Below are 138792 nucleotides of genomic sequence, written 5' to 3' on the forward strand. Positions count from 1 at the left end.
AGAGGCAACTACCTCTTTCTAATTACTTTGACCAAAATCCTGGAAGTTACCCTTCACCTCTGTCTTATCACAGTTCACTACCCGCATTAGTAAATCCTGAGGTTTCTGTTTGTCATCTTTCACCTGAAATATTATAATAGCCTTCTAACTGGTGTTCTTGTTTCTCTTTTCCATACAGTGACCAGGGTGATCTTTCTAAAACATGAGTCAGATCCTGTCCTTTTTCTGCTTAAACTACCTTTTCATTAAGAATTAAAGCCAAAGTCTTTAACTGTGACCTCTGAGGCCCTGGCTTCCAAGTTCTAGTCCTTGCCTGTCTCACTGTGGCAGCCACACTGGCTTCCTGCTGCTCCTTAACTGTGCCAGACATGTTTTTTTCTCAGGGCCTTTGCACCTACCATTGATCCTGCCTACAAGGCACTATCTTCAGGCATCCATATGGTTCCATCGCTCACCTCCTTTAAATCTTGGTTCAAATGTTATGCATCCACTCTATTTAACAGGACATTCACTCCACTCCATCCTGTCTTTTCTCCATCCTCTCTTTTGCTTTATTGACCTCCTCAGCAAATCCTTCTCACAAACTGTATATCCTCCTTCCTTATCTTGCTGATTGTCTGTGTCCTAGAATATAAACTCCATGAGAGTAGGGACTTATGTCTGTTTTGTCTGCTGCTCTGTCCCCAGTGCTCAGCAATAAATATTTCTCATAAGAATAAATAAGTATGTATTCTGTCAAGGGCTCCAAATTCAGGCCTGCTTGCTGCAGAGCCTGTACTATTGAGCCCCAGAGCTCTGTGAATCTGAACACATTTCTAGGATGGGTGCAGAACCCCTGTAGGCCACAGTCAGCTGGAAAGAGCCACTCAGAGGGGAGGAACTGACCACGGTGAGCCCAAGGGAGGGGAAGTAGGTTCCCTCTGGGATCTGCCAAAGTATGTAATCTCCAGAGAAACTTAGAGGTCCCACCACGCACGGACCCAGATCTACAATTGCTGTGACCTTGGGTAAGTCACAATCCATCCCTCCCAATTCAGTGTACACAGATGTGAGATCCTCTGAAACTGTGGACAAGCCCCCGTGTCCTTGTCTTCTTAAGTAAAATGTTGACTCAAGAGTTCATGATTGGGAATGTGAAGATGCAGAAGCAAAGATTAGCTGTTGGAATAAAGAGTTGGTAACAGTTTAGACTCTAATTCTGCCATATAAAACAATCACCGAACATCCAACAGTGAGATCCTTGGATCCTGGGCCTGGGGCTGGACTTCTGTCCCTTCCCTGTCCCCTGCAGACAGTGAGGGGCTCCAGGGGCCTGGGACAGTGAGGCAAGTAAAGGAAACAGGATGTTGTCTCCGGTAACAATGGGAAACCCCAGAGGGGGTTGGGAAGGGAGGTGGGGGAAGGGCCGCAGCTGTGTCCAGGGCCTGGATCTGGTTTCAGTTCATTCTCTACCCCTCATCCCCTCTTGATATTAACTCACTTCATCTCCTTCCCACTTTCACCTGGGATTAATTCCACCAAGTGGCCTTCCCCAAGGCAGAAAAGGATTTCCTCAGCCTTTCCTGGAAAGATAACCATCCCTTTTGGCAACGGAGCTGCCGGGGAGCAGTTCCTTCTAGTTCCTGATTTAGCTTTGTGTAATGGATCCTGATTGCATGGCTCTGACCTCTGCCCCCAATCCTCTGCTGGCAGGGGAGGAAATTGGCTAAAACTCCTCTTCCTCAAAGTCAATTTAAAAAAAAGATGTATTTGGGTGCCAACTTGTGAAGTTAAGGCCTGTAGGCTGAGTCATAAATGACCTCTGAGGTTCTTTCAGTGGTTTTCCCTGGTACCCTGGCTTCCCAGAAATGTTCTGGGGACTCCCTCCCCCCGTACATAGACATCATTTTTTTATATAGTTTTCTTTATTTATGTATTTATTTATTGTCTATGCTGGGTTTTAGTTGCTGCATGGGCTTTTCTCTGTTATGGTGAGCGGGGGCTGCTTCCTAGTCGCAGTGTGAGGTCTTCTCATTTCAGTAGCTTCTGTTGTTGCTGAGCACAGTCTTCAGGGTGCACGGGCTTCAGCAGTTGGGGTTCCCAGGCTCTAGAGCACAGGCTCCATAGTTGTGGTGCACAGGCTTAGTTGCTTCAAGGCATGTGGGATCTTCCTGGACCAGGGATCAAACTCACATCGCCTGCATTGGCAGGTGGATTCTCTACCGCTGAGCCCCCTGGGAAGCCCACATAGACATCATTTAATTGGGCCGTTCATGTCAACAGCAAGCATGTACGCAGTGCTGAGGACACAGGACACACACATCAAGAGTCAACAGCATGACCGACAAGGACATGGGCAAACCAGTTCAGTGGTGAGAGCTGGGAATAGAGCTGACGGGTTCTCGCAAGACCTGGGAGCACTGGGCCTTCTGCTCCTCCCACCCCTGTCTGCTGTCTTCATCTAGGGCTTCAAAGCCCTGTACCACCCTGCCAGTCATTCTGCTAGGACCCAGACAGACCCGTGAAGAGTGTTTCCAATGGTCACTCCAATCTGGATTCACCGTCCGGCTCTGGGGCCCTCAGTGCTGCTCTGGATGACCAGGCATGCTGGACAAGGCCAGCTGGGGGTGTGAGTGACTTCTTGGAGTTGTGCTACGTGGCGGTCCTCCCTACAGTGCTAATCATCATATACTCTGCCTCAGGCAGGATCAAGAGTTGGGAGATGTCCAGAGCTTGGCTTTTAGAAGGTGTTCAATAAATAACATTTTCCTGCCTGATTGGGAGTTGGGGATTTGCAGATGCAAACTGTTACATATAAGATGGATAAACAACAGGGTCCTACTGTAAAGCACAGAGCTATCAATATCCTGTGATAAACCATAATGGAAAAGAATATGAAAAAGAATATATGTAGGTAGAACTGAATCATTTTGCTATACAGCAGAAATCAACACACACTGTAAATCAACTACACTGCACTTGAAAAAAAGAATGTCCTTTCTTCCATCATTTTGGGTTGTCTCTCCCAAAACATCCTGTGTCTAAGGCCAGCCAGACAGGTTGCTCCTTAAAGGCCTAGTACGAGGCACCCTGATACTCATGAACAGCCAGTGAGACTGGGTGCTGGGGCTCATTTATCACTTGAAGAAGCCATGGAGGCCTGGATTCTGGTTCTGCCGTGTTCCAAGGTCATCATCCCTAGGGGCAGTCAGCACTGGGCTGTAGCCAGTGGGCCATTGAGAGCGATGTCAACCCCCAAACAAGGATGCTGAAAAGAGGACAGAGAGGCCTCACCGAGGGCAGGGAGTGCTGAGGGGGGCAGGTGCCGAGAAGCAGGTGCGGAGGCCAGCCAGGTATAGGACATGTCCCTGGGGAGGGGCAGAGTCCCAGCCTTATCACTTATCGCAGTACCTCTCTGCCTGCGACAGTAGTCACTAATCTGCCTAATTGGGGCCACTGTGAGGATTTGAGACCTGAACGTGGTGACAGCTAAGAGAACACTGTCAGTCCTCCAAGGTTAGAGAGGGATGATCCATTTCCAAGACCACCTTTCCTCTGCCCACCAGTTCCAGTCAACGACAGTCCCATGAACAGGCAATCAGCCCATAAGACACACACGAGAGACAGGCTCATAGGACATTCAGAAGGGACTTTCCCTGGAAGTTGAGACTCTTTGCTCCCAATGTAGGGAGCACAGTTTTGATCCCTGATCAGGGAGCTAGATTCTGCTTGCGGGGTGAGAAGGGGTGGGGTAGGGTGGGTGGAAGACATGAAGAAAAGGGTTGCCCAAAAGACTAGCTAGAGCTGACAGGTGGGGCCCTTCCCTACCACAAGAACAGTTGCTCTGGACTCGGGGAGGGAGGCTCAGAGAGGGGCCTGTATAGAATGCAACTCATTGTCCCCACGGAAACAACTGCGCCTCTCCCCAGACTCAGCTGACAGGCCCTGAGGTGGGAGGTGGGAGCCCCGTCCACTTGGCAAGGTCTCACAGAAACAGTCAGCTGTTGGAGTTTGACAGCTGCTGCCTGGACCTGGGGGGGAGGGCGTGGACCAAGCGGGTGAGGAAGGATGCACCTGGTATGGTTGATGTGGGGGTGGGGGAGGGGGGAAAGCCAGCCACAAACCCCACAGGCCCCAGAAACAAATCTAACAAAGGCTGAACAGACCCTCATGGGGAAAACAAGCACATTTAAGAATATACGTATTTATTTACTTATTTGACTGTGCTGAGTCTCAGTTGCAGCAGACAGGATCTTTGATCTTCACTGCAGGATGTGGGATCTTGTTTCCGGACCAGGGATCGAACACAGGTCCCCTGCATTGGGAGCTTGGAGCCTTAACCACTGGACTACCAGGGAAGTCTTCAAACACAAATTTTTACATAAGGACCGAAATAGAAACCCTTGTACATGGATGGATATGACAAGGCGATGTTCAAGAAGGTATTGTGTTAGAAAGATGTTGCTTCTTCCAAAAATGAATCTGGAATTCAACAGGATTCCAGTTAACCCAGGATTGTTGGTTTTTTTTGGTTTTGTTTTTTTCCTTTCTGGAATTGTGTAAGCTGATCATAAAATTTGTATGGAAGTAAAGAGGCTAAGAAGAGCCAAGTCAATCTGAAGAAGAAAAAGAAGAAGGGATACCAATCTGGCCTGACAGATACTACTGTGGCCAATCTGGTAGTATGGGAGTTAAAACTGTGGCAGAGGGGACTTCCCTGGTGGTCCAGTGGCTAAGCATCCACACTCCCAATGCAGGGGGCCTGGGTTGGATCCATGGTTAGAGAACTAGATCCCACACGCTGCAACTAAAATAAAAAGTGCTTCATGTCACAACTAAGACTCTACCTAGTTGTATTTGTAGGCACAGCCAAATAAATTAATTAATTAAGTAAAAAAAACTGTGGCAAGATGAGAGTACACACAGTGGCTAAGGAACAGAATAGAGAGCTTAGAAGCAGTCTTAAGGATATATGGGGCAGAGGGGAAATTTCTGGTCAGAGGAGAAGGGATAAACAGGGTCAGAAATAGAACTGGACACAGTTGGCCATTGATGAGGGAAATATAATATTTGATCCTCTCCCACAGCAACTACAAAAATAAATTCCAGTGGCATTAGAGACCTGAATGTGGAAAGTAAAATGATGAAATATAGGAGCTGATCTTCAGGAATTTGGGATGATAGAGAATTGTTTTATGGATTTTTAAAAACCTTTTTGTTAGGGCAATTTTCAAAATTACATAAAAGTAGAGATAACAGTATAATGATTCCCCATGTATCAATCATCCAGCTTCAATAATAATTCGAAAACATTTAACAAAAGATACTATAGGAACTCCCCTGGTGGCCCAGTGGCTAAGAATCCACTTTGCAATTCAGGGGATGCAAGTTTGATCCCTAGTTGGGAAATTATATCCCTCATGCCACGACTAATGAGCCCTCACGCCACAACTACTGAGCCCTCACGCCAAGACTACTGAGCCCTCACGCCAAGACTACTGAGCCCTCACGCCACAGCTACTGAGCCCTCACGCCAAGACTACTGAGCCCTCACGCCAAGCTACTGAGCCCTCACGCCACGACTACTGAGCCCTCACGCCACGGCTACTGAGCCCTCACGCCAAGACTACTGAGCCCTCACGCCAAGACTACTGAGTCCTCACGCCATGACTACTGAGTCCTCACGCCACAACTAGAGAGTTCATGCACCACAATGAAAGGTTCCTTGTGCCACAACTAAGACCCAACACAGCCAAATAAATTTAAAAAACAAACAAACAAAAACAAAAGACACTACAAAGTGAAAGTCTCTCACAGACTGGGAGAAGAAATTTGCAATCCACATAACTGAAAAAGATTTAGTATCAATAGTAAATAAAGTACTTTTGTAATCAGGAAGAAAAGGACACACAAAAAGCATTACAGAAAAGTGAACGGAGGACATTTGCAGGTCATTTCTTGAAAAGGAAAGATGATTGGTTCATAAAGGTGAGATGCTATTTATCCACTCTGGTTCATGGAGACGTGCAAAGTATTTGAGAAGAAGAAATTCACGGAATACTGGACACAATCATTTTACAGGGCAATTTGGCAATATCTGGCAAAGCTGAAAACACACATTTCTTTGGAACTCAGCAATTCTACTTCTAGGTGTGACTCTAGAAGAATTCTCACAGATGTGCACAGGGAGATATATATGAGAAAGTCCATTCATTGTTTTTATAATAACAACAACTGGAAACTTCACTGTCCACCAACAAGATAACAGAAATATAAATGCAATCAAAATGGAATACTATACAGCAGATAAAATGAATGCAATCTCATATATTAACAGGGATAAGTTTCAAAAGAATGATGTTGAATAAGATAAAACCAAATGGCAAAAGAATATAAGCCAAATCATACCAAGTAATTAAAAATGTAGAACACATAAGCAACAGTATATATTTTTTATAGATACCTAACCCACATATGCCCATATAGTAAAAGTTGAAACATAGATGGGAGGGACTTCCTTGGTTGGCCAGTGGTTAAGACTCAGAGCTTTCAATGCAGCGGGTACTGGTTCCATCCCTAGTCAGAACTAAGATCTCACATGCCATGTGGTGTATACAGAAAGTCCAAAATAAATAAATAAATAAATAAATAAATAAAAGTAACCTAAGAAACATAGATGGGAAAAAGGCTCTAAGTAGCTGTGTCTATAATGTATCGTGTTGTTGTTGTTGTCTAGTTGCTCAGTCATGTCCAACTCTTTTTCCACACTGTGGACTTTAGCCTGCCAGGCTCCTCTGCCCATGAGATTTTCTAGGCAAGGGTTCAAGAGTGGGTTGTGCCATTTACTTCTCTAGGGGATCCTCCTGACCCATGGATCAAACCTGTATCTCCTGCATTGGCAGGCGGAGCCACCTGGGAAGCCCCTGTAATGTGCTATCCCTTATTTAAAAAGAAAAAAATGAATGAAAAGGGCTTCCCTGGTGGCTTGGTGGTAAGCAATCCATCTGGCAATGCAGGACACCTGAATTGGAAAGATCCCACATGCCGTGGAGCAACTGAGCCCATGGGCCACAGCCTCTGAGCCTGCGCTCTAGAGGTTGGTAGTCCACATGAAGCAACTGCATGAAGTTAGCGCCCTCGAGCCGTGTTCCTCAGCAAGAGATGCCACCGCAAGAAGCTCCTGCACCACAACGAGAGAGCAGCCTCCACACACCACAGCTAGAGAAAAGCCAGGCAGCAGCAAAGGCCCAACGGAGCCAAAACTCCAATAAATAAATAATTTTTTTAATGAATAAAACTACAGGAAATATGGCAAAATGTTCAGTTCAGTTCAGTTCAGTCGCTCAGTCGTGTCCAACTCTTTGCAACCCCATGAATCGCAGCACGCCAGGCCTCCCTGTCCATCACCAACTCTCGGAGTTTACTCAAACTCGTGTCTATAGAGTTGGTGATGCCATCCAGCCATCTCATCCTCTGTCGTCCCCTTCTCCTCCTGCCCCCAATCCCTCCCAGCATCAGGGTCTTTTCCAATGAGTCAGCTCTTCGCATCAGGTGGCCAAAGTACTGGAGTTTCAGCTTCAGCATCAGTCCTTCCAATGAACACCCAGGACTGATCTCCTTTAGGATGGACTGGTTGGATCTCCTTGCAGTCCAAGGGACTCTCAAGAGTCTTCTCCAACATCATAGTTCAAAAGCATCAATTCTTCAGCGCTCAGCTTTCTTCACAATCCAACTCTCACATCCATACATGACCACTGGAAAAACCATAGCCTTGACCAGACAGACCTTTGTTGGCAAAGTAATGTCTCTGCTTTTTAATATGCTGTCTAGGTTGGTCATAACTTTCCTTCCAAGGAGTAAGTGCCTTTTAATTTCATGGCTGCAATCACCATCTGCAGTGATTTTGGATCCCCCAAAAATAAAGTCTGACACTGTTTCCACTGTCTCCCCATCTATTTCCCATGTGGTGATGGGACCAGATGCCATGATCTTAGTTTTCTGAATGTTAAGCTTTAAGCCAACTTTTTCACTCTCCTCTTTCACTTTCATCAGGAGGCTTTTTAGTTCCTCTTCACTTTCTGCCATAAGGGTGGTGTCATCTGCATATCTGAGGTTATTGATATTTCTCCCAGCAATCTTGATTCCAGCTTGTGCTTCTTCCAGCCCAGCGTTTCTCATGATGTACTCTGCATATAAGTTAAATAAGCAGGTGACAATATACAACCTTGACGTACTCCTTTTCCTATTTGGAACCAGTATGTTATTTCATGTCCAGTTCTAACTGTTGCTTCCTGTCCTGCATACAGGTTTCTCAAGAGGCAGGTCAGGTGGTCTGGTATTCCCATCTCCTTCAGAATTTTCCACAGTTTATTGTGATCCACACAGTCGAAGGCTTTGGTATAGTCTTTATTGACTATGTTAACAAAATGTTAACACTGTCTAATCTTGATGCTGAATACATGGACATATTCTGTTACATTAATCGCTGTCCTCTCCATCTTTACTAAATTCCGCATATCGATCATTTAATAATGAACGTGGGTCCCCTTCACGTCTGCCCTTTTTCTCTGGATCTCTCTAACACTCTTCCATCTTTTGCCCTCTCTTTTACTCCTGGCATCCAACAAGTTTCTGGCCTCCCAGAAGTAAAGGCAGTGTGACCTAGCAGTTAGGGGACATGGTGCCAGGAGGAAGACCTCTTGCTTCTAGCGGTCCCATGGGGAAGGGGACTCCGCCTTTCTGTCACAGTCTCTCCCTGGGTGTCCAGCACTGACCTCTTTCTGCCCCTTCTCCTTTCTCTGGTCCCCATAGTGCTTTGTTCCAGGGACAAGGCTGGCATCAGGGGGTGGGAACAGAACAGACAAGGGAGGGAGACCAGGGAAACTTCTTAGATGGAGGTGATGTAGCCATGCCACCCTCCATGGTCTGAGCTACAGACACCGAAGGACCCACAGAAACTCTCCAATCTCTCTTCTCCTGCACCCAGGCTAAGCTCTTTTCTCCTTCCCCCATCTCTCTCTTGGTGAGGAAATTCTGAAAATGAGGGAAGGGATGGGAAACCTCATCCTCAGAATGCCTGAGGACCTACAAGTGTGGATTTGGGGACAGATGTCTTTAAGGACTTACCACTGAAGGTAAGTCCATGTCAAGTATGACAGAAAGGATGTCTTTAAATGTCTCTGTTTAATTCAGCTGATGAATATTTATTCTATTTGAACCTGATAACACAAATGTCGAAGAAGAAAAACTATGGGTGTGGTTCTTTTGTTTATTTATTTATGGCTGAGCTGGGTCTTTGTTGCTGTGCGTGGGCCTTCTCTAGCTGTGGCGAGTGGGGGCTCTCTAGTTGCGGAGTGCGGGCTCATCATTGCGGTGGCTTCTCTTGTTGCAGAGCACAGACTCTAGGGCGCGTGGACTTCAGCAGTTGCAGTTCGTGGGCTCAGTAGTTGTGGGGCACGGACCTAGTGGCTGCTTAGTGGTCTCACAGCATGTGGGATCTTCCTGGGCCAGGGATGGAACCAGTGTCCCCTGAACTGGTAGACAATGGGCTCTTAACCACTGGACCACCAGGGAAATTCAACATTTTTATTATTTTTAAGAGCTACATTTTGAACATGTCTCTATCCTTGAGAGGTAAGTGGTTATCTACACAAAAATCTACCTACAGATTTACCATTGGCGTTAGAATCGGACCAGGAGAACATGGCTGTATGACTGGGTCACAAAACCCAATTAATTAATTAATTGAAGAAAGCAGCTCTCAGACCAAATAATGCTAAATGTATTATTTAATAGATGGGCAATACAGGGTGATAGTTAAGCAAGTGGAGTTATACAAAATGAAAGTCGCTCAGTTGTGTCTGACTCTTTGTGACCCCATGGACTGTTGCCTGCCAGGCTCCTCTGTCCATGGGATTCTCCAGGCAAGAATACTGGAGTCGGTGGCTGTTCCCTTCTCCAGAGGATCTTCCCAACACGGGGTCTGAGCCCAGGTCTCCTATGGATTCTTTACCATCTGAGCCACCAGGGAAGCCCAAGAATACTGGGGTGGGTAGCCTATGCTTTCTCCAGGGGATCTTCCCAACCCAGGAATCAAACTGGGGTCTCCTGCATTACAGGCAGATTCTTTACCAGCTGAGTTGCTAGGGACGCCCGAGGAGCTATATGACCTGGGTTCAAATCCTAGCTTCTCTACTGCCAGTGTGGAATCAAGGCAAATCAGTCAAGAACTGCTTTGTGCCTTGGTATACTTTTCTATGAAAAGGACCTAATTTGTTGGGATGAAAGGCATTAATATCAGTAGTTGGGTGTTAGAACAATGCCTGGTATAGAAAACGTGCTTGATGAACAGTAGCACTTTTTTTTATAATGTACCCACTCCTGGTATTCCTTCATCACATTCCCATTTACAAGGTACATCATTCACTTGGTCCTCATAATTTTCCAGAGTGTTCTCTTCTGTAGACAGACGAGTAAAGTGAGGTTCGAAGAGGACCTCGGGGACAGTGGGAAGGAAGGCAGTCAGACCAGGTGGAGGGGCTTGCATATCAGACCTAAGAGGATACCAAGTCCAGCCAGGCCAAGTTAGCCCTCCAGGAATCATGCTGGATGGAGAGCTTTGAGGGTTCAATGTGGGAGCAGGCAAGTTAGCTGGAGAGTCTTTCCTTTCCTCCTTGTCAACAAACTTATTTAATATTCATACGTGCAGACACTCGAAATACAGCAATGGAAAAAACAGTCCTGCCCCCAGTGTATGATCAGTAGGGAGACAGAGTAAACAGGATTTACAACACAGAGAGATAAATGTTCTGCCAGGGGAAGTGCCTGACACCTTGGGAGAATGGGGCAGCCTGCCAGCAAGGGGCCTGGGTGTGTGCAGCCAGCACAGCTTCTCAAAGGGGGACCCCTGGAGCACAGAGCCAGGGAAGTTGGGGGGACTGTGGGGGAGCGGGGCTCGGGGGGGAAGGGAAGCCAGGGCTGCACTGGGGCAGAGGAGGGGCAGAATGTGACAAGGGTCCTGGGGAGATCTGCTGCAGGAAGGGGACAGTATCCAGGTGAGGAAGAGCATGAGGAAAGCCCAGAGACCAGAGTAGCATTAATTGGGGAAATATTTGACGCGCAAGACAAGACATGGCCGGAAACCATGCTTAGTGAGTCTTGGATGTTACTCCTGGCTGGTTTTACCAGCATTGTTTGGGAGGATGAGTTGATAAACTTAGATTTCCACCTGGGTGGTTCTGAAGAACAAGGGAGACCAGGAGTTTGACGTCTCTGGCCAGCGGGTGTGCAGCAGTTAAACTTGGAGCGGGTGGGAGTGGGGCAGGAAAAACAAGTCCAGGAGAGAGTGAGGCTGTTTGAGGGTGGGCAGGAAGGAGACGTTCCCCCATGTCAGCACCTCAAGATCACCTCCTTGTGAGACAGAATAGGGACAGAGAAACCCAAGAGGTGGGAAAGTGCAGTTATCCACTCCCAAAGGGATTGGATAAATTTAAAAAATTTACTTTGTAAACAGAAAAACCTACACACAATTAAAAATGTGCATAGGCACTGGTAAACTGAAAACAGTTATCCTGGGAGGAGGAATATAAAGTGAGTTTTGCTTTCCATCCGTGTACTTTTCTGTGTTTTCTATGTGCTAATGAGAATGTGTAACCGCTAAAGTCGATAAAGGACAGAATAAAGGTTATTTGCTCACAAGAGGCATCTTCACTATAGAGTCAGATGTCACCAAGAGATCAAAGGCCACCAGGAAGGATTCCATTTGTGGTCCAGTGGATAAGAGTTCACCTGCCAATGGCAGAGACATGCGTTCAGTCCCTGGTCCGAGAAGACCCCACATGCCTCTGAGCAGCTTAGCCAGTGTACCACAACTACTGAAGCCCAAACATCCTACAGCCTGTGCTCTGCCATGAGGGGAGCCACCTCAGGGTGCAGATCAGGCCCCACAGTGAAGGGTAGCCCCTGCTCCCCGCAACTAGAGAAAGTCTGTGCTGCAACAAAGACACATAGAAGCCAAAAACAAATAAATAAATACACAAAAAAAAAAAAAAAAAAAAAGGCTACCAGGAAGAGTGAGGAACTAGAGGGTCTTCTGGATGTGTCTGTGAGAGGGGCCCCATGGCCTGGAGAGGTAATTTCTGAGGGAGTGAAGGGGTGGAGTCTATGGGGCAAGCTTAAAAAACAGAGTGAAGAGACACATGACAAAGGAAAATATTTGCAGCCCCTGTGCAGACAAAGGTCAAATCTTCCTAAAATGTAAATCGCTCCTAGAGTTTTATAGGGAAAAACATGAAAGCCCAGTATAAAAATGAGCAAAGACTAGAAAGTGCTCACAGAAAATGAACTGCAAGGAAAACATGAATATTTGCTCAGCTTCAATTTGCAAAAAGAGAAATGCAAATTACAAGGTCATAAACCGATTTTCTTCTATCACATTATAAATATGCAAAAGTTTGACCACATACTGCCTTGAATGAGGAAATGTGTGCTCAGTGGTTCAGTCATGCCTGACTCTTTGCGACACTATGGACTGTAGCCTGCCAGGCTCCTCTGTCTATGGAATTGTCCAGGCAAGAATACTGGTGGGGAAATAGACACTCTCATATTGCTGGTAGGAACTAATTGGTACTACCTTTATGGAGGAGAATTTAATATGTATCTGAGTTACTGATCTATATATTCTTGAGCTCAGTACCCCCCTTTTAGAAATTTATCCTATAGAAATATTTCCACTATATAAAATGACATATGGACAGTGTTAACTATAGCATTGTTTATAGTAGTGAAAGGTTGCAAACAACTTAATAAATAACTGATAAATAAATGATGAGACTTTGCTGCAGTGGAATACTATGCAGCTATAGTAAATCAAAAGGAGAGACTTCCCTGGTAGTCCAGTGGTTAAGACTCTGCACTCCCAATGCAGGGAGCCCAGGTTTGATCCCTGGTCTTGGAACTAGATCCTGCATGTCACGACTAAGACCCAGCATAGTCAACAACAGCAAAAAAATCATAAGGAAGCTCTCTGTATACGAATAGAAAAATATCTCGAAGATATGTATCTCCTCCCCACACCCTTCTCCCCACGAGCAACTGTTTTTTCTCTGTGTCTATAACTCTGTTTTTGTTAGGTTTGTTCATTTGTTTTATTTTTTTAGATTCCGCATGTAAGTGAACTCATGTAGTGTTTGTCTTTCTCTGTCTGACTTATTGCTTTTGGCATAGTACTAAGTCCATTCATGTTGTCACAAAGGCCAGATTTCATTCTTTTTTGTGGCTGAGTAATTCTCCATTGTATGTATATAGTCTCTTGACTGTGACAATTTCTTCTACTTGCCTTGTTTTTGATGATGTTGACAGTTTGGAGGAGTATAGGTCAGGAGTTTTGCATCACGTGTCGCAACTGGGATTTGTCTGATAGTTTTCTTATGATTAGACCGGAGCCTAATCTTTAAAATAAATATTTATTATTTATTTATTTACTATTCATTTTTGGTTGCAATGAGTCTTCATCCTTGCAAGCAGATTGTCTCTAGTTGTGGCAAGCAGGGGATACTCTCCGTTGCAGTGCACAGGCTTCTCACTGCAGTGGCTTCTTGTGTTGTGGAACATGGGCTCTAGAGCACAGGCCCTGTAGTTGTGGCCCACGAGCTTAGCTGCATCCTTGGCATATAGAATCCTCCCAGACCAGGGACTGAATCTGTGTCGCCTACCTTGGCGGGTAGATTCTTAACCACTGAGCCACCAGGGAAGTCCTGGGGTTTGCGGTTTGGGGGAAGGAAACCATAGACATAAAATGTCATTCTCATCACATCATATCAAAGGGATATTCCAACCACGTGGCTTTTCTCTCTTGATGTTAACCTTGATCATCTGCCTGAAGTCGAAGGTCCTATTTGTCAGATATTTTTTTGGCCATGCTGCACCCCTTGTGCGTTCCTAGTTCCTAGTTCGGCAGTGAAAGCACAGAGTCCTAACCACTGAAGCACCAGGGAAGTTCCAGGTTTCTCTACCTTGAAGGGACTCTTTTCTCTCAGTTTCCACCCTGTCCCTCTTTGGAAGGAAGTCACTATGAGTTGCCTACACTTAAGATGTGGGGGAATTACACTTGACCTTTGACATATTCCCATCATTGTGTATTTTGTTTTTGCTAATTTTTTTTTTAAAACATTTCCGCACTTTCTGGCACTCAGGATGCTCGGGGCTCCTCCTGTATATTTCTTGTCACACCCTCCACCCTATTCCTAGATTTAGACATTCCTTTCTCACTTTTCTTGTGATGAGAACTTTTAAGATCTATAGTCTTAGCCATTTTCAAATACACAACACAGTATTATTATTATTTTTTACAACACAGTATTATTAACCATAGTCACTGTGCCATATGTTACATCCGCATGACTCTTTGTCCTTTTTTTATTTCTTTGGCCAACCCATGCAGCTTTCGGGATCTTAGTGCCTTGAGCAAGGATTGAACCCTGGCCCATGGCAATGGAAGACTGAAATTCTAACCGCTAGACCACCAGGGAATTCCTTCCAGCATGTGTTTGTCACTGAAGTTTCTTCCTTTTGACCACTTTCACATATTCCACTCAGTCCTCATCCCCACCTCTGGCAACCACCAATCTGTCCTCTGTATCTATGAATTTTTTTGTTTTTTTTTCTTTTATGTCAGACAGGTAATGTGCCGATGTCGTAACAAGGTTTGGAGGGAGGCACATGTCACGCAGCAGTGTGAACACCCAATCATCATGCTCATGAACTACAAAAGGATCTATGAGTTGTTTTTAAGTAATTTAAAACATTTTTTTAGATTCACACATGAGATCATCCTGTGTTTGTCTTTCTCTGAGTTATTTCATTTAGCACGGTGCCTGCAAGGTCCATTCCTCTTGTTGCAAATGGCAGGATTCCTGGTCTATTTTGACCCCACTTTCTCAGAGAACAGAGGAAGAAACTCCAGAGCTATTCTGGGGGACCTATGTTCCCCGACATGACCTCGTCTTTGCAATACAGATAGAGGCCAAAGAGGGGGTCTGAAGGGAACGGGGATAGCAGCTGTGGAAAGGGGTAGTGAGTCACCCCGAGGTAAACTCTACCACATGACCTCAGTCACAGGCATCCAGCGCGTGCTGAGCAGGGTGCTGGCAGCATGGTCTCAAGCCCTTCCCCAGCAAAACACTGCCGTGAGCAGAGGAAGCTCCCCATGCTGAGGACCAGAGAAGAGCAGAAAGTGTGATTATAGACCATCTCTGGTGATGGCAGAGATGGCATGGGAATGGCCTCCCAGGCATTGGTGGAGAGGGGAGTCAGGGGGTAGGGAGGCAAGTGAATTTGAACGGATTGAGTCAGAAGGAGTGGTCAGGGTGTGCATGCAGAGGGCAGATTTGACCACCAAGAGGAGGGAGCAGCCAGGCCTGGCCATAGCTGGGGCGCGGGTGGGAGGGGGGACGACTTCTGTTTTAGAGTTTGGGTTTGGAGGAATGTGATGAAGGTATGTTTGCAAGCATGTTGAATGCATGCGTAAATTAGATATATTTATTCAGTGTATACTGGTTCATCTCACTTCTCTAGTACAGTGCAGTCATGTGGTCAAACTCTGAGGGTGCCTCTCACATCTTAATTGGGGTGAATGGTGCCCCCTTGGGTTGTTCAGAGTACAGACTATATATGGGGTTCTGCTCAGCATGGTGACAACGGAGGCAGAGAGGGTAGGGGGTCCCTGGAGGAAAAGAACCAGATACTGTTTTTGAACATAAGATAAGTCATTTTGAGCCTAAACTTATTTTGTGACCTTGGCCCGGCCACAATGCTTGCCCTTGAGTAGGTCTCAGTAATGATGGTCTTAGGGGAATGGAAAAACAAATGACTCATGAGGCAAGATTAGTAAGAATGGCTAATCAGTTATAAATTATGATTTCCAGTTCTGTTTCACTGGTAAAGATTAGCCCGAAGTGCTCAACCATCAGCTCTACAGAAACGTATGGGATGACAAGGTTGACCTTTTCTGACCCCTGGTGACTTCAACTGAAGACTGTCCTCTGTTAACCTTTGCCATAATTCCAGGCAGAATTCTCCTCCTCTCAAGCCCCTTCATGCATATGCATATACCCTCAGTTTAAAACTTCCAATAAAAAATGTAAAAATTACTTTTTAAACTTAAACACAAAAACAAAACAAAGAAAAAACTTGTCCAATTTTGCTGTTTGGGGCGACACAGCTTTGGGAAAGATCTCTGGTGTTCTCCTTATTTGCTGCAAGTAATAAATCCTTCTGCTCTTTGAGTTGGTTGTGTCTTTTGGCTGAGCATCCACTAAGAGGGGAACCCAGTTTTCAGGTGACAATGAGAGCTTTACCATCTGTGGGAAGCACAGTGCTTCACTCTCTTAATCTTAGTCATCCATACAGCACCCCTCTGAGACAGGCACTATCACCCCCATTTTTTGGGGGGATTATGCCCCATGGCTTGCAGGATCTTGGTCCCCAGAGCAGGGAGTGAACCCCAGCCAAGGCAGTGAAAGCCTGGGATCCGAACCTCTAGGCCATCGGGGAACTCCCTGTCACCCCCAATTGACAGATGAGAAAAAGGAGACTGCTAGAGAAATAAAATAACTTGCCAAGGCCACCCAGCTAGAAGATGGTGACCTCTCCCGCTGGGGCAAGGGATGAGGAAGGGGTGGGGTCAGCATCTCACTGGGCTCCCTAGAACCAACTGGGGCTGCCTGGTCCTCTCAAAAACTCAAGTTTTCCAGCCTCTCTCCAAACGATCCCTGCTCCCACCTAGGGACCTTAGCTCCTTAGCTGCTCCGAAAAGAAAAGGTGGTGGTGGAAGACAGGGTGGAGGAATCAGTCTTTAAGACCCTTGTTGACAGACTGTGACCTCTTTCTCAGACAAGACTGCAGAGGCGAGAGGATGGGAGAGGAGGGTGGCAGGGCTGGAAAAGATGGCTCGGAGGCGATGGGGGAGGCAATGGAGATGGGTGGTTGTCACAAAGGAGACAGGGGGCAGGGCTGGTGCTGGGAATTGGTCACCAGATCCAGGAAGACTGGAATCCCACCCCTACCCCTAAGCCTAAGAGGAATGGGTGGGTTTAGTGCAAACAGAAGGAAGCCTCTGGGCTCTTAGTGCAGGAGGAAACGAAGCCAGCTACCCTTGGAAGCTGAAAGTACACAGAGCCGGGACGGATTCCAATTCATTGGAGGTTTGGATTCGTTAGACCCTATTCTAAAGGAATTTAGAGGCTGTCTCTATGCAAGAGGCTGCAAAGCTCCCAAGCAGAGTTACCCGGGGTGGGGCGGCTGGGGTGGGGGGCGCGGGGGAGAGCCATGGGGAGATCTGGAAGGTCGAGAGAAGTGCAGCTGGGGGCACGGCTGGTGGTGTCAGCCTTCCCGCTGCAGCAGGCTGGGGTCTAGGGGCGGGAAGCTGGAGGCGTCTGAGGCAGGGACTCCAAGGTCAAGGACTGGTGGACTAAGGATCCCGCCATCCTTCCGGTGAGGACAATAGCCACGCAGCAGTTTTTAAACAATAGGGGTGATTTGAATTTGAATACCTTTTAAGGCAGGAATGAAACTAATCTGTGGCCACAGTCCCCCACCCATCCCCAGCCACACATCCAGGAGGCTCCGTGCATTTCTTTGACTGGCTAACTCCTGTAGGGTTTTTGAACTCTGAGACAGCAGCAGTGCCATCTTTGGCGATTCCAGTCTGAGGCAGGAGATGGGAGGGGATGCTCGGTGTCTGGCGGCTCAGCTCTCCCCTAGGATGCTGCTCCGGGTACCACGCTGTGATAGGGCATTCCTTGCCTTTAGCATCCCCGACACTGCCCATAAATGCCAACAGCGCCCTCTAGTTTCTGTGACGATATCGCATTTCCAAACGCCTCCTGGACAGGGGAGTGGTACCACCTCAACGGAGAGCTACTGGGTTCCCCATTTTTGGTGCTGAAGAAACGACTTACACCCCCGCCAGCCTCTTCCTGACGTAGAGACACAGAACCCAGTGGCATGTGTTGTTCATTATAATAATGCCCCCCACACCCAGTGAGGGGGAGGAGGGAGGGGCCGTGAAACAGGGGAGCCTGAACAGGGTGGAGAGCGTGGACCACCTCCCCAGCCGGGGACACTGGGGAAAGTGTCACTTAACCTGTAGTGAAATATGCTTGGAGAGGGAGGAAACTGTGGAGTAAATCCAGCCACCGGAAGTCTGGTTGGCGTAAAAGAAAAACACTTTGAATGGGGAGGATGGGCCCGGAGGCCCGCTGATGGAGTAAGCCTGGCATCCGGGGTCCATTCCATCAGCAGAGACGCAGAGCTGAGTGCCACAGGGAGTACACCGACCCCAGGCCAGAAGCCCTGGGGGCTGGTGGTGGTGCTGATGGTGCTGGTGGTGGAAGGAAGTCGGGCTCCTGCAGTCACTCTAACCCCACATAGTTATTTCCAGCCACTGTGGGGTGAGAAGAACGTCAGAAGATGGGCGAGGTGGGGGTGGGGCACGATGTCCGTGGAGAGGGAAGGGTCAGCGCAGCCATGGGTGGAGGTGCCTGAGATCCCTTGCATGTACCTGGTTCAGGTCCAGGGAAATCTGGCCGGTGTTCTTAGGGTCCATGGTTAGAAAGTACGCTGTTTCCGGGAGGAGGCAGAGGGAGGAGGGTTGGGAGGTGAGTCAGTGGTCACCCATTCTCAACTAGGGCAGAGGTCAGAAAGGGTATCCCCCTTTCCAGCTACATCCCCAGTCCAGTAGGGAGTTAATGATGAGGACTCCTTCCTAAAGCCTTGCTCTGAACCACGGCCAGTTCTGAGTGCTCTCCAAATACTATCTCATTTAACCTCTACAGTCGTCCTATGCAGGCAGCACTGTTATCTACGCTTAAAGGCACAGAGAGATACAGTGACTTGGTCAAGACAACAGAGCCCACAAGTGGTGGGGCCGGGATGTGAACCCAGATTGTCTGCGCCCTGTGGAGGGGAGTGTTCTAGAGCAGTAATTCTCATGCGGGTATGCGGGAGAAGGCCGGTGGGCCAGTGGCCCGGGCTGGGGTGTGGGCAGGTGCCCGCCTGACTCACTGAACATGGCCTTCAGCCTCAGGAAACAGCTGATGAAGCTGTCAAAGTCCATGATCAAGTCGTCATTCGCATACCTAGCCACCAGCACCTGTATCACCTTGTTGTTCAGTTTGATGCCTGGGAGAGAGAGGGGTGCGGAAGGAGAGAGTCCAGCCCTTTGGCTGCTGCCTCCCGCGCCCCAGCCCCCAGCCCCTGTCCTGCCCCTAACCCACCTGCTTTCTCAATTGCCAAGCGCATCTCATAGGAGTTCAAGGTGCCTGACTGGTCCTGGTCACACTCTCGGAAGATGTCCTGGAGTGACAGGCAGTTGCGGTAGGGCTGTGTGCAGGGTCCAATGCTTCGCAAGGGGTGAAATGCTTTACAACCCCTACGCAAGCCCCCAGGGACCCCCTGCTGCGTCCCCCGCTGGCCCACACCTGAGCGCTCATATTCCTACTGCCTGGTGACCGCAGAGCTGGTTCCTGGCACCCTGCCCAGGGCTCTCTGCCTGTATTCTTTATGTTAGTTGATACCTAGACTCTGCTGGTTATTGAACATCTTTTTTTTTTTTAGCCACATTGCAAGGTAGGGATCTTAGTTTCCTGACCAGGGATCCAATCCACACCCCCCTCCCTGGAAGAAGTCCCAACCACTGAGACTGTCAGGAAAGTCCCGGGAACTTTTTGACTATTTCATATGGCAACATGTCAACAACTCCATCCCAGGGTGTGTGTGTACACGTGTGCGTCTAGTCAGGGGCTCCTGTTAGTTTCATCTTTGTTAGACTTTCTAGTCCTCATTCCTCACAAGGACCTCTCTCAACCCCATAAACTGCCCCCTCAATGCCCTTTACCGTCCATTTCTTGATTTTTCTCCATAGAACCTGAAACTCCCGAAGCCCCAGTTTGCCAGAGCCATCTTTCTGAGAGGAGAGGCAGTCAAGGATATCAGAGGAGGGGGTGGGGAGGACATCCCAGGGGCTAGGAAGCAGAGCGGCTCATGGAAGTGGGGACCAAGACCGAAGGGTCCTGTAGGTAACTGTGGTAACAGCCAGAAGAACTGGCATCTTTCGTCACCCCAGAGCCTAATCCCCACCCAGGAGGGCATGACTGGCCAGAGAGGTGGCCACCTTGGGGCCAGGCTCAGGGGTAGGGTGCTGGGGCGGGATAGCACTGGGCAGGCTGGCCCACTGATGGGAAGATACATCCAAGAGGTTGATCATGCAGCGGCACACGTCCAGGCTGAAGCCATTGGTTTTTAAGTTTTTGACTGTGAGGGAGGTAGGGGGCAGAAAGAAGGGGAGGGGTGAGCTGAGTGTGGCTGGGATGCGGGGAGGGACAGGGGTTGATTAAGGGAATGATTGTAGGGGGTGGAAGACTCACATCTGGAGACCACCTTGTTGAGCAGCTTCTGTAGCTCATACTTGCCTATCTCCTTGCCCTAGGAAGGGGGACCATAAACTCTCGCTCTGGCCCCTTCAGCCCCCAGTCGCCTCCTTTCAGCACCCCAGACCTCTGCCTCTCACCTCTCCACCTGCCACTATGTGAAACAAACGTATGAAGTCCGGGTCTATGTCATTCTCAGAGATCCTCTCCTGGAGGGAAAGGGGTGGGAGAGGGACACGGTCCAGAGTGCTCCTTCACACCCCAACCCACACATTCTGCCTCGAATCCCCCAACCCCGTGGCCTCCCCTCACCTCTTGGAGAAGCTCAGCGTAGTTGGCTTCATCCAGTTCCCTGGGCAGAAGTGGATGAAGGCGTGGAATTAGCAGGGGTTCAGGGAAACAGGGACTCCAGTGGGAAGGGTGGGGAGTTCATGTGTGTCTGAAGCAATAGGAAATGGGTGCCATGGGATTGGGGTTCCAATTCTGACTCTGCTACTACCTTGGACTTCCCTGCCTCGTGCCTCAGTTTCCTTGACTGTAAATTAGGGACAGAGTGTCTGGGGGTGGGTACTACCAGATGACTGATCCCTGAGCATGACACCCTACAGCTCGGGGTGGAAGGCAGGTGGCCTTGGAGCAGTGAGGTGGGGCCCCTCACCAGGTCTCGCTGTGCTTCTCAGTGAAGACCCGAAGCAGGAAGTCGGCGTCCTTGTGCGGCTCAAAGGTGGAGGGGATGATGATGTACTCCCCTGGGGGCAGCTGGAACTGGCTGCTCACCTCCCTTGAGTTGGTGAAGATCTCCGAGAAACCCAGGTCCTGGTACTTGACGAAGAAGTCCTTTTTCAAGTGGACATCCTGGAGGTTCTGAAACTGTACATGCCCTGCAAGTGGGTCCAGGGTCTTCGGGGGGAGGGCAGGGAGAGGGGGACCCCCACAGTGAGGCCCAGCTGGGCAAGGTTAGGGGGACACTGTCCAGCTGGCAGGTAACCCCAGTGTGGTCGTTTCCTTCCCTGACTCCCACCCAGGGCCCAAGGTGGCTGGAACCCTGACCCAGCGGCCCCCAGAGCCCTTCACCGAATTCCACCCCTGGCCCATCTACACGCAGCCAGGTATGGGGTGGGTGTCTGCCAGGCATCAGGCCCCTCATCTTCAGTACCTCCTTTGGGATCTGGGAAGGGAAGAGAAAGGAGGGTCAGATCCCCAGGATGGGTAAGGGGCTCAGGTCCGTGGAAGCCAGGCTGTATGTGTGTGTGTTGCGGGGGCTGCTAATAAGGGCCCTGGGACACCAGTGTGGGGAGGCGTGTGGGATCTAAGAGCTGTTAAGTCCCAGCTTTAATAACCTTTCCTTTTGCTTTGGACAGCAAAGTATGGTTTACGCCAAGTTTTGCCAAGGGGATATTTTATCACTTCGGGTTAAGGATGGGAAAGGAAATCCCCCAGAGGTGGTAAACTAACTCGCCCAGCCCCACACTTCTGAGCAGTGGGAGAACTGGGAAAAAACACGGGAAGAGCATTTTCCATGGAGTGCTCATTTCCCCCAGGAAGTTCATAGAAACCCAGGAATGAGCACAGAGAAGTCTATAAAAAGGTGACTTAAGCCAAGATAAATATGTTGCTCTCCTGCAGAAATATAGGTTCCTGCAGAATTAATATACTAATGGCCCAGGGGAGCTCTGGGTGGGTATAGAGAAGGTAGCCTTTCTGGGAGGGGTCACATCTAACCTTAGAAATGGCTTCGGGTATATCTGTCAACCTGGGGGACACACAGCCTAGGAGTAGGGCGGGGCTCAAATCTGCTTTTGTTCATGATTGAGCATACAGTAGGTGCTCATGGATACTGTTGACTATGTAAGTGAAAGGACAAATGGGCGTTTCTAGGATTTTGCAAGGCACAGTTTGGGAAACACTTGTCAGGGGTTTTTCCTGGCCAGACTCCATGCTCTTGGTGGGGTGGCTATGTGGAGGTTTGGGGGCTGTGGTGAAATCTCTGAGTGTGTCGAAACCGGTATGAGCTTGGACTTGACCTTGCCTTTGGCTCCCAGTCTCCTTCTTTTTTATTAAAGGCGTTACCATTTGAAAAGCCCTTGGAACAATGCCTGGCACAGAGGAAGTGCTCCCTAAGTGTTTTTTTTTTTTTTTTTTTTACTTCTTGGTTACACCACGTGGCATGTGGGATCTTTGTTCCCAACCAGGAATAGAACCGGTGCCCCCTGTGCTGGACCACTAGGGAAGTCCCTACTTAAGAGGTTTCGATTTAAAAAATTTGGAATGAAAACTGTCAGCCCTGCCTTAAAAGCTCAACACACTACTCAAGAAAAAGCCAGGGCAGGGGGTTGGGGGGAGGGATAAACTAGGAAACTGGGATTGATATACACACACTACTGTAAATACAATAGGTAACTAATTAGAACCTGGCTTCCCCAGTGCTCAGCGGTAAAGAAACTGCCCCTAGTGCAGGAGACAAGGCAGGGGTAATGGGGTGGATTCCTGCATCAGGGAAGATTCCCTGGAGAGGGAAATGGCAACCCACACCAGTGATCTTGCCTGGGAAATCCCATGGATGGTCCACGGGGTCACAGAAGAGCCAGACACGACTTAGCAACTAAACACCACCACCAATAAGGATCTACTGTCCATCACAGGGAACTCTACTCAATACTATGTAATGACCTATGTGGGAAAAGAGTAGGTGTGTGTCTATATACAACTGATCTACCTTTTTGTACACCTGAAACTAACACAACATTGTAAATCAAATATTCCAATTTTTTGAAGGGGGGGAGCGAAGAAGAAGGAGAGCTAGGGGTGCGGAGGTGGTTGAAGGGAGGGTGTCCTAGTCCTAGGGCTGTGGGGTGGGCAGTGATCCGGGGGGGGTGAGGCCACTGCGGGAGCAAGAGTGACCAGGGGCCAGCTGGGCGCCCACCGAGTAGATGACAAAGCCGATGGTCTCCAGCTGGGCTCCGTGGGGCCTCGTCCTTCTCCAGTTCTTCTGCATCAGGGCCACCAGGCAGGTGCAAACGGCTTTGTCATCCTCTATGTCGTCATCCTCCTCGGGGAGACAGATCTTAAACTGGGGGTTGGTCCAGAATGTGTCTGTGGAAAAAGCAGGTGAGGATGGCCCTGCCCTTCCCGGGGTGGATGAGCCTGGAAGCTCCTCAACACACCCGCCTCCGCAACAGGGCCCAGTGGCATCTGATGGACCTTGCCCCGGGCCCCTGGGCCCTTGCGCCCAGCTGTGCAGTGAGTCAGTGGCCCATCACCCACTCCCTGCCCCGAGTCCCGTCCCCCCCCCCCCATCCAGCCCACCCAGGTAGCTCCGGCAGCCCCCTGCGGTGCTGCCCCTCCTCCAGCTGCCCTCGTAAAAGGTGGTGTGCCAGCAGCTCTTGTAGTCCCCGGACAGCGTGTCGGGTATCACATTGCAGATTTCCAGGAGAGTGAAGTTGCCAAGGAAATCTTGGTAGGACATCCTGTGGTGGGGGATTGCAAAGAGCCATCAATGGCACGCCCACACCCACAACCCCCCCCCCCCCCCCCCCCCGCCAGAACCTCCCCATCCAAGGCTCAGGTGCAATGGGCGGCAGGAGGATGAAGTGGGCGGGCGTGGGACTGACCAGAACTCCCCGTCCTCTTTCCGGTGCAGCAGCTGCCTCTGGACATCTGGGGCCACCTCCTCCCACTCCTTGGCGCTAGAGCAGAGACAGGTGGGGGAGCAGAGCTCGTTCCCCCCCAGGGCTCCCCTCACCCCTGAGCTACTTGAGAGTCCTGGTTAGATGGAGACTCTCTCGGTGGCATGGCCTTGTTCCGTGCGGGTGGGGCCCGCGGTGTGCTCTGCCCCTCCCCGCAAAGTGCTGGCGGGCCACCTACTTGTCACTCCAGGCTCCATTCCACTCAATCCGGCCCCAGGGATTCCGGACTCGGATCAGCGTTTCTGTCCTGCCTTGGTAGGAGACCTGGGTGGGTTGTGGGCAGAGGTCAGGGGTGTAGGGTCAGAGAAGTTCTCCTTCTCGCGCCCCTCCGGGTGGGGTTGCAGAGGTCAGACTCACGTCCTGGAGGCCCGTCACTGAGTAAGCATGTCCTTTCACCAGCATACCCTGTGTCAAGGACTCCAGCTCTCTTTCGCTGGTGACCTGCAGAACACAGAGGGCTCGAGAGGAACTCAGGAGCTGGTCAGGGGGACAGGGGTGCCTGAATACAGGTGACAACTCTCTGAGCTCCCTGTTTTAAAACTTATTTTTATTAGGGAAGAGTTGCTTTACAATGAATGTCGTGTTCGTTTCAGAACACGCCCATTCACACGCCCATTCACGGCGAAGTGAATCAGCTAGACGTGTACATATTATCCCCTCTTTTTAAGACTTTCTTCTTATTTAGATCTGGGTTCACTTTTTTTTTAATTAAACTTTGCCTTTTCTTTTTTTTAAACTTTGCCTTTTCAAATGCTTGCAGACTCACAAGCAATTTTAAGAAACGATACAGAGATATCCTGTGTGCCCCATGTCCCACATCCTACAGCGGTAACATCTTCTAAAACTGTAACACAGGGGCTTCCCTGGTGGTCCAGTGGTTAAAAACCCACCTTCCACTGCCCGGGACCAGGGTTCAATCCCTGGTTGTGGAACTGAGATCCCACGTACTGTCTGGCAACTAGGCCCACACCCCGCAACGAAGACCCAGCACTGTCCAAATAAAAAAAAGTACTTAGTTTTTAAAAACTGCTTTAAAAAAAAAAAGCTATAGCATGATATTAAGGTTTTTTGTTCTGTTTTATTTTTTTAGCTATGCCATACAGCATACAGGATCTTAGTTCCCCAGCAGGGATTGAACCTGTGTCCCCTGCAGTGGAAACGTGGAAGTCCCTATAGCACAAAATAAAAACCAGAATGAATATGTTGACACAATCTGTTGCTCTAATACAGATGTCTCTACTTTTACTAGTATTCACTTGTGTATGTTTTATGCATTGTTATCATATGTATAGTGTTCTGTATCTATCACCATGGTCACAATACAGAACATTTCCATCACTGCTAACATCCCACATGTTGCCCTGTTATAGTCAACAATCACCTTTTATGAAGGTCTTCCCTAAACTCTGACAACTCCTAACCTGTTCTCCATTTTTCAAGAATTTTGTCATTTCAAGGCCTTCCCTAAGTGGCTCAGTGGTAAAGAATCCAACTGCCAATGCAGGAAACACGGGTTCCATCCCTGATCTGGGAAGACCCCAAATGCCTCGGGGCAACTAAGCCCGCCACCACAACTATGAAGCCTGTGCTCTAGAACTGCAGCTACTGAAGCCTGGGAGCCCTAGAGCTCATGCTCTGCAACAAAGAAAAGCTGCAGTGAGGAGCTTGTGCACCGTGACCAGAGAGTAGCCCCTGCTTGCTCCAACTAGAGAGTAACTTGCACAGCAATGAAGACCCAGCACAGCCAAAAATAAATAAATTAAAAAAAATTAATTTTGTCATTTCAACACTGTTATATAAGCAATCGTACAGTATGGAACCTTTGGTGATTGGCTTTTTTCATTCAGCAGAATTCCCTTGAGACTCCTCCAGGTTGTTGTGTGTGTCAATAGTTCATGTCTTTTTATTGCTGAGTAGCATCCCCTGAAATGTGTTCACTGCAGTCTGTTCAACTGTTCACCCGTTGAAAGGCATCTAAGTTGTTTCCAGGTTCTGGTTATTACAAATAGACCTGCTTTGAACATTTGGGCACAGGCTTTTGTGTGGACCTAAGTTTTCATTTCTCTGGGATAAATGCCCAAGAATGCAACTGCTGGGTCTTACAGTGACACCCTTGTGCTCAGTCACTCATTCATGTCTGACTCTTTGTGACACTTTGGACCGTAGCCTGCCAGGTTCCTCTGTCCGTGGGGTTTCCCAGGCAAGGATACTGGAATGGGTTGTCATTTCATCCTCCAGGGGTCTTCTCCACCCAGGGATTGAAACAGTCATTTGTGTCTCTGGCCTTGCAGGCAGATTCTTTACCATGGAGCCATCGGGGAAGCCTCACAGTGGCACTCTGGGTTTATTTATTTATTTGAACAACTATGTGTTGGGAATCTATTGTATTCCAAGTACCACCTTAAGTCCCAGGACCGGCAGTCAAAGAGACAAATAAGGCAGAAGACCTGGGTTTGATCCCCCACTCCAGTGTCCACTCCAGTGTTTGTGCCTGGGAAATCCCATGGACAGAGGAGCCTGGAGGGCTACAGTGCATGGGGTCGCAAAGAGTTAGACACACCTTCGTGGAATATGGAAACTGGAGAAGTTTGGTCATGAATATACACATTAAGAAGTATGACAGTTTCTGACTGTGATAAATGTTGGGGAAAAAAATCAAAACAAAGTAGAGAGGAAATCAGGGGTAGGAGCAGCTAACTGACATTGAGAGGCAGGGAAGACTAGCCTGAGGGAGGGGCACTGGTGCCGAAATGTGAATGAGAAGGGGCTATTTATGCGGGTATCTGGAGAAAGAACATTCTAGGTGAAAGCAACAACAGGTGCAAATGCCCTGAAGCGAGACCAAGCATGGTTTACCTCGATGGAGCAGCCCATGAGGGAAGATCGCTCTACGGCCTTCCTAAGCATCCTCTGCAGGTTCCTAGGGGGATTCTGGAGTTGGAAGCTCTGTGTCACGCCCCCCGTGAAGTCCTCAAAGCCTTCCACTGTGTTGCCCCCCGACAGCGCTTCATAGGACCCGTTCAGCCTGCGGGCACAGAGAAGGCACTGTCTGGGCTCTGTCTGGGAGGCAGCTGGTTGTGAGCTTGGACCTCAGAGGGGGCAGGGAGGGAAGTGAGGGATGCCCCGCGGTCCCCCTGCTTCTTCCCCTGATTCCAGGTGCTTCCGTCCCTGCCAACGGTCGGGGCAGGCTTGGAGGCCAGGCCAGTAGCTTGGCTAGGCACTCACTTGGCATATGCCTTCTCCAGCAGGGCGCTCCAGAACTCTGTGCGCTCTGCTGAGTGCACAAACACCAGCTTGCCGTTCTTTGTGGGCAGCCGGTCATCCACCACTACGTCCATCCACTCCCCAAACTGCCAGATCTGGGGGTAGCAAGGTGGGTGTCAGTGGGGTGTGGGCATCTGTCTGCCCCAGGCCCCCTTCCAAGGCACACACACACACACACACACACACACACACCCCTCTCCTTGCAAAAGGACTGTTACACAAGTGCCCCCTGGTGGCCAATTCAATGACACACCAGTGACAGAGAGCCCACCCATTTCAAGAAAAGCAATGAAAGCCCTGAAAGGCCCTCCAGCCTCTAGTCAGGTTCTGCCATGGCCTCCAGAGGGATCCACCTGCCTTTGGACCTTGGCTGGTCTTTTATGTTTGAGGTCTTGTGATTCAGAAAAACTCTTGTGACTTTCAGAAATATTTTTATGACCCGAGGAATTTGTCCACATGTCACATAATTTAAAGAGCAGATAACAAAAATTATGCGAAACTCCCATGTCATAGAGGTTGACAGACAAACACACACATATACATGCATATATTGATACAAATATGTGTGTTTCTACTGAGAGAAGGAGAGACAGAGACACAGTGAGAAGCAAGAGAAAGAGGAGGAGGAGGAGAGTCACAAACCAACACAACTGTTTTCTTTTGGGGCTTTAAAAGCTTATACGATTTCTTTAGTGAGAAGATATTTCTCTAATAATTAGGCAAAAATCCACCCAAATAAATATAATTTTTTTTTTCGAAAGGAAAGGGAAAATGTAAGCTTCAAAGCATGTACTAATTCTCTCTCACACAGCCTCCACACACTCATGCACACGCCTCAAACACAAACCAACTCTGGCTTTCAAATCGTGCTTCACCTGAAAATGGAAGATCCCGGCATAGTTCTTCTTGAAGCTCTGCCCCTTGGGCACCACGCGGGACAGCAGTTTGGGGTACGCGGTGAGGGAGCCAATGGCGGCCAGCAGCCAGCAGTCTCCTGAAAAGACAGCACTCTGCCCCCCTGCGCATCCCCCTGTGTGTGGCCCCAGAGTCCAAGCCGAGGATGGGAACCGACTGTGGGAGCCCACGCGAGAGCGGCTCTCCTTCACCTAATACCTTAGACTGAGGAAGGCTGAGCACCTGCAGGGACTTTAAAAATGTGTCCACAAGTCCTTCTACAACCCTTCCCCCAAGAGCAGAAGGGTAGTTCCCCTCCCCTTCCATGGGAGTTGGATTGCACGCATGCAAGCATTTTTTTTTTTTGTTTTTGGCCAAGTGGCACGTGGGATCTTAATTTCTGGACCAGGGATCAAACCCGTGCCTCTCTGCAGGAGAAGTACAGAGTCTTAATCACTGGACCACCAGGGAAGTCCCTGCAGGTTCGTTTGCTTTTAACAGCAGAACCTGGGGGAGGTCACTGCCTGTTTCTCCTGAGACCAGCTGGTGAAGTCAGTCTAGCCTCCCCCTTGTTGTCTCAGGCCACTCACTCGGGGATGCCAGATACCATGTGGGGACACTCGAGTGTCCTACGGAGAGCTACGTGGCAAGGACCTGAGGCCTCCTGGCACATGAGCGTGCCATCTCAGAAGGGGACTCTCCAGCTCCTGTGGAACCTCGTGAGGGACCCTGAGCCAGACCCACCCAGCTCTATTGCTTCCTAATTCCTGCCCCGGAGAAACTGTGAGATGATAGATGTTTGTTGTTGCTTTAAGTCACTGAGTCTTGGAGCAATTAATAACTAATATGTTGCTGTTCAATCGCTAAGTCGTGTTGGACTCTGTGGCCCCATGGTCTGTAGCCTACCAGGCTCCTCTGTCCATGGGATTTCCCAGGCAAGGAAACTGGAGTGGGTTGCCATTTCCTTCTCCAGGGGATTTTTCCCAACCTGGGATTGAACTTGCGTCTTCTGCAGGCAGGTTCTTTACTGCTTAGCCACCTGGAAAGCCCGATAACTAATATAGCACCCTGCTTATTCCCAGACCCAGATGGCAGCAGGTGGGGGGTGGAATCTGGCTTAGGGGAGGAGCAGGGAAACAGAAGAGCTGTCTGAGCCTTGGGCTCCCAGTTCCCCAGCCCCAGAAGATACCCCAGGCTTTCCCACTCTCCACTCACCGAGCACCCCCTGGCAGATGTCAGTTGGGCTGACCCCATTCACGATGAATTGAGGATTGCTTGTGATTTGCTGCAGAGAAGGCAGAAAGGTTTCAGAGAGACCAAGCCATCCCCTCTTCACCTCCCTCCTACCTCATCGGGGAATGCTGCCTGTGTCTTGGAGTTCTAGGGGAAATATGGATGGCGGAGATGGGGTGGAGCGGGGGAAGCTGGCATAGTTGTAAGCCGTGACAGCAAAAGTCAGTGAGTGACCTTCCCAGGGTCATCTGAGAGATTTTACTTAAGCATTTCCAGAGCTGTCCTTAACCCAAATGGGGGTGGAATCCAAGGCAGAGCCAAGAGAGGGTGGTGGGGGATTGGAAATTATGCAAGCGACTGGGGCATCACTACATGCCCCATCCCCCAGGAGTCCACGCCTCCCCTGCCGGTGCCCACACTGGGCCGCTGCCAGCTGATGTTCTGCACATGTTTGGAGTTGGGTGCCAGTTCCTTGAAGCCCAGTGAAGTGGGTTCTGCAGGGAAAAAGGGGTCCTCGAACAGCTCTCCCCTCCGTAGGCAGAGTGCTCGCAGGTCCTCAAAGCTCTGGTTGTTGTAGTTCTGGGCGTTGTGGTGCTGGCCCATGCCCTTGGCCTTGAGTCGGTTCTGGTTTATGTGGGCTGCAATCCCTTTGTCAAAAACGGTCTCTGCTTAATAATCAAAGGACAAATAACCCATTAAAAATGGACAAAGGAGTCCAGCGCTCCAATCTGCTCCAGCCCAGTTGCCTGCCCCGGATCCGGCGCTACCATGCCTAGGTGCCCCATGTGCAACAAAGAGGTGTACTTTGCTGAACGGGTGACATCCCTGGGGAAGGACTGGCATTGGCCTTGCCTGGAGCATGAGAAATGTGGAAAGACGCCTACCTCGGGGCGGGGGATCAGGTGGAACATGAAGGCAGGCCCTGCTATGCAGCCTTGCTCAGACCCAAAGGTTTTGGGCATGGTGGAGCCGAGAGCCACACTTTCAAGTAAAGCCAGGTTTTAGAGACCCCTCTCTCCAGCTGCCTGCCAGGCCGCTGCCCTCCAGACTAACAGCAGGCCTTCCCCACAGGTACTGGGCTTCCCTGTAGAACCCCATCCCTCAATAAACCTGGATCCTTGGGAGAAAAAAAAAAATGGACAAAGGATCTGAATCGGGGTCTCTCTGAAGAAGATATACAAATGACCAATAATCACATGAAAAATGCTCAGCTATTATTGTCACCAGACAAATGCAAGTCAAGGTCAGTTCATACCCACTGAAAGTCAAGTGTTAGTCGTTCAGTCATGTCTGACTCTTTGCGACCTCATGGACTAGAACCTGCCAGGCTCCTCTGTCCATGGAATTCTATAGGCAAAAATACTGGAGTGGGTTCCCATTCCCTTCTCCAGGGGATCTTTCCAACCCAGGAATCGAACCCGGGTCTCCCACATTGCAAGCAGACTCTTTACAGTCTCAGCTATCAGGGAAGCCTGCTGCTGCTGCTGCTAAGTCACTTCAGTCATGTCTGACTCTGTGTGACCCCAAAGACGGCAGCCCACCAGGCTCCCCTGTCCCTGGGATTCTCCAGGCAAGAACACTGGAGTGGGTTGCCATTTCCTTCTCCAATGCATGAAAGTGAAAAGTGAAAGTGAAGTCGCTTGGTCATGTCCGACTCTTAGCAACCCCATGGACTGCAGCCTACCAGGCTCCTCCGTCCATGGGATTTTCCAGGCAAGAGTACTGGAGTGGGGTGCCATTGCCTTCTCCGGGGTAGCCTGCTAGGACAGCTCTAATCCAAAAGATTGGTAATGAGATGTGTTGGTGAGGATGTGGGGAAATTGGCGTTCTCAGACACTGCTGGTGGGGATGTGAAAGGGTGCAGCCACTTTGGAAAATAGTCTGGCAGCTCCTCAGTTAAACACAGAATTACCACACGATCCAGCAATTTCACCTCGAGGTATATATACCCAAGAGAGCTGAAAGTATGTTAATACGTCCAGGACTTGCCTGGTGGTCCAGTGGTTAAGAATCCACCTGCCAATGCAGAGGACACGAGTTCAATCCCTGGTTCTGGAAGATTCCATGTGAGTCGGGGCAACTAAGCCTGTGCGGCACTAGTGAGCTCCACAACAAGAGAATCCACTGCAGCGAGAATCCTGTGCGCTGAAACTAGAGACCTGCCCCACTCGTCACAACTAGGGAAAGCCTGCGTGAGGCAACCAAGACCCAGCGCAGCCAAAAATAAATAAGTCAATAAAATTTTAAAAAATCTGTCCATACAAAAACCTGTACACAAATGTTTATAGCAGCAGGATTAGTCACAATAGCCAAAACGTGGGGGGAAAAACCCAAATGTCCATCAGCTCATGAATGGACAAGCAAAATGACGGATACATGGATGATGAAAATAAATCAAGCAATGAGATGAATCTTAAAAACACTTGGCTAAGTGAAGACAGTGGTCACAAAGGACTACATATGGTATGATACCAATTATGCAAAGTGCTCCAAATGGGCCAATTCATATAGAGACAGGAAATATAATTATGGTTGCCTAGGGCTTAGGGGGTTGCAGGGTTGGAAATTGATGGCTACAGGGTATGGGATTTCTTTGGGGGCAGAATGAGAAATTTCTAAAACTGACTGTGGCGATGGTTGCACAACTCTGTGAATGTACTGAAAGCCATTGCCTCCTACACTTTAAATGGGTGAATTATGCGGTAGGTGAATCACAGTTCAATAGAGCTGTTTTTTTTTTTTTTTTGAAAAATGATCTCCAAACGGTGCAAACAGACACTGCCTTTTGGGGAGAGGGGAAATAACGGAGAGTCGAGGGCAGCAGGGCAGAAGGAAAGGAGCAGCCCAGGGGTGAAAATCAGTTAGGGAATGGCCCCGCGACTGAGTCTCTGAGAGGAAAAGTCAGGCCGGCTGGCAGAGCCTGGGTCAGCGGCAGTGGGGGGACCTCGGATCCATCCCCCTGCACAGGGACTGCAGGCTCTTACCCGCTTCCTGAGGATTCCCTAACCGTGGGACTGACTCCCCTCTGCCACCAACAGTGAACGCCAGGGCAGAGCACGGAGGAGGGGCAAGAGGAACTGAGACCTCAGAGCGAGACTCACTCTGAACATCCAGTCCTACCCCCCGGGCACCCAAGGACGGTCCTCCCATCTCCCCATATTCTCAGCTGTTTCTGAAATAAGGAAGCACTTAGTGGGGAGGCTGGAAGGATGTGGTTAAACAGAACCCAGTGGGGCCCGGGGTGAGGGAGGAACCCAGAGTGAGGGAAAGAAGGGGGCAGCTGCAGAGAGAGGCAGGAGTCCTGGGCTGTCCAGAGGGGAGACCGGATTGGGCCCCCGAAGGGGCGCTGCGTTCTTCAGAGGCGGGAGCCGGGGGCTCAGCTGTGTTTCCTCCCTTGTGCTGGTCAAGAAGAGTTAGAGCAGCTGAGCTGATGGGCCTGAGTGCCTGCTCTGTGCCAGGCACACCAGGCCCGAGAGAGGGCCGTGCGTTACCCACAGTTATCAGAACAGGAAGCCGCAGCGCAAAGGTCAGTGGTTGGCCCAAGGTCTCAGAGTCAGGGTTGGATTCAATGTGACCGCAGACCCCGGCTAGGCTCGTGATCTTCACGCCACACTGCCCTGGAGGGAGGCATGTCTCCTCGGCCGGAAGGCCTGGGGACACCTCCCTATCCTCCTCAACTAGGGAGGTCACAGGCTGTTTGTGGCTGAAATTACCTGATGCCCCCTTACTCTTCCCACCACCCCAAGCAAGCAAACCTATTCTTCAATCCCTCATCAGTGTCTCCTGGGACTTCCCTGGGTCCAGGAATGACCCCTATTCTCTCCGCTTATTAGCCTGACAAATCCACCCAGACTGGCCCTGACCAGCCCAGAACCTTGGACCACAGGCTGCCTCGGTGCCTCTGCTTGGACTCATTCCTGACCCCACGCTCACGTCTGTCCACTGGGAAAAGTCCTGGCTCAATGCCACCCACTCGGTGAGGCCACCCCCAGACAGGCCTGTGCAAAGTTGGGACTGTCCTGATGTCCAACACTGAGGTTGGTGGGTTTCCGTTTGTGGAAGACCAGAGTGGGAGCCAGGGGAGAGGGTAGGTGGGTGGGGCCAGAATCTGGGACTTATTCCCTCCACCCCCTTTCCCTCCAGCCCTTTCTGTTCCAACCTAAGCCCTCTGGGCTTCTCTTAGGAATGATCAGGAAAGGGTTGTTTGTGTGTGTGTGTCTGTGTGGCCCGTGTGTGCATCTGTGGAGTGTCTGTGTGTGAAGTGTGTGTGTGTGATGTGTATGTGTGTGTGCACGTGTAGTATGTGTGTGTATCTGCGGAGGATGTGTGTGTGTGTGTCTGTAGAGAATGTATGCAATGTGTGTAGGGTGTGCAATATGTGTGTATTTGTGGAGAATGTGTGTGTGTATGTAGTATGCGTATGTATATGTCTGTGCTTTTGTGGAGTATATGTGTATCTATGTGTGCATGTGTAGTATGCGTGTGAATATCTGGAGTATGTGTATATGTGTATGTGTCTCTGTGGAGAATGTGTGTGTGTCTATGTATTGTGTGTGTCTGTGTAGTGTGTCAGTGTATGTGGAGTATGTTTCTGTGGAGAATGTACATGTGTTGTCTATATACTGTGTATGTGTCTGTGTAGTTGTGTCTCTGTGTATGGAGTATGTGTGTATGTATATGTGTGTGTGTCTCTGTGTGTGAATATGTAGTATGTGCGTGCGTCTGTGGAGTACTGTGTGTGGAGAATGTATGTGTGTGTCTATGTAGTGTGTATGTGTCTGTGTAGTGTGTCTGTGCATGTGGAATGTGTGCGTATGTATGTGTGTGTATCTGTGTGCACACATGTAGTATGTGTGTGCACCTGTGGAGTATGTGTGTATGTATGTGTGTGTGTATCTGTGTGCACACATGTAGTATGTGTGTGCACCTGTGGAGTATGTGTGTATGTATGTGTGTGTGTATCTGTGTGCACACATGTAGTATGTGTGTGCACCTGTGGAGTATGTGTGTATGTATGTGCGTGTGTATCTGTGTGTGCACATGTAGCATGTGTGTGCATCTGTGGAGTACGTGTGTGTATGTGTGTGTTTGTCTCCATGGAGAATGTATGTGTGTATGTCTATGTAGAGTGTGTCTGTGTGTTTATGTAGTGTGTGTGTGTCTCTGTGTGTAAAGAGTTATGTCTGTATCCGTGGAGTATGTGTGTGGGAGGGGGATGTGTTTTTTCTTTTGCCCAGAGATGAAGAGGATCCTGAGAGGAAGGACGAACCAGAATTTGTGTTCGTTTTACCGCCAGGCTGGTCCTCACCCAGTGTTGCCATCGCTGGCAGGAGAGGGTGCTCCTGACTGGGGTGGGTGGAGCCCAGGGCTCCCCCAGAGAAGGTAAGTCAGCTCTCCTTGCCGAGGGGCGGAGGGTGGTCACGCCCCAGGGAACAGCGCCGTCAAGAGATGCTTTGGCTGCCTTAACTGGGGAGCAGGGTGCAGGGGCTGCTGGCATCCCGTGGCTAAAGGCCAGGGATGCTGCTGAACATGCCACAGTGCACGGGACAGGTCTTACGACAAAAAATTATCCTGTCCCCGAACATCAAGAGGGTGGAGGGTGAGGAACCTGGGTTAAGTGAAAGGCCTAAAGCCTCCCATAGTGAGGGAAGCCTCTGTGCCCTTCCTCCAACGGGGCTCTCCAGAGGCCTCTGCCCGGCTGCCCCCAGGAGTGGGTGTGCCGAGCTCTTGGGATGGGGGGGGCGGTCTGGGAGGACCACAGAAGGTGTTGGTGTCCCAGAAAACTGGAGAACATCAGAGAGGAAACCAAGGTGATGAGTCTCCCTAATCTCCCTGGAGCCCTCCCTCCGGCTCATCACCCAACCGAGAGGTCATGGCTCACTGTCCTCACTCCAAACCTGCCTAAGGTCCTCGATCCTCAATCCACTGGGTCTGCCCTCCTGACACAGCAGCTGGGCTGGCAGGGAGGGCTCACACACAAACACACACACACGCGCACACACACACACACTCCACCACAGTTATTCCCCAAATGTCTCAGGGCCAGGCATGGGTGAGCTCAGACAGACAGACAGACAGACAGACAAGGCTGGCTGGAGGAAGGCGAGGCGGGTGGCCAGAGCAATATGTGAAAGCAAGGCATGAATAGGTAGGTTGATTTTTGTCCTGGGTGCATGTCTTGTTTCTCCCATCAGACTGGGGACTTGTAGATTTAGGGGCTAGGTCATGTCCGGCTCTTTGTGACCTCATGGACTGTAGCACGCCAGGGTCCTCGGACCTCCACTATCTCCCGGAGTTTGCTCAGATTCATGTCCATTGAGTTGGTGATGCTGTCTAACCATCTTATCCTTTGCGGCCCCCTTCTCCCTTTGCCTTCAATTTTGGGAAGGGACCCCGATGCTGGGAAAGACTGAAGATTTAGGGACACCACCTTAATTCCCAGAGCGAGAGTAAATGAAGTAAATGAAGATGCTGTCTAGATTGGGCTTGGGTCACCCCTCGGCCTATACTTCTCGAGAAGCCTGGAAACTGAGTCTAGGGTGCCTTTGATTTCCCTATCGGCCACGGCCAAGGGGGCTGTCCTCACACAAGCCCGTTCCCCAGACGGCTTTGAGAGCAGAGTGGCTGGTCCCTCTCCTCTCCCCAACTCAGTGGAGACAAGGAAGTTGTTCTCCTGAGGGTCTGACCATCCGTTGCCTGTTCTTTCCCAGACTGGCTGAGGAAGAGGCCCAACTCCTGAGCCTAGGGAGCATCCAATCTGATGGAGGGGTCACCCCCAAGGACACACAGCCCCTTCCCGGGGGAAGGCCCTCATCTGCCAGGCACACGAGTGGGACAAACCCCATCAGCACCTACCTAGAGAGTGCAGCATGCTGGTAGCCTGCATGGTGCTTGACAGTTGAAGGTTCTGGGGGTGGGGCGTTTGCAGAGGACCCCTCCCCCCCAGAACTCTCCCAGAATCCCCTGGGATTCCTAAGTCAGTGGCACGTTTTTTAACAGCTGCCTCCTTCCCACTTGTCCCCCACAGGCTGGTGCTGGTACTAATGGCCCCTTTCTATCTGCCTGGTCCCCACCCACCAGTCCAAGGGCCATCTCCCTGTGGGGATCGGAGACCCAGCACTGCCACTCTGGGGGCCACCACCAGGCTGGCTGTCCTGTCTCCATCATCTCAGGATAAGTCTGAGTCCCTCTTTTTTCGTCCAAGACTGCCAGGTAGGGGCTGTCCCTGACACTCCAATGGGATCTCTTTTATCTTGAAAGCCTCCTCAATTCCAAAAGCCACTGACATGGCATGGCATTCACCCTGTGCATCTCTGACTTCACATGGCCTTCGCTGTGCCTCTCTCCTGTTCTTATAAAGACATCAGTTGTACTGAATTAGGGGCCCATCCTTTTCCAGCATGACCCCATCTTATCTAATTGTTTCTGCAATGACCCTATTTCTACATAAAGTCACATACTGAGGTATTGGAGATTAGGACTTCAATATATCTTTTCAGGGGATGACATTCAACCCATAACATTCTTCTTGGCATGGTTAGGCCACTGGCATGCCTCAGAGCAGGTGAGGGGGTGCTCCTGGATTAACTCCATGACCCCTGGGGAAAGGGTCTGGTTCCACGCCAGTCATTTTGGCCTAGTTTGGGGTCCTTGACTCCTTTCCATATCAGTTTTCTCAGCTGAACTGTAGAAAGTTTGAATGAGGCAAGATGACCTGTCTTTAAGCTCCCATATCATCCTAAGGTTTTTTCCATCCTGCCTTAGCTCCACTGTGTCCAGATTGTGTTAGCTGGGGCAAGGGACATTCTGGCCATGGGCCTCACGCTTCTCATCTATCAGTTGGATTTGATAGATGGGTTCCTCTGAGGACCCAATGACAGGTCCATCTCATTTCACTGGACTTTGAAGATACTGCATTTTTTACAAACTGAAGGTTTGTGGCAACCTTGCTCTGGTCAAGCAAGTCTACCGGGGCCATTTTTCCAACAGCATTTACCCCTTTTGTGACTCTGTCATATTTTGGTATTTTGAACGTTCCACTAGCAAAAACATTACGACTTGTTGAAGGCTCACATGATGCCTAACATTTTTTAGCAATAAAGTATTTTTAAATTAAGGTATGTGGATTTATTTTTTTTAGAAATAGTGCTGTTGCACACTTAACAGACTACAGTGTAAACGTAAGTTTTCTGTGCGTTCAGCTCAGTCGTTCAGTCATGGCCGACTCTCTGCGACCCCATGGACTGCAACACGCCAGGCTTCCCTGTCCATCACTAACTCTCGGAGCTTGCTCAAACTCATGTCCATTGAGTCACTGATGCCATCCAACCATCTCATCCTCCATCATCCTCTTGTCCTCCTATCTTCAATCTTTCCCAACATCAGGGTCTTTTCCAATGAGTCAGTTCTTCGCATCAGATGGCCAAAGCATTGGAGTTTCAGCTTCAGCATCAGTCCTTCCAATGAATATTCAAGCCTTATTTCCTTTAGGATGGACTGCTTTGATCTCCTTGCAGTCCAAGGGACTCTGAAGAGTCTTCTCCAATACCACAGTTCAACAGCATCAATTCGTCAGCGCTCAGCTTTCTGTATGGTCCAGCTCTCACATCTGTACATGACAACTGGAAAAACCATATCTTTGACTAGATGGACCTTTGTTGGCAAAGTAATGTCTCTGCTTTTTAATATTCTGTCCAGGCTTGTCATAGCTTCTCTTCCAAGGAGCAAGTGTCTTTTCATTTCATGGCTGCAGTGATTTTGGAGCCCAAGAAAAGAAAGTCTGTCACTCTTTCTGTTGTTTCCCCATCTACTTGCCATGAAGTGATGGGACTGGATGCCATGATAGTAGTTTTTTGAATGTCGGGTTTTAAGCCAGCTTTTTCACTCTCCTCTTTCACTTTCATCAAGAGGCTCTTCAGTTCCTCTTCAGTTTCTGGCACAAGGGTGGTGTCATCTGTATATCTGAGGTTATTGATATTTCTCACGGCAATCTTGATTCCAGCTTGGGCATCATCCAGCCTGGAATTTCTCATGATGTACTCTGCATATAAGTTAAATAAGCAGGGTGACAATATACAGCCTGTGCACTGGGAACCCAAATTCGTGACTTGATTTACTGTGATATTTGCTTTATTGTGGTGGCCTGGAATGGAACCCAGTTATCTCTGAGGTGACTCATAGAAAGTGCTAGAACAATGCTAGACCTAGTGAGCGCTTCCCTCTCTGTCTGTCTTGTCCTCTGGGTTGTGGATGTCCAGGAGGCAGCCTTACCCCTTACTATGTCACTGGTGCATCCTCAGGATGGTTTGATGGAAGGATCAAGGGTGAGATGCCCTTTGCAGCCTCAGGGGACCGCTGAAACTGTGCCCCTGCTGGAAACTCAGTGAATCTCTGCTCATCCAGCAGCTGGCTGGTTGGTTTCCTCAAACCCTTGGCCCAGCAGCAACTCCAGCCTCAGGACTTTGGGATATCCCTGGGGTACACATTTCCCAAGTTTGTGGATCTGACATACAGGACACACAGGCAATCTTTATCAGGCTTTCCACTGTTTGCTGTCCTCACTGTTGGCCATTTCTTGGTGACAGTCTGAAGGCCCTTGGGGGTATTCATTTCTTCCTCCGTCTCCGTCTCCTCTGAGGTCTCCTCTCCCCTCTGGGAGTTCTTTGACTTGCTTTCTTGCTTTCTGGGTCCTGCTGGTGGGCAGTGGCTGGCAGGTGTGTAGGAGGATGCTTCAGGGCCTTAGGGGTCACCTGGTCATGCTCCCTGAGTTTACTGATGAGGAAACAGATTCAGAGAGGAGAGGCAGGTCCCCTGGGGACACATAGTGAGTGAGTGATAGAACCAGGACTGGAGTCCAAGTTCTCTGGAGGGGGTGGGGAGAATGCTCACGGGAAATTTGCTAGAGAAGGTGAATTTGAGTTGGATCTTAGAGGATGGATCAGCTTTGAACTGGAGGTTCTGTCTGGGGGTACTACTGGAGCAGGGACAGATGGGCTGGGGGCCAGTTCACTGAGATGCTCAGGAGAACATTTCCAAGATCCCTCCCAGGCTGGTGTCCCTGGGCAAACCCCACACCCTCTCTGAGCCTGCATCCTTTCCCATAAAACAAGGAAAACCACACCTGCTTTGTAGGTCCTATTCATGAGCATAGTATTAATTACAGTTGACATTTATTGGGTGTTTACCTTGTGCTAGGCGCTGGGCCAAGTGGGCACCTGACATATATTATCTCATACAGCTCTCAGAGCAAACCCACGCCTGACCTCACAGCAAGCTCTGAATAAATGCTTTGAGAAGCACAGAAGTTACTTAGTGTAATTTCAGGCACATTAACAACCATTCGGTAAACAGCATCAACAATGACAGTATTTGGTCCCTTCTTGTGGCCCTATTTTCTTACTCTTCCTCCAGGGCAGCCTGCTAAGAATCTCTTTTTGGAAGCAGCTGTCCTGGAATCTTCCTCCTCCAGGAAGACTTCCTGGACCAGCGTGGAATCTGTGGCTCTCCCTGGCCTTTCTCCCCTAAATCTCTGTCCTATTCGTGTGGCTCTTGGTGATTCAGAGTGTGGGCCTTGGGTCCCTGTTCCCCAGTCTGAAAGGTTCCACAATTTCCTCGGGGCAGGTGGCAGGGGCGGGGTGGGGGGTGGACATGAGTGCAAGGGGAGGGTGCTGGGGAGGTTGGCATGGTGCATACAGCATGCCTCTGCTGCTACCCTCTCCTCTCCCTGATGGAGACCCGAGACTACACACAGGAAGTCTATTGCCCAGGTCATATGGGGATGCTGATCTAGCATGTCCTTCAGACCAAGAGAAGGTAGTTGGACCCCAGCCACGAGTCCAGGGTAGCGACACAAATCAGACACCTGCCTCGGAGCTTTTCATTTTTATTTTAAAGGAAAAAAAAAAAAAAACCCAAACAGTGCAAAATCCCATTTTCCAGTGTCAGCCATGCCCACCCCCCACCCCCAGGTCAGTCCCCCTGGCTCAGGGCTGGACTCTCTTCTCCCACTCAGCACGCTCTCCCCTCTCATGCCACCCCGTAGGGGCTGGAGGCTCCGCTTCCCTGGGGCGCTAGATCCCAGCGGGACTTGGGGGGAGGGGAGGTAAGAGCTGGGGGGGCAGTCCCTGGTCCGTCTGCCCCCACCAGGTCTCCAGCCATGGCACAGGTACCCCTCTTGGCTCTCATTAACCCTTTCCTGATCATACTACTAGCCCAGGGGGGGTACTGATCTGGGGGAACCCTGTCCACACCCCTCGTTGCCCCGGGGCCGGCTCGGGGCTCTCCTCACTGAGGTTGGGGGGGAGTCCCACCCACCCTGCCTCCGTGGTGGGGGAGAGAACGGTGAAGTCCCCAGGTTTAAATACCTTAATGAAAGCAGGGGATGGGGAAGGAAGGGGCTTTAGATCTAATAAATTATTAGCGTTTTGTTTTTAGTGTCCGTGGGGGGCCGGGCGGGCGGGGGCAGGGCGTGGCCGCCAGGGCCCTCCCTTCCCTTACTGGCGGATCTCGTTCTCTATGAGGCTGTCCTCACAAGACTGGAAGTCTGTGTCCGTGAGGCCGTCAGGCTGCATCAGCAGCTCCTCGTCTTGGGAGGAGGACGACGGGGGCTCGTCCCCCGAGCTCCCGGGACCCCCATCCCCGTCAACTTCTGAGTCCTGCAGCACCTGAGCGATGTATTTCTGAAGGGGGACAAGAGGGCAGTGTGAGCGTGGACAGCGGGGGGCCCCTCGTGGGGAAGGCGGGGTGGGGGGGGTCTCCCGGCCTGTGGGGGGAGGGGAAGCAACTCTCCTTCCAGGGGGGACATGGAGCAGAGCCCCCACCTGGTAGAACCAGATCCCCTCCCTGACCCCGGGGCTCTGGGACAGGCTCCCCCTTTTCTGGATGACTGACAGGACACCCAGCTTCGTGGGGAAGCCATGCTTCCCACCCCCCCACCCCCCGCGCGCGCTTGGCCGTGGTTGGGGGCGGGGCACTCACCGCAGATTTGGGGACAGCGGCAGCATTGGGGGGCCGTCCATTGCTTCTGGGGTCCACGGAATCTGTCTCCGTGTGCTCAATCTTGAGGGGCCCGGAATGAGTCAGTGGGTGAGGGGGGAGGCCCTTGCCCTCAGCTCCCCACCCCCCACCCCCAGCCCGCAGATTCCGCCGGCTCCCTGCCCCCTCGCTCCCACCTTGTAGTTGTGGGCACTGAGGTATTTGAAGTGTCCGAAGCAGACATGGCAGAGACAGACGACAATGGTGATCACCAGGACGACAAACGTGAACATGGACGTCGGGGCTAGAAACCCTGGTGGGGGGGGCGGGGAGGGCAGAGAAAGGGCTGCGACCTCTCCCCCAGGCCCCTCTCCCAGGGGCTTCTGCTCCCTCCTGAACGCAGGCCCACGCTCCCCTATGCCTCGGCTTCTCCCAGGCCCCCAGCCTGCGCCCGCCCTCCCTGGGCCCCGTGGTCTGCTCGGCCTGGACCCTGGCGGGAGCCTCCTCTGCCCCCCGCACCCTCTCCCACCCCAGCCCCCGAGGGTGGGGGCGGCCCTCACCCGTGCGCATGGTGGAGAAGAACAACAGCCAGAAGAGGCAGAGGATGGGCGCGGCCACCACCTGGTTGACGGCCCCCGAGTGGATCTTCTTGTCCAGCTTGGCCGGCAGGTAGGCGTAGTAGAGATTGTACCTGTCTACCAGGTGCTTCAGCAGCATGTACATGAGCCCTGGGGGAAGCCACACGGGCCCAGTGCTGTCGGGCCTGAGTGTGTCTGTCACGGCTCGTCCCAGGCCTTGCAAGGTCACTGGAGGGCTGGCCCCCCAGGCCCAGTAGAGAATTGAGCCCCAAGCTCCTCGCAGGACCACGGAACCTCAGCTTCCCCTGCTTCAACCCCCTCACTCTGCAGCCCCTCACCAGGAATTCACTGTTAGAAATCTACTGGCTTGGGTCAGCAAGCACCCTCCTGCATGTTGTTTTTTTCCTATTCCTGACCGTAAACAGAGGAGTATAAGTTAGGCGGTAAGGTCTCTCTTCCTGGAGGTTGAGGGAACGGGACGTTTCAAATGGGGACAAGGTGGTTAGTTTGGGAGTCTGGAGCCTTCAATAACCAGGGAGGGTAGTGAATGGATTAGGGTGTTAGTGGCAGGGGGGAAGGACAGATGGGGGGAATGATGGGGGTGAAGAGAAACTTTGCTTAATTTTTTCAGAAGGAAGAGGGACTTGCCGAGGTCACATGGTGCAGCGACAGCAGGGTATTTCCAGGAGTGGTAAGGACCCAAACCCTCCCTGAAACCCAAAGGTCTTTCACGAGTGTACGGGGCTGTGTACAAGTGTGCCCATGGATCCTGTGTACGACTGTGTGTGTGTGTGGACTCCTCAGTGGGCAGGTGATCTGTGTCCAAATATACCCACTTGCGTGAAGGCACTGGTGTGAAGGAATACGGCCGTGTTGGGGAGATGTGGCCCAGGGACCCGCACACAGGCTGAAGCCAGCCTGAGCTGAGATGGCTTTACCCTCCTCCCCCCCAGGCCGAGTCCCAGACTGAGCCAGGGACCAGGCGGGAGGCCCGAGGGGCCGGTCTCCCAGCCGGGGCCCTGTCCACTCGGGTGGCCTGCCTTGCTAGAGTGGAGCAGGAGAGGTCCTGGGTCCCCCCGAGCAGGGCCCAGGTCCCGGCGCGGCGGTGCCTACCGAAGGGCACGATGATGGGGCAGGTGATACTGTAGGTCATGACCACCGTGAAGACGCACATCATCCAAGCGTAGGCTGCGCCAAACTGGAACTCGTAGGCCTGATGCTGGGGGGGAGATGGGCAGGAGGGTCGCTCAGGGAGGGGAGGGGAGGGGGAGACTGGAGGGGCTCAGGCAGGTGGGAGGAGGGAAAGGGACAGGAACTCTGGGGCCAGGAAAGAAGCCGAGGGTGGGAAAGGAACCCAGTGTCCAGGGCAGGGCAGGGCGAAGCTGATGGAGAGAAGGGCTGTGGCTGAGTCAGAGATCAGGGTGGGTATGGTGATGGGGCCTGGGGAGGGGCCTTCCAGGGGTAAGGGGCTGGCAGGGTGGTGGGTTTGGGAGTTGGATGCCCAGAGCCCTCTGTGTAGGATTAGGGCAGAGGGACCCTGGGTCTAGACCCAGACCTCCCCCAGTTCCCATCACAGAACACTAGACTGTTAGAACTAGAGGGGCCTTCAGGGTAGCTACGCTATGTCACTGTACACACGGGAAAACTGAGGCCCCAGACGGGAAGGGGGTGACTGAGGGCCTTGGAACGCGGCTCCCCAGGTCCCGGCCCCCTGGGGCCCCCACGCTCTAGCACGGCTGCTGCAGTTTTTGATTGGGCCACCAGGGGGTGCTGTGCGGGCCGCGGCAGCCCCGGGCGGCCCTACCCGCTTCACGTTGCGCCTCTCGGCGGCCGAGCGCGCCAGGCAGAGCCGGATCATGTACATGAGCAGGCCCGGGATGCGCAGCAGGTCCATGGCGTTGCCGATAAAGGCGGAGGCAATGACGTAGTTCACGAAGAAGGCGCCGTTGTCGGGCAGGAACACGCACCTGCGGGCACCAGGTGCTCCAGCTCTGCACTCTTGGGGGACCCAGAGGCCCCCTGCCCACTGCCAGCGTGCCAGCGCCCCCAAGGTGCCATTTTCCACGTGGACCCTCCAGCTGAGCCCTCAAAGCACCCATGTCTCAGGGACCCCTGACTGTGAACCCCCAGATGCCTCCAAAGTAAGCCGAAGACAACCTCAGTGTGTGTGCGCCCAGAGGCGCCGCTAGAACTTGTGCCACATAAAGACCCCTGGAGAGTGGAGAGACCCCTAAGGAGACCAGTGTTCAGGGTATGATTCTGGAGGTCTCCACAGCCATCCCTCTCCCTGTGAGACCCTGAAGGGTGTGAGCCCCAGAAACACCCTGAAGGCTCCCTGCCTTAGATCTTAATTTAACCAGGAGTAACCCCCAGAGTATACGCCTCTGACACTTCCAGAACTCAAGCTCCAGAGACCCTCCCCCAGAAATCTTCAGAGTGGGGGAGCCCAGGGACCTTTGTCAGTACCCATGACACCTCAAATGTGAGCCCAAGGTGACTACAGATGGCCTAGAGCAAGACCCCTATAGCCTGCTCCCACATAAACAGCCATGGCATGTGTCCCCCAAGACTCACCTCACAGAGATTCCCAGGGAAGGGGCCCCATAGAGAATTGCACATTCACACCTCTGGGTGATAGCCTGAGGCTTCAGTGGTGTTCACAGAGCTTGTGCCCCAGAAACACCCCAAGGTGTGAGCCCCAGAGTCCCCCATGGTCATTCTGAGTGAGGTGTAAGCCCAAGAGCCTTCCAGACAGACTCAAAGGGGTGGCACCTGAGACCTTCAGGAAGCCCCCTAGGAACCCTCATGTCACTCCCACAGCACAACCAAGATCCCACTATAGACCTTTCCAAACCCCCCAAGTGTCACTCCCACAGCACAACCAAGATCCCACTATAGACCTTTCCAAACCCCCCAAGTGAAGCTCCAGGTCCCACAGTTAGTCCCATGATACAAGCTGCAGAGCCCACCATAGAAACCCCCCTGAGCCGCAAATATACCCTAAGGGTGACCTCAGAATCCAGAGAGGCTCCCAACACAGACCCTCAGACATCCCATGCATGCACCCAAGACAGCCTGTGGGGGCGACCTTTGGGATGCCTGACCATGATAAAGCCCCTGCTCCTCCCCACCGCAGGGGCGGGTGCTTTGCTGCACCCTCCCATGGGGGAATACTCCCCCCTCCCCAAATCTGGTCTCCTTCCCTGGGGACCCTGGTCACTCACTCAAACCGGATAGCTGCCTCAGCCAAGAATTTCTTGTCAAAGAGCCAGCGGAAGAAGAGGTCCAGGCTGGGGAGGAGAAGAGAGGGGATGGAGGTGTCGGGTGCTGGAGTAGCCAGAACACCAGAGGGGATAGCGTCCCATCCAGGAGCCCTGAGGACGTGCCCCAGACCTGGGGCCCCTGGCTGCTCCCCTTCTCGCCGTCCCCCACCCCAGCTCCCACCCCTTCCTCCGAAACCCACCTGCTCAGTCCCAGCGAGGGCAGGAGCAGCACCATGAAGATGAGGAAGGTGTAGCACTTGTGCATGGTGGTCCTGTTCTCACCGGAGCTGGGGTGGGAGAGGGGCACGGGGTGGGGGCAGAGGTCAGGCGAGCCAGCCCCGTGCCTGCTCCCCCGAGCTCCTGCAGTCCCAGGAGGGTCCCCTGGGAAGGAGGGGGCCTTCCCAAGGTGAGGATCCCAGTCACCATCCCTCCCCTGCCAGCCCTGAGACTGCCCGGGGCGTGGGGGGTCTGAAGGTGGAGGGTGTGTGTGTAGAGGGGTGTCTCACCGTGTCCAGTGGGCTTCAAAGAAGGCAGAGTAGTAGACGATGGTGGGAAGCAGGGCCGAGAAGCACCACAGCAGCAGGGTGGGGAAGAACTGGGTGATGATGGGGTTCTGCAGAGGGCAGCAGGGAGGATGTGTCAGGCAGGGGCTGTCTAGTGGGCCCAGCTGGTGTGGCTTACCTGCCCCCCTCCTCCACTGAGCCCTGGGGTGCCCCCAGATCCCAGGGCCTCATCGGAAGTCCAGAACATTGGGACTTCCCTGGTGGGAAGTCCCACCATGCCTTGCAGTGCAGGGGTAGCAAGTTCAATCCCTGACTGGCGAACTAAGATTCCACATGCCTCAGAGGAACTAAAAGCCTGCATGCTTTGTGGCATGTGCCACAACTAGAGAGTCCACATCCTGCAACTACTTGAGTCTTGTGTGCCACAAGAGAATCTGCGCACTGCAACGAAAGACCCCACGTGATGCAGTGAAGCTCCAGCGTGCCACAACTAACACCCGACGCAGCCAAATGAATAAATAAGCCCAGAACCTCTGAGGGCCGGGGCCATCTGTACAATCCCTGCGCGAATTGTATTAGTAGTTAGCATTTATGAACACCTACTATGTGCCAAGCACTGATGATGGACTTTTTTTGGATCATGTACTTTTCATGTATTAATTCTTACAATAATGATATTACCCCATTTTAAAAATGAGTACACTGAGGCAAAATGAGGTTCAATAAATGAGATAGTGAGAAGTGGGGGGGGGGGGGGGCGAGATTTGAACCCAGGCAGCCTGGGTCTTATCTATTATGCTATTATCACCCAGTGATTTTCAAAGTGCCTTCTCATGAACTTTGAGGTTCCCAGGAGGCTTGTAGGGGGAGTGAGGACAGAGGAGCAGAAGCTCCCGCTACCACCACCACTGCCATTTGAGCAACCTTGCTTTTCCACACTGAGTTTCACATAAGATTTCCTTGGATAAAGGGCATCAGAATCCAAGTTTGGAGGCCAAGGATCTGGTCTGGCCCTTCACGCTTTGGTTGGAGAGATTGAGTGGTTTGGAGAAGGGCCTGGTTTGAGGTCACATGGTTAGTTAGGGATCGACCCAGGCGCTGTCTTCCTGGGGAGCCCCTCTAGGTGAGTGTGAACTGAGGGAGGCCTCTCCCGGGGAAAGGTGGCAGGGAGCCTGAGGGAAGAGCACAGAGCGGATCTGCAGCCCACGGTGGTGTGGGACCTTCTCAGCAGGGCTGGGCTGAAAAAGGACAAGAGCTCGACTGGGCAGCAGGGAGACTGGCTCCATGCCCCTCACATACCCTTGGCCAGGGGGGATCAGGGGCCTGGGGTCTGTGTCTTGGTGCACAGTGTGGAGGGTTGGGGTGTGGGCCTTACGTTGAGGTACTCCACAGGCTTGGTGACGTTGAACTTGTCCATGGTGGTGATGATGATGGCCGGGGTGGTGAGGAAGAAGAGCAAGATGAAGAGGACGACATTGATGACCAGGCAGCGGAGCCACCAGATGAAGCCTCGGATGGAGAGGTGCTCCCTGGGAGGGCGGAGGCGTCACCCCAGGGCTGGACGCCTGACCCGACCCCAGAGACACCTAGGACCTCCGTCTCCTCCCGTGCCCCATGGAACCACCCCAGCGCCATCCCCGTCTGCTCACCAGTAGATGTTCTGGGGGTCGGGGGCGTAGGACACGGTCCAGTTGGAGATGTGTAGGGACTCGCTGCAGGACGAGGAGCGGGGCTCCCCGCGGCAGGTGCAGCCCTGGCACTTACACACGTTGAAGTCCTTCAGGATGCTGGGGGAGGGGGGCACGGTTACCGGGGACCCAGGGCCCCAGCCGGTCCCTCGGGGCTGGGGCGGGTGGGCAGGGCTCACATGGCCGTGATGGTCTCGTTGTGGAAGGTGACAAAGGCCATGCCGAGGGGCTTCTCGTTCACTTTCTCCTTCTCCCGCTTGTAGTCTTCCTTCAGCTTCTGCTCCAGCTTCGTGTAGTACTCGATGGCCTCCACCTGCCAGGACGGACGGGCGAGATGGGGCCTTGGTCAAGCCGCCGGTCCCCTCCCTTCACCCAGCTGGCCCCGCCCGGGGCCGACTGCAGCCTCGGCACTGCCTTAAGCTCTCCGTTCACTCGCTTCTCCTCACAAGCACCCTGAGAGGTGGGTACAAGCAGCCCTGTATTACAGATGAGGAAACCGACGCATGCAGCGGTCCAGAAACTTGCTGAAAGCCACAGAGCTAGTAAATTCAGCAAGCTGGGCTCTTGGCTGACCTCTTCTGATATGGGTTTTGAAAACTTGGTTGCTGTAGGTGTAGGGAACAGACCCAACAGTGGGACTAGGGCTTCCAGGACATAGGAACAGACGGGAGGGGCTGCCCCTGCCTGTGGTCCTCAGCCCAGCTCTGCTTCCTTGGGGGACCCCTCGACTTTGGGGTATTTATGTGCAAGGCCTGCTTGTGTGTGTGTGGGTGTTCCTGAGGTTGTGGGACAGGCTCAACTGGGGGATGCATCCGTCTCCACTGTGACCTGTCTCCCCAGGACCTCCCATCCTCCCCCTAGTCATCCAGAGCCGGGGGGCCCTGAGGCCTGAGCCGAGCCCAGGACCCCCCATACCTGCTCACAGCCGCGCACCACGCAGCAGCACAGATGACCACAGGGCTTGGGGTTGATCATGGTGGGGACATTGTCCTTGCTCTGGAGGTTTGTGAAGTAGAGTTTTCCCCGCTCGGCCTTCTTTCTGTGGGAACCAGGCGCCTGGTCACCCACCCCGCAGCTGGGTCTGCTGGAGGATGGGTAGGTGACCCAGCTCGGGGGTCATGGAGTCCACTCCCCAAGGACAAGAGCCACTGTGCTCTTGGGTTTGCTTAGGGTGCATGGTTCAGACATGCCCCCAGTCCAGGGCCTCCCCATCATCCCCTGAGGGCCAGAAGTTCTTCCCATAGCCTAAATTTCTCAGACTGTAGCAGGGGAAGGGTACATCTTCAAATGGGACAGTAGGGGAGGGACAGTGGAACCCTTTCCTCTAACCTCCAGGACTTGCTCTTTCCAGATCTGAACTGGCAGGCGCCCCGGGGGTGAATTAAAATCAAACGCCCTGGGAAACAACTGGAAGGGGAGCCAGACTCCTGAGTGGCAGCCAAGATGCCCCCCACGGTGGGCAGGGGGCCCTCCAATGTCGCCCTCCCACCCCCAGCCCCGCTACCTCTCTGCATCGAGGAACATCAGACGAGCCACGTTGTAACATGGGCGGGCTTCCAGAACCGTGCAGTTGGGGTAGGCCTCCCTGAAACACAGTCCACTATCACCCTTGGCAGGGACCCTGTCCCTCCCTTGTCCCCAACTTTCCTCCATGACCCCATCACCTTTCAAGACACACAGCCCCAATTCAAGCTCCCTCTTTCTGAGTCTGCAAAGACGATAGTTCCCAAGAATAAAACTTTGAAATTGCTCTTCCTGTTTATCCACATCGGGGGGGTAGTGTGCACAGGTTAGCCTGGGCACGGACCCAGATGAGAGCCCGTACTCACAGGGTGCTGGAGACATCACAGCTATGGTCTGATGCCTGTGTGGGGCTGGGGATTTTACGTGCAGAGAAACTGCCTTTAGTTACGGTTGTTCTCTTAACCCTGCTCCCAGGAGACCTGGTGACCCTGAGTTCAGCACTGAGCCTTGACCACTGACTGATCCTAACCAACCCACAGCCCTGGGCTACAGAATGGTCTCTGGCGCAAGAATGACCCTGACCTGAGACTGACCTCTAAACACTGACCAGAGACTGATCCTTTATCCTGACCCAACTGACCCATAACCCAGACCCAAGACTAACCTCTAACCATGAGCCAAGGTTGACTCCACCTTGACTTGAGACTGACCAGACAGACTCAGTAGCTGGTACCCAGCAGGGCTTGAGGGAGGCTTACAGCCTGCATGGAGGAACACTTCCGTTTTCATCCTGATCACACACTGCTCCCTGATCCTAATCCCTAATCTAGATAGAGGTCCTGACTTTTTTTGGTTTGCTTAATATTTAAAGAAGGAAATACCAAGTGTTAAAGATGTGGAGACATGACTCTAAAGTAACAAGATGGACCTCACAAACCCATGAGAATTTGGGAACTTAAATCTGGGATGGTGTCCTTGAAAGGCACTTCCCAGGAGGCTCCGGACTCTTCCCCGACACAGGATATAGGATATGAATAGTGGGTGCGTGCTCAGTTGTGTCCGGCACACTGCGACCCCACAGACTACAGCGTGTCAGGCTGCTCTGTCCATGGGATTTCCCAGGCAAGCACACTGGAGCGGGTTGCCATTCCCTACTCCAGGGGATCATCCCCACCCAGTGATTGAAGCCGTCTCTTGCATCTCCTGCACTGGCAGGCAGATTCTTTACCACTGCGCCACCTGGGAAGCCCCCGGTACTGCTGTTGCTCAAACCATTTCAGGTTCCTCTTCGGAAGGGCTGTCAGCCCTGTGGCAGGCTAAATCCTCATTTTCACCCAGCTAATCTCTAATCCCCTAATCCCTACCACACAGGTTCCCTGATTTTGCACACAGGTCCTCCCCCGATTCTTCTGGATTAGTCCTCCAATCCAGACCCCAGGCCTGGAACCCAGACCCTGGTGGGTATTGACAACTAGCAGGGGCTCCACAAGGACAAGGGCTGCCTCCTGCTCAGCACCATGTACCCAGGTGCTGGGTCAACAGCCCTCACATAATCAACAGCCTTCGCATAGTAGGTGCTCAGTAAACACCCACTGTGCTGTGCTGAATGGATGGGTCAATGAAATAATGCTCACCATGACGCTAAAAATGCCAATGAGGACTGCAGTCTTCCCAACCCCTGCTTATAGGCTGATTGCTAGATTTTTTTACATTCTTTTTATTTATGTATTTATTTGGCTGCATCGAGTCTTTGTTGCAGTGTAGTATGAGGGATCTCCAGTTATGGTGCATGGGCTTAGTTGCCCCATAGCATGTGGAACCTTAATTCCCCAGTGAGGGATTGAACCTCCGTCCCCTGAACTGGAAGGCAGATTCTTAACCTCTGGACCACCAGGGAAGTCCCCCTGACCGTTAGTTTTATTTTATTTTAAAAAATAAATTTATTTATTTTAATGGGAGGATAATTAACTTTACAATATTGATTGGGATGGTTTTTGCCAATGACCGCCAATTTTAGTCGGGCTGTCTCCTAAACAATACCACAGATGGACCCCTGAAAGAGACATCTTGGACTGTGAGTTCCTCATGGACATGACTCAAGCCTGGCTCTTCTTTGTCTCCCTGGGACAAAGCACATAGTAGGTGTATGATAAACGTGTGCTGGATCCATGGATGCTCGACTCACAGGGCTCATTCCCTCACTGCGCACAGGGCTCTGCTCTCAGGCCACCCTATCAGAGCCCCCGCTGCCCACCCCATCGGAAACAGCAACCCTCCATGACCCCTCGCTCTGCCCCTCTGCCTGCTCTGGTTTTCTTCTGGGTACCCACCCCTACTTGCCAAGGTCATTTCTTTGCCATCTGGTTCTCCCTATTAGAATATAAGCAGATGAGGGCAGGTTTCCTGCCATACCCCCAGGTTCCTGCTCCAGTGTAACACAAGATGCTCAAAAGATACCTGTTACTGGGACTTCCCTGGTGGTCCAGTGGCTAAGACTCTGCGCTCCCAATGCATGGGGCCCGGGTTCCATCCCTGGTCAGAGAACTAGATTCCACATACCACAACTAAGACCCCATGCAACCAAATAAATACATAAATAAAAGAAAGGGTCAATTAAAAAAAAAAGAGTTATCTCCTTAAAAAAGAAAAAAGATACTTGTATAGACTTGTATAGACAAGTTACTAATGGACTTGTCTGTACAAGCTGACAGCTGACTCCATTTGGACAGTAGCATTAAGATGTCGCTTAATTCTCAGCACACACTGTCCTTAATCTTGACCCAGCCTGCCCCCTAACGCTGAGTACAGCTTGAACTCCAGATGGGACCCCAAATTGTTCTCTCATACTGACCAATGATTGATGAGCTAATTATAGCTGTTGTTCTGTAAACTATGCAAGGGCAGGACCTGTTTCTAATTGATTTATGCCAGGTACACAGAAGGGGACCAATAAATGCACATTGAATAAAAAAGAGTAGTCACTCAAAAACCCTGGTCACAAACCAGTCATTCTGTAACACAGAGGCCTGGGATCTGACAATCCCATCCTAACAGCTGACTGCTCATCCAGGCCAACCGACCTCACTAAGTCCTGATCCTCACTAGAGACCAAGCCCTGATCCAGACCACCAATGGCCCTCATCAGGACCACCGGCCAACTCCTAATACTGTCCCCAGACCAATCTCTAAGGAGACTGTGGACTGGTCCCTAAAGCCGGCCTCTGCACTGCTAAGCCCTGAGAACTCGATGGTCTTGCATTATTTCTGTAGTCCCCAGGCCACCACATGGACCTCAGCGTGCCTGAGAACATCTGCTGAGTGGACAGATGGACAGATGCTGTATACAGACTGTTCCGGCCACTGGAGGCGGATTTCCTTCCCTTTACTAAGACAGACTTCTGGCTGAAAAGCAGAAGAACATGCAGCCCAGCTCTACTGGGCTCCCTGAGGATGCACCGAAAGCTGAGACCCTTCTCCCTGCCAGTCCGCATGTACACAGTCTCTAGAACAGCACGCACAATTCTGAGAAGGCCACATCCTCAAGGGCCCGTGGACCCGGGGTCCACAAACCATGACCTGGTTCAAGCCAGGAGGAGGAAAGGCCCAGGGACTCACTTTCAAGTATTTCTCCAGCTCTTTGAGGGACCTGAAGTTCAGCCCAACTGCTAGACCACCTTGAAGTTGGAGAATTCTTCCTTAGCATAACCCCCTACCCTGCACCACAGCCCCCTGAGCCCCCCTGGAGAGAGAGGCCTCTGATGATGCTCTTGGAGCTGGAAGAAGGCAAAGAAGGGTCCACAGGTCCTGGGGGTTGGGGGGCGGGGAGGAGCTACTCACTCAAAATGCTTCTTGATCTTCTCTGACTCTGCATATTTGGAGATTCCATTGATGAAGAGAGTCCGCTTCACCTGGAGAGTGAAGGGGACCAGTTTGCCTTCCTGAGGCTTGACCCTCAGAGAGAGGGTGGGGAACGGGGGAGCAGAGAGGGGCAGGTGGGTGGGAGCAGACCTCGGGATAAGCCAGGAGCGGTGTTCTAATAGAAATCAGACAGTGAGCAGAGTGAAAGCCCCCTGGCCTCTTGCCCCCTGAGGGCTTCTGGGGGCACAGAGCGGGTGCCACTCGCAGATCCTCAGGGAGGCCCCAGCACGGGTGGCATGGAGTGGGTGTTCAGTACTGGTTTGGGGAATAAATATAGGAGAAGAGGGACAATCACTCCCACAGCCATTTCCTGCCCTGGGGCCTTCCATGCACTGCCTCACCTCACCCCACCCACCTTGGGAGAGGGACCGTTCTCTCCTCCTATGGAGGAGGGGACCGAGCCTGGGGGAGGTGACTTAACCGGCAGGATGGGGGCTCCTGGGCTGCTGAGCCAGGATTCAAAGCCAGCTGGCCTCACCCAGGGGCTGACCACACCTCAGACAGGAAGAGTCCCTGGAGGGTGGGTTGGGGGGCGAGCCTGGCTCTGCTGCACTCACCAGGTCGTCCTCCTTGTAGCGCATTTTCGAGGTGTGTCTGCGCATGCTGTAGACGGTGAGCAGCAGGTACAGGAAGGCGAAGGAGGTGTGCAGCCACAGCAGGTTGTTCCTGGCGGGACAGAGGGGTGAGTGGGGTCACCGGGGCTGGAACACTCTCAAACACCCCCAACCTGCCAGTGTTCATGAAACCCTGGTGGACTCCCCTGGTGGTCCAGTGGTGAAGAATCCGCCTGCCAGTGCAGGGGACACGGTTCGATCCCCGCTCTGGGAAGATTTCACATGCTGTGGGCGCTGCAGGGCAATTAAGCCCGTGCGCCACACCTACTGAGCCCACATTCTAGAGCCCGCGCTCCTCAACAAGGGACGCCATCGCAATGCAACTACAGTAGCCCTTGCTCGCCGCCACCAGAGAAAGCCCGCACTCAGCAATGAAGACCCAGCACAGCCAAAAATAAGTATTAAAAACAACAACCCTGGTACAGGGCCCCTTTAGAGACTCGGGTCTTCCGACACCCTCCCAAGGCAGGCCCCACACCCCACATCCTCTAGACCCCGAGACTGTCCCATTCCAACCGCACTGTCCCCAAGAGATCATCTCTTCACGCCTTCCCTGCTGGGTACACTGCCCTCCAGTCACTACCAGCCAGTCCTTCCTGGGATCCTCTCCTTCTGGCTCCATCCCAAGCCCTCAAGGCCCCACCGCCATCTCTGCACCCTCAGTACCTCTCCCCCGAACACCCCCCTTTTTCTTGCTCCCCATTCCTGCCCAGACTCTGCCCGCAGACCCAGGCCTCGCTTGACCAGCTTCCCACTCTTACCCTGATTTCAAGTTGGCAATGGTGGTTCTCCCGAAGCTGTAGGCGTTGTTCTCTGGGTGGTGGGATGAGGGAGAGGATGACGGAGGGGTCAGGGCACGTCCCCTTCCGTTCCCTCCTCTTCCCACTGCGCCCATCCTAGCCCTCACTGACCCAGCAGGTCCCCTGAGAAGTTGACAGGCAGCACGATGCCTACAGAGAGGACACCCACGGCCACCAGCAGCCCGATGATGTGCCGCTGGAAGGACAGGTAGTGCACGGCGTCGCCTCCACATTTATCCCGGATCTCGTCATCCCTGCGGGCACGGGGACAGGGGGATGCGGTGAGGACCAGCGTGCTGGAGGGGCCACGGCTCATCTGCCCTGGCCCACCTCAGCCCACATCCACCCTAGCCCTGGCTGATGCGGCAGCAGGATGGGGTTGAAAGAGGGGAGGGGGGCTCTGGGTCCCCCATGTCCTAGGAGGGGAGAGAGGAGGGAGAGGGAAGGGGAGGGAGAAGAAGGAAGGATGCAGGGAGAAGGGGAGGGAAAGAGAAAAGAGAAGAGAAGAGAGGGATTGGGGGAGAGAGACAGAGAGAAGAAAAAGAAGGCAGACTGCAGAGAGAAAGAGCAGCAAGGGGTGGGGAGAAACGAAAGGGAGAGGACCGCCCGAGAAGGGTGGATGAGGACAGTGGCAGGAGGAGACAGAGGCAGGAGGGCAGAGGGATGTCTGGGAAGTAATGGTGCCTTAGTGGTGCTCCCCCTTAGATTTGGGGAGCCCTGGGAGCCCACGAGCCAGGGCGGTGGCGGTGCTGACCTGTCCCGGCTTCCTGCCTCTCTCAAGGCTCACTGCCTGCCTGCCGCACTCTGGCTCCATCTCCTGACTTCTGCCTGCAGGAATACTGGCTCCTGCCTGCAGCTGGCTGGCTGCCCCCAGCCTGCCTGTTGCCCCCACCCGCTGGCTGCACATGGCTCTGAGGTGGCAGCGCCAGCCCCTGCTTGCACAGGGTGGCAGGGGTGGGGAGAGCTGAGGGCAGAGCAGGCCCTCCAGGCAGGGGCGGGGCGGGGGGGCACAGGAGACTGTTGCGGGGTAAAGTGAGGCCAGCTCAGAGGAACAGCAGGGGCCTGGGCCCCTGGAGCAGGGAGGGGGTGCTGGCTTGGCTAGGAGTGCTAAGGCCCTCAGAGATGCCGGCCTCTGGACTTGGTAGGCAGATGACAGGTCTGTTGTTTCTCTCTTTCTTTAGAGCTTGAAGACCGTTCACTTACTTTATCCTGAAGATGGCTGTCAGCCAGGAACAGAAACCCTGGGGGGTGCAGAGGGCTGTCAGCTGCTGTCCCCATCCCACCACCCCCCGCCACCCCCGAGCCTCCCTTCCCACTTCTAGCCTCCCTCCTTACCCTACCCCAACCTCGTGACCACCTCCAGGCTGTGGCTCACCTTCTCACAGCTCCCACAGCCCCCTCAGAAACCAGCTCATCCCAGAGAGGGGCGAGGAGAGTCGCCCAATCTCAGGGAGGAAGAAGGACCAAGGCCACGTGGGGTCACCTGTGGACTCTTGGGCTCTGATTGCAGGTCCCCGCAAACACCCAAGGGCAGCGGAACCAGAGAAAAGGTCCTGCAGTTGTGTGGGCCAGGGTGGGGATGGGTGGGGATCGGGGTCCGAGGAAGGGACCTCAGACCTACAGCTTCTGCGATGTGGAGTCTGCAACGTGGCTGCCAAGAGCAGAGGAGGGGGCCACGCTGCCCACGGTCCTGCCACCTACTTTCCGTGTGCTCAGTCACTCAGTCGTGTCTGACTCTCTGGGACCCCAAGGACTGTAGCCCATTGGGCTCCTCTGTCCATGGAATTTTCCAGGCAAGGATACTGGAGCAGGTTGCCATTTCCTTCTCCAGAGGATCTTCCCAACCCATGGATCGAACCTGCATCTTTTGTGAATCCTGCATTGGCAGGCAGGTTCTTTACCACTAGCAGCACGTGGGAAACCCCAAGAATACCTCAGAGGGACCATCCCAGGGTCACAGTGAGCTGTGATCTCCTGCTCTCCAGCCCCCAGGCTTGTCTTCAGACAGAGACCCCGCTCAGGGCAGGGTGGGGCTATGTGGGGAAAGGCTGGGCAGAGAGATCCTGACCCAACTTCCTACTGAGAGACTTCCAGCCAAGATACAGGACCGTGCTATCTGTTGCCAACATCACCTAAGTCTGGGGACCATCTGGACAGCTCTGGCTGGGAGGGGTGATACCTCTGCTTTGTCACTTACCAGTATGAGTCCAACTCAGGAAGCTGACAGGCTTCTTCTGCTATGGGGGCCACAGGAGCTGCTGCTCCCGGGGCCCCCAGCCTAAGCTGGACTGACCAGAGCCACCCTATAGCCTGAGGATTAGAGTTCTGAGCAGGGTTAGCGTTCTCACCCTGGCAGAATGACAGGGGGCCAGACAGGTAATGCCAGCGTGTTGGGTCTGATCTAAAGGGGCCTGGGGTCTGCTATGTCTCCCCAAGTACATGCCTTGTCTACAGGGGCCCCGCCCCTCAGCTCCAATCTACAAGCAGGTCATCTGGCCCCAGATTGCCAGGGGCCACCAGCCTGCAACCGCTGAGCAGCACAATGGATTCTGCATGCTTTGCTAAGCAGGCCTGGAAGGTTCATGATTACTTCCAGGAAAATGTCTAAGGAAAAAGAGGTCCTTAGGATTGATCACTGGAGAGGGGCACAGAACTCTACTGGGGAAAATGACATTTAGAAACCACAGATGTTCAACCTCTGCTGGTTTGGAGGCTGCCGTGGAAGACAGAGCCCCGAGTTCTGGGTCTGGGGGCTACCTTGTGGCTCTCGGATGAGCATCACCCTTGCTGGGCAGAAGGCCCCACCGCATAGACCCTTGACTCCACATCACCTGAAGCCAAGGCTGCTGAGCCCACGTGCCCCGGAGGAGGGGGTGCTGAGAAGCTGGGGGGAGGACACTCACATTGTCCCTTTGGTCAAAGTCGACGGAGCTGGAGACAGACGTGAGACGCTCATACCGGTCGTGACTGTCCCCGTGCATAGCCGAGGCCACACTGGGGGTGGGGAGGCGAGAGATCAGAGAGGGGGGTGAGTCTGAGTCCCTGGGGAGCCAGGTGGAGTGGGTGGGCTCCCACTCCAGAGCTCCAGACAAGGCACAGAACGCTCAGAGGCAGAAGCGTGCAAGAGTGACTGCCCTCTCTCTGCCTCCCTAGAACCCGCACCTTCCCCTCAGGGGCCCCGGGGACGTGGGGGGCACTGATGCAGGGATGGGGGAAGGGTGGGAGGGGGAGTCTTCATCAGCACCCCATGATTGCTGAACGAAGTCAGCGGGGCCCTGCAGTTCTGGAGCTGACCAGTGGGGGCCAGGTAGGCAGAGCCCACGCTGGGCACAGGGCAATGGTGGGGGGGGGGCGCGTGGTGATGGGGAAGGACAGGCTGGACCAAGAGAACCCCAGAAGGGCCAGGGGCTCGGAGGGCTGGGAGGTGTCCCCCACCCTGCCCTCCCCCTTCCCCGACCCCAGCAGCTGCCGCAACTCCAATGCCAGGCCTATAGACAGAGACGGTGACGGACACAGAGGGCCACGCTCAGAGCTTCTCTGGCCGCCCCCCTCCCAGGCCTCCAGAGCAGGTGAGCGGGGAACCCTGGAATAGGAAGAACTAGCTGTTAGGGGATGAGAAGCCACTGGAGACACCCAATCTTGTCTCTGCAACCAACAGGGTGACTGTCGGGTGGGTTCCCAAGGAAGACGGCTCCTCCGCCCCAGCCAACTGGGGCGGCGGACGCCCGCGTGCGCGGGGCACACAGGTAGCCGCTTCTCCCAGGCCGGGAGCCGGAGGGAGAGACGGGGGAGAGTGGCAGAGACAAGCTGGGGAGCCCCCTGCTCTGCGAAGCACACCACCTGCGTTAATCCGAACACGAGCCTGCAGAGGGGAAAACGGAAAGAGACACCAGCAACGTGGTGGGAAGAGAAGCATGAAAGAGAAGAAAAAGGAAAGCTGGTTTAGTGGGGGCGAGGGGGCTGCTGCCCCACATACTATTCCTGTTCCACTCGGGCTCTCTCCTGCTGCCGGCGCCTGGGGACAGAGAACAGACAGGGTTAGCGGGGGGCCGGGATGGGTCTCCAGGGACTGGCGAGGGACCAAGGCCCAGCTGTGGGCCCCTGTGCCCGCATGCCCGCTCTGGGACCGGTCCCCCTTCATCCCCCCCCACCACCGCTGCCCCCACCAGAGGATGAGAGTGGGCTGACTCTCCTCCTATCCCTGAGGAGCGTGGACAAGGTGTATGTGCATGTGTGTGTGGGCGTGTGAGTGCGCACACCAGCCTGTGTGTAGGGGTAAGGGGAGGGTCCCAGAGCCTTACCTGTCTGCATCTGTCACCAAGGCCAGCCGCCCGTAGTCCCAGGCCACCTTCCGGAGGATGGAGAACAAGAACAGCAGTGCCTGAGGAAGGAGGGGGTGGTTGGCAGGAGGGGAGGCCATTCACCCCCTGGACTAGCTAGGAGGGCAGGGCAGAGGGGCAGGATTTTTGTCTGAGAAAAGGATGACTCTGGGTGGGATGAAGGTCTGAGGCTGAACTTGGGCTGGGTGATGGGGATTCCCACCTGCAGTCACACGTGGGGAGTCAGGGGCAGGTGGGGGAGTGGTTAGAGTGGCGGGTGTTAGCCATTCGTGATACAGGGTGTGGTGTCAAGGGTGGAGGGGGGCATGTGGGCACTCACAAGGAAGCACATGAAGTCCAGAGCCAGCACGGTGGGGACGCCCCCGAACGGCAGGCCCTGCAGGACAGTGCTGCGGATGCGGGCGCTGTAGCAGTAGTCCTTGGGGTTGCTGTTGTTGAGGGCCATGGTGCCCAATGTGGCCAGCAGGAAGGGCAGCATGGCTGCTACTGCCTCATGGTTCTCCTGGGCAGAGGGCGGAGCGGTCAGCCGGGCTCAGCCCCTGTCCCCTTCACGGTTCTGCCTGGGGCTTCAGCAGGGTGGGTGTAGGGAGGTGACAGTGAGGACAGATCACAGGGCTGCCTGGGTGGGTGGAAGCTCTGGCCTCTGGAGATAAGGGCCCAGGAAGAGAGGGTTGAGTCACACAGACTTACTTTCCCTGGCTTTTGGGCTCTGGGTCTGGGGAACTCAGCCTGGGTCTGGACTGGGGCGACTGGTTTTTCTAAGCTGGAAGATGTCTCTGAGTCTCTAGCAATTTACCTCCCACCACTTCCATATACACACATACACACACACACCCATTCTCTCCAAACACAAACTGGCTCTCTCTGTCTCTGTGTCTCTGTCTGTCTCAGGCAGGGGGCAGAGCTGAATCTGAGGGAAGATGGAGAGGGGTCTTAGGTCTGAAGATCCAAGACTAAGTGGAAGGGTCTCCAGGCCAGGGGAGGATGGGTCAGGAGCCAGTTACCTGACCCTGACTGTCTCTTCCTACCCCTGTTAGAACAATGGCATGGTTTCATCTGCTCAGTTTTCAACTCAGTTAACCACCTTCCCAGTATAACTGGCTTCAAAGTGAGATGTTTAAAGTTGGCCCTCTGTCCTCAGAGTAGGGTCTGAGGATGGGGTCGGTGGGAAGTCTGTTAAAAAGCAGGACTTCTGCATTTGTGCCACCTGTCTCACTCAGCCCAGCCACACCTGTTTACCCTCATTCTTTTTCCTGGGCCATGGCAGCAGCTACACCTTTCTCTCCTCCAGTTTCCTCATCTCTTTCCAATTTTCTTTGCACCTGAGTTATAAGGACTACAATTCCCAGCGTGCCCTGCTCCTGCCCCCAGAGCAGGGCAGGCTGGGAATGCCGTGCCCTGCAGCAAGCTTTTCCATTGATTGGCAAAGGAAGAAGGAGCCGGGGGTCTCTTAACCAGCCCAAGCTCCCTGCAGCCAGGGAAGTGCCCTCTGGCCTGCTTCCCTGATACTGTCAGGCTTTCAAGCCTTCGACGGTCCCAGCGGACGGGTGGGGAGGAGGAGGGAAGGGGCAGCCAGTCCTGATGCCTGGGGACCAGCTGGGCAGGGCTCTGGGGAGGCTCCTGGGGTGGAGGAGATGTGTGGGCGCGGCTTCGTGGCCCCACCCCCAGTCCTACTGGAGGGCCCCTGGGGGCCCCTTCTGCTGACAACACAAGCTCTGCTTTGTGGGGGGGGGGGAGGTCCCCAGGGAAGAAAGGAAACCAGACAAAGAAACAGAACAACAAATCTGGGATGGGTGACTGCAACTCTGGGAGCAAGCATCTCCCAGCCCCCTGGGTGGCTCAGAAAGTTTCCCCTGCCCACCCACCAATCCCAGATTTTCAGCTGCCTCTTCCTAACATTTCAGCTGCAGGGCAAGAGGCACCAGAGGAGAAGCTGGGGTTGTCTGTGTGTCTCACTTGGTTCCAGGGAGTCTCTGAAAAGCCTGGGTTAAGAAGGCTAAGGGAATAACTGCCCTGTGTTCTATGTCCTCCCTCTTCCTTTCCAGCCCATGTTGCCTTAAAAAATAATAATAATTCAGTAACTGTGGCAGGTGCCATGTATAGAGTGCCCAATGTTTCAAGAAGACATACATTTTTCATTTAATCATTAACTCTTTGGAGTTGGAATGTCATTCCCATTTTAAGATGAGGGCATAGGACTCAGAGAAGTTAAGTAAGTTTCCCAAAGTCACACTGCTCATAAAATAATGGACCTGGGCATCAAACCTAGGTCAACTTCTTTTTTAAAGCCTGAACACTTTTCAGGGCACCTTGATGCTTTTCTGACATGCCTAGAACAGGATGCTGCAGAAGCTTTGTGAATGCTCATTATGTGTTCTCTGGCTAGGGAACACCAGAGCACTGAGAGAATGTGTGTGTTTAGGTGTGTAAACTTGTGTTGATATGTGTATCTGTGTGTGTGGAGGTGGGGAGGTGGGTGACTACACAGCTGTCCTTGGAAATGAAGAGAGTTGTTAGTGTCTAAGTGGAGGTGTGTATGCGGGTGTGTCTGGGAGCCTGGGTATGTAAATATAAAAAGCCCCAGGAAAGGTGAAAGGTAGGTATAGGTATCTTAGGGCTGTAATAATTGGGGGGGGGGCCTCTATACTAGTCTCCCCACCTCTAACTCCCAACTCAAACACATTTCAAAAATCGATCCAGCCCTCACATACTCCTTGCCCGTTTGTCTCTGAAATTCCAAGGCTCCCCCAGGTCAGAGTGTAATGGGTACAAACCCCTAGAGTTACATGCCCCTCCTTCTATCCTCTTCACTCGGAGGAAGGTGAACCATTCTGGGAGCTCCTACACAAGGGAACCCAGGAGAGTAGTGAGGGTCAAGGTCTGCGCTTTAGTAACCGAAGTCACCATGTCCATCTGTCACCTCCCTCTTTACAGTCACAAATCACTCCCTCCTCAGTTGCACTGCTCTTCCCACCTGCACCCTGAAGTAAGCAGGGCACACTCCCCATTGGCAGGGGAGGAAGCAGGGACCGGGGAGGAGAAGCCACTCACAGGGAGGTCACAGGGCAGGAAAGGGTGGAGCCAGGGCTGGTGGCTCAGCTTGCCAGCTAGCCGACTGGGTTACTCCAAGCTCTTAATTGTGGAGGCGGGGTTGCTGGGCTGAATTTCACCCTGGGCAGCTGCTCTCAAAGCCTTCACAGAGAGCAGCTGAGAGAAGGGAAGGGACTGAGGCAGAACATTTGGGGGAGAGAGGGACATTTCATCCACTCTACAGGGTTGTCTGAGCCAGTGGTATCCCAGAATTTCTCTGGTCTGACACTGAGGCTGTAGCTGGAAAGGTGTAGGGAGAATGATGGAGGATTTTATTTCTAGCTCACTGAAGGTTATTTTATCATCAAGAAGTGTGTGCATGTTGCTTGGGGGGGGCGGGGTTAGGAAGCTATAAATTAAAAGTTTTTTTGTTAAAGAGTTACTAGGGAAGATTTAATTTAGGACTTGGGATCATAGGAAGGCAGTGTGGTCTGTTGGAAGGAGATAAAGATGGAGACTAGTTTTGTTACTATGTAACCTGGGCCTCAGTCTTTCACTCTGTAACAAATAGATATTAATATCCTCACTCCATCCCTACCAACTTCTGAGATAGGGGTAATAATGTATCCACAAGTGAGGATAAAAGTAGTAGGAAAAGAATGCATTTATCAAGTACCTGTTTAATTCCTATTTTATGCCAGCACTGTTCCAAGTGCTTTACAAATATCGTCTCATTTACTCCTCATCACAACCTTAGGAGGACGATGAGGTTCAGAGAGGGTATATCACTTTCCTAATGACACATAGCTAGCCTGTGATAGATCTGGATATGGACTTAGGCAACCTGGCTCAAGTCTATGCTTTTAACTATAGCACTTTGCGGCCTCAGCTAACAGAGGAGTCACTTCCATCAGGAGGCTGGGGGCTGGGGATTGTCAGCTACAGCTCTGGAGAAATGCCACACCTTATTTCTACCTGTTTGCCTTCCCTCTTGCTTCTAGCTCCCTGGGTTTGTGATTTCGAGTTCTGAGGCAGGTGGAGGGGACAGGCAACAGAGCCTGGTGGCTAAGAGCATGGGCTCTAGGATGAGACAGATAATGGCTTCTGACCTGAGCACATTACCTCACCACCCTGGGCCTTGGTTCCCTCATCTATAAATGGGGATAATAATTCAGTCACGTGGTTGTTTTGCGAATTACACAAGATGATTTAGGTGAAGCTCTTAGTACAGTTAAAGGCGTAAATGGATTCTAAAAAAAAAAATTAGCTACTGTTATCAATAAAGTGTAGAATGAAAGGGATTGGTTTAGTAGAGAAGTGGTACAAATCAAAATAAAACAGAACTTTGTATGCTAGAACTCCTCAGTCTAGATGGGCTTCTTGTCCAGACTTAAGAGTTTAGGCTGCTTTCAGGACTCAGCCAGTGAGTGACAGGGGAATGTTTCTAAATTCTTCAAACAAACTGATCCATCCCCAGCAGGCTGGCCGGGGTTGGGGGTAGCATGGGAGGGTGATGATACACCAAGATGGGTCAGAAGTTCAGAGAGGAGAGCTCATTATTGATCAACTACCAGGCAGGGTGCCAGGCTCTTTACCTGTACTATCTAGATTGATCCTCATAATTAATCTTGTAAGCAGGTGGTAGTGAGCATACTTTTTATTTATTTATTTATTTTGTGAGCATACTTTTTAAATTGACACTAAGGTTCAGAGAAGTTAAGTAACTTGTCAAGGTCACACAGCTAAAGAATGGCAGAGCTGGAATTTGAACCCACGTCTCCAAGACTGTTATAATTGGAGGGAACTTGTAAGATGTCTAAAAGGGTCTTCTTCCCTACTCACCACCTGACTTCTGCCTTGCCACATCCCTCCCCACCCAACCAGAGGCCAAGACCCAACCGGGTGAGCCAACAGCAGGTCCCAGCATGTGCCACCTGGGGCATGCCAGGGCCTGGACCCTCTGGTACCCTGGAGGATAGTCATGCCGCCAGCACATCCCTGTTGGTAGCCCCCCGCTGGGAGGGCCACTCCCCTCCTCACAGTGCCTGGAGGCAGGACTGGGGGTTCCTCCTCAGGAGGGGTTGGGGATGCAGACCCAGGGAGAGGCTGGAGAGTGGTCTTAGGTACGGAAGTTCTGGTCCTCCCCATTGTGCGCCCCCCCAACCCCCTCGCCCCCTTCCAGGAAAGTGGAGTGCGGAGCGGCCAGTCCTCCACCCAAGGGACCCAGGCAGGTGGCAGCACAGAGCCGCAAGGACAGCCAGCCCTCTGACCTCTCCTCTCCACTTCCCAAGGGTCCTTATCTTTTTGGGGAAGAAGGCGCCAAAGCTTTGGGACTGTCCTCCCTAGGAGGTTAAGGAGGGTTAGGGACAAAGCACGCCCCCTCCCCCCAACAGGGCCTTTGCCCCTCTCCGGTTCCTCGAACCAATCCTTTCTCCACCGCACCCTCCAACGCAGGCCCGGGCGGCTCATGAATGAACTGCACTGTGTGGGGCGCAAGGAGAGGACACGCTCCCGGGGCCAGTCGCCTCCCCAGCCCTCCGACCAGTCCCCAGACCGGCCGAGGGCAGCGGCCGGCCTCGCCCCAGCTCTCGCGAACCCTGCCCTTGCCCGAGCCCGAAGCCCCTGCCCCGGGCCGACTTCGGGGGTACTCGGCCCCTAGAGCCAGAGAAAAGATAAAAAGATCCGAGGGCATTGGACTTGGCGACCCTGGAATCCAGAACTCGGGGGCGGGGGCGGCAGATTCCCTACCGCGGCGGCGGGCTGATCGGGCGCAGCCGGAACCCCGGAGGGGCGCGGAGGGGAGGCGCACCTGGACCGGGCAGGTGGGGAGGAGAGTGGTGCTAGGGGGCCGGGGGCGGAGGTCCCACCCCTCGGATCTCTCGAGGGGTGGGGACAGAGGGCGGTGTACCTCTGGACCCCAGGCAGGGGTCGGAGGACTCACATGATAGGCTCAGGATGGTGCCGGGGTTGGGGGCAGCGCGCGGCACCCCTGGGTCCCGCGGGCCCCGGGCACCTTTGGGTCCCGCAGGAGGTTGAAAGGGAGGGGACGCGCAGCTGAGATCGGGGTTTTTCTTTAGGGTGGTGGTGGGATCCTCAAAAGAAAAGAGACGGGGCTGGGGAAGGGTCGCGTACTCACCCCCAGGCGCAGACTCGGCTCCGGCTCCGAGCCCCGGGTTGGGGCGGGGCGGGGCTGGGGGAGGGGGAGGGGGTGTCGCTGGGCGGCTGGAGCTCCGGGCTCCTGCGGCGGCCGCGGCAGTGTCTGGGGGAGGGGGAGCGGGAGGAGGGGGGGGGGGGAGCAGGAGGAGGGGCGGGGCCGCGCAGGCCACACCCCCACGCCAGGACACGCAAGGCGCGCGCGCACCCTCAGATCACCACCCTCCCGGCTGGGTCCGCCGCGCAGGCGCAGAGCGCGAGGCCGCGTGGGGGGGCAAGGCGGCGCCGGGCCAGTGGGGCCCGCGGCGGGATATTCCTAGGCGGCGAAGGCGGTATGGAGTGTGTCTGGGGGGAAGGGACGTCACGCTCCTGACTTTCTGCTTCCCGTCTTCCCTTCCCGGCTGGAGCCGTGGCGCGCTCCCCCGGGGTGGGTGAGGAAGGGCCGGAGTGCGGGGATCGTGGGCCTTCCAGGGGCAGAGGGTCCCGACGGGGAGGGAGACCTCTGACCCGGACCCTGCTCTCTCCCACTCTCCGAGGGCGGCCCCGCTCTCTGGGGCCTCTGAGACCCCGCGCCCCTGGCCCGCGCTCACCTGCTTTTTCTAGGGCTGGGGCGGGTTGCCGCCAGGCTTCACGAGGTGGCCTAGGCCGATCAGTCTGTCGCGGCTCCTTTGGTTTGTCTTATTTCTCTCGTTCTCCCTTTCCTTTCCCGACTTGGGTCTTGAGATGACTTTGTGGCTCGTTTGCCAGGCGCTTCTCTGGTTTGGAGAGTGAGTCCACCGCTTTCACGGTCATGCCGATGAGTGGCTCCCCCGGCTCCAGGGGGTTCCCTGGTTTCTCATTTCACCCGAGGCTGCATCTGCCAGGGATTAAGACTGGAAAGATGAGAGAGAGTGGGGGGTGGGGGTGTGTGTGTCTGCGCGTGTGCATAACTCCTGTATGTTACCCACAAAATAGATGATAAAGGCATGTGGAATACCAACTTGTTCGTTTAATTGTGGGCTCATGGAAAGCTTTCTTCTCTTCAAGCTTAAGAACAGGCTTGCGGACAGAAGGGAAATACTGCTTTACATGGTGGGCAGTAAATGAATTTTGCCACCCTAAGAGATTGATGGACTGAATTTATAAGAGGTTAGTAAAACAGCATATGATGGAGTCACTGGGTTACTGGGGAAAACCTGGAAGGTTGGGAGATACTTGTGGGGTTGCTGGACAGAAGATGGGCACTGCCTATTTGGTTGTGGTTGGTTAGTGTGTCTGCTCTCTGCTGGGTTTTTCAAGGGCTCATTAGTAGCTTGTGGAAGGCACTGGTAAGGTTTACATACAGTTCAAACTGAATTCCCATTGCAACTGTGCCACTGGTTAGTTGGAAATCAATTTAGTGGATCATGGCCATCATTTAAGAAAAAGTAAAGTAGAATTAGAAAATATCAGTGCATTGTACCTAGGGAGGGTAGGTATTGTTTCTGGACATCTGCTTCAAGTATACACACGTGAAAGTGTGTGAGTATATTAGGAGTTGTGATACAGTGTGTTTCTGTGCGTCACAAAAGTTTGAAGTGCGTTTATTTCCTGTTCTCCTGTTTGTGGTCTTGCCTTCATCAACCTGAGTTTTCAGTCATTTAAAATTGTCCGTGAGGATGCAGTCAGGGCATCATGGATGTATAGTAAGGAGCCCGGTAGGTTGGTTTTTTCAGGGAGGCTGTGCTAAAGGAAGGTTCACTCTTCACTCATGGAATTATGTACAATGGAAGAAAAAGGATTTTGTTGGAGTAGGAAATGTTACTTAGGAAGGATAGAAAGGGAGATGGGGTTAAGCTATGTTTGACAGACTGCCTGTTGGGAGAAGTCTTTGTAGGCTTGGATTCTGGGGGTAGGAGCAAGCAGTTTGGATGACAAGGAATCTGTTCTCTTTGTGTTATTGTTGTTTTTCCCTTATGTAGAATTTTCCGTTTTACCCTTAGAGCTTCTTGGATGTGTATTTCCTATGAAACTTTTTACATATTGTGTTGATTTTATGGTAGTAGAGCTGGTGTGATCCCTTGCCGAGTAGCACTTATAATGGGGTATCTGGAAAGTGGGAATAGAACCCATGTTACCTGGTTTGGGGACCCCTGAGGATCACTGAAAGGTGTATTATTATCTTTTTAATAATGCAGTTAGGTATGTTAACATGTGGTGGATTCCAGATCGATTTCTGCCTGTGCCTTGTTAAGGGTCACCACATATTAACAGAGGAGACATTTCAGAAAGCCTGAAGTGAGAATTGAATTGAGTACCCTGTGGAATACATGAAGGGACGACGGCCACAATGTTTTCTTATTGCCCCTGAATATGAATGGTGCAAACCTTCCCTGGAATTCATATTTCAGAAGGGAGCCTGTTGGGCACCGGACATAATTATTTAGACTCTCCTCAGCATTTAGCATCTTACATGATGCAAGAGTCCTTTGAAGCCTGTCTCACCCCACTCTTGTCTTGGTGTTATGACACCTGGACCCACATAAGATGGATTTTCCTGTTGTTTTTGTTACTAGAATAGTTTTTATGGCCATGAAGGGGCTGGGGAGGGTCTCAGAAATCAGGTTACAATTGATCTTCCTTTTTAGAAGCTGAAGGTTTGTTCTGGGTTATGGCTCACCCTGGTGCAGTTTTACACCATTGTGTGTTAACAACGACAACCAGCTTGTGTGAGAGAGCTATGATTCAGATCCCAGAAACTGCTCTGGGTCAAGTAATATGCTCTCCTCTTAAGAAAGCTGCCAGGGGACTTCCCTGGTGGTCCAGTGGTTGAGAATCTGCCTTGCAATGCTTGAGACACTGGTTTCATCCCTGGTCTGGGAACTGGGATCATGCGTGATGTGTAACAACTAAGCCCGCATATGGTAACTATGCAGCCAGATAAATAAATTACAAAAAAAGGTGCCAGGTAGCCTATTATTCCCCAGTGAAACACAACTCAGAATGGGAAAGTCTCCTTGTCAAAAGCTTAAAAAAAAAAATCATCTGTGTCATTAGAAAAGAGAGAGCACTTTCCATATCTACCGTATTTTTAAAAAATTATTAATTTATTTGGCTGTGCTGGGTCTTAGTTGCTGCACGGGCTTTCTCTAGCTGTGGTCAGCGAGCTGCTCATGGTGGTGGCTTCTTTCGTTATGGAGCACAGGTTCTAGGGCACAAAGGCTTCAGGAGTTGGGGTATGTGGGCTTAGTAGTTGTGGCTTCCAAGCACAGGCTCAGTAGTCATGGCACGGTGCATGGGCTTAGTTGCTCCGAGGCATGTGGGACCTTCCCAGACCACGGGTGGAACCTGTATCTCCTGCATTGACAGGTGGATTCTTATCTACTGCGCCACCAGTGAAGCCCTTCTATGTCTACCTTAAGCTGAAACACACTTTCAGGACTGAGTGATCTTTGACACGCATAGTGCTGCCCTGAGAATTGGAGAGTGAAGCTGTTCTCACTGGGCAGAATCCAGAGAGGGATTCCCCTACTTGAAAACAGCCTCTTCTGTGGGTGAAGCTAAAACACTTTCATTTCCATGCCTCCTTGCTCTTCCCAATGACCCCTGCTTGACAGAGTCACTGAGGCCTAGAGAAGTGGATTCCAAGGTCACAGACTTGGCAGGAGAAGAGGGGCGGCAGGGGTGGAGGAGATACCTTTTCTGTGGGCTTTTCATCCCACTCCAACCCCCCCCCCCCCGCCTTGCCTGCCCATCTGACATCTCCATAAACCTAGCTCCTTGCCACCGGCTTGGTAGAGGTGATTAAGTAGAATTTAACTTTGGCTTGTACAGTTTTTCTGAGATGACCATACCAAGAATGTTACAAACTTCTGGAACTATAGGTGTTTGCACATCTGTGAGGTGGGGATGGCAGGGGATCAAAGCTATAATAGATTAAAATCTACATATTGAAAAACCAACTTGAATAATCAAGAGCTGTCAGATATTTTTAAGAACCATGATTTTAAATACTCCTGTAACGAAGTGGAACAAATGAATATACAAATTAATAAACACATATAGGTAAATAAACAGAAAACCCTGGAAATGTTTTTTTGTTTGTTTGTGAGTCAGCTTGAGAACTGGATGGAACTGGATTAGGATGCCAAGCTCTCACTGCTGAGGGCCCGGGTTCAGTCCCTGGTTGGGGAACTAAGATCCCACAGGCTGTGCAACCTCACGGAAAAGAAGCAAACATTCAGGACTTTCCCAAAAGAAAAAAAAATGGAGAGTTGGGGTCCTCGTTGGTAGCCATGGTAGAAACAGCACATTGAGCTATTGAGGGATGTTTGTTTCTTTTTTAAAAAAATTTTTGGCTACGCTGCATGGCATGTAGGATCTCAGTTCCCCAGCCAGGGATCAAACCTGTGCCCCCTGCAGTGCAAGTGCAGAGTCCTAACCACTGGACCCCCAGGGAAATCCTGGATGTTTGCTTCTTGATAGTAGAAACTGTGAAAACTCACACCTTTGCGGGCATATCAGTATCAGCTTCAGAATTGGTCCTAGGCTGTGCTGTGTGTAGAGCAGATATCTATTGAAAAGATGGCTGTTTTGAGTTTTAAAAGATGATGTGGCAGCTTTGAGAAAGGAGAAAGAGTACTTGGACTGTGTGGGGTACGTTCATTTCTGTAAAGTTTATTAGTGGTTAAAGCAGCACTTTACCTGCTCAGGTATTGTGCGGGGTGTAGTAGGAACAGCTTTCTACCCTTCTTCCATTCCTAGGACAAGTCACTTAGCACTTCTGACTTAATTTCTCCATCTGCAAAATGGCACTCTGTTGAACCTTGAACTGTTCAGAAATCCTTAATGGAATCAACCCTCCCCAAACGGTTGCTGTTTGTCATCTGTCTGTGTTTCCGTTGGGTGCTCAGAAATGAAGTCAACCAAGAAAGTGATCTGTGTGAAAATACTTTGAGAATTGTGAGATGATGTATAAACACAAAACTACTGAAAGAGACTCCTTCCCCAGCAAAACAGTAATGAGTATTTAAGCAACAGATAAGAGTACTTTTTGGTCCAGAATGATTGGGACGAAACCTGCAGGAGATGGGAGGAGCTGTCTGCATAACACACACACGGTGAAGGGTCCAAGGAGGTTTCTCTGTCTCTTTTTTTAAATTTTATTTGTTGAAGCTGCTAGGCCTCAGTGTTTTCCTGCTTTAATGAAGAAGGACATTTATACCTTTATGCTAGGCAGAGTTTGTCTGTTTTGTGGCTGGACCTTGCATTTAATTTCTCTTAGTGTTTCTTTTCACTTCTGCCACTTACTAACAGAATCTCCTTTAAACTGTCTTTTGTGATTGTGCTGAACTCATTGTTTTTTCTCTCTTCTTTAGAACCTGGACCTAAAGAGGGAAATTGTTAGGGTAGAAACAATGTATAAATGTATATGGATCTGTTATACTAAGTACAGTATTTTGCTGATCCTAAAGCTCAAGTAGGCTTCCCAGGTGGTGCTAGTGGTAAAGAACTCACCTGCCATTAAAGGAGACGGAAGAGACCCTAGTTCCATCCCTGGGTCTGAAAGATCCCCTGGAGGAGGGCATAGCAACCCACTCCAGTATTCTGTTCTGGAGAATCCTATGGGTAGAAGAGCCTGATGGGCTACAGTCCTTGGGGTTGCAAAAAGTTGGACACGACTTAAGTGACTTAGCATGTATGCATGCAAAGCTCAAGTAATGGTACTTCCTAGCTTTCTACAAAGCATCCCTCTGCTTTTCTAGTTCAGTCTGTCTGTATTAACATTAGCTAAAAACGAGTTCTCTCATGTCTAGTAAGCTCCCCCAAGCCACTGGGAGGCTGAATGAAGGACACAAGAAAGACCCCCAACCCTCTGATATTGAGTCTGTCTAGAGCCAGAGGGTTAATTGCAATTGCCGGTAAATAGTATTCATTTAACAGATACTTACAGAGCTCCATTTGTGTGCCTGGCACTGTTGTAGGTCCTGAGCAGGCAGCTCTGGACAGGGACCGTTCCTGCCCTCACAGAGTCCAGTGGGACCCACCCTAACCCGAAGTGATGCCAAGTGAAAAACTCACCTGTGTGACCCTGAAATCTGCAGTTCTCCCTGACCTCCACAACTGAAGGGAGAGCTTAAACCAGGATGGAAAATAAGCACAACTCTTGGGTTATATTAAGTAATTTCTGTCTGTCTCTCTCATCTTCCTCCTCTTGCCCTCCCATTCCCCCGCCACCAGAGGTTGTGATTCATGTGCTGAACCTGGAGGACAGTACTCCACACTGACCAGGAAGCGGCCTGAAAAGCCATATCTGGCACCATAGTCTTCCGAATACTTAGCCACCTCTGAGTGAGAGTGCGGAGGAGGAAATACCATTGGAGTTAGCTTCCTGTGCAAACACAGGACTCAGAATAACGTTGTTTGTGAAACAGAGCAGTATATATAGTCTGATCCGAAGTGGATCAGGGCCTGTATCTACAGGATGGATTTATCCTAAGAAATAACATCAAGGTCAGTCAAAGTTGCTGTGAAGGAAATTACTGCCTCCATCACTCCTTCCTGATCTGAACTAGTTGTTCAGTGGTGGGATGAGGTATTTTTCCACAGTGGGCAGTGATGGTGCCAGGCCCAGGAGATGATGCCAGGGGCCTGTAGACGTAGCATGGGCTCATTCTCCCACGACTAACACCATGGGTCTCCTAAAGCTTGTTTGCATGTGATGTGTGGGGTCCAGATAAACAGATAAGATTTCCCTGTGTAGAGCCATGGGTGGGGGAATCTGTCTGTTGGCTACCTCATTTATTTTATTCATTAAATATTTATTGCATTCCCACTCTGTGAGGACCTGCTGGGATCTTTTGCTGGGGTGGCTGTGGAGAGGACCACAGCTTTTTTCTTTTTAATATACAAGTATATTTGGTTCTTTTATGCTTTCAAGTTCATAGGAATGCTTACTGCTGTCCATTGGATGTCTTTAAGTCCTTTGGGTCTGCAGGTCACTATCAGATCTGCCAAAGACCTAGTGAAAAGTCTCTGAATTGGGCCTATTCTTGTGAAAATGGCGGTGCTCCCTGGAGATGGGAATGTGTTACTCTTGTGTTTGAGTGCAGTACAAATGATCCTGTGTGTGTGTGAGTCCTGAATTCCTGTAGAGAGTTCAGATACCACATTGTCAAGATCTCTGTGGTCTGAGTTTTGGATAGTGAGTAGCAAGAACTGGATGTTAAGGGATATCAGCCTTATCTCAAAAAAAAAAAAAATTCCAAATTTATTTCATGTCTGAGTTTGGTGAAGAAAGTGGGAGCCATGGAGTTCCTTGGCACAGACGCCCAGATGTCCTCGGAGTGCAGCAGGGGCGGCAGCGGATGCGGCAGCCTCATACAGAGCTGCTCGGAGGAGGTGTGTTTGGAGCCAGGGCTGCTGAGTTGGGCAGAGAGGAGCCCAGAGGGTGGGGGTGGCTTTGAGCAAGGCGCAGAGAGGCGGCCGGGGTGTGGTTTGTGTGCAGACCGCCCTGCAGACTCCCGGGAGGCGCCTTGAATGGAAGAGTTTGTTATACCCAAGGTAGGGAGAATTCAGGGGAGCCCCTGGGCTCCTCTGCACTTGTTGGGTTCCCATGAGTACCATAGAGGAAATGGTGCTGAGTGGAGAGGCTGGGTGTTGCAATCCTCAGGAGAGGGAATGTGGGTGCTGCTGGGCTCGCTTGGGGGTTCTGAGGAGCCTCTTCTCTCCCAGGAGAGCGAGCCGGGGCCCCAGAGTGAGATGGGGAGGCTTGGCCGAGACTGGATGTAGTGGCAGCCTGGACCAGAAGGACTGCTTTTTAGAGCTCTCTCTTTTTTAAAAAACAAAAACCCCGCCAATTTTCCATTATTGTTCAGTGTGTGGAGCTCTTCTTGCCACCTACACTACAAATTGTCTTCAAAACCTAAATTGGATAAAAGTGAATAAGTTTCACCTGCTGTTTGTCTACATTTCAGTCGACTCAGGAAGCACTGAGTTGGTGGGGTCTGAGTAAAACATGCCTGTGATAACAGTATTCCCGATGGAACAAAGATGATCTAACGATTGGAAAAATATTAACATTTAAATTGAAGTTACCACGTTAACTCCACTGAATAAGAGAAGGGAAGCCAGCTACTGCCGTTCAGATTTCAGCTTTTGTCGCTCCTGGCTATGGAACTTGGGCAGATCATCTAACCTCTGTGGACCTCATTTCCTCAAGTATAAAGTGGGGTGAATAATAGTGCCCATTTCATAGTTTTGGGGAAACTTAAATGAGATGATAATGGAAAGCACTGAGACAGTATAACTATTCTACCGAATATATTTTCATAAACAAAGCAAGCAGGAAAAGACCAGGTGACCCTCAAAGCTGTTCCTCACCCTGAGCCCCTGTGTGAAGTGGGCTTTGTACGGCAGAGTGAGGCCACACAGTGTGGAAGGAAGACCCTTGGGCCAAAGCTGGGTCCACTTCTGGTTCTGCTTGTGCCCTTGGCTAGTTATGGGGCTTAAAGCAAGTCCCCGTCTCTCTCAGTTTCCTCATCTTCAAAACGGATGTGATGTGATGACGATGATGATGGAGAGGGCTGATAGGTATTGAGTATGAACACTGGGCTCTGTGCTTCATGGGGTTTACCTCACGACTGCCCTGTGAGTAGGTGTTACTGGTGGGGAAACCCTAAGTTACAATTGGGGAAGCCGAAGCTCATAGTTCTTGTCCAGGGCCATGGAGTTGTTAAGGTAAAGCTGGCGTCATCCGGTAGTCTTTGATTCTGTGTGTCAGTTGTTAATAGTTCCATAAGTTGACCATCTTCTTTTGCATGTAATTTTCTGATCATTTGGGCCACTCCTCCTTGGGTTGTCTTAAGGAAACACTGGATAATAAGCTTGAACTCTGAGGTTAAATCATAGTTAATAAGCATTTCTGGAGTGTTTAGGTATTTCTGTGAAAGTAAATAGTGAGTTTTCCCCACCTTTATTAAATAAAATCTTATCTAAGTTGCTTTGAACTTAGGCAAGGCAGAGCTATGTGTAAATACTACAGTGGTAGAGGCTTTCTCAGCAGAGCTCTTGAATGAGGCCCTCTGTGGCCAAACATTTGGGTGGAAAACAGACATGTTTTGCAGCTGGAATTACCAGTTGGTTGTAGGTTTTTCTTAAACATTCCCTTCGCTGACACCCAGGTATTGCGGAAACCTGGGGATGGGCCATGGTTTTTGGTGCTCGGGAGCCGCGGGGTTGAGGTTCTGCAAACTGGAGTCACCAGTGTTGGACTGGTGTTTACTCTTTTATCTCCACCTTGTTCTCCCAAACCCCACTTTCGGCTGCCAGTAGGGTAGGTAGTTTCCCTGTGTCATGCTGTTGTTTGGGAGACTGATCCAAATAGAGACCGAGGTCACTGACTTGACAAGGGCGTCCTTTGCACTGCTTTGCCAACCCTGAGCTGTCCAGGTGTCTGGCTTTTACACTTGAGGGAAAGGTGATGTGGTGGCGGACAACCTAGGCGGTTCCTCCAGGTAATCTGCTGTCCTCCAAGGAGTGGAAGTTCTGATTTCAGGAAGCACTTAAGTGTCAACAAGGGACCAGTGTCATCTATGGAGGATGTGGGAAGTGGTCCCTGCCTGGCTGTATCCCACGGGATTCCTTTTTTCCTCCTGCCTGTGGAAGTGAGGTAATGGTGAAGGCACTCGCTGCGCTTTTGTGTTAACCTACAGCGAGGACTGCTGCAGGCCATTCCAGTGCTCTGACCCCAGTTAGAATATGAATCAGCAAAACTGTCGCTGGAGTTCATCTAATCATCTGCCTATCTTTTAACCACTAAGACTTATATTTAGTGACTAATGATCTTGTGCTCAAAGTGCCATCTCCCACACAAGTCCCCAATAGTCTTCAAAAAAAAAAAAAAACAAATACACCAAACTACTGGCTCTGAGTGAGGACACTGACTTAGAAATAAATCCTTGCCTCTCTTTCCCTGCAGGAGTTGCCATCTTGGGATCCCATGGCTTTCTCTAGCGGGCTCTGGGGCCCCTGTATCCACATGAGCAGAGCATTCAGCCAGCGCTGTTTCAGGTAACTTTTCCTAATGAGTTCTTCAAGCTGTGTCTTTGAGTAAGCCCCCTATCAGGACTGGGTATTGTGGTGACCAGAGTGGCAGTGGACTCTCAGGGAGGTGGGCTTGGGGTCCGGGGAGACTAGAGGACTAGATGGAGCTGGGGTTTGGGCAGCCCAGGTTGGGGGGTAGGTAACGGGGTGATGGTGCTGTTGGAGACGGGACTGGGAATGGACCTGGAGAAAGATGAGACCTTGCCTACCAGACTCTTCCAGTGAATCTGCTGTTTCTTGACCCCGTTGTTCCCTAAGTGCATTAAAACCTTGTCTTTTAAGAATAAATATCTATATATTTATGTGTGCAATGAATAACTTTGCTGTGCATGTGAAATTAACACATTGTACTTCAGTTTAAAACATATATACAAGTGAATGAAAGTATAGGGCCAAATCCTTCTCTTTTAAAAATGTATGTATTTTTACCTCACAGGCTTATTACCACTCAAGCATGATGAAAGTGTGGCAGCCTCCCCCTTCCTGTTTAGATGCTAAGCCAGGACGGAGAGTGCAGGTTGCATTCTTGTTGGCAAACATGCCTTTTGGCCCTGTTCATGCACTCATTCCGCAAGCGTTTACTGAACCCTGTGCCTGGGTTTGGTCATAGAGAGATGAATAAGACTTGCTTCCTGCTCTGGCAGAGTTCTCATAGTTGGCCATGGGAGCAAAGTTGGAAACAAATAACTCTAAGAAAAATGTGACCAGTATAATAATAGAGGCTTGTACAGTTCTTTGGAAGGCTCAAGACAGGGGCTGCTAATAGAAGAGGAAGCGGGGGGAGGGGGAAAAGGCGGACAGAGGCCACCTTCCTGGAAGGGAAGTGGGGGCAGGCCCTGTCCCGGCCCCCAGAGAGGGCCGTGAGGCTGGGCAGGCTTGGACAGCTCCAGGGGTTCCCGGCCCCAGGGCTCAGAGTAGATGTGTGAGTGGCAGAAGGTGGAGGATCTGAGAAGACAGGTACGTTAGGACCAGGTTGTTGACAGTGTAGACAAGGGGGACCACTGAACAGTCCCGAGCAAGGCAGTAGCCTCTGTTTTATATTCTAAAAAGAGGTCTTGGTTGGCAGAGTGAGGTGCGCAGGGAGCCGGTTAGGACACGAACATAATGGTTTGGTGTAAGAGTGTGAGCTGCTGGGTGAAGGAATTTGTTGATGGGGTGGAGGGGAGGGTCAGAGGTGTTCAGAAGGTGGTGCCAGTAGAGGTTGGACGGAGAGAGGTTTATGGCTCGTGAGCTAGAGTTTTTGGAGAAGCCACTGTCTAGGCAGAAAGCCAATCAGCCGGAGGAGGCTTGCAGGGGAGGCGATGAGGTCCCTGTGGGACCGACTGAATTTGCAGCCTCTGTAGGACACATGCGGAGAAGGCAATGACACCCCACTCCAGTACTCTTGCCTGGAAAATCCCATGGATGGAGGCACCTGGTAGGCTGCAGTCCATGGGGTCGCGAAGAGTCGGATACGACTGAGCGACTTCACTTTCACTTCTCACTTTCACACATTGGAGAAGGAAATGGCAACCCACTCCAGTGTTCTTGCCTGGAGAATCCCAGGGATGGGGGAGCCTGGTGGGCTGCTGTCTATGGGGTCGCACAGAGTTGGACACAACTGAAGTGACTTAGCAGCAGCAGTAGGACACATGAAGAGCTTGGAGTGGAACTACAGGACTGGAAGATAGGCAAGGCATGGGGCTGGAGATGGAGTTTACTGGTTGGAAATAACAGGAATAGATGACATCGCCCAGGGCAGGCATGTAGAACGAGAGAGGACCCCAGGTCGCTCCAGAGAACCAGCACTAGGATCCTAGTGACAGAGGAAACTAGAATTCCCACTATCATCAGGTGGCTTATCATCAGGTGGCTTAATAGTAGCTCATTTGCCTTTAATGGTACTCTTTCTAGTGGGGGGAAATTAAAAGATTGTTAGCTTATTTTCAATTTCTGCTGTGCTGTGTCAAGGGACTCCCTAGGCAGACATACCCACTCGGATCTAATGGTTCCAGCACCAAGCAGATGGGACGTCTGGGAGTCAGTGTTTTCTGGGGGAGCAGGTTTTGCAGGCTAGGCAGGGGCAAGGCCTGGCCTGTAAAGTATTCCCTTAATCCTCCGAGGCCTGTTGGAAACCAGAGGCTTTAAATTAGGGCTGCCATGCCGTTCACTGTAACAGAATATTGGGTCCCCTTTAGAACCCATCCAGATCAAGGTCCTGACCCGGCAGCAGAAGCTGTAAGGAACTTCTTACAGTGAGGACACCTCTGGTGTCAGGGCCCTGCTGATGTGCGTGCTGCCAAACTGGGCCTGGCAGAGGCCTCTGTGCCCTGACTGGCAGAGCTGCAGGCCTCAGACTTCCTTCCTCTTTCACCAGCACTACTGGCAGCCTTGGCGCAATTCAGAAGATGACACGGGTGCGTGTGGTGGACAACAGCGCCCTGGGGAACACCCCTTACCATCGCCCTCCTCGCTGCATCCACGTCTATAACAAGAACGGGGTGGGCAAGGTGGGCGACCGGATCCTGCTGGCCATCAAGGGGCAGAAGAAGAAGGCGCTCATCGTGGGGCATCGCATGCCTGGCCCTGCAATGACCCCCAGGTTTGACTCCAACAACGTGGTCCTCATTGAGGACAATGGGAACCCGGTGGGGACCCGAATCAAGACACCCATCCCCACCAGCCTCCGCCGGAGGGAAGGCGAGTTTTCCAAGGTCCTGGCCATCGCTCAGAACTTCGTGTGAGCGGAGCCCAGGCGCTGGCCGCGGGGGCTCGTGGATGGAGCCGTTCTGAGAACTGTGCCTCTGCTGAGAGGGAGCCCAGGAACAGTGTCCTGTGGGAAAATAAACGCTTCCATGTATGTCTCTTCCTGAACTTTCTGGGTGTGGCCATGGGGTAAATGGCACTGAAACGGCTAAAAGGTGCCACTGGAGATGGTTGGTCTTTGCCCTCAGTAGCCTGTGAGCTCACCTGGGATTATCAGGTGCTGGAAAATTGAATTAAAAGCTGAATGTGCCAATTTGTAGATAAACATTAGAACCTCACTTTCTAGCCAGGCAGACTACTCACTTGCCTTCCAGAATGTCATCTCCCTGCGTCAGAGGGCTGGAGGTGCTCAGTAAAGATGACTGGATTACTGGGTGAGCGTGAGTGAAGCAGGGGACTGATTCCTCCAGTGGACCGTGGGCTCCCAGCTCCGAGAGAACCTGCCCAACCTGCCTTCCTCCACCACGGGTTGCCCTCTGCTAGGCCCCAGCTGCTGCTCTGGGCCCAGAGAGGACAGCTGACTGCAGGAAGTGCCCTAGCCCTGGTGTGTGCAGACCGCCTGGTGGTGGTGATAGTTTAGCTCCCATTTGTTTGCTGGTGGTCCCCTTGTGGAGGTTCGGGCAGGGCTCATTCCATCTGTTTAAGTGGAATCTTTTTCCATTCATTTCTACAGTCGCTCTGCACTCCCATTGCAGGGGAGCTAAGATGCTGCATCCCCACGACGTGGCTAAAAAATAAAGTCACTCCTTTATTCGTTCAAAATGTCCTGGGCACTTCTCGTTATTAAACATTCCAGTGGCCTCTAGAGGCAGAATAGCCTGATAATTAAGAACACAGTGCTCTGTTCCTGACTCCACCACTTGCACTTAATGCCTTTGGGCAAGTTATTTCACTTCTCAGTCCCTCAGTTTCCTTGCCTGTCAAGTGAGGATATGATAATGATATATACTTGATTGGGTTGATGTCAGACTTCAGTGAGTTAGCACCTCTGAGTGCCTGGCAATCATAAGCACGTGGTAGGCGTCAGTTGTTTTCCATCCTCACTGCTCCGAAGCTGCCAGTGCTGGGGAACACAGTGAGGGTAAGCAGAGGTCCCTGTTCTCCTGGGCAGATCGACGCTGGTCACCTAATGACTCCGACATGCACAGGTCCCCAGGTGTAACAAGTGTGTGTGATGGCGGGGTGAGACTTTTTCGGTGGGACTGGAGGCAGTTTCCCCGAGGAATGGTTGCATTGGCTGCCTTCTGAACGAAGGGGCAGTGTGATACAAGTCAGAACAGCAGTCACCTGGGGGGTGGGGGAGGAGCGTAGGCTGCTGAGGTCACAAGGGAACCTTAACGGTATTGGGAATGTTTTAAATCTGGATCTTGGTGGGAATCACATGAGTGTACACACCTGTAAATAATTACTGAGCTGTGTATTTCAGTGCACTATATGTACTTTATACCTTAGGAAAAATAAGTGGACAGGCATTAGCTCAGTGAGAGGAGGGGAAAGTGGTCCAGACAGAGGGAAGAGGATGTGCAAAAACCCTGTGGCAGAAGGGACTGGGTAAGTCCCAGGGACTCGAAGGAAAAGCCACTGGCTGCAGCAGGTGAGCAGGAGGGAATGAGGGGAAGAATAGGGCTGGCTGGGCCTGGGAAGTCTGCTGCATCCTGAGGGTGCTGGGATACTGCTGTAGGGTATTTAGCAAGCAGGGTTGGGGTGGTGGGAAGGAAGATAAAGTGAGACTGACTGGAGGGGCGCTGGGGGAGGCCAAAGTGCACCATGATGTGCTGTTGGCCTAGGGTGGAAGAGGGGAGCAGAAGCCTTTAGTGGGAGCAGTTGACTGGGCTTGGCAATGCTGGGGAAGGGCCAAGAACGGGTCCCTGGTGCCCGGCTCCCTTTGCTGGATGGTTGGTCCTGCAAAACGCTGAACTGGGTGCTCGGGGAGAGGCCCAAGGGTGGGGGAGGAGGAGCTTCGGGGGATCTGCACGGAGGCACCTCTGTGAGGTGTCCCGCAGGTAGCTGGATGTAAACAGTCTCTCCAGCTGGGATAGCGCTTAGGGTGTGTCCTGAAAGCATTTATGTGGATGTGCGTTTTTGGAGTTTCTCATGGTCCTTAGGTTTGGCAGCCCCAGATCCTGTGTTTTCCATAAGGACTTGCCTTTCAGAGGTAACGTGATTCCTCAGGATGATTCTTGCAACTAGTAGCTAGTTTCAAGGGCAAACCCTATCAGTGACTTCAGCTCAGGGGGTCCTCCCATGACGTCTTGGGGTCTTTCATGGTTGGGGAGTCCTCCCCGTCTTGAGCAGAGTCTCACCGGCTGTGAATCTAGGTGATGACCGTCTGGTTTTCCCAGAATCAGTGGCTTCACTTGGAGCCTCACCAGCTCTGCCTTGACTGCTTGGAAGCGGAGGCTCTTTGTTTCCACCTTTCTGGTTGAGGTGTGCACCGGTCACCAGGGCTCCTCTGACCAAGCCTGGTTCAAGGGCCTCCAGGTGTTTTAGGAGTAACCGCCCTCTTCTGGGGCCCTCTGGAAGGGCTGGGAGACTGGCTGAGGTCTCTGCTCCACGCTGGGGCCTGCTTGCTCAGTGGGGAGTGTCTCTCTGCTGCAGCAGCTGCTACTTAGCAAGCCCTTAAGGCCTCTGCTTTCTGGGCTGCTTCCCAAGGGCTGCAGGAGAGAGAGCCCCTGTCCTGAGTGAAAGGAAGGGTGGGCTTGTCCTTCTCAGCCTGGCACCACCTGCTCCAGTCATCGCCTTTGCTCTGACCAGGGCAGCTTGACCAGAGCTGCCCTCTAGCTTGGAAGGGCACTTGCCTTCTGGGGTTGGGCTCACTTCTCCCCCCGTCCTTAGTCAGCAGAACGCGTGTCCATCCTCTCACGGGTCTGCAGGGCACCGTCCCGCCTCTTTGTTGAGGTTTGCCCAAGTCATTCAAATGACAGTCCTGCCGCCCTCCCCGCCCCCCCCCCCCCCCCCCATGACTGCCTCCCAAGGTGTTCTGTGCTGACCCTGGGAAGGCAGTGGTTTCCAGGGGCCAGGGGCCAGAGCCGGCTCCCTGACCGTGACCGTGACGCAGGGCCTCCGGTGCACAGCCCAGAATAGCCTAGTCTGCGCTCTATCCCAGCTGCCCTATCACTTTGCAAACTGGAATCTAATTTGCTGTCCACCCTCCCCACCCCAGTCTCAGTCAGTACCGCTTTCTTTGCTCATGAAATATTTATAATCACAGATTATGTTTCCCTATGAGTATAAACTTGCTTTTGTTTTTTTCCCTTCTTCGCCCTTAAGAAGCTGCCTCTGACAAGTCAAAGAACCTCATCTCTCTGGGTTCATAGACCTCATCCACGAGTCTGCTGCAGCCTCCGGCTCCACCCCCGGGTTGCCAGACAGACCTTGAACATCGGGGCTTGTGGTTGGGAGACTGGCTTCCAGTTGGGCCTGTGCGTTGAACTAGCTGAGTGACTCTGGGCGAGTCAGCACCTCGGGGAGCTGGCTCCTCCACTGGTGGGCGTGCCTCCGGGGTCACCAGGCATGGCCCTTGCCCCAGCCACCTGGAAGGGTGTGCCCTTGGTGGCAGATGTAGACCTGGCCAAAGAATGTGCAGGGATCAGCCTGTGGCCATGAAGACTCCTGGAGAAATAACCCAAAGCCAACCACCTCCAGCAGGGATGGTGAGGCCACATCACTGCCTGGATGGCAGGCAGTCCCTCAAACCCTCAAGCCCAGCCTTGCTTTAGTGAAATAGGAGGATGGGTGGGGGGGTGGGGGGGTGGGCACTGGTGGGCAGGACCTGCTAGAGGCCGGCCTCCTCCCCTCTGCAGGGGTGGGGCAGGGCGTGGCTGGGCCTCAGCTGATCACAGCCTCCTTGGCCTCTCTGCTCCATCCTCCTCTTGCCTTTCTTGGCCTCTTATGTTCTCTCTCAGCTGCTGAGAATTCTTGGTTTTGATGAAAATTGCATGATACTGGAATCAGATGCTTAACTGAAATTCAAATCTGTCCCAACAGCTGCTTTTTTTTTCCTTCCCCTAATTTTGTAATTCAGTCTTTTACCAAAAAAAAAAAAAAAAAAAAAAATTCAGGATGTCATTTTATTCTTTCCCACCTGGAGGCTGGATCACAGTTCAGTTCCCCTCAGTATTTTGGACATTTGCTGAATTGTTTTTGCCAAATGCTAGTAATTTCCCGAATTAGTTGGACTTCCTAGGCTCAAAGTGAAAATGAGTTTGCTTCTCCATTTTTCACCATCAAGCCAGTTTCTTTATGATTTCTTGAAGCCAGTGGTTTCCAGCCAGATTCAGTGATAACCAGCTGTCACTTGCTTGATATTATGACAGGCTATCTCATAAGACATACCACTAGCTTTTTAAAATTCAATTTATTTTTATTTTGTTGGCCGCACTCTGTAGCATGTGGAATCTTAGCTCCCTGACCAGGGAACGAACCTGTGCCCCCTGTCTTGGAAACGTGGAGTATCAACCCCTGGACAGTCAGGGAAGTCCCCCTTTTTTTTTTGAAAGGAAGTGAATTTAAACTTATTTTGAGAATTTCATCAGAGCCCTTGGATAATTGGGATACCCCTGGGTATTATGAAACTGTGACTGGCGGTTGATTTTAGGCCAAATATTTACATGACAAATAGAGGCAACTCTCGGTCAGCTGAGACTGATGATCTGGTGGGCGGGCGATCAGAGCCACCCTCCCGGCTCCCTGCTCTGGACTCCTTGTTGATTTGTCTCTCTCCTGAGGAAGAGGAAGGAAGGAGAGACGTTCTCTTCCAGTGCTGGCCTTTCCTGGGGATGCTGGGCCGGGCCTCCCACGATTTCCGGGCTGGGAGTGGGCGGTGCTGCCCCAGCCCCACAGGCTCACCCAGCGCCCTGCCCAGCTGGCAGAGAGCAGAGCTTCCATGTGTTCATGTACCTTACTGGCACTGTCCTTACCCAGTTACACTGACTCATCGGTTTGCTGCCAGTTCTGGTGAAAGGTTTGCTCGTGAAGAAGAATGAAACCCTTGCTTGAAATGAGATTTTAGAGTTGTCTGCGGATTTTGTTTCCCCAGGCAGGGTTCCCACAATAGACAAATGATTAAGAATTCCTTGCATGGGTGCTCACTTCGCAGCACATATCCTAAAATTGGAACAAGACACAGCTGTAGAGGGTAAAGTTGTGGTACATATACACAAATGGATACCAAGGGGAGAAGGGGGAAATGGGATGAATGGGGAGATTAAGACTGACACGTGCACACTGCTATGTATAAAGTAGTTAACTGTCAGAACCTACTTTATAGCACAGGGAACGCCACTCAGCGCTCTATGGTGACCTAAATGGGAAGGAAATCTAAAAAAGAGGGGGTGTATATATTTGCTTCCCCGATAGCTCAGCTGGTAAAGAATCCGCCTGCAAAGCAGGAGACCTCAGTTCAATTCCTGGGTCAGGAAGATCCCCTGGAGAAGGGAGAGGCTCCCCACTCCAGTGTTCCTAGGCTTCCCTGGTGGCTCAGATGGTAAAGAATCTGCCTGTAATGTGGGAGACCTGGGTTTGATCCCTGGGTCAGGAAGATCCCCTGGAGGGGAGGGCATGGCAACTCACTGCAGTATTCTTGCCTGGAGAATCCCCATGGACAGAGGAGCCTCGTGGGCTATAGTCCACGGGGTCACAGAGAGTTGGACACAACTGAGCGACTAAGCACAGTATATATATATATACATATATCTATATATAAACTCACTTTTCTGTATAGCATAACATTGTAAAGCAACTATACTCCGATAAAAATTTTAAAAAATTACATGGTTATCCATTTATTTGAACAGTGTTTGCTGCAGATCTGCTATCCCATCGGCTTCCCTTTGTAATGAATTAAATTGCTTTTTAGTAGGTAACTGCTTGCAGAGTGATAGCCCACTTACATGTATTTTTTCTTCTGTTACACATAAAAATTGACTTTAGTCTTACCCATTCCCTTTATTTATAAGATGTATTTATGGTTTTAAAAAGTCTGAAAGAAAAAAAAGTCTGATACTGAAGCAAGACTTCAAGATCAGTACTTCAAGATATCTGAATCATGATATCTGATATCAGTGTCATGATATCTGAAAGAAATTACCAACTGACATATAATGAGGAGTATATGTTGATTGTACTATTTTTTCAACTTTTCAAAAATGCTATGGATAAAAGAGATAAAAAGGAATGACTTAAAAAAAAAAAAAAAACTGAAGTCTAGGGACTTCCCTGGTGGTCCAGTGGTTAAGAATCGGCCTTCCAATGCAGTGGGACACAGGTTTGATCCCTGGTTGGGGAACTAAGATCCCACAGGCCTTGGGTAACTAAGCCCTCTTGCTACAGCTACTGAGCCCACGAGCTGCGGAGCCCTGGCGCCACAACTAGAGAGAAGCCTGTGTGCCATGACAGAGAGCCCACATGCCACAACCGTGATGCAACCCAGCTGAAAATAAATAAATACTTGGAAGAAATTTTGGGAGGAGGAATCAAGATGGCAGAACAGAAGGACGTGGAGATCACCCTCTCCCACACACAAAAAATTCTGATGAACACCAAACCTGTGTTCCAAACATGTTTGCATTGGCCAGGACCCTGGCTGGCCCCGAGCTGTGGCTCTCTACTGGCTGATGGGGATGGGATGGTCCTGGCAGCAGGAGCTGTGGCCGCCAAGTCCACTCACAGCTGCCCACGCGCCAGCTGCTAGCCTGGCCGGTCTCACCTCCCTCCCTGCACTTGGGCCAGGGCTCAGGTCGTATTCTATACGAATATGGTTAGAGTATTTCCTTTGTTCTTCCTCTTTTTTAAAAAAATGTTTTAATAATTAATTTTAATTGGAGGCTAATTACTTTACAATATTGTGGTTTTGGCCATACATTCACATGAATCAGCCACGGGTGAGCATGTGTCCCTCATCCCGAACCCCCCTCCCACCTCCCTCCCCATCCCATCCCTCTGGGTCATCCCAGTGCACTGGCTTTGAGTGCTCTGTTTCATGCATCGAACTTGGACTGGTCATCTATTTCACATATAGTAATATTCATGTTTCAATGCTATTCTCTCAAATCATCCCACCCTCGCCTTCTCCCACAGAGTTCAAGAGTCTGTTCTTTATATCTGTGTCTCTTTTGCTGTCTCGTGTATAGGGTCGTCATTACCATCTTTCTAAATTCCATATATATGTGTTAATATACTGTATTGGTGTTAAATTCCATACATATGTGTTAATATACTGTATTGGTGTTTTTCTTTCTGATTTACTTCACTCTGTATAATAGACTCCAGTTTCATCCACCTCATTAGAACTGATTCAGATGAATTCTTTTTAATGGCTGAGTAATATTCCATTGTGTATATGTAGCACAACTTTCTTATCCATCCATCTGCCAGTGGACATCTAGGTTGCTTCCATATTCTAGCTATTGTAAACAGTGCTGTGATGAACATTGGGGTACATGTGTCTCTTTCAATTCTGGTTTTGTTCTTTCTCTTTTTTTTCTGTTTTGTTTGGTTCTTTCTCTTTTTAAAAAATATTTATTTGGCTGCATTGGGTGTTAGTTGTGTCATAAATAAGATCTTGCCTTGGCAGGTGGGCACTTAGTTCCCTGACCAGGAATTGAATCCGCATCCCCTGCATTGCAAGGTGTATTCTTAACTACTGGACCACCAGGAAAGTCCTGCTATAGTATTTCTCTTAACTCTGTATTTCCAACACCTGGTGCATAGTAGACATGCAGTAAATGTCAAACTAATAGATTCCCTGTGTTCAAGTTGGTCGTGAGTATTTAAAGGAGAGGAGAGCTTTGTGTTTCCTAAGTGTCACTGCTGGTTGAGGTGTAGTTTGTTTCTGGGAAGGCGTAGGGTACCTCTCTCACCAAGGACACGTCACAGCTAACCCAGCTGTGACCTGAGTTCATTTCCAAACAGAAGTGGAGGGACTCCAACCCGTGTGGTTTGAGCATTTCACTATGACTGTGTCAATCTGGTGACTGAGGAGCCCCCTGAATTTCACAGAGGAAAGCAGCAGATTCAGTCGGAGCTGGGGTTTTCTGGGGCCCAGTCCAGTTCTTTTCACCTCACAGTGAATACTTTCTTTCACCACGGAGTTTAGAGACATGATGAACTTTCTGAAAAATACACTTGCCTGGGGCTTTACGGTACCCAGCCCGCAGGGGTAGGAAGCCACATTGCTTCTGAGAAGCTCGGAGGATTGGGGCTCCCCGGTGACGGTGATATTTCCCGAGGCATGGTGTGCAGTGGTGATGGGATCAGGAGGAAGCAGGCTTGTGTTGCTGTGGTCTGAAACCTTCCCTCCAGCCCATCATATACTCACTGGGTCCCAGGGCTTCAGAAGCCCCTCACGGCCCTCTCCTCCCGCCGAATAGCCAGGAGCTTCCTCACTGGGGTCAGTATGATCTCTGAACTTCACTGAAGGCAAACCTCTACTTCTGCAGTCCTTTTGCTGGACAGATGTCTCTACCTTTGTGATCTTACCTCGTGCCTACTGTGAAGGCTTCCTGCAGCTTCGATGATGACGCTGGGTGGTAGGCAGCGCTGAGGTCCCTATTTTATACGTGGAGTAAGTGCACAGTGGAGTTGAATCCGATATCACTTCTTATTACTCTATGGGGCCTCTGCTATGTCTGGTACCACTCCCCCCACCCCAGCACAGTGCTTGTCACACCTCTTTGTAATTGATAACCCCCCTGGGCTCAGAAACAGCATCTGTCTTGTTCATGGCTGTCTCTCTGGTGCTCAGCAAATGCACAAAAAAAATATTGAGAGCTCAAAGGTTAAAATTTGGATTCTCAGTTTAGGAGTCAGTACAGGTGTCTAGTATAGGAGTTGGCAGACATTGACATTTATGATATATTTCCAGGGACTGGTGCTGGACAGGGTTGCATGCATGCATGCTAAGTCACTTCAGTCAGGTCTGACAATTGCGACCCTATGCACTGTGGCCCGCCAGGCTCCTCTGTCTCCTCTTGCCTGGAATTTCCCAGGCAAGAATACTGGAGTGGGTTGCCATGCCCTCCTCTAGGGGATCTTCCTGACCCAGGGATCAAACAGGTTCTTTACTACTAGCGCCACCTGGGAAGCCCACAGTGTTGCATATCTGCATGGAGATCCTTCCCCAGTGGACTTTGCCCGCACTGGCTGGATGCCCAGCGATTCCTGCTCATACACTGTCTTCCCATGCCAAGTCTGGACTGATAACCCTGTTAAGCTGGAGTTCATGTTTGCGTCCAAAGAATCTATATGTGCTTTTCTGGAGAAAACCCATGACGAAAAGTGACTTTTGGCCGTACCTTGGATATATCTTACCAGGATTAGCCAGGCATGAACAAGCAACCCTTAACTGGAATTTGTTTTCTTTCTTTTCCAAATATAAAATATTCCTAAATTTGCTTTAAATCACACACACAAAATTTTAAATATCTTCAAGCATTTAGAAAACAGTCAAGATAGTTACGAAGCAGTTTATGAGGCTGTGGTTTCTACAGGGTTCAGAGGGCAGCCATCCCTTCAGGCAGGTGAATGGGAATTATCATGAATCGTTGGTTCCTAAATAGCAGTGTAGAACTGTAGGAATGAAACGCACATAGAACTCATGCAACTCTGCACTTGACTTCTGTTTATCTGCCGATTGCCCTGACTGGAGCCCTAGTGGTAGAGCAGGTGATGGAGGATCTAGAAGACTGCAGCTTGTTAAACGGTTGAGATAATAGAGCAGCAGAGTCAAGGCCATCAGGGCACTGGGTCCTTTGGCTCACAGAGTGCAGATGGAGGGTCTCTGTCCGCAAGAGACGCTCTGGGCTGGAGGTCGAGGTCAGCTGATTGTGGGGTGGCCCGCAGGTTGGGTCACTTTTGTTTAGTCACTAGGTCATGTCTGACTCTCTGTGACTCCATGGACTACATATAGGCTGCGCCAGGCTCTTCTGTCCATGGGATTCTCCAGGCAAGAATACTGGAGTGGGTTGCTATTTCCCTCTCCATGGGTCACCTTGGTGAGCCACTTTTCCCAGAGCTTTGAAACCCTGATCATTCTCTGACTGTCCTAGCAGTAACCTTCCTACCTTACCAACTCAAAACTTTGGGGTCACTGTGGGGTTTGTCTCGCTGTCCCCTGTCCAGTTTTATTGATAGTTTTCACAAAGTGCTGCCTATTCTCTTACAACACAGTGGTCTTTCACCCCCATCCCATCCCAGGGCCCCATCCCAATTCCCCAACCCAGGCTGGGAACGCTGCTGCCCAGTTACTGTCAATATCCAGCCACTCCCCCTGCCCCCAGAGGCAGCTCTTGGTGTACAAACTCCATCTCTTCATCCATCACCCCATCTAGAGGCCTGGGGTCTCTAGCACATGGTAGCAGGGCAGAGACCCCAATGTATTAAGAAAGCAATGTATTAGAGGCTTACTTGGTGCCAGTTTGTGCCAGGCCCTTGACAGATTCTGTCCCAAGCAGTCCTCACAGTGATACTGCGGTCCCTGTGCCTGAGATATGGCTGAGAAAGCCTAGCTGAGAAGGGTCAGGGGACAGGTGGTCAGGCGCGGGCTGGGGTTTGAAGTCGGCGCATCTGACCTCATCGTTCCTGCTCTTTCTGCGGCACTGACTCTGGTGGAAATATTTTTTGGTTACATGCCCTCGCTCAGCTATTAAAATGGTCTTCCGGAAGCGCCAGCTGCATGAGCGCTGCGGACACTGGCAGTCACTCCCCGTCGCCTCCTAGGCCAGCTCCCGCCAGCCGGCCAAGGGCAGCTCTTCCTGCTGGAGGCCGGCTCTCTGCAGTTTGCTGTCCGCTGCGGCCCCCGGGGTCTATGCTGCGAGGAAAGGAGGAAACGGCCCTCTGCCTTTCATTGCGTTTGCCCAGCTGCCCGCGGGCTCCTTGGTGGTACCCAGTCCTGAGTGGGTTCCCAGACAGAAAGAGTGTGTCCTTCCCCACCCCCCACCAGCGCCGCCCCCCTACACCCGAGGAAAGGTTGTCTCTGCTCCAAACCCATCCCTCAGTTGGAACACCCAGGCAAAGCCAGTGGGGTGGGAGGTGAGGAACGGGGCAAGGGGACTTCTTCAAGAGGAGAGGTGGGCTATAGCTAGAGGGCCCCCCCCCCCAAGGAGCTTTTGTTTATTTATTTGTTTTTAACTCGAGGACAATAGCTTGACAGTATTGTATTAGCTTCTGCTGCACAACAGGAATCAGCCTTAAGTATGTTATATGGCCTCTGTCTCTGGAGCCTCTCTCCCACACCCATCCCTGCCCCATCCCACCTGTCGAGGTCATCACAGAGCACCAAGCTGAGTTCCCTGTGCCGCAGCTGCTGCCCAAGGAGGTCTTTGATTTGAGAGACCTGAGCACCTCTTCGCAGACATATGGGTTCTCCCCTTGCTGTGCAGGGTCTTTAGCAGCAGGAGAAGACCCGCATGTGGACCTCCAGGGATGTCCAGGCTTCAGGAAGTTGACTCCCACCCCTCATAGGAGAGCGGAACAAAACTGCCTGGGGGAAGGTGGGGCTCTGGGGGAAGACCCCAGGAGGGAAGGATTTAGGGGTTCATCTGACTTAGACTGAAAGATGACTCGAGGAGAGCAAACCATCACTTGGAGCTGTCCCCTGGTCTCTGCATCCCTGATCACGCAGTGATCATTCAGTGGTGCCTTCATGCCCTTCAGATGCTGGGGTGTGCCCAGGGGCCAGAGTGACAGTGAGCACTTTGAGGACCACTCTCTGCCCAGCAGCCCGCTTCCAATCAGTTCGTGCACTGGCAACTTGACTTCCCAAGACCCTAGGAGTCAGGGTCCAGTCGTCTTACTGGGTTTCACCCTGTGCTACAGATGCAGGAACTGAAGCTCGAACTGAAGGAGTAACTGGTACCTGTCTAAGGTGCTGGGACCAGGAACTGGGATGTTTAGTCTCCACGATGCTGCTAGAAGGGAGGGCGGGGGAACTGATGGCTGAGGCCCTGGGGCAGGCAGGAGGGGTGGGGCGGGATGCCTGGCACAGGTGATTTTATTCTGTCTTCACAACAACCCCAAGCAGGTATTAGTCATCTGACTTTGTAAAGTGGAAACTGAGGCTCAGATATTATTTAGTTGCCCACAATGTGGGTTGGAGCCAGACTTTTGACCTAGATCTGACTTGAAAAGTCATCTCAGTACTAGATGGAATCCTTGTTGGCACAACCTCTGGGAAGGAATATACTTTATGCCGCCCGCCCTGTCCTTGTGAGCTAATCACACGGTATTATGCAAAGACACGGAAGGTAGCATGGGACAGCACTTTATAGCTTTTATAAGGCCCTTTGGAAACCTGAAAACAGTGAGGTTTTCTGGGGACACCCTCTCCAGAATAGTCCAAACACATAGATAACTCTAGGTGAGATTTCAGGGGTTCGAGGCTCCCCAAAACCTTCAGTGGCTCCCAGGTGAGAAGTCCTATGACACGTGTTGTTTGAAGCAGTGACTGTCCACACCCTTCACAGGACGCATCATAACACACAGGGACGTCTGTATGTGGATGGGCATTTCAGCCTCATTTTTATTTTCTTATTTTTATTTTATTTATTTGGCTTCCCTTGGTCTTAGTTGTGGCACTTGGGATCTTTGATCTTCCCTGTGGCATGTGGAATCTTGAATGGCAGGCAAACTCTTAGTTGCAGCATGTGAGATCTAGTTCCCTGACCAGAGATTGAACCCGGGCCCCTGCCTTGGGAGTTTGGAGTCTTCACCACTGGACCACCAGGGAAGCCCCTCAGTCTTCTGTTTAATCATGAGAACTGTTAACAACATGTAGAGGGCAGTTCTGGAAGTAAAGTCCATCTTTGCCACGGAATAACACATAGCAGTTTCAAGGAAGGATGGCAAGGCTCTAAGCAGGCGCAGCTCCCCAAGACATATCGTTGAGTGGGGAAAAGCACGTTGAAGAGTGATACACAATGCACACACATCATTTATGGAAAATCAAACAAAAACACTCAGCAATATTATTTATGCCCTACACCTTCAGAAGAATGCCTGAAAATGCATGGAAAATGGGCTTGTATGATATACAAGATGCTGCTAGTAGTGGGATTCTTTGGGCAGAGTGGAAGATTGTGGTTCCAGGTGACACAGCTCTGTCTGAACTGCTTTAACATTTTTATAAGGAAACTCTATCCCTAAATTATGTGTATACCGAAAACAAATTTTCAAATGCAGCACACCCACGGGGTATATGGGGGGAGGATGATAGAGGGAAGGGATTCTGAAGGAGGTGGGGTAGGGTAGGGGGAAAACATTTGTGTCAGACAATCCTGTATTCCAACCCTGACCTTGACAATTACCTGCCTGTGACCTTGGGCAAGTTACTTTAAGTCTCCAATTTCTTCTGTGAAGTGTGGATGATAAAATCTGCCTTCCAGGGCTCTGGTGAAGATGAAGTAGGATAAGGAACTCTTAGGACATAGTAGGTGCACAATGAATCACAGCCATTATTGTTATTTTAAATTTTAGCTCCCCAAATATTTGAGTTCTTACTAGGTGATAGGTGGGTCAAGGGCTTCAGGAGCATATCTGGTTCAATCAGAGGTGACTTTCTGCAGTAGGAGGAGTTATAGTTACTAGAATATGTGAGAAGCAGGGCATCAGTGAGTCACAGACAGAGCTGTGTGCAGCAACCAGGAGGGATCATATCTATGTGCCAATTATCAGTAATGATATTACTATCTCCATATTACAGACAATATGAGAATCTACATAGGAGAATATAGAGAATCTAAATAAGTTGCCCATGGACATATAGCACAGAACTGATCACATGGGAGGGACTGGCTGATGCAGAGACCTTGGGGAAAATGCAGAAAACTGGAGTAGTTTGGTGGCAGGGGGGAGTAGGAAAGAATGGGTCTTGGCACCAGAGAGACTCCTGAAGATAGGGACAGGGACATGTCATGGACCAGCCTGGCGTTGGTGAGGCTGGGTAGAGATAAGCAGAGCAGGCCATGGGAGAGACAGCAGGACCTAAGGTCTTATAATCACAAGGTGCTCTTTTGTTTGTTTGTTTTGTTTTGGTTTTTGGCTGTACCATACGGCTTGTGGTGTTTTGGTTCCCTGACCAGGGCTTGAACCCAGCCCTTGGCAGTGAAAGCAGAGTCCTAACCATTGGACCGACAGGAAATTCCGCAAGGTGCTCCTGACAGAGGCCACCCTCCAGCAGCCCTCCAACTGCCCTGAGGCCCAAGAGGAAAGAATTTGGGCCAGCTTGCAGGGAGGATGCCAGGCCACATGGTCCCATGAGGCCGCAGACTTTCCCCAGGAACCTTCCAAGAACTGGGTGAGTTGAGAGCTGGCTGGAGGCGTGCATTTAATTGTCAACGCATGCCCTGTGACCCGGCAATTCTGCTCCCTAGGTTCTCTGGCAGGGCCACAGGGGACATGGGCAAGGGAGCTCCTACAGGATTGTTGAGGGGTGTTGAAGGGGACGTGGGTGCCTGTCACCATCAGAGTGGGTAAATACATGTGGAGGGCACACACCATTCCAACATGAGTGGGTTTTAAAAAATATGGTGCCGAGTAACAGTGAGAATATATGGTGTATTAAACATGAAATTAGAAAATACAGACTGAGGTTTTCCCAAGAACACATGCAAATGGTTGGCTGTGAGGGGCAGGAGGTGGTGAAGAATGGGGTTAAAAGTGAGAAAAACACAGGGAGTTCTGTGAAAATTCATCCCCTCTGCGGGTGAGGGGGCAGCTCAGCGGCCAAACCGCATTTCTGTGTGCATCACGCCACCTAGTGGGCACAGGGCCTCGGAACACCCTGGGCCGGGGCGTTGCCTGGCTGGGCCCTGGAGCAGAGGGGTGGAGGGCTGGCTGGGGTTGGTTGCGGGCCTGGCTTCCAGGTCTGGGGTGGGAAGGGTTCAGACAGGCTTGCCCTACTCCCACGGGGGCCTTCCCACATCACTTGAGCTCCTCCACACAGCTTAAACTGTTCCAGAAGCTTCCTTGGGTTCTCATTGCCTGTGAGTCAGTTCGTGCATCCTTGGTGACACTCGTGGTCCCTTATAATCCGGACCCCACCCTGCCTTCTCACGCTGTGATGTCTATGCTCCACAACCCTATTGCCCTCAAACAGGCCACGGACTTCTCACTTTGAATGCTCTTCCTCCCACTTCTCCACCTGGTAAAGTCCTCCTCACACTTAAAAACATTTTTTTTTTATTTTGGCTGCACCGCATGGCTTGTGGGCTCTTGGTCCCACACGGGGGGTTGAACCCAGGATGCAGCAGTGAAAGCACTGAATCCTAACCACTAGACCACCAGGGAATTCCCCAGAGTCCTCCTCCCTCTTAAAGGCCTCGTTCAGTGGTCAGTTCCTCCACAAAGACACCCCTGGCAAACCGGTCACCCCAAAGCCCCTGCCGTAAAACCCATGGTCATTAATCTGGTACCAGTTCCCCACGGAACAGCCAGCCCAGTGCTGTTAGTGGGTCGAGCAAAGAAAACAGGGGGCTTTGATGTCAGATGAGGTGCTGGAGTCTCAGCTTGGCCACTCACGTGACCTTGAGCAAGGTAGTTAAGCATTTGCTAAATGGAAATAAAGCCCTTATCTTGTTGTTTTCAGTCGCTAAGTCCTGTCCGACTCTGTGACCCCGCGGACTGCAGCCTGTGAGGCCCTGCCTGACCTGTCTCCATCCTCTCTCCCCACAGCTGCCCACACTCCAGCCTCACCGCCCCACCCTGCTCTTCCTTGAACCCACCAAGTCCTTTCCTGCCCCCTGGCCTTTGCACCTGCTGCTCTCTGCCTAGAACGTTCTCCCTTCACATCCCCCTCCACTTCATTTCCAGTGTCACCTCCTCAGAGGAGCCCTCAGCAACTCCCCTCGAAATCCCCGCCCCTGCTCGGCTTTGTCTCACCTTCTGTGTATTTTCTTCTAGGGTTTACTGCGACCTGGGATTTCCCGACTTTTTTTTTTTTTAATTTATTTTTGGCTGCACTGGGTCTTCGTTGCTGCAGGGGCTTTCTCTAGTTGCTGCATGCGGGCTACTCTCTAGCTGCGGTGTGCGGGCTTCTCCTGCCATGGAGCAACAGGGGCTCCTCTGTAGGGCACGTGGGCTCAGTAGTCACCCCATAGCATGTGGGATCTTCCTGGATCAGGGATCAAAGCTGTGTCCCCTGCATTGGCAGGCAGATTCTTAACCCCTGGGCCCCCAGGGAAGTCCCATTTTCTGACTTCTTGGTCGTCAGCTCTGGGCGGATGGGGGTCGTGAATCTGGGATTATGGGAAATAAACAGACTTGCCAGGTGTCACTCCCGACCTGGGCTCTTCCCTGCGTCCTGCTGCTCACAGAGAGCCCCTCGGGGCAGGGCTGTGTCTCACTGTCTCACTCAGGTTTCCCTCGTTAGCACCCAGCCCTGTGCCCCAGCCGGCGCGGACCCTTCGTCTGGCTTTGCTGCCTGTCGGTCCTTGCCCCCTCTTTCCCCTTTGGGGCTCCTCATGGCTGACAGTTTCTAATGCGGGTCAGGTTTGAGCCCGGCATCTCCCAGAATGGGAGTGCCCTGAGCAGGCACCAGCTCTCTCTATCACTTAGTTTCCAAGTCAAACATAGGATTTTTAAGTGAGGAGTTTGGGTTCCATTCCTGACTGGAGTTTTAGAGGTCTTGGGTGGTAAGACAGTGACCTAGAATGGTCTGGTCTAACCCGAGGGACTTAGAGAGGCCAGGAGGTCCCAGTGATGCCCACCGACCCCTCTCAGGTCGAGGAGCTTGGACTGTGAGTTGCCCAGGCTGAGTGGGGTCCACACAGTCTAATGAGGCATTGCTTGGCCCAGAGACAAATTGGTCCCTGAACACAGCTTGCCCTTCCTGAAGCTGAACCAGAGGCCTGGTAAAGGCGGCCGTGCCATGGCTGTGTCACCCATGCGGAGGCTGGAGGACAGCCCCTGGCACCAGGAAGCAGGATGCAGCCTGCTGGTGCCCAGAGGCTGGCCTGGAGTCAGTCTGCTGCTGGGCGGGGGGGAGGGGTGGAGAGAGCCCCCAGGGCCTGCCGTCTGCCAACCCACCGAGCAAGGGAGGCGGGATTTGTACCCCTCCCCTCACAGATGAGGGGTACTTGTGGGGGCGGAGAAAGTCATCCTTGAATTTGAAGATTTACAATAAAATTTCAAAAAGTCACTGGGAACTGATGTGAGGACCACTGGCACCTTATTTTGTTAAGTGAAGACGTAAGGATAATTTACGAAACATACATTACTGTGTGTAAAACAGATAACCAGTTCGAGTTTGATGTTTGACTCAGGGTACCCAAAGCCGGTGCTCTGTGACCACCTGGAGGGGTGGGGTGGGGGGAAGGTGGGAGGGGGAATCAGGATGGAGGGGACACGTGTATGCCTGTGGCCGATTCATGTCGATGTATGGCAAAAATCATCACAGATTTATAAAGTAATTATCCTCTCATTAAAATAATGAAAAGAATAATTTAAAATTAATTTTCTATTATCATATCCTAAAAGGTGAGCATTGTCATACCAAAAAAAGAGAAATAAGAAGTAGTCGTTCCCCAAGGGACTTCTCTGGCGGTCCAAAGGTTAAGACTCTCCCTTCCAATAAAGGGGGTGCAGGTTCGAACCCTGGTCGAGGGGCTATGATCCCATATGCCTCATGGTCAAAAAGCCAGAACATCAACAACAGAAGCAATATTGTAACAAGTTCAGTAAAGACTTTAAAAATGGTCCACTCGGAAAAAAAAAAAAAGGAAGAAATAGTCTTTCCCTAGAAAGATTGATAGGCATTCTTATGCTGACATTTTGAACTGTGGGCAGGTGAGAACACAGCTGGGGATCAGCTCTTGAGAATGTTGGCTTAGCGGTTTGAAGGGGTGTGTGTGTGTGTGTGTGTGTATGTGTGTGTAAGAAAGAGTTGTGGAAGCTGGTAGCTGCCTAAGTGGTGTGATTAGGGGGAAAAGGGAGCGCTTCCCACAACCTAAATAGTTCTTGGAGGAACCCACAATGTCTCCCTTTCTCTGTATCATTTAGACTTCCTGTGGATTAACTGGTTTTCTTTTTGAAAGTGCAAATATCCCATGGGCAGGGTCCATTAGGCAAGCTGGACAAGTGTCGGGTATGTAGACAGCCTCCGGGACGTGCTTGTCCAGGGTCCGTCTGGTTGGGATAAACATCAAGGGCGCCTGTAGGAACAGAGGGGAGAAAAGGGTGGCCTCACTGAGCCCTCAGCGAGGCTCGTCGGGTGCTGTCCCTCAGGCTGTCCCACGTGGGTCCACTCTGAATTCTCTTAGCAACACAGACAGTGTCTTCTTTTTCTGTCCATTTTCTAGATGAGAAAATTGAGGCCCAGAAAGGATGCAGTGTGTGTCCAAGGTTACACAGTCTGTGCGGGAACCAGTGTTTATGTCCACATCTGTCTGAACTCAAGCCCAGAGCTTTTATTTCTCTAGCAGGCCAAGTCTCAGAAATGTTTAAAACCACTTGAGGGGAATTCCCTGGTGGTACATGGTTAAGACTTAGAGCTTCCACTGCAGGGGGCACCAGTTTGATCCTGGTCAGGAAACTAAGATCCTGCATGCTGAGCAATGAGGCTTAAAAAAAAAAAAGGCAAAAACATCCCACTTGCATCCCATGTCTGTGTCAGCACAGTGTCCAGTAGACTTGTTTTTTATTTGTTCTGTCCACCCCCAAACATCGTGGCTGACCTTGTTGCCAGCTTCCAGGCCAGCGGAGGGAAGGGTCACAAACTGTTCTGGTCTGGTCCAGACTGTCCTTCAGTCACTATTTTTAAACAAAAAAAAGTGGCGAGGGCTTTCCTGGTGGCTCAGTGATAAAGAATCCACCTGCTGATGCAGGAGACACGGGTTCGATCCCCAATCTGAGAAGATCCCACATGCCTCAGAGCAACTAAGCCCGTGGGCCATAACTACTGAGCCCATGTGCTGGGACTACTAAAGCCCGTGCGTCCTACAGCCTGTGCTCTGCAATAAGAGAAGCCACTGCAATGAGAAGCTCTCACTGCAACTAGAGGGTAGCTCCTGCTCGTCACCACTAGAGGAAAGCCGTTTCTCCTCCCCTCCGCCCCTGGCAACCACAGATCTGCTTTCTGTCCCTATGAATCTGCCCATTCTGGACATTTCATAGAAACGGGATCACACGGTATGTGGCCTTTTGTGACTGGCTTAGCACGTGGCTTAGCATGAGGTTTTCAAGGTTCATCCACGTTGTAGCAGGAACTAGCATGTCATTCCTTTTTGGGACTGAGTCATATTCCATTGCATGGATGGACCATATTTTGTTTATCTTTTTATCAGTGGATGGACACTTAGGTTGTTCCTACCGTTTAGCTACTGTGAATAGTGCTGCTGTAAACATTTTTGTCCAAGTTTTTGCCTGGACACCTGTTCTCAATTTTTTTTTTTTTTTTGGTCCCTATTAGGAGTGGAATTGTTGGGTCATACGGTAATTCTATGTTTAACTTCTTGAGGAGCAGCCAAACTGTTTTCCACAGCAGCTGTAGCGTTATACATTCTTACCAGCAGTGAGTGTATGAGGGCTCCAGTTTCCCCACCTCCTTGCCAACACTTGTCATTTTCCTTTTTATAGCTGTCCTAGTGGGTGTGAAATGGTATCTCATTGTGGGTTTTGTTTGCATTTTCCTAATGACTAATGACATTAATCATCTTTACTCCTTGGGAGGCCTGAAGCAGATCCCTCATCCTCTCATGCCTCAGTTTCCTCATGTCCAAATTAGGATACATCTAAGGAACATACGAGGATGAAATGAGTGAACCGGGGTGAAGAACTTAGCATTTGTGTCAGGCACAGAGTTGAGGCTCCTAGACCGTCTCAGGCAGCCCCAGGCCCACCCTTGCTCAGCTAGTGGGGTGGCTGGCTACTCAGAGGACCCTCCTGGCTCTGACCAGCTGGGACTCTGGGTAAGTTAAAACTGCTCCCTTCTGTCTCCACCACCCTGGACTCCACAGGGAACCACAACCCTTAAGGCTGGGCAGGGGCTGATTTCCGTTCAACCCAGAAGACAGTTACTGACTGTACCAGATACCCTGGGACCTCTTTTCCATTTCCGAGGACCAGCTGCCCTTCGAGTGTTTTCCTTTGTGTGCTGAACGTTTTACATATGTTACATACAGACCTACTTCATTTAAACCTGTAAAAATTGTTATGGGATGCTATTATCATCCCCACTTTACAGATGAGAAAACTGAGGCCCAGAGAGGTTACCGAATATGTAGCCATTTATTGCAGAGGGCTAAGCTCTGGAGGGGAGGGGGAAGGCGATACCCAGCTACTGCCGTTCAACAGAGGATAGATATTCTCCAGGGCCGCACTATGACTAGTTGTGAGGGTGTTTCAGAATTTTAATTTGTTACTGACTTTGGTCAACTTTGTGGGAATGATTCAAATTAAGAAGGAAAAAAAGAAGGAATTCAAGTCCATCCGTCTAATACTGTCTCTCTCAGCTCACTTTCTCCTACTCTGCTTTCCTGAGCAAGAGGTGGGTGGAGGTCCTGCCTGCAGGACAGCGCTGGATGCCCTAGCTGAAGATCCTGCCCCATGCATGTGGGTGCAAATGGGGTACCAGCTGCTGCCTTGCCTGGTCTCCCCACCATCTGAGCTCCCAGGAGGCCTGGTGGGGAGCAGGTATCCTAGGTGGCCATGTGGGAAAGAGGCATGGGCTGTGCCCCTTTGTGATTGAGCCCCCAATATCGACAAGCAGCAGACCCCTGGAAAATAAGAAGCACCATCTGGGGAGGGCTAATGCTCTCTGAGCATGTATGGGGGTGATTAAAGACACAGACCCAATGCAGACAGCCTGCGATCAAATCCTAGCTCTGCTGTTTACAAGTTAAGTGACTTTGAGAAAATTATTTACCCACTCAGAGCCTTAGTTTTCTCATCTGTAAAATGGAAACAATAATAACACTGGCGTCTTAGGATTGATGTAAGAATTAAATGAGATAATATACACAAAGTAGATAGAATGCTGCCTTGGATGTAGTAGGAACTATACACGTGTTGGCTGATTATTACTTTTATTAACTTGTTGTGAAATGAGAGTCTGCGCCCAGCTAAGACACTTGGCTTAGGTCTTACCCAGCAGCCCCTGATGGAGGCCTTGAGTCTGGACGGATTCTCCCACACGGATATCCTGTGACCCCTGTATGCTCCTGGGGAAGGATAAAGGCTTCTGCCTCCCTCTTGCCCCAGCCCTCCCCCACTGACTTGCATCTTGCCCCCACAGGGTTTCTGGGGCTCCCCTGAGTCGGAGGCACCAGGAGTGGGACTGGGGGCTGGAGTGGGGATGGTCCCAGGGACACCACCCTGGACTCTGAATGAAGACAATCTGTCTACCAGCCTGCAAGCCTTCTGGGGAGAGGGGGGCTGGCAGCTGGCTCTGTGTCTTGCGCCTGTGAATAAGCCGGCTCCCTCCTCTGGTCCTGGTGATGAATGAGCATTTATGAAGCACTGCCTCATTTAATATTCATCCCCATCCCCCTGCCAGTGGTTCTGGTCCTCATTATCCAGATGTAGAAGCAGAGGTAACCAGAGGTGAGTGACTGCAATAAGACCAGACAGACTGGGTCAGGGAGGGGCTGGGCCAGTGGAGATTCCTGGAATGTAATCATGAGTGGAGCTACTGGGTTTGGTTAAGCACAGCCCACCCCTGTCCGTGATGCACACAGCTCAGGGTCGCTGAGTCCCCACCTCCCTGCAGGGCTGGCCTTCTTCCTCATTTTTGTCCATCCTCCAGAGGTGATGTCTGTGATTGTCAGTGCCTCTTCTTTTTTAAAAGTTACTTTTTATTTATTCAGTTGCACTGGGTCTTTGTTGCAGCATGAGGGATCTTCAACCTTTAATTGAGGCATGTAGGATCTAGTTCCCTGACCAGGGAGCGAACCCGGGGCCCCCTGCATTGGGAGCATGGGGTCTTAGCCACTGGACCACCAGGGAAGCCCCTGTCAATGTCTCTTCTCTTGCTTGTTAGCTTCAGGGGCCTACATCTCCTTTTCCTGCCCCTTCGTGGCCTTTGTTCCTGTTGGGGTCGGGCTGCTATCCTCTTGTCGTCTGCAGGCGTTCCTTGTATCCTCTAGTCTAGATGTCAATCCTCGTCTGTTTGGACATGGCGAGGATCCGCTATCATTCTGTCATCTTCGGGCACTTTGAAACCTAACTCCTCTCCCTCCGGCCTGCTGCCCGGCTCCTCTCTGAGCGGAAGGCACAGGTGAGGCCCTTCTCACTGTCTCTGCCCTTTTAATAAATGCCAGGCATCCAGGAGAGGGTAGAATCTGCGCCAGGAACTTGCTCTCAGCCCAGGGACAGGGCACAGGGGCAGGGAGGGGCGCCCAGCCCTGGCCCGCCACCGAGGCTCCTGGTCAGGGCTTCCGGGCCCAACTGGTCACTCGGCTGATTACTGCGTTGGGCCTGGGGCCTCCAGCTTGATCAAGACCCTGCCCTTGGCCTCAAAAATGCCCACTCAGTGCGGCAAACAGCCTGGCCGCTGCCCAGGATGGTGGCTGGGCTGAAGCCACAGAGAAAGGACACTGCAGGACGCAGACTTGGACCACTGCCAGCGTGGGCAGGGAGGGCTTCCGAGAGGAGGTGCCTTTGGTCTGGGCTTTGCGGGAAGCCTGCACATTCTCCAGGCCTCTGCAAGGCCTTTGTTCAAGCCCGGGTGGGAACGGGAGCCCAGCCTTTCATCTTCCTTTCCAGGGAACATGCCTTCTAGGTCTTTCCCTTTCATGGAGTTGAGGGGGTCTTTGCTCCTGGCTTCTCCTTCTAAACAGGGGTCAGGATGGCTCATAGGGAAGGGAGGCGGACCTGCCCCTGTCCTTGCTGCCCGAGTGACCTTGGCCAAGCCCCACTTCCTCTCCGCAGTCCCCTGGTGTGAATGTGAGCGTGGGGTGAAGACATGTGCTCCCAGAATCCTCTGGGATCCAACCTGGCAGCCGTGCATCGTCCCGTCTTCTCCACAGCCCTCAAGGGACGGGGACCTGGAGGTCACCCAGACTCCGTGGCCCCAGGTCCTCTGTGGCGTCTCTGCCCTGTACACCACCTTGCTAATAGCCCCGGGTTTGCTCTCAGACCCCTTCCTGCACTTTCCTCACAACAGCTCCTGCGAACAAAGGAGGTCCCGTGGGCCAGGTGCTGTCTGTTGTTTTACACCCACGGCCTGGTTTACTTCTCACAAATCTGCAAGGTGTGTACGACGCCTGTCCCCTTTGTGCACGTGATATGGGGGGCTTAGAGAGACTGAGGCACACGCCTAAGGTCACCCAGCTTTTAAGTGGCAAGACCAAGGTCCCAGCCCAGCTCCGCCTGCTCCAGAGTCCTTTTCCTAATTGCCTCCTCCCACATTCCCATGGTAACTCCTTCCTAGGTTCCACCTACCTGGTTAGCATGCCCCAGACAAGCCCTCCCTGTCGCCTTGATCCCCAGCCTCCATCTCACGCAGACATTTGGCCTCTCCCAGGCCCACTCCTACTTTCCCCTTGGCCACCTGCTTTCCCGGTGGACCCCCATCTGCCCCTTCTCCCAGCCTCTTTTCACTTCTCTGCACCCCCTAGAGTGTGGTCCAGGGGCTGGGTGCCCACAAAGGGTATCTGAGACCCCTCATGAAGCCCCCAGGCCTGCAGCACAGGCTGAGAAAGGCCTTGGGTGGGGGCTCCAGGTTTCACATTCTGGGGTGTCGTCACCCCACCCCCCCATTCCTGAGGTTGAGCAGGTCAGCCATAGAGGAGGTGGCCCTCTAGGGCCCAGAGGGGCTGGGGACCTGGGCCTTGGCAGCTGGCCTGGCACGTGCCCGATGTGGCCAGCCTGAAGGGGACGTGCCTGTCTCTCTGGAAGCCGCTGGCTTATCAGAGGGGAGTGAAGGGGCTGGGACAGCCCGTCTCCTGGGACGTGCCAGGACTCACGCCACCCGGGGATGAGCATATGTGTGTGCGTGCATGTGCCCGCCCAGGGCAGCCCGGCTGGGCCCCGGAGGAGGGGTGGTGGGAGCTCTCGATTCACCACTGGCTTCCCCTGCGTTTAATAAACAGTGCAGTGTCTGGGACCCAGCAGGCCTATGGCTTGCTTTCGCTGTTATTATTTTATAGTTAGGAGCTTAAATCACATTTTCTTTCCCCCCAAGGCAAACCCATCTTTCACATGAAACCCCAGCTGATCAGCATGTGCGTACGTGTGTGTGTGTGTGTGTGTGTGTGTGTGTGTGTGTGTGTTGGACCAGGAGTACAGCTGCCCAGGCTGCATCCTGGCTCCACTTCTCCTCCAGCTGCAAAGTCATCCTTCCGCAGACTCAGCTTCCACTCGTCAAGGAGGCCTGCAGCACCTGGAATGGTTGTTGAGTCTGTAATGAAACCCGGGCTGTGCTGAGTGTAAACACCACCGTGCAACAGATATGTGTGTGTGTGGGGGGTTGCTGGTCAGCATCTTCCATTTCTACTGAGTGCTGTGCCAGGGCCAGCAAGAATGGCTGATGGGTTCCTGGCTCCTCTTGTTAAGGATTTAGCTCGTGCCCTTGAAAATGAATTGGGTTGCCTCGGAACCTGAGATGTAGAAGCTGGTGGGGTGAATCCATTGGGTGAATGAATGGACAAAAGAATGAGTGAAGATACCTGATTCTGCAGGTGTTGAGGCAGGTCACTGCCCAGATGGGAGGTTATGTGGGTGGGTGGGTGGAGGTGGGGCCGGACCAGATGGCTTTTGAGGTCACTTCCCATTGTTGGTTCTTTCCAGGTTCTGTGACCTGAGCTGATTTGTCCCATCTTTCCAAGAGCCTCTCACCCCAGACCCTCTGAGCAGCTAGTGCTGTGCGGGGCACAGTATTCTGTCTACACAGTCCTGCCCTCAGGGTTTCCTGGGTCAAGGAGAATTCCCAGTGAGCAGAGCCAAGGCTGATGCAGGACCTACGTGCTGGGCCACAGGTGAGGCTGGGGAGTGGAACACTCTTTGGGAGGTCATGGCTGGGTGTGGGGAGGGGGATTTTCAGTCCTCTGTGGATCAGCCTGGAAGACTTCCTGGAGGAATCTGTGTTGAATCTCAGTGAGAGCACGCCTAGTCCCAGCCATCCCAGGTTTTTGGTAACTAGCATGCCCCTCCCCTCTGCTTGCCATGCCAGCCTATGACCCTGGAGGGCAGGAGGGAGGGGTGCTGGCTGTGGTGCGTGTGGGAGCTCTGGAGTCGGCAGGTGTCAGTCCTTGCCGGCCCATCTGGCAGTCTCTAGGGAGGCTGGAGCTCTTAGGTGTGGTTCTGATGCTGCGTGGTCTTTGTTGTTCAGTCACTAAGTCCTGCCCTTAGCTGGTTCTAACCTCTTAGAACCTGTTATCTCCCCTACAAATGAGTGGTCAGCAGAGGGACCACCAGTGTGAGCTCTGGGTGAGGGTCTGCTCGGAGCTGCAGCCCAGCCCCAGACCTCGTGCCCTGGGCTGAGTTGGGGGGTGGGTGATCCCTCCTCTTGGTGGGGTCACCTCCTGGAGGGCCTTCTGGGGGCTGGAAACGACCCCCAGCAGAGTCGACTCCTTGGCTCTTGCACCCCCCACCCCCACCCCAGGTCCCTGTGCCCCGTTTTGTCCCCGCGGTGTTACATTCCGCAGAGGAAAGTGATCCCTCACTCAAGGCCTGAGGATTACAGGCTGGAGAGAAGTCCGCGTTGCCCTGGGAACGCTCACGTAGCCCTTTTCCGTTTTCCCATCAGTGCCCTCCTCCTTCTGCCAAAGGCTGGGGCGGGGCAGGGAGGGGGAATGATCCTGGCTGAGGTTGGGGGGCTGGTCAGCCCTCCCCTCCCTCCCTGAGGGTCAGCAGCCCTGGAATGGGGGTAAACTGTGCTGAGCTTCTAGTAGGCCTTCTCAGGAGGTAGTTAGGGGTCAGGGGCCCTGGGGTCTCCATGTGTCTGGGCTCCCCTGCCCCCTCACTTCTGCCCTGACGCCCCTCCTAGGCTGAAGCCCCTCCACCCCTACTAAGCTGGGGATTTCCGCAGGCTGAGCCAACCGCCTGACCCTCATTACGGCGCCTTCATCCTGTTGGGGTTAAGCTCCCAGTGGCCTTCCCTGCCCCCCGCCCCAGAGGCCAGGCTGGGGGTCAGAGATGCAGGAGGCTCAAGCCTGCTGGGCCCCCTCGGGGAAGGGCTGGTGGCCCTTCTTCTCCCCGGGGCCCCAGGGGGTGGAGAGGCAGCTTGCCCTGGGGGTCTGGGTGGACAAGGGAAGATGTGCAGGGAATGCTCCGGGAGGAGGGGGTGGTTCTTCAGGGAAGAGGGAGCTGATGGCCTTTAGAGGGCAGTGAAGTCGAGAGATTAGAAATCCCAGGGGCTGCTTTCACAAATGTAGAGTCATCTAGAAAGAGTTTTAAAAATACTCAGCCCCACGCCTCCTGATTTTTATTTCATCAGCCAGGACTGGAGCAAGCATTGGTATTTAAAAAAAATCCTCCTCTGGTGGCTCTCATATTCAGCCAGTTTGAAAATCACTGCTCTACCTGACCACGCCCCATGGTACTGTCAAGGAGACGGATGAGCCATCAGCAGGCCCTTGAGGGAGGTAACTTCACCAGCTGGGCAAGACTGGGTTGGAACTTGGGACAGGCCACTTCCTCTTGGCCTCCTCCATCCGCCAGAGGCTTGCCAGGTGTCCCACTCACTTATTTGGGTCCTTCGGAGCTGTGTGACTGAGAACAAGTGACTTTGACCTTGCTGTGCCTGGTGATGCTAGGCCCCAGTGATAAGAAGAGAAGGAGATGGTGCCTGTAAGGCCCCAGCAGCACTTGGGGGAAGGGTAGCCCTTGTCCTTCTGCTGGGGCCAGGGTCTAGGCAAGGCCTCCACATCTTATCCATCAAACAGGCGTGACCCTCAGAACTCCAGCTACGCTCAGGTAGAGTAGGGTAGTGGACATCCTTGAGGTTCCCTGGGCCCTGAGAGGGAGCTAGGAGGTGCAGGGGAAGTGCCGGAAAGAAGGGTTCCCTCAGTGGGATGTTTCGAGAGAACAGCATCGAAACATGTATATTATCTAGGGTGAAACAGATCACCAGCCCAGGTTGGATGCATGAGACAAGTGCTCGGGCCTGGTGCACTGGGAAGACTCAGAGGGATTGGGTAGAGAGGGAGGTGAGAGGGGGGATCGGGATGGGGAATACATGTAAATCCATGGCTGATTCATGTCAATGTATGACAAAACCACTACAATATTGTAAAGTAATTAGCCTCCAACTAATAAAAATAGATGAAGGAAAAAAAAAGAAGGGTTCCCTCACCCTTGAACCTCACACCTTTCTTGTTGGGGGGTGTCACTGTATCCTGCAGATATAGAAATGGCCACCAGGTGTCACCCTCAGCTCATGCTTGAAGTGAAGGCAGAGCAGAAAGAGGGAAAGCGGCTGTGTGGAGAGGAAGGCACCTCTCTGGGAGTGAGTGAACCTGGAGAGTGCCTGATGCTTTGGCTGGGGGTTGGGGGCGGGGAGAGGCTGTTAATTTCTGCAGGAAGGTGCTCTGCAAAGGTTCATTTGTCTGCCTTCAGAATTCTCCTTCCCATGCTGATGGCAAATCACAATTCAACAGGTTCTTTATAGGGCACCTGTTGCACACAGGGGTGGGGGGGTGGAAGGGGAGGTGGAAGGGTTGGGGGACAGGGATGGAGGGGGGAGGTGGGGGGAGGCTTAAGAATCTTACTGAACACCTAAACTCTGTACCAGATCCTATACACACAGGAGGCCACTCAATATTCATAGCAACCTGGTATAGTTAGTACCATGATTAGTCCCATGTCACAGGGCAACTGAGGCTTATACTGATTATGTGTTGGGCCCAAGGTCACCCAGCTGGACAAAGTTGGAGGCTTGTCTAGAGCCTAACTTCTTTCTCCTTTACCCATTTAGTCAGGGGACAGGAAACCTGGAACGGTCTTCCCACCAGGCTGGGAGAGGATGTGGTGGGTGGCGACCCAACCCTGCCTGGCTCTGCTAATCAAGAACCAGCTAGGAGCTCAGAGAGGCCTGCTGCCAGCCTGCTGGGTGAGGGTTGATGCGGGGGTGGGGGGGGAACCTGTGCTTACTGGGATGGGTGGAAGTAGGGTTTGGGTGCAGGCTGGGTGTCAGGCAAGGGCAGGCCGCAGACACAGCAGCAATGAGAGGCTCTTACCATCTGCACACATATTCCTTGGAGCAAACTTCCCAGCTCAGAGTTATTTCAGTTTCCTCACCTGTCAGTTCTAGGGGCCAACTTTGCTCATCCAATACCTTGTCCCTGCCTCCTGCTGGACTCTGAGCTGACAACTCCTCAGGTCAGGTACTAAGATGGACATGATCTCGGCCATCCCTCACCTGCAACCCTCCACTTTCAGCTTAGATCAGCTTTAAAGTTTCTTTGATCATGCCGCTTACCAATGAAACAATTGCTGAGCATGCATCTGTAATAGAAACATATTTTCATATTGTTTACTTTGTAAAACACACTCACATTAAATGGAAAAAGATGAGATAAAAAAATAAATGTCCTAATATTTTCCTTCTGCACCTCCGTTACCCACACTCCCCACCTTCCAAGGGCACTTTAGATCCAACTGCTCCAGGAAATGAGGGTAGTCAGTCCAACCCAGCTCAGGAGGGAAGTGTGGTCAATGTTCTGGAACATCCTTGCCCACCCCTTCATGCCCCAGCACCAGAAGAGAGACACTTCAGTGACAGCAGGTGGGAGCGCGGGCAGACGGGGAGCGTGAGCAGGGCCATGTCAGGGAGGGGCTTCGACGACCTGGACAAGAGGCAGGTTTTCATTTTATACCCTGATGCTGACAAAGTTTTGTGATTGAGTTTTTTACTGTCCCAGAACATATAGAACCAGCACATTGTATTCTAGGTAGTTATCTGATATGTGTCCTTCAGGTAGTTCTATTCTGTTTCCAACAGTTTAAAAGTCCACCCCTCCCCCACCTCCTGGAGTTGGGAACACTCCTTTCAACACACACACACATTTGGGACAGGAAGGACAGACACAGCTTAGGTGCCTTGTCCTCAGGGGCTTCATCCTCCACTGCCCCTCCCTGGTTGGAGGCCCCTGTGTCGTCCTTGCCTGGACGGGTCCTTCTGCAGGGCCGGCACTTGGGGACCTGCGTGAATAGGAGATGGAGGAGAGGAGAGGCAAGAGGCTGTATCTGGGGTACAGAAGTGAGCCCTCCCTGACTGAGAGAAGTCTTGAGAGAAGCCCCCTGTCCCCCAACCCAGGCTTGGGGCTGGAAAGGACCAAATGGCTTACAAAGGCATCTGGCTGCCCCACCACGCCCCCCCAGGGTGGCAGCCATGGTGGCTGGCCCAGTGTGGATGCCTTTGTGTTCCTTGACTGTGTGTCTGTTTCTGCAGTCACTGGGTGCTTGTTCTGTGGGGTGAGGGGTGTGGGGGTGGGGGCATGGCCTGTGGCTGGGCAAGTACGTGAGGCTGGGCACGAACAGCCTCACCTACCAGCCCTACTCCTGCCAGGTACAACCAGCTGCTGCGGCTGCCCGCCATCCGCCTCCTCCCTTCCCTGGGCCTGGCCAGGCCGGGGGGCAAATGACTTGGCGGGCACCTCCCCTCACTTGGACCCACTGGGGCAGGGCCGGCTCACCTGGGCACAGCCATGGGTCCCAGATAGGTGGGTACTCTGCTCACCCCTCCCCCCCCCTTACCAGGGAGATGTGGGGGGGGGGGTGCTGCGGCCCGGGAGGGGGCGCGGGGCAGAGCTTGGGCCCCCTTCCTCTCCCAGACAGTGGATGCCTACAGCAGGGCAGAAGGGGGGGCCCGAAGGAATGGGGAATTTCTCTGTTTCGGGCCAGGAAATGATTTCCATGCAAATAAGATGCAAACTCCTTAATGAATTTGCAATTAGGAACGGAGGCTGCCAGGTCCGGGCAGCGCCTGCGGGTTTTATGAATGGGCCCGCGTGGGGCGGGGGTGGGGGGCGGCGCGCCGGCCCGCCCCCAAGTTTCCCTGCCGCTGCGCCCGCGACATGCCGCGCCGCACGTTGCTGCCTCCCGGCCCCGCCGCGACCTGGCCCGCCGCCAGCGGGTCAGCTGCTTCGGACCGAGCGCGGGAGGCTGCCGGCCAGAGTCCTCGCCGCGCCGCCGGCGGCGAAGCGTCGGGCCGCGGCACGCCCCTTGGGGCCTGGCAGGGGTCTTCCCTCTGGCGTCCCATTCCTTGGTGATTGGAACGGTCTCCTGAAGCTGGAGGGAGTGAAGTGAGCTTTCAGGCCCTGAGGATGGTCAGGCCTGGGAGGTCACTGACCACAGGAGGAGGGTAGGACCCTAACCTGGCCGGGGTTGGGGCAATGACCTTGGGAGGGATGGATGTACGAGGAGAGAAGAAAGGGGTCAGTTCCCATCCCAGCACCCGCTGCACCTTGCCAGTCCTCAGTTCCCATCTCCCTAACCTCAGCAGGCCTTGCCCACCACCCCAGGGCACCTGCTTTATTTTTTTTTTCCTCTTGCAGGGCCAGCCCAGTCTGCTCTGGGCCTTGCTTTGACCTGGTGGAAGAGTGGGTGTCCTGGATGGATGGGTTCGCTTGGGTCAGCTCTGGTCCGGAAAGAAACTCACCAGTTTGAGTCTGAGCCCTATTAGGCCACAGACTCCATCCCCTCCCCTCCCCCAAGCTTTCAGAGTAAATTAACCAATTACCTCTAATTAAAGTGCCATGCTTTCTGTTCCCTCTTGGGCCTCAGTCCCCACCCTGGGAGTCCTCTTACCCTGGCTGCTCTGGAAGGGAGCCGGGCCAATAAGGTGGAAGCCAGTGAATCAGTGAGTAGAGCTGGGTGCGGTGTGGAGGGAGGAAGTCACAGTGCCATTGACTTCTGGGGAGTGGTCTGGGAACCGGGCCTTTGTGGGGCCTTGGAAGGATGGGAGCCCCAGGCTGCCTTCGGAGGTTGGACCTGTGTAAAGCCCTGTGAGGGTGCTGAGGCCTTGGGGGCGACCCTCCTCGGAGGACTGGCAGGGCAGTTCTAGAAGTTGCCGGTCCTGGGTGGCACCTGCTGCTCGCTCACCCACCACACCAGGAGAGACTCAGCCCCAGGGGGCTGGTGGCGGTGGCGGGGTGGGGGGTGGGGGTCCATCCTCTCTCTAACCCAGCTCTTCCTGTGCAGTGAGAACCCCTTCGTTCCTCTCTGCCTGCCCTCCATGGCCCCGAGGCGCAGGCCCCAGCGCTTGCATGGCCTGCACCACCCTAGCACCTCCGTGGCCCCACGTGTGAGACGTGTTGGGGAGGATGCCCAGTGGCCAGAGGCAGGGTGATGGGCTGTTGACCCAGGTCTCACCTCTTGGCAAGCTGGCCTTTCCTGAGACGGGCAGTACCCCGCCAGGCTGTGACTCAGGCCCGTACCCTACCTTGAGCCCTGCCATGCCAAGGATCTGTGTATGTGGGGTAGGTCTGTCAGCTGTAGACTCCTCTCTCGGGTCACTTTCTCTGCCAGCCCTAAGGAGCCAGGCGGTGACCAGAAGGTTTGGGCCTTCCAGCTCTCAGCCTTCAAGCTCTGGCTGTTTCTCCCAGCCCACCACCCCAGTAGAGGCTGACGGTGAGGGGAGGCCCCCTTGCAGGGCACAGCAGTCATCAGACCCTGCGGGGGTGTGAGCCACCCAGGACAGGGGTAGGACTCGGCACACAGGGTCTCCTGAGCCCCCATCTGCCAGCTTGGTTGCCCGTCCCTGCTCAACGAAAGCTGGCTCAAAACTCCCCGCCTCCAGCAAGATTTCAGCATGCCTCCCTTATTTGTGGCCAGCCCAGTCACTGCTGTTCACTGGCTCCTGGTTTTCATTTGTTTCTCTGACTTTTGTCCGCTTCTCCAGACCCTCCGCGAGTGCCTCTGCACGACTCTTGTTCTTTCCTGCATTTCCCAGTGGCCAGCAGAGGGCGCCTCCTAAAAGACTGCGGGACCAGGGAGGGAGCGGATCCGCTTCCCCGGATCCAGACACTGTGTAAAGCCCAGGCTCATGGGTCCGTTTGTGTAAACTGAAACTGACCCAGAACACCTTCCTTCCTGGCGATCTAAACTTAACCTGCCGGCAAAGGGCTAGAGATTAGACCACAGGTTAAACCTAGGTGGCTGTCTCCGGCGTGAAACCAGGTGGCCCCCACAAAGGGCTGAGAGGATAAGGGAGCTGCCCCCCCCCCCCCCCCCAGCAGCCCGAACGGGGAAGGGGCACCGGAGGTCGCCGGCTTTCCTCCCTTGACCCTGGGAGAAGTTGGGAGGGGCTGCACCGAATAGCTGGTGTTCCACCCCATGGGAGGGGCTGCTGTGCACGTCTGGGCCACATCTGGGTTCTTGGCAGCAAAGGGAGCTAGTCTGTTTGGGATCCTCCAGGGAAATAGGATCCACCCCTTGGTGGCTTCTCACCATTACATTCCTGGGGAGCCCTTTATACACAGGTGTATGGGACACATCCGTAATGCGGGTGAATTCATGCCAGCCTAGGGGGGACCCTCCAGACACTCGCTCCTTTCGACATGGACTTAGTTAGGCTCCTGGGCAGCAGCCTGTTCTGGGCCACCAGACATTTCCGCTATCCTATGTTCGCGTGTGAGATTCTGGGCTTCCCCTCCTGGAAATCCTGGGAACTAGACTCTAACGTCCATCCAGTCCGTTCTCCTTCCTCCAGCTGGGTAAGAGAGAGGAGAGTGAGGTTACAGCACCTCTTAGGGACTCCATCATCATGCAAAGCAGAGTGGGAAACGGTCTGCTGTTGGGTCATTTCACACAAAAGCCTGGGAATGTGATCAGGACGGGAAGAGGGGACAGCAAAACTGGTTCTTTCTTGGGTTTGGGTCCTGGGTTTTGGGGAGGGGACAGCACGGAGAAAACCCCTCTTGGTTGGCTGGGTTCCTGGACGTCCGAGCAGGAAACAGAGGGCTGGCCGGAATGGCCTTGAAGTAGGCTGCGACGGCGAGGGGGGAAGGGGGAAGGGAGGGAAGGTTGCGCCCACCCAGGGTCCCCCCCGCCAGCCCCTCTCCCCAGCTTCCCCCCGCCCGGCCCGCCGCGGCCCCTCCTCCAGACCTGGGCACCGCCTCCCCCTCCCCTCCTCCTCCCCCTCCCACTCGGCGCTGCAGCTGCTGCCGACGGACCATTCTGCACGTAGCGAATGGAGGAGACGCACAAGGGAGGCCTCAAGTGCGCGCGCGCGGGAGCCGGCGCCGCGCGGGCGGGGGAGCGGCTGCGGGTACGCGTGCGCGTGCGGTTCCTGCCCCGAGCGCGCGCGCAGGGCTCCGGAGCAAGCGGCTCCTCTGCGCGCCCAGGTTAGGGATGCTCTGCGGTGGGGTTCCCGCCGCTCCGGGTCCTCCCATGCACTCTGTTTGCCTTCCAGGGAATCCCACCTCTACCCAGCCCCTTTTTCATCGTGCACCCCAATAGCACCGTCCTTCACGCGCAGCAGCGCTTCATGGTGACTGGGTGCTGAAATGAATTGATGCTCTGGCCCTCCTCATCACTGCTCTACAGTCCGCTGGGCCCTGGGCTGAGAGGCAAGAGAGGGCTGAAAACTCTGGTCCCTTGGGCACTCGATTCACAACCCTATAGACCCATAGGGCTTCCCTGGTGGCTCAGATGTAAAGAATCTGCCTGCAATGTGGGAGACCTGGGTTCGATCCCTGGGTGGGGAAGATCCCCTGGAGAATCCCCATGGACAGAGGAGCCTGGTGGGCTACAGTCCATGGAGTTGCGACGAGTCCGACACAGCTGACCCAGTAAGCACGTATAGTCCCACCTGTGCCCGGGGAGAGCTCTCAGCCTCCTGGAGACTCTCACCCTGACACCTATCTGCACCTGAATCCATGGCAGACCCCGTAAGGCCGGTAGAAACCCTAGACAAATGGCTGTCAAGGAAAGACAAATGAGTTCTTTGACCTTTATCTCTGCTGGGACGGGAACTCCCAGGGGAGTGCCGTTCCCCGTCACCTCCTCCCCTTGTGTCACCTGCACAACTCCCACTCCCTGGGGCATCCAGACAGGATTGGGCTCTGTTCACACCGTGGGTGAAGGTGTGGTACGGTGAACACAGATGTCCTGGGATGGCCGGGGAGTGCAGAGAGGCCATGTCAGCCTAGGGTAGGCAGTACTCATCTTGGAGGTGTCTTCTGAGTCTGCAGGGCACCCTCCTCACTTTTTGAGCCCCTGATCCTGGTGGGTCTGGGAGGGTGCGCCTTCCTTCTGTAGATGGCCCAGAAGGTTGGCACCTCATTCTACCCTCTGCATCACTCAGAGGCGTGGGGTAGGGCCTCTTCGGGCTGTGAGGGCCCTGGGCCTGGCAGGTGCAGGGCCTTGCAAAGAGGAGATTGAACTGCATCGGTCACCTGCTGGACCTCCTGTTGGGGGGCGGGGCGGTGACTTGAAGGGCTGAGGGTGACTGAGAGTTCTTTGTCACCTGATAACTTGACCTTGCCCTAATTTGACCTCTCTAAGCCTAAATTTCCTGTCTAATGGGAGCACAGCCTTATCTAGTGGGGTCGTTTAGGACTGAAATGTAGTCTGCATATAACATGCCTCACGTGTTGGAGGCAAGTGCTCAGTAGAGCTTAATCATTTTTTTTTTTATTACTGTGTGCGGACTGGCTGAAAGGCTGGGGACATTTTCTTCAGCTGTGTTTCCAATGGGTAGAGTGAATTCAAATCCCAGAACTCCTTGGAATTTGGAGGCTGGGTTTTGTGAAAACTATAGAGAAACCAGTAATATGTCATACTTTTGTCATCATCCAAGAATGAACCATTTCACATTAGTTTTCCAGACGTTAATATCCGAGACCTTAAAAAGAGATATTTTGGATGGAAATCACTAGTGGATATTACACACTTTCCTGCCTTCTTAATCAGAGGTTAGAGAACATGTGAGTCCTTATGACTCAGAGTTGCGGTTGCAAGTGTCCATCATGGTCCTGGTTGTAACACAGTGAAAATCCAAGGTCTTGTTTGACTCCACACTGAAGGCCCGTCCCATGATGTCTTTATTTTCATAGTTCTCGTGTCTTTTCATAGTTCTTCATCACTTCACCAGCTCCCTATTAGCTGTCACTTCCACCACCATCACTGCCTCAGGTCGACCACCATCCCTCCTCTTTCTTTTCAACTTGTTTCTAGTCCGCTGTGGGCTGAGATAGCAGAAAATCACATCTGTTAGAAGACATGAAAAACAACAAATCTTCTGAACTTGACAAATTATATTAAAATTCATCTGGAAAAATAAACATGCAAAAAGAGCTTGGAAAATTCTAGAGGAGAGGCATTATAAGGGGCAAATAGAGCTACTGAAATGTTGTATAAATCTTCAGTAATAAAACAGTTGGGTACTGGCACACAGAGTGTCACATCAAAGGAACAGAACAGAGCCCAGACACACACTGTGAACAAATGGAAATTGAATATATGGTAAAGTGACTTTTTAGATCAGAGGAGAAAAGATTCAATCAACTTGAACAACTGGCTAGCTGTTTAGGGGGGAAAAAAAAAGCCAGTTCTCCACTTCATTCCTCATTCTGAAATTGGCCTCAGATGAATCAATTATTTAAATGTAAAAAGAAGCCCATGAAATTACTAGAAGAAAACATGAACAAAAATTTTTAAGTGTATTGATATATTCTTAAACTGAGGAAAGGAGGACAAAATATAGGAGTCATAAAAGGAAAGATTTTTAAAATAATTTTATTTATTTTATTCATTTATTTGGCTGTGCTGGGTCTTCCTTGCTGAGTGGGCTTTTCTCTGGATGCAGTGAGTGGGGGCTACTCTTCACTGTGGTGCACTGGCTTCTCATTGCAGTGGCTTCTCTTGTTGCGGAGCACAGGTTCCAGAGCATTCAGGCTTTAGTATTTGTGGCACATAGCCTCAGTAACTATGGCTCCTGGACTCGAGAGCACAGGTTTAGTAGCTGTAGTTCATGGCATGTGGGATCTTCCTGGCAAGGGATCGAACCTGAGTCTCCTGGATTGGCAGGCGAATTCTTAACCCCTGAGCCCCCAAGGGGGCCCACAAAAGGAAAGCTCTTTCAAAACTAGTTACATAAACAAGTAACATCTTAAAGTTTACAGGCAAATAACAAAACAGAAAAAATATTTTCAATATATCTGACAGATAAGTTCATACTAATCAATAAGGAAAAGAGAAGCAAATAGAAAAAGGGGCAAAGTTCATGAACAGGAAAGGGAATACTAAAGGCTAACGAACAGGTGAAAATTCCTACCCTCAGTCAAAATACAAGAAATCAAAAGTAAGAGATGATAAGAGTCTCCTTATCATCTTTTCCTCCTTACAATGGACAACAACTGAAATAGGAGACCCCTCACTCTGTGGACACAGGCATCCTCAGAACTGGTGGGAGGGCAACTGCACCCAGGAAGAATTAATTCACAAACCACTTGCTCAGGGGCTCCACACCTACAGATTTATTAGGTATGCTGTCACAAATGTTGCGAGTGTTTAAAGTATCTGTACAACTGTATTCATGACAGTTTTATTTCTGAATCTTAAAAACTGGAAGCAACATCAAGTCCATCAGTAAGGCACTGATTAGCTATGTTCTGGAGCATCCAAAATGCCAGAAGTGTGTGCTGGGATTAAAGAGAGTGAGGTACTCAGCTGGTAATGAATCTGCCTGCAATGCAGGAGACCCTGGTTTGATTCCTGGGTTGGGAAGATCTCCTGGAGAAGGGATAGGCTACCCACCCCAGTATTCTTGAGCTTCCTTGGTGGTTCAGCTGGTAAAGAATCCGCCTACAATGTGGGAGACCTGGGTTCAATTCCTGGGTTGGGAAGATCCTCTGGAGAAGGGAAGGACTACCCACTCTAGTATTCTGGCCTGGAGAATTCCATGGACTGTATAGTCATGGGGTCACAAAGAGTCGGCCACCACTGAGCGACTTTCACTTTGACAGTGTTATAGGTTGATATTCCCTAATGAGAAAGTAGTGGCAGGACAGCTCTGGCAGTACCAGTCCACAAAGCGTAGACCTTTGGGCAGTACTGAATCTTGAGAAGCCTGCTGGAGACCCAGAATCTCAGGGTGGGGGATGGGGAAGGTGGGATGGAGTGCAGAACACGTGGGCTGGGAACCTGGGGCTGAGGTAGAGCAATCTGTTTTAACATGCTCTCTAGAGACTTCTGACTTCATATTTGAGAACTACAATGAGGAGTATGTCACTTTTTGTGTAAAAATAAGATAGATAAAAATTTATCTGTCCTCTGTTTTGGAAATTTCAGGATTTATTCTAAGCAGAACAAGGTAGGGCTAAGGTGAACTTTCACTTTTCATTTTATCTGCTTCTGAATGCCTCAGATGTTTACCCTGAGAATATGTTACTTTGATTTTCTAAAAGGCTTCATCAACAAGCTACCCAAACAGAGAAACAAAATGCGGTCTATACACACCACGGAATATTATTCAGTCTTAAAACGGAAGGAAATTCTGACACATGCTACAAGGCAGACAAGCCTTGAGGACATTATGCTAAGTGAAATCAGCCAGTCACAAAGGGATAAATACTGCATGACTCCGCTTTAATGAGGTACCACATTCATAGAAACAGAAAGTGGAAAGGGGATTGCCAAGGGCTCGGGAGAGGGAAGAATGAGGAGTTATTGTTTATTGGTACAGAGTTTGAGAGAAGATGAAAAGACTTCTGGAGAAGGATGGTGGTGGTTACACAATAATGTGAATTACTTCATGCCACTGAACTGTGCACTTAAAAAGTGGCTAAGACAGTGAACTTTACCTTCAGTGTATTTTGCATGATTAAAAAAATGTTTGAAACAGAGCTACCTGACCAAAAAGGTGTGTAAGGTAGGGCTAGGGTTTGAAGCTGGCAGGTTCTGGGAGAGCCTTTCTCTAGATTACAGAGTATGAACTTGAGGGTTGGGCTTGATGACAACTCTTTCTGCTGTAGGGTCGGGTTGCAGCAAGTCTTGGCATCTGATAGAGAGACCACATCCTTGCCCACACAATGGGAAACAGACCTAACGAACTTGCTCCCTTGAGAGATGGTAGTGTGGACAGAGAGTGGTTTGGATGGAATACAGAGACCTGTGAGGTTATGGGGAAGCTGTGTCGTGGCCCCCTTCCCTGTTACCTCTGCTGAGACCCTTCCTTGGGCTGGGGAGGGGCTGACTCTCCACGTGGGTCAGAGCTCTGCAGAGAGAGTGGTGAGCCCACTGGCTGGGGGAGATGGCTTATGTGGGGAGAGCGAGAGAGAGGGCAGGATGAGCAGAAACTGCTAGGATAGGGCACAAATTTCTTGGTGACAAGTCTGTGCTCAGGCATCTGGCTGGTGCAAGGACTGTATTTGAAAGAGGGATGATGGGGAGGGGTGGTGGGATGAGAGGGGTGGGGGCACTGGCCAAGCTGGACCAGGCTCCAGTCAATTGGCTGGAGCCCAGAAGCAAAGGACATCACGTAGGCTGCTGTCTGCCCTTCTGCCAGCTTGGGGGACAGGGCTCCTGGCCCAGGCTCTAGGGGCTTCTGCAGGTGGCCCAATCTGGCCTAGATGCAGGCCTGCCTATGCATCCTAGACCCTCCCTCCCCCAGTCACCAGGAGTCTGGGGCTGCCAGGAACCAAGCAGCGGGACCTGTGGCCCAGGAGGGGACGGGAGTTGGGGAGGCCCTGTAGCCAGCCTGATCAGACTGAGGGGGTAGTGTAAAGCAAAGCAGAGGGGAGAGGATCTGGAGACTCTTCTGAGCTTCCATGTGTTCTCTAGGACTAGGACAGGAGACATGATAAGGGTAACTCTGATTGGAGACTTTCTGCAAGAATCCCCCACCTCCCAGGGCCAGCCTAGGGTCTGCATTCATCCTGCCCTCATTTAGCATGCCCCTTTCAGGATGCTAGGGGCTTCCCCCGTGGCTCAGCAGCTAAAGAATTCATCTGCAATGCAGGAGACACAGGAGATGTAGGTTTGATCCCTGGGTCAGGCAGATCCCCTGGAGGAGGAAATGGCAACATACTCCTGTATTCTTGTCTGAAAAATCCCATGGACAGAGCAACCTGGCAGGCTATAGTCCAAAGGGTCACAGAGTTGGCATGACTGAGTGAGACTTACTCACTCACTTTCAGGAAGCTGGAGAGAGTCTCTGATTTCACAAAGCTCACAGTCCCACTGAGAGGTGGGGGTTGGGGGGCACCCTGACACTGGCAGAATCAGGTATGGCCAGCGCACTCTAGGGCTGGATCTACTCTGCCCTGCAAAGCCACAGGCCTCAGTCACCCCTTCTGTACAGTGGGTTGCTAGCTCAGGGTGCCCTCAGCCATGGCGATACTCAATTCTCAGTGCGAGACGGGGAGTAGAGACTTTCCAATACCACCTGAAGTCTTTGCTTCCACTGTGGCCTTACCAGTCCCAGTGATGCATGGTTTCATGGTTCATTTCCCTGAAAGAGGTGTGGGAGGTGAAGAGGTGACAAGGGGAAATGGAGGAAGAAGGCTGGGGAGAGCCCTGCTCTTGGTGTGGAACGGTGATTAAGAGAGTGGGGTGGGATTCCCAGGGCCCGTCCATCCTGTTTCCTGCTTCCTTCACTCCCAAAAGTCTGTTGCAGGGCAGGGCAGCAGTGACCCATGGGGGTAGCAGGCTTCCCTGCTAATCTATGGGAGATGTGTGAGAATAAGGACGAGCTCCTAGGAGTTGAGACCCACTTCCTTTGCTGATTTGGACTCATGGAGCAAAAGCCTGCCTGGTCCAGCCTCCCCAAATACCTCACACAGATGCCTACAGGCTCGTCCACCCTGCCCCAGGCTCAACTGCGGATTTAAGGGGAACTGGACCTACAGACTCTCCTCCAGTTGAGGACGGCTGAGTGTGATGCCAAAGAATGCCTGCTCTCTCCCCCTGCAGGTCCCACACGTGTCCTGTGGGTCCACCCTGCCCAGCAGGTGATTTAGCATGAGAAACTGGGACTAGACAGTGGGAGGGACCACCCAGAGAGGTGAGTAGGTGTAGGGAGAGCAGGCTGCTCTCTGCGGGAGCCCCTGCCAGTGAGTATAACTGGCCTCCCTCAGGAGCCAGCTTTGTTGGGAAGTTGCTCCCTCCCACCTCCAATCCTCCAACTAAGTCTGAAAATCCCAGTGATGTAGATGGTGCATGAGTCACCTGTTACAGAGCTAAATGAGATCCAGTTCAGATCCAGTTTGATGGGAAAGACACCATCCCTCCTCAGGGACCTAAGTCTGAGGGGAAGACACAGCCCTGCCCTTTGGGAACCTCAGTCTGGGGGGAGATCAGCTCTGTCATCAATGTCCACTTGACGGGGAAATGCCGTGTGCTCTCTACTTCCTCCCTCCCTGGACCGATCCTCTGCTTTCCTGGAGCTTTCCTTCTCCAGAAAGGATGGGTCAGGGCCTGGGGGAGGGGGGCATCGGAACTCCGGGCGCCTCTCGTTGGCTGACTCCAAGCCGGCTCACCGTGCCTGCGTGAAACCGGTGAAGCTGAGTGTGAGGGATCCATTGAGTCATGGTGACTCAAGGGTGGACTAGACCCCCTTCGCCCCGACAGCAGTGGCTGTGTGAGAGGGGACCCGAGAGCCAGAGGTAGGAAAGGAAGCAGCGTTCCCCGCCCCCGCGGTCCTCTCTGTGCGCACTAGGCCTGCGCATGCGCGTGGGAGAGCTTGTGTCGCTCCAAGCCCACGTCCTCTTATCTCCGCAGACACGAGGGGCGGGAGTGAATCACTGAGCAAGAGGTGGATGTCTGGAAGCCAGATGTGGCCCAGCTGTTCAGGGCAGTGAGCCCAGCCACCCCAAGACCAGATGCGGCGGTACTTCTCTTTCTCTCCACTCTCTACCGCCCAGGCGCTCAGGAGGACTTTTGGGGAAGGTCCCCTGGCCTGGGCTGATGGAGGATTCTGTCTCTACTGTGAGGAGTTATCTCCCCGCATCAGGCGGGTGGTCTCTGAGGGAGTTCCACACAGGGTATTCACCTATGCCTGCACACCTTTGCTTAAGACTGAGTGCTTAAGGCAGAAAGCGCCCTGAGGGCAGAGTCCACGTTTGTTGCTCACATTAGAGGATCTGAAGGAGGACAGGGAGGGTGCTCCCTAAAGATGCCCAGAACTGCAGGTCCCCGAGAATAGAGGCTGTCTCCTGTCACACTGTAACCCCTGGAGGCAGACGTCGGTACCACTTCCCCATCAGATCAGGAGTTCCCTGAAGGCAGACTTCCTTTTTCTCCACATCAGACATCAGCTCCCCCAAGGACAGGCCTGTCTGTCCTCATCACCCTGTGAGGTCAGGGCTGCCGCATCTCCCGCTCAGGCTGCTTCCTCCTGTTTCCCTGGGGGACTCGGGTCAGCCGCCATTCCCTTTCTGTCCTGTCCGGCTACCACCTCATTCCTTGAGGCTTCCGGGTGTCTCCTGTGGTCCCTCCTGTGGTCATTTCACTCTCAGTGGCTGGGAAGGCAGCAGATTCCCAGCATCTCTGGCATGGCCGGTGACTCAGCCCTTCTTCCCCTGCCTGAGCAGCCTCAGTCCCCACATCATGTGGGGAAATCCCTCTGCCTCCCTCCTCTGACGTCTATGCCTGTCCCCCAGGTCCTCCCAGTCAGGACAGCCCCCTCCGTGCCTCACATGCACACTGTCATCCTCATCCACCAGCAGAGATCATGAGGAGGGAGCTTGTCACACACACACAGTTGTGGCTTCGTCTCATCTTCTCTAGCCTGGGGTGCATGCATGTATGTGGGCTCCGTTGCTTCCGTCATGTCCAACTCTTTGCCATCCTGTGGACTGTAGCCCACCAGGCCCCTCTGGCCACAGAATTCTCCAGGCAAGAATACTGGAGTGGGTTGCCATGCCCTCCTTCAGGGGATCTTCCCAACTCAGGGATTGAACCCATGTCTCCTGCTTTGCAGGCAGGTTCTTTACCACTGAGCCACCAGGGAAGCCCTGCATGGGATGCAGATAGGAAATGTCATCTCCACTTGACCATGGGCCCAAAGAAAGTGCTCAGGGTCACACAGCTCTTGGGTGGTGGACTAGAAGTGGAACGGGCCCGAATATGCATGTTCCCTAGCTCGGTAGCAGGATGGCATGGTTGGCTCAGCTTCCGCTCTTAGAGAGCCCCAATCTGGGGTGTCTGTGATGAGGAAGCACCTTTCCTTCAGACCCTCTGATCTGATGGAGGAGGCATGGCCTCTACCCTCAGGTCCCCAGCAGGTGCTCATAGTCTTCCTGGGGAGAAGGAAGACAGGGAGAACCCAATGGCCATGGTGGTTTAAATGATGATGCTGGGGTTGAGCCAGCCATGCCACTGGGGCTGCCTGGCTGGACATGCTGGTGGCTTGCAGCAGAGTCCAAGTGCCAGGGAACATGGGTTTTGCCTGAGGGAGGCTGTAATGGTAGACTTCAGCCAGCCAGATGTTCTAGAGGGCATTCTAACCACTTGGTGGAAGGATACTCTGAGCTCTGCTAGGTCAGGGCGAACACCTTCTCTGTGTGAGGCCGCTGTACTTCATCACTGTGCCCATTTTATGGGTGAGGAAACATTGGCTTAGAGGGGATCTTCACTTGGCTTAGAGTATGAAGTTCCCGGCCTTGAGCCCATGTCTGTCAGATCCCCAAACTCTCATTCCCTTGGGTAGGAAGCTGAGCATTGCCCAGTCTCGTCCCTGTTCCCATTGTATTCTGCTGGATGTGGTTTGGCTCTTGCCTCAGCCTGCGTGGTTTGGACCCTGATTCTGTACCTGCTTGCTGTGTGGCTGTGCATAAGTTGCTCAACCTCTCTGTGCCTGTTTCCCTATGTACTAAACGGGTATGGTGTAAAAGTACTTATTATATTGAGGTATAACTGGGTTTTGTGAGCTGACCCAGAGTAATCATAGGAAGAGGTTGGCCTCTTCCCTCTCCCCCACCCCAATGCCCTCTGTCCAAGAGAAGAGTGGTTGAGAGCTGGGACCTGGCAAGATGGGGCTAAGGTCTCTCTGGGGGTGGGACATTCCCCAAGGGGAACTCCGGGCCTGCTCAGGGCCCTTCTTGGGAGTTTCCAGAGGCAGGAGGAAGCCGAAAGCCTTACTCCCTACCGATTCCATCCGTCCTGGGCTCCCAGTCCTCTCCCCACTGCAGAGTGTGGGCATGTGGGCTCCTGGCACGTACCCGGTGATAAGGGCCACCCAGCAGGCAGGACGTGGGCTACGTGAGGGGCCAGCGGAGGCGGCTGCTTCGGCCGGCAGCTGCCTGCCCAGCTCAAGGGGCCAAGGCCGGGAGGCTGGGCTGTGGGGTCCATTGTCTGGCGAGCACAGACTCAGCAGCAGCCGGCAGCGGGCTCTTGGCAGAAGCTCTGGTCCTGCTCCCCCCACGCAGGCACGCCCTGGCCCGCACGTCCTCGCCTGGGCCTCCAGCCACCATGGTACTGCCCGCTGTGCTGGCCACTGCTGCGGCTGTCCTCCAGGGGGCACTGCTTGGGCACCTGGGAAGTCCTTGCAGGGTGAGTCAGGGCCTGGGTCCACCAAGGTGGAACAGACCAGGCAGAGGGACAGGGAAAGGCGATCCCCGGATGCAGCCGTGGAGAGTTACTGAGATGTCCACGTCAGATTTCAGGTGGACCAGGGGGCGGGGAGCTGGTGCTAGCCAGTGGTGTGACCTTGGGTCTCCTCTCTCAGGTCACAGCTACCTGCAGGATGGGGACAGGAGAGGCCCGTCTCCAGGTCACATCCTGTGATTTGCAGTGTACCTTTGCTCTTCCTGGCTCAGCTCGGCCCCAGTTGAAACCAGAGCACAAGATGGGGCATGTTCCGATCTGTGTCTGCCTTTTCCTGTCTCCGTCCAAGTGGGCTGGGGGCTGGGATTTCCACCGCCCAGTGCCCTTGAGGGTCATTGAGGGGAGGCCTGACGATTCACTTCCCCCTGAGAACCCTCAGCTCCGGGCCTCCCAGGGCCAGAGCTGTGGCCTCTGATCAACAGGTTAAAAATAACCCCCACGGGCTCTTCTGCCTCCATAGGAATGGTGTTTGTGTTGGCATCTGTGGCCCCTCGGGCCTGCCAACTTCCACAGCATGTGACATTGTCAGGGGACTATAGGTGTGAGGAAGTCAGCCAGAGGGGCTCGTGCTGCCCCGGCTCCAGGTGAGGGCATGGTGCAGGGCTCAGAGACAGCTGGCAGGGCCGCCTGGGGCCATGGGGCTGCCATGGGGCTGCCACGGGGCTGGGGACACATGAGGGGCAGGGTGAAGCCCACTTCTGGAAGTAAAATGATGTGGGTTGCAGGCTGGACTGTTAGGTGCTGCAAAGAGCAGAGTTGGGAAGACGTGTCATTCTTGGTCTTCAGATCCCAGAGTCAGAATCAGGAACCGCCGGGTGGTGGAAATCAAGGAATTCTAGACTGGAAAAGAATTCCAAGGGAGCCTTGCAGTCTGATCTCTGCCCAGACAGGAGAATAGCAGCAGCCCACAAGAGAATAGTTATGGAGCTTGTCCTGAGTGCCTGGTTTCAGCTGCCACCCACTGAATTAATCTTCCCAGTGGCCCTTTGAGCCCAGCTCTGGGATATTTATTTATTTATTTTTAAATTGAAGAAGAAACAAAGGCACAGAGCAATTAAGTAACTTTGTCCAAAGTGTTAGTTGCTCAATCATGTCCGACTCTTTGCGACGCCATGGACTATAGCCCACTAGGCTCCTCTGTCCGTGGAATTCTCCAGGCAAGAATACTGGAGTAGGTTGCCATGACCTTCTCTGGGGGATCTTCCCCACCCAGGGGTTGAACCTGTGTCTCCCGCATTGCAAGCAGATTCTTTCTTGTCTGAGCCACCAGAGCTTCAAACTCACCCGCATGATTCCTAAACCCAGTGATTCCCGAATCATTACCTTGTGTGTTTTTGCAGAGGTGGGAGCAGAGACCTGGGGACTCAGATGCGGGCTGGAGGTTCTGCTTAAGGTGCAGGACCCTTTCATTCTTGACTGTCCACAGCTCCCTCCACGTCAGGGCTTGTCTCATGGACAGTCAGAGTTCTCCCTTAGGCCAGCTGGAATCCCAGTGACTATTTTGTAAGATCGTTTTTTCTTGTTTGCTGCTCCAAGGAAATATGACAGCCTCTCGTTCCCCTGGTAAATAAAGTCCCTTCTTACCCTGAATTCAGTCTCGCTCAGATTATAAGCCCTGGGGTTTTCCTGGGGAGTTTAAGGAAAGGCATCCCTGTGAATCGGCTCGTGGACCCGCTGAGGCTGGCATCGAGGTGGACCCCCAGCCTACCCCTCCCCAGGCAGGACAGGCCAATGCCTTTTCCCTCCCTCTCAGGCATGTGTTCACCCTCCTTGTGGCCTCTGTGGCTCTGCGTGGTGTCTCGCCAGCTTCTTGTGACCACACGTGGACCTGCTGAGGGTCTGGTCTCACTGTGGTGGAACCGCGGGCTATGCCCTGGCCGTCCCCACACGGCCGAGTCTCTCCGCTACCTCCATCCCAACCTGTGTCCATGGGGCCATGATGCAGTGGGAGGGTGGCTCTCCCAGGGCATTAATGTTCCTTGATTTTATGTCCCTGAGGGCTGGAGCTGTTGCTGTGGGATGAGGAGGCCAGCCAGGTCTCTCTCTAGACTGACACCACAGGTCACCCAGTGGCAGCTCTGTCCCTCACATCCCAGGGTAGGATTTCACGAGCGGCTGTAATGAGCTCCTAGGATTTCCTGCGAGCTGAACTGTGCCAGGTGCTGAGGAGGCACGTCGCGGAGTCGGCTCCTTGAATCCCCACGACACCCAGAGGCGTGGGCTCCAGTGTGATCCCCGCTTTCCAGGTGGGGAATCCCAGGACACTGACGGGCTCTGGGCTGTGTTGGCGCAGTGCCACACTGACACCGTCATCTTAAAAAACACGTAAAAAAAATCACTGCTATTTGCCCTTGAGTAGTGAGGAAGTAAGGGCCATTCCCGAAGCATAGACAGAAAAACTGAGTCAGACGTGAACAGTGGGTCAGGCTGGCCATCCTGCCTCCCTCCACCCAAGCCTGGCTGGCTGAAACCTGAAGCATCTTCCCAGGGTATTTCCCTCTTTCTGGATATCTCTCTTCAGTATACCCACTTATCTGATCTTTCCTTCCTTCTGTTTTTATCCATCCATCCATCCATCCATCCATCCATCCACCCATCCATCCTCAGCTCCTCTTGGAGATAAATCCTTCCACCAAGACTCCTCCTGGCCTTGCAGCTCACACAGAAGGAAGTGCTCCTTGAGGGGATGTCACATCCTTGGGTGACTCCTCTCCCCCCAGACACCCCATCTGTCCCCCCTCCCCCCCGCCCCCAGGCACACCGTGAGTCTGAGGTGATTCCACCAGAGAGGCCTATCAGAGTTAAGTTTGAGCAGAGGGATGTGCATTTTTTTTTCCCCGCTTCTGTACTTGAAGGTGGTCTTGCCAACTATGTGCTATCATGGATCTAGGCTGCTTCTAGCTTATTGATCTGCTTGGTGTCATTTCCATTTCCAAGGTCACTCCAGCCACTGGAGCTCCAGTCAGAGGTAAGGAGAAAGAAAAGAATGAAGAAGGGCCTGCCCCTTCCCTTTAAGGGAAACTTCCTGGAAATCACACACAGGGCTTCTATCCCATGGGACACAAGTCCGTCCTCCAGCCCCGCTATGGCCCAAGGGAAGCTGGACCATACAGTCATTCCCACGGGGGTCTTGCTGAAAACTGGGAAAAGAGGGATGAATGGAGGTTGGGAGACAGTCTGCCACCAGGGCCTTGGTACCTTTATTCTACAGCTGGCAGAGGGTGGGTGAGGGCTTCCTAACTCCCTTTCTCAAACAGCTCTGCTTCGCTGCCTTCCCTGAAGCCTCAGTTCTTCCTGAGACTTGGCATTTCCTATCCAGAGCAGCTAAGGGCAGCAAGACCGCTTGCCATGGACCTCTGTCCATCCATTGCCAGGCCAGGGCACTCATTCTCAATGCCACCTGGGAGGCAACTCGTCTTAGTCCCATTTTACAGTTGGAGAAATTGAGGCTCAGAGAGGTTGGGTAACTTTCCTAAGAGCACCCATCTGGGTTCTGAGCTTAGTTCCTCTGTGTTCCTTTCCCACAGAGCCTTCCCAGAGGAGTTCCTGCCCTGGGCCCTCTTGGGATCTGCCAGGAGGAACTGGAATGGCTGGGCTCCAGGAGGGCTTGTCTGGGAGGAGAGGGCAGGCGGGCCGTGACATCAGTCCGCAGGTGTCTCCTCAGCACTTACTCAGTGCCATGGTCAGCGGACGTGTCTGAACAGGGTCTGCTGACGGGCTTGGGGATTTCTGCTGGCGCCAGGAGCTGGCCACTGCAGCCACATCCTCAGACGCCACTTTCTCCGGCATGTGTGTCCTGGATCTGGGGGGTGAGGAAGGGCAAGTATAGGGCACCCTCTGCCACTTCCCCTCTCTTGCTCCTAACCATCTTGCCCAAGCCCAGGCCCCAAAAAGACTGCTTTGGGGAGGGCGGAGAGGGAGGGTGTGTAACCAACTCTGAGGAGAAGGGGCAAGACTCTGGACTTTTCAAGCAGACCAGGGTCATCCAGGCCATCCCCCTGCCTCTGGGAAGGGTTGTCCTCACTTGCTGTTGACCCAGGAGGGTGAGGTCACTGCTCTGCCCGGTGTCGGGGGAGGTACTCTGAGCGTAAGCACTGTGGTCACAGACACGACATGAGGTTAGTAACGTTACTGTAATCTCTGCTCCCCAATCTCTGGCCAAGAGGAAAGGCTCCTGAGCAGTGAGTCACAGCTGGCAGCCGACTGCAGGGTAGGCCACGTGCGACTCCAGGGGGGTGTGCTGGGGATGGCCCTGAGACCCAGACATGACCTCTGGCCTCTGGGACTTCCCACAGGAAATAGGTGATGAACAGGAAGAGCCGATTTGAGCCTACAACCCTGCCTCCGCTCCCCTCCGACTTCCCTCTCACCTCCACTGGGAAGTCTTCCTTGGTTAACAGCCCTGGGCTCGCTCTGGGGTGGACTATGGGCTCCCAGCTCTGGCAAGGTTGGTTCCATTCCACCAAGTCTGGGTACCTACAGGTTCTGTGCTAGGAGCAAGGGTGTGGGCAGGAAGGTGGAACTTTCATTCAAGTCATTCATTCATTCATTCTTTTGACAAATGTGCCAGGCGCTCTGTAGGTGAACACTATAGACTCAGTTCTGCTCTCCCAGAGCCTGGAGGAGAGACTGAAAGCAGACAATCACACAAATAAAAAAGAATTATAAACTGGACCCAGGGAGGGCAGGGTCTGGAGGTGAGGGGGTGGGGATTAGGGGGCTTCTAGGGGCTTGGGCCATTCCCGGCGGGTGCAGATCCCCCCTGGGAGCCCGCCCCCACCGAAGAGGGTTCTGCAGGGAGATGGCTGGCTGACACGGTGGCACGGTGCCCGCCAATGGGGGCCGTGCCAAGCGTGATGTGATGTGTGCTGATCCGTCTCCACTCCTTACTGAGGACCAGTGTCTGCTGCCCCCGCAGCACAGGGAGCGTGGGGCGGTGCTCCCATCAGGTCTGGGGGTATCTGGGGGAGATGTCAGAGTCGGGAGACAGAGGGGCCAGTCTCAGGGAATCTGGTCCTTCACCCCAGCTGATGGGGTCCCTGGCGCTGCCCGGGTGTCAGTCCCTCTGCGTTCCACTTGCCCCTGCAGTGGACAGAGGGGGTGGCCCTGTGGACCCTGCTGCTCCTCTTGCCCCATGCTTTGGATCTCCCCCCCCAAGACATTGTTGGAGACGTTTTCTTGCCCTCTGTTGCCTGACTCTGCCTGTTTGGGCCCTGGTTTCAGGAGAGAAAGAGTGAAGGATCCAATGTATAAAAGGGGGCTCAGAGACAGAGACGCTTCCATGCCTCCGGAAATAACCAGTGCACACTGACAGGGCTCTGTCTCGATTTCCCTCCTGCAAGGGTCCCCGTTGTCTGAGATCGATGGGAGGAGGTCCAAAGTCAAGGGCAGCTATTGTATTTAAGAATACAGATTGGACTCCCTGGTGGTGCAGTGGATAAGAATCTGCCTGCGAGTGCAGTAGATGCAAGAGATGTGGGTTCTATCCCCGGGTCCCCTGAAGTAGGAAATGGCAACCCGGTCCAGTATTCTTGCCTGGAGAATCCCATGGATAGAAGAGCCTGGTGGGCTACAGTCCATGGGGTTGCAGAGAGTTGGACACGACTGAGTGACTAAGCATCCACACACCTACTCAGCCTGCATGCCTAGAGACTGTGCTCCACAACAGGAGAAGCCTCTGCAGTGAGAAGCCTGAGGACTCCAACTAGAGAGAAACCCTTGCTCGCTGCAACTAGAGAAAGCTCACGCACAGTGATGAAGACCCAGCACGGCTAAAAATAAATAAATAATAAATTGAAAAAATTATCCTCTAAATAAATGAATAAATATAGACTCTTGGCTCCCACTTGAAGAGTTATTATTAAAAACAATAACCTAGGTCAAGCACACGGCACTGTGTGTCAGCTCTGTTCTGAGTCCATTAACTAGTGGAGTTCTGAGAAAATGTTATCCCATCTTACGGATGGGGAAGTTGAGGCACAGAGGGATTTTTAAGGAAGCTGCCCAGAGTCACATAGGCTAGCGATTGGCAGGGCAGACCAGGCAGCCTGGCTTTGAAGCACTGCCTCTCTGGCACAGGGCTTTCTAGGGAGAGGGATGGATTTGTTTTTTCATTCATGTTCCTCTTGGGGAGTTCTGGAGCTGGACTGCCTGCCTGGGGTTCTGGTGTTCTCTTTGGGTGAGGCAGGCCTCAGCTGCACCTCTGGGAATCTCTTAGACTCCAGCAGGCCCTGCCCACTCTCCTCTGGGCATCTCTGGGCCTCTGTGGTTGCTGCCTGCATCCTACTTTTCCTTCCCCTGCTCCCAGGTTGTGTTCACTTTCTCTAGCTGTGAGCATCTGAACCCTACCAGGAGTTGTCCTGGGCTCTGCCTACCCCAGGCTGCCTTGGATCAGAACCCAGTGACCAGGGAAAGGTGAATCTCCCATCAGACTCCAGCCTGCGGCCTGTGTCCATGGTTCCCTCAGTCCCCAGGAGCTGTGGGTATGACATCACTGGCCCCCTGTGAGCTGCCATTTATGACCCAGTAAATCACTCAATGACCCCCACCTGGACCTTAAAGAGGGCCGGAGCCCACTATGACACCCCAATTAACCACACCGTCTGTTTCCCTTTTGTGGTGAGCAAGAGCCCAGAGTGGGGATGCTGTGGGGTGGGCTCTGGGCTGGTTTTCTTCCCTGGAAAATGACTTACCACCCACCCGGACCTCTGCCATGCCCAGGATGTCTCCCCTCCCTCACAGGGGAACCTGGGAGCCCTCTGAAGGGCACAGTTTTCTGTCTCATAGTAGCTGGCTTCTGCAGCAGGCTGGTTGTGGGTTCAGCAGTGACTCAGAGGGGATGCGGGGCACCCCGTTGTGTAGGAACTTCCTGGAGATTGGGGAGGCCATAGGTCAACATCAGCAAAAGTTTCTGAGTACAGCAATGGGCAGGAGGAGGATGGGAAAAGGGAAGCCAGTGGTTGGTGAGGTCATTCTGGGCAACCCTCATATTCTTTCATTGATCCATGGGTTTATGGAACACTTCCTGAGGGCCTGGCACTGACTGGACACGGAGACGAGTGAGGGAGGGCTTTTGGGGAGCTTAGAGGTCAAGGATCTTCCTGGAGGGTGTGGACTTTACTGTAGTTCAAGGAGTAAGCCCATTTCAACTCCAGCTCTTTCCTGAGGTCAGAACCCTGGTGAGCGTGAGAGTCCATGTGAACGCTGGAGGGCGGAGTTGGGGATGTAAATTGGAGAAGGATTAAGTTGAGATAGGAATCAGAAGCATTAGGAATAAATGGTAAAACGGGTCTGTGATCAAATTCTGAGTTGGGGTAATCAGAGGGTAGTCTCTGGAACCTGTGAAGAGGCTTGGGGCCTGAGAGCCTCCTGGGGAGTTCATGACTGGACGGATCCCACTCTGGCTTAATCGGAAGGCATCGTCATTCATGTCTCTCCCAATTATGTGGCAATTATACAGCACGCACATTGTCAGTGTCTATTTCTGTACTATAGCAGGCATCACTAGTTGATCACAGTGCTCTTTCCTTCTAAGTCCAGAAGCAGCCTCATGCACTGGTCCAGGTAATCACTACTAAATGAGCAGAGTTGATGGATGAAATGAAAATCAATTTACCATCCTGAACTGGGATGCAGACATGCACAAGGGTCTAAGGAAACTCCAAGAAGAAAAACTCATAGAAGGGAAGAGACAGTTGGGAGACAATCTTGGCCAAGTGACAGTGCTTCACTGTTGAAGGGCAAGTAAGGGCAGTTCTAAGCTGAGTTCTAATCCAGTGATCGTCACTGGATACGCTCTGGTCCAGCTCTCTGGTAGACACATATCTCAGTCTGAGAGACAGAGCAGGAGTGAGAGCTGGCAGCAGAATACAAAGAGCTATCCATCAGGATTCCATTGCAGAGAACAGAATCCACTCTGGTGAACTCAAAATGGAAGGGGTTAACAAAACAGCTATAGAACTATTGGGAGGGCAAAGGCATAGATTCAGAGTTGAGCTTTCAGGAGCAATTCTCAAAGCCACATTGTAGAACTGGGCCACCAAGGGAGCTGTTGCCTCTTTGGTAATCATGAGAGCACCAACTCCAGAACCACAGACAGTACCATGATCTGGAAACTGCTGCTGCTGCTGCCAGCTCCACACTGCACCTGCTGTGATCCACATAGGAGATGGATGCCCTAGAGCTACTAGAGTTCTTGACCCCCTCTGCCAGCATAGAAGCAAAACAACAACAACACAAATTGCAGCCTCCACCCCGAATCCCAGAATGCATCAGGAGCTGCAGAAGCATAGACTTGCAAATTTCACACAAGTGCGACTGATTGTCTGAGTCAGGATTACATCCTGAATCCTAACAACAGGCAACACTGAGAAATGTGGTTTTTTTCGCTGTTGTTGTTGCTGTTGTTTTTAACTCTTCCTGTCTCAGAAGGCACCGAGCAGAAGGTGGAGTGGACATTGAGAGCCTGTTCAACATTTCCACTGCACACTGTCTCCTAAACTTCTGTGAGATGTTAGGCACAAGCAGGGCTGTTTGGAGATTCTCTTCTAGGGGAACGGGACGGGGAGATGCCTTCTATTCTCTTTAGCACAGACCACTGTTTAGCTTTGGCACCTAAAGCGCTTAGGCATATCAATGTACCATTTACAGGTGATCCAGGGCAGTGTCGGTTTTGGCGCCAGGTCATTGCACCTGGTGAGAACTCTAGGTACATCCCCATAGGTCAGTCTGGGATTGGTTGGTGGGACTTTGGAAGCAGCAGAGACCAGCACATACTGGTTGTTAGGGTTTAGGTGATTTTATTTAACTCCTGGCTGGATCCATCTTTGGAAACACTTCTGTGAGCACCTACTATATGCCAGGCACTGTGCTGGGTGCTGGGAATATGGACAGGAATGGAATCTTTTGTGATACCTTGTCTAGACAAAGAAGAGACGTGGACAGCAGATAAAAGGATGCGTGTGGTGCCTCGAGGGTGTACAAAGAACAGACCCAGGAGAGCGAGGGGTCTTCCTAGGAGAGGTGACATTTGAGATGAGCCCCCAAAGGCTCGAAGATGCTGAGAGGAGGTCTGGGAGAGACAAAGGTAAGAGTGAGAAAGGCAGAAAGGAACGTGGGTGGGGCAGGAGATGGGAACTGGGTTTTTTCAAGATCCAAGACTCATCCTCATCTAGGCCAGGCTGCCATTCCTGCGCTGGACACCTGTGCCTGGCCAGTCCCGCAGTGCGTTCCCCGCTGTCCTCTGGCTGTGGTGAAGGGCTGACTGCCTCTGCTCACACAGGCTCCCGGGAGTGACTCACGGATGAGGCGGGGCTGGGGGAGTCGCGGGCTGCTGCCCAGGCCCTAGGCACTGTGGTGGCCTCTCCTCCCGGAGAGGGAGCTGCAGCAGAACTAGCCTATGTGGGCAGGGCGGTCTCCATCTCCCCGCTCTGAGTCTCCAGGCAACAGAGGGAGTCACGGAACCCCCCGCCCCCTCCTGTAGCCCTCCTGCACTCTGCTTTCTCCTCGAGGCAGGGGCCCCTCCCTCCCGGCATGCCGCTCCATCTTGATGCCAGGCCTCTCGGCCTGGGTGGCTAAGGGTACCCATGGTGGGGTCATTACAGGACACGGCAGCCCGAGGGGCAGGATGGAGGAGGCCCAGCAGTCAGCTGGAACCCATCAGAGGCCAAGGCAAGCCCTGGCAGCCGGCAGGAGGGGGAGGGCGGCCCATGAGAAAGGTGGCCCTGCGAACTTTCTTAACCCTTCCCCATCCCATCACCAGGGTGTGTCCTGAGATTGTTCCACCATGACAGGTAGCTCCAGGTCCCTGGATCTTCAACCCAGGTTGGTGGGAGTCGGGGAGAGACCCTGCCCTTGCCTCGGGAGCTCTTAGTCTGAAGAGAAAGAAACAACAGAGTCCCTGTTTGCAGGGAGACCTTAGTCATACGGGGAAGATGCAGCTCAGCCCCAGCTCACTGTCCTGCCTCAGGCAGTCCCGGTTGGAGGGGACACATCCCTGCCTCAGGGAGCCCCAGTCTGAGAGGGGACACAGCCCTGCCTCAGGGAGCCCCAGTCTGAGAGGGGACACAGCCCTGCCTCAGGGAGCCCCAGTCTGAGAGGGGACACAGCCCTGCCTCAGGGAGCCCCAGGCTGAGGGGAGACACAGTCTGGCCTCAGGGAACCCCAGTCTGAGGGGAGACACAGTCCTGCCCTCAGGGAGCCCCAGTCTGAGGGGAGACACAGCCCTGCCCTCAGGGAGCCCCATTCTGAGGGGAGACACAGTCCTGCCCTCAGGAAGCCCCAGTCTGAGGGGAGACACAGTCCTGCCTCAGGGAGCCCCAGTCTGAGGGGAGACACAGCCCTGCCTCAGGGAGCCCCAGTCTGAGGGGAGACACAGCCCTGCCTCAGGGAGCCCCAGTCTGAGGGGAGACACAGCCCTGCCTCAGGGAGCCCCAGTCTGAGGGGAGACACAGCCCTGCCCTCAGGGAGCCCCAGTCTGAGGGGAGACACAGCCCTGCCTCAGGGAGCCCCATTCTGAGGGGAGACACAGCCCTGCCCTCAGGGAGCCCCAGGCTGAGGGGAGACACAGTCCTGCCCTCAGGGAGCCCCAGTCTGAGGGGAGACACAGCCCTGCCCTCAGGGAGCCCCAGGCTGAGGGGACACAGCCCTGCCTCAGGGAGCCCCAGTCTGAGGGGAGACACAGTCCTGCCCTCAAGGAGCCCCAGGCTACGGGGAGACACAGCCCCGCCCTCAGGGGGCCCCAGTCTGAGGGGAGACACAGCCCTGCCTCAGGGAGCCCCAGTCTGAGGGGAGACACAGCCCCGCCCTCAGGGGGCCCCAGTCTGAGGGGAGACACAGGCCTGCCTCAGGGAGCCCCAGTCTGAGGGGAGACACAGCCCTGCCCTCAGGGAGCCCCAGTCTGAGGGGACACAGCCCTGCCTCAGGGAGCCCCAGTCTGAGGGGAGACACAGTCCTGCCCTCAAGGAGCCCCAGGCTACGGGGAGACACAGCCCTGACTTCAGGGATCCCCAGTCTGAAGGGACACAGCCCTGCCCTCAGGGAGCCCCAGTCTGAAGGGACACAGCCCTGCCTCAGGAAGCCCCAGTCTGAAGGGACACAGCCCTGCCTCAGGAAGCCCCAGGCTGAGGGGAGACACAGCCCCGCCCTCAGGGGGCCCCAGTCTGAGGGGAGACACAGTCCTGCCTTCAGGGAGCCCCAGGCTGAGGGGAGACACAGCCCTGTCCTCCTTCGCTCAGGGTCAGAGATGGGAGAGGGAAGTTTTGTCTTGGTTTTAAACTGAGAAATCAATGTAATGGCACCACTTTTGACTTTCTGTGTGATTTTGTGACGAACTAGCAACTTGAACACACGTCCGTGTGCTATAAAAACCCAGGAGTGATGTGCCTGCAGGTCCAGAGGGCTGTCACCAGTGGACAGCTTTGTCTTGGTCACAGCCTCAAGGTCAGCTGTCCCACCCTGGCCGCCTGCTCTTCTGAGACAGACCCCCTCCTCATCTCGAAAACCACTCAGCCCATGGGTTCTTTTCAAGAGCTTGTTCAACTCCTTCTTTGGTATCCACGGAACTTATGTAACTCACAGCTTCCAATTAACAATTAGAGCTGGTGAGCAAGAGCACAGAAGGAGACAAGGCTACGTGCAGCTGGCCCCTCTTCAGCTGTGGGGTTTAGATTTCCCTGATTTATTTTCCACAATTAGCAGCTGGCCTTCTCCCAGTGACTCTCCCAGGGTTCTTGTTGGGGCGGCCGTTGGCCAGGCCCAGGGACCAGCAGAGTGGACTGCAGGCACCGCTGCCCCTGTTGGGATCACCGGAAAGGTCAGGCCTCTTGGTGATTGGACCGCCGGGCATTAATCATCACGCTCTTCATGGGGAGGGAGGGGAGCCAGGCCACACACAGGCCAAGGAAGAAAGGCCCAGGAAGGCCGATGCCTTTGCCAGCCTTTGCTACGCTCCTCGGTTTCTGGCCTCATTCTGACTCCTGAGCCTCAATGTCCACATCTGTTAAATGGGTGTGAACAGTGGGGCTTGGTGGTCCCTAGAGTCTGTTACACTTGGCCTTCACTGTTTTTGCCTGCTTCCCTCCTTACCCTGCTCTGGGACCTCCCCACACCCTGTCATTACCACAGTGGGGGGATTCATCACGACCTCCACCAGAGGCCAGAGTGATCAGCAAACATGCCACTGGTCAGTCTCATGATACTGGGTGAAGGGCTGCGGCCCATCTCTTTTAATCCTGGTCCAGCACTGTGACCCCCAAGGACAGAGTAAACCTATAGACCAGTGGGACTTTTGGGCCACAGTCCCTGGAACTCCTCTGAGTCGGCCTCTGGGCCTCACACTAGAGGGACCCCCAGCACAGGGAGGTGAGTACATCCAGGAGGCTTGAGCGTGGCAACTGTCACACTTTTACTAAGCACCTGCTCTGAGCCAGGTCCTGGGTTGGAGAGGGGGGGTGACAGAGATGAGCGGGCAGATGTGGCTCTGCCCCTCATGGTGCTTAGAGGCCTGTCGTGGGCCCTGACATCGATCTGCCAGGTTTAAACCCTGGTCTGCTGCTCCCTTGGGTGAGGCACTTAGCATCTTAGCATCTTACGCCTTGATTTCTCCCTCTGTGAAATGGGTGTGCTAACAGTACCACAACCATGAGCTGTGATGAGGAGTAAATGAGCCTATGAATGTAAAGTGTTTAACATTCAGGGTGTAGTCATTACGGCTTTTATGTCATGAGCACCAGCTCTGCTCCAGGAACTGTCTGTGGCATTTGGTGTAAACCAGAGCCCTTCTAGGGAGGAAGAGAGATCACTTCCAGCTTCGCTGAGGAAAGAGTCTTCATGGGAGAGTTGATGTCACAGTTTGGTCTAGAAGGATGGAGCTAGGGACTTCCCTGGTGGTCTGATGGCTAAGACTCCAAGCTCCCAATGCGGGGTCCCTGGGTTTGATCCCTAGTCAGAGAACTAGATCCCACATGCTGCAACTAGAGATCCCTTGTGCCACAACTAACACCCAGCGCAGCCAAAAAAAAAAGATGGAGCTAAATATGATAGGGAGCAACAGAGAAGGGCATTCCAGCGGGGAGGAACAACATGACAAAGGTATGGAGGTAGGAAAGCAAAAAAAAAAAAATGCATTGGTGGAACTCTGAAAGGACCAGAGGCACTCAATTATATGGGCGAAGAAAGTTAGAAAGTGGGCTTAAGCCAGGTGAACGACCAGACCTTAGAATGTGGCTTTTCTCCTCTAGGCAATGGTGAGTCACAGAGGGTTGTAGAGGGAGGGCATCTTGCAGGGAGATGAAGTTGCTGTACTTAAACAGTACAGTAGGGTCAGCTTCTCTAGATGATGACAACAATGAGAATGTTAAGAATGTTAATGAGAACCCTCTAGTAGATTGTAAAGTCCATTGAGCATCTTCGCGTGTCCACCTTGTCTGATCATCATGGGCCCTGAGAGGCGGTTTGAGCTGAGATGATCACCTCACTTTAAAGACAAAGGAGGGGTTATGACTTCACCTTTCAATGCAGGAGATGAGGGGTCCGTCCCTGGTAGGGGAGCTAGGATCCCACATACCTTGCAGTCAAAAAAACCAAAACTTAAAAGCAATAGGGGACTTGCCTGGTGGTCCAGTGGCTAAGACTCTGTGCTCCCAATGCAGGGTACCCGGGTTTGATCCTTGGGTCAGGGAACTAGATCCCACATGCTGCAATTGAGACCTGGCGCAGTCAAATAAATAAAAACAATAAATATTATTAAAAGAACAGAAGCAATATAGTAACAAATTCAATAAAGGCTTTAAAAATGGCCCACACTAAAATAAGTAAATAAATAAATAAAGGTAGAAAGAGGAAGCTGAGCCAAAGCTATCCAGGGGGTGATGGCAGAACCATGGGGAGTCTTAAGTCCCCATCCTGCGCTTGGGAACCAAATCGTCTTCTTGAGCCCCATCCTCAAGTTCTCTCTTGTCAGGTGGCCTCTGCCTTGTCTTTAGGGCTTGGCAGGTCTGTGAGCGTGTGTCTGTTACAGATGAGGGTGTTGGTGCAAGGATCCCTCACGCCGCTCCCTGGTCAGGCCAGCACTGGGCCTGTAGCACTTCTAGCCTGCTTTCAGGGGTCTACCCACCTAGCCTGTGGGAGATGGGCATCTCATCTTGTCCTGAGAACACTGGTGACTTGAATGGGGGAATGGGAGGGCAGGCAGAGTCCTGGGGGCATGGGGTGAGTGCATACCAGGCTCTGCCCTGTCTCCTCTGGGTTCCTGCCCCAGGAGTCTGGTTTCTGATGCCCCAGTCTTAGCTATTTCCTCTCTCGGAATCCCGCTTGCTTGGCTGATACCCCCTCTGCCTTCCACACTCGGAGCTTCCTTCTCTGATGTTTGTTTTCTAGGTCCTGGAGTAGGGTTTGGGGATGATGAAGGAAAAGGTCAAGCCCCTGGCCCCCTGAGCCCTGCTCCCTGTCCCCCAGCTCTGGCCAGGCTCGCCCACATTTGTAGGGGACACAGCCCAGGGCCTGCCTCTCGGCGTAGCCCACGTGCCATCTGTTGGTACTGTCTGCCAGGGTCTGCCTCTCCAGAGGGATCCAGCAGCCCTGGGGGGGGGCGGGTGACAGTGAACCTCCTGAAAAGGGCATGTCGGAAATGCGAGAGCGCTCCACGCAGAGGGCTTTACAGGGTTCAGAACAGGTGAGGTCTTAGAGCAGGAGAGAAGGTGGCCAGGAGACTTCCTGGAGTGGGGCTCCTGCCTGGAGCTGAGCCTCGAAGGGTGTGGGGCTTGGGGTAGAGGAGGGGGCTAGGCAGGAGATCCCTCCCAGAGGGTGAGGGGCTGGTTTGAGTGGGGAGAACAGAAGAGGCGTGCACCTGAAGGCTGGTAGGTTAAAGGCCCTAAAGTCTTTTCATTCATTCATTCACTTATCCATTCAGTCATTTGCATGTATCCAGTACCTCCTCTGTGCCAAGGGCTATCCTCTGAGCTGAGGGCTTAGTGGTGAGTAGCACAGACGTGTCCCTTCCCTCTTGGAGCTCCTGGTTTAGCCGGGCAGCCGGAGGAGTAAACAGTATAGCCCAGCACACTGATTCATGCCAGCGGAGGAGGGCTGCAGGACTGCAAGAGCAGAGAGGAGGGCTTCAGCTTCAGACCTGGGGAGGGTGGAGAGACCCGTAGAGTGATGAGTGAGCTGGAGGAGAGGACAGCACCCTGGAGCTGGAACCAGGGGCGGGTGGTCCTTTCAGCAGGTGAAGATCCTGGCCTGAGGGGGCGGTGGAGGGAGGGATGCTAGTGGCAGGGGCCAGACCCCACGTGTTGAGCTACAGTAAGGAATCATCTGGAGGGCACTGGGAAACCTCTGAAAGGCTTTCAGCAAGGGCTGGGTGGAATCTAATTTGTGTTTTGGAAAAATGGCTTTGGCTCAGGTGGAGATCTGGTTGGAGGGTGCCCGAGGGCTGTCCTGTACCAGATTCAGCTCTAAGACAGGGAGGGGAGCCTCCTGTGCACCAGCCCTACGCAGGCGGGATGGCAGTCTTCTTGCTGCGACTCCGCGGGGCCCAGTGGGGACTGTTGCTCAAGTCTCATACCACGGAGGTCCTGGGTGGTGGCGGGTTTTCTGGCTCATTGGGTCCCTTCCCGGGGCTGAGGTGCATCTACAGGGGCATCTACCATGATGGTGGCCCTGCTTTCCAGAATCACTGGGGAGAGACAAAGTGAAGGCTTATCACTTGGGTGACTGCTTCCTGGAAGGAGTGGGGAAGGCTCCTAGAGGGGGCAGGGAAGAGCCCTTTCAGGTTAACCCATTAATACTTGCATCTCCTCCCCTCCCTCTAGGTGAATCCTTTGGTCTTTAGGAGTTAAACGCATGTGGTTCCCTTTGCTTGGGGAGGGCGGCATTGAGTGGGATTCTAAGCCTAGCCTGTGAAGGCAGGTGGGACCCGAGATGGGGGCGGAGATGAATGTCATGGTCAAGGGGACAGGTGGGGTGGGCTGGACTTCCAAGCCTGCTGCCCTGGGACGGATGGGAACCTTGTAGAGTCTGGGCCTTTGGGGTCATACCTGAGCTCATCTGCTGGCCGCCTGTGTGGGCTGGGGGATGGGAGACCAGTGGTTCAGGAAGCTTCCTTCTCCCCCACTTCCCCACACAGCCCTTCCTCTCAAGGGAGAAGGGAATGGGAGGGGAGAGGAGGGCTATCTGGCCAGGCCCCCAGTTCAGCTGAGCCTGGGAACCCTGCCCGGGGTGCCCAAGACAATGCCGGGAATGGAGGCCGGCCTGGCCAGAGTCAAGCCTGGGAGGGGGAGGAGCTGTGCCCGCTTCGCTCTCGCAGTTCTGGCCTGGGAGCTGCACAGTGGCCCCCGGCACCAGCCCAATCCTGGGCTCCCCACTCAGTGCCGGGCATCTGCTCACCCACCCCTTGGCAGCTTCCAGCCAAACCATTCTCCCAGAGGGCTCTTTCCTACCCAGCTGGGTCCCAACCTCCTGAAGCACAAGTGTGTATGTGTGTGTATGCCTGGATGAGTGTGCCTCAGTGCCTGGGTGTATATACATGTGGGTGTGTGTATGTAAGCATGTGAGTGTATGTGTCTTTGAGTGTGGGAGTGTGTACATAAGTATCTGACTATATCTCTGTGGGTGGGTGTATATATGTGTGTGAGTATATATAAGTATGTGTGTGTGAGTGTGTGTGTGTGTGTGGTGGCCAAGTGGTGAGGAGACAGATGCTGAGCCCACTCCCCCGCCCCGCCCCTCCCCTAGCCCTTGTGGTCCGGCCCGACCTCTCATCTGGGGACACATGCCTGGCATTTCCTAGGACAGCCCTCATTCAAATGATTTACCCCCCTGCCCCACTAGTGCCCTTTATTTTTCCAACCCACAGAGCCTCATATTCAGTGTAGAAAATGCAGCCCCCATTTCTGGAAGCCTCCTTCTTCTCTAGGGCTGGGGGTGGACCCCACTGTTCTCTCTACCAGGCCAGGGAGGGGCCACTGCAGGTTCTAGGGATCGTGGACCCCTCTTCTGGGGCTCTGGACCCTGGGGGCATTGCGGGGTCAGGCTTTCCTGTTCCCAGCCCCAGGCCTGGCCTGGATTTCCCTGGAGGAGACAGTGGGAGGGAGCTCTGGCCCACAGAAGAACTGGGATTTGGTTGTTAAACCAAGTTGCAAGTTCAGTCCACTTTCCCGGCCAATTTTTCTTCCCGCCTCCCTTTCTCCTCAAGATAATAGAAAGGCCCGGGAGGGGTTCCTTTCTTCCTGGGCCAGCTGGGGGAGGCTGGAGGCCCTGCCATTGGTCCAGGCCCTTGTCATTGCAGGCACACCCCCTGGGCCTGGGCCAGCTCCACCCCCACCCCCCCCACAAGGGGGAGCAGTTACATCAGCTGCTCTTGCTCTGGCCTGACTCGAGCCTTCTGTGGGAGAGGCCTCAGACACAGTCCCTGAAAGAACCCGCTCATCCTGAAGAAGGAGCATCACCTTCGACTATGCCTCCTGCCTTCCACTCTCCCTGCCCCTGCCAGGCCTCAAACCTGGCAGCAGCAGGGATCAGCTGGCTGGGGATGATGCCTGGATGTGAATCCCCGTTCAGTCACTTTCCAGCTGTGTGATGCTGGGCAAGTCATTTACCCTCTCTGAGCCTCAGTTTCTCCATCTGTAATTGGGATGATCATAGTGCTGTATTTATAGGTTTGTTCTAGGGATTCAATGAATTAGTATTTGTAAGGGATGAGTGCTTTCTCTTTTACTATATAAGTGCTGGTTAACTAAATACATCACTTTCCTAAATAATGGCCAG

General features: G+C 52.7%; 3 protein-coding genes, 2 long non-coding RNA genes, 2 other non-coding genes and 1 pseudogene across 17 annotated transcripts; 3 read left to right on the forward strand and 5 right to left on the reverse strand.

Annotated features, from left to right (window-relative positions):
* Positions 1 to 14647: 14647 nt before the first annotated feature.
* Positions 14648 to 14752, reverse strand: LOC139031630 (small nucleolar RNA U13). Its single transcript, XR_011484137.1, has one exon. It is a non-coding gene; the product is annotated as a small nucleolar RNA U13 (small nucleolar RNA).
* Positions 14753 to 17981: 3229 nt separating this feature from the next.
* CAPN11 (calpain 11) lies at positions 17982 to 36443 on the reverse strand. Of its 2 annotated transcripts, XM_070456367.1 has the most exons (22): positions 36338 to 36443; positions 29900 to 30150; positions 29465 to 29534; positions 28231 to 28349; positions 27317 to 27450; positions 26948 to 27116; positions 24449 to 24532; positions 24270 to 24355; positions 24017 to 24091; positions 23712 to 23872; positions 23329 to 23498; positions 21562 to 21573; positions 21064 to 21275; positions 20718 to 20757; positions 20546 to 20614; positions 20403 to 20460; positions 20225 to 20289; positions 19874 to 19942; positions 19254 to 19332; positions 19042 to 19158; positions 18539 to 18597; positions 17982 to 18421 (listed from the first exon to the last, which is right to left on the reverse strand). In XM_070456367.1, the coding sequence occupies exons 1-22, from the start codon at positions 36366 to 36368 to the stop codon at positions 18395 to 18397; spliced, it is 2157 nt and encodes a 718-aa protein (XP_070312468.1). In that variant the 5' UTR covers positions 36369 to 36443; the 3' UTR covers positions 17982 to 18394. The 2 variants fall into 2 exon arrangements, 1 of the variants encoding a protein (XP_070312468.1); XR_011483902.1 differs by lacking the exons at positions 17982 to 18421; positions 18539 to 18597; positions 19042 to 19158; ... (3 more) ...; positions 20403 to 20460; positions 20546 to 20614 and having other exon boundaries at positions 20719 to 20757; positions 21064 to 21573; positions 29900 to 30147; positions 36338 to 36427.
* LOC110135631 (cysteine-rich protein 1 pseudogene) lies at positions 30251 to 30474 on the forward strand (annotated as a pseudogene).
* Positions 36444 to 40350: 3907 nt separating the features above from the next.
* TMEM63B (transmembrane protein 63B) lies at positions 40351 to 65681 on the reverse strand. 4 transcript variants are annotated; one of them, XM_070456364.1, is made up of 25 exons: positions 65397 to 65681; positions 64790 to 64843; positions 58943 to 59125; positions 58585 to 58664; positions 58260 to 58298; positions 57187 to 57277; positions 55487 to 55524; positions 54395 to 54537; positions 54245 to 54296; positions 53427 to 53535; positions 52789 to 52859; positions 48992 to 49072; positions 48403 to 48526; positions 47667 to 47800; positions 47449 to 47586; positions 47175 to 47328; positions 45803 to 45909; positions 45497 to 45583; positions 45258 to 45323; positions 43838 to 44000; positions 43147 to 43252; positions 42016 to 42183; positions 41653 to 41768; positions 41459 to 41539; positions 40351 to 41160 (listed from the first exon to the last, which is right to left on the reverse strand). In XM_070456364.1, the coding sequence occupies exons 3-25, from the start codon at positions 59099 to 59101 to the stop codon at positions 40975 to 40977; spliced, it is 2493 nt and encodes an 830-aa protein (XP_070312465.1). In that variant the 5' UTR covers positions 59102 to 59125; positions 64790 to 64843; positions 65397 to 65681; the 3' UTR covers positions 40351 to 40974. The 4 variants fall into 4 exon arrangements, with proteins under 4 accessions (XP_070312465.1, XP_070312466.1, XP_070312464.1 ...); XM_070456365.1 differs by lacking the exon at positions 64790 to 64843; XM_070456363.1 differs by lacking the exon at positions 65397 to 65681 and having other exon boundaries at positions 64790 to 64927.
* LOC139031427 (uncharacterized) lies at positions 47789 to 49237 on the forward strand. The gene is made up of 2 exons (XR_011483903.1): positions 47789 to 47947; positions 48839 to 49237. It is a non-coding gene; the product is annotated as an uncharacterized lncRNA (long non-coding RNA).
* MRPL14 (mitochondrial ribosomal protein L14) lies at positions 65031 to 77866 on the forward strand. Of its 7 annotated transcripts, none has more exons than XM_070456368.1 (5): positions 65038 to 65138; positions 65833 to 65934; positions 72051 to 72165; positions 74744 to 74835; positions 77225 to 77866. In XM_070456368.1, the coding sequence occupies exons 3-5, from the start codon at positions 72073 to 72075 to the stop codon at positions 77589 to 77591; spliced, it is 552 nt and encodes a 183-aa protein (XP_070312469.1). In that variant the 5' UTR covers positions 65038 to 65138; positions 65833 to 65934; positions 72051 to 72072; the 3' UTR covers positions 77592 to 77866. The 7 variants fall into 7 exon arrangements, with proteins under 7 accessions (XP_020746417.2, XP_070312469.1, XP_070312471.1 ...); XM_070456369.1 differs by lacking the exon at positions 65038 to 65138 and adding an exon at positions 65160 to 65233; XM_070456370.1 differs by lacking the exon at positions 72051 to 72165.
* TRNAA-UGC (transfer RNA alanine (anticodon UGC)) lies at positions 69151 to 69223 on the reverse strand. The gene has a single exon. It is a non-coding gene; the product is annotated as a tRNA-Ala (tRNA).
* Positions 77867 to 134655: 56789 nt separating the features above from the next.
* Positions 134656 to 137153, reverse strand: LOC139031539 (uncharacterized). Its single transcript, XR_011484037.1, has 3 exons — positions 137064 to 137153; positions 135962 to 136156; positions 134656 to 134739 (listed from the first exon to the last, which is right to left on the reverse strand). It is a non-coding gene; the product is annotated as an uncharacterized lncRNA (long non-coding RNA).
* Positions 137154 to 138792: the final 1639 nt, after the last annotated feature.

The sequence above is a fragment of the Odocoileus virginianus genome, chromosome 27 (genome assembly GCF_023699985.2).
Source record: "Odocoileus virginianus isolate 20LAN1187 ecotype Illinois chromosome 27, Ovbor_1.2, whole genome shotgun sequence".
Lineage (NCBI taxonomy): Eukaryota > Metazoa > Chordata > Mammalia > Artiodactyla > Cervidae > Odocoileus > Odocoileus virginianus.

What these genes read in the sequence shown, in the direction of transcription:
- CAPN11 (XM_070456367.1), bottom strand. Translation starts at nt 36,368, where the DNA reads ATGCAGGCTACCAGCATGCTGCACTCTCTAG. An exon ending in CATCTGCCAGGGGGTGCTCG is followed by an intron (nt 28,350 to 29,464) that starts GTGAGTGGAGAG and finishes CTGTCTTTTCAG; the next exon opens with GAGACTGCTGGCTGCTGGCC. An exon ending in GAAAAATCAAGAAATGGACG is followed by an intron (nt 19,333 to 19,873) that starts GTAAAGGGCATT and finishes CTGTCACTCCAG; the next exon opens with GACATCTTCCGAGAGTGTGA.
- TMEM63B (XM_070456365.1), bottom strand. Translation starts at nt 59,101, where the DNA reads ATGCTGCCCTTCCTGCTGGCCACATTGGGCACCATGGCCCTCAACAAC. An exon ending in CCCTCGCTGGGACTGAGCAG is followed by an intron (nt 45,324 to 45,496) that starts GTGGGTTTCGGA and finishes TCTCCTCCCCAG; the next exon opens with CCTGGACCTCTTCTTCCGCT. An exon ending in GAGGCAGCTATCCGGTTTGA is followed by an intron (nt 44,001 to 45,257) that starts GTGAGTGACCAG and finishes TGGTGCCCGCAG; the next exon opens with GTGCGTGTTCCTGCCCGACA.
- MRPL14 (XM_070456368.1), top strand. Translation starts at nt 72,073, where the DNA reads ATGGAGTTCCTTGGCACAGACGCCCAGATGTCCTCGGAGTGCAGCAGG. An exon ending in TACAGAGCTGCTCGGAGGAG is followed by an intron (nt 72,166 to 74,743) that starts GTGTGTTTGGAG and finishes CTTTCCCTGCAG; the next exon opens with GAGTTGCCATCTTGGGATCC. An exon ending in TTCAGCCAGCGCTGTTTCAG is followed by an intron (nt 74,836 to 77,224) that starts GTAACTTTTCCT and finishes CTCTTTCACCAG; the next exon opens with CACTACTGGCAGCCTTGGCG.